Source organism: Sorghum bicolor, chromosome 7 (genome assembly GCF_000003195.3).
Source record: "Sorghum bicolor cultivar BTx623 chromosome 7, Sorghum_bicolor_NCBIv3, whole genome shotgun sequence".
Lineage (NCBI taxonomy): Eukaryota > Viridiplantae > Streptophyta > Magnoliopsida > Poales > Poaceae > Sorghum > Sorghum bicolor.
In genome coordinates this window covers 37,951,242-38,091,152 of record NC_012876.2, presented here as the reverse complement: position 1 = coordinate 38,091,152, position 139,911 = coordinate 37,951,242, and the positions used below count along the sequence as shown (strand labels likewise).

General features: G+C 44.6%; 3 protein-coding genes and 1 long non-coding RNA gene across 5 annotated transcripts; 2 read left to right on the top strand and 2 right to left on the bottom strand.

Moving 5' to 3' along the window:
• LOC8069875 (vegetative cell wall protein gp1) lies at positions 9,158-10,438 on the top strand. Its single transcript, XM_002445339.2, has 2 exons — positions 9,158-9,534; positions 9,830-10,438. The coding sequence occupies exons 1-2, from the start codon at positions 9,210-9,212 to the stop codon at positions 9,880-9,882; spliced, it is 378 nt and encodes a 125-aa protein (XP_002445384.2). The 5' UTR covers positions 9,158-9,209; the 3' UTR covers positions 9,883-10,438.
• Positions 40,625-46,073, bottom strand: LOC8069872 (phosphoenolpyruvate carboxylase 2-like). Its single transcript, XM_002444159.2, has 10 exons — positions 45,546-46,073; positions 44,242-44,633; positions 44,068-44,152; positions 43,621-43,843; positions 43,437-43,540; positions 43,259-43,346; positions 42,994-43,148; positions 41,899-42,897; positions 41,260-41,646; positions 40,625-41,117 (listed from the first exon to the last, which is right to left on the bottom strand). Exons 1-10 carry the CDS (start codon positions 45,708-45,710, stop codon positions 40,821-40,823), a joined length of 2,895 nt encoding a protein of 964 aa, XP_002444204.1. The 5' UTR covers positions 45,711-46,073; the 3' UTR covers positions 40,625-40,820.
• LOC8071005 lies at positions 67,937-69,864 on the bottom strand. Of its 2 annotated transcripts, none has more exons than XR_002455468.1 (3): positions 69,502-69,864; positions 68,411-68,912; positions 67,937-68,294 (listed from the first exon to the last, which is right to left on the bottom strand). It is a non-coding gene; the product is annotated as an uncharacterized LOC8071005 (long non-coding RNA). The 2 variants fall into 2 exon arrangements; XR_002455467.1 differs by having other exon boundaries at positions 68,411-68,534; positions 69,502-69,858.
• LOC110437258 (uncharacterized protein KIAA2012-like) lies at positions 71,116-72,339 on the top strand. The gene is made up of 5 exons (XM_021465641.1): positions 71,116-71,462; positions 71,594-71,684; positions 71,761-71,959; positions 72,032-72,157; positions 72,257-72,339. Exons 1-5 carry the CDS (start codon positions 71,116-71,118, stop codon positions 72,337-72,339), a joined length of 846 nt encoding a protein of 281 aa, XP_021321316.1.

The window sequence follows — 139,911 nt, the reverse complement described above, 5'->3', positions numbered from 1 at the left end:
GGTATGTATGGTATATTATTTTTTGTACATATATACACACACATATATATAGTTTGTATGTATGAATTATAATTGTTTGTATGTATGTATGTATGTATGTATGTATGTATTATTTTTTTAATATATTATTTGTAGTATATATATATAGTATGTATGTATGTTTTATTTTTTGTATATATGTATTATTTTTTGTAAGTATGTATATTATTTTTTGTACATATATACACACATATATATAGTTTGTATGTATGAATGTATTATTTTTTTAATATATTATTTGTAGTAGTTTTTTTAGTATATATTTGTTGTATATTATTCTTGTATCATATTTTATTTTCTAGTATTTTGTAAATATTATTGTTTGTACTATATTATTCTAGTATTGTTTTTTATTCTAGTGTATTACTTGGCTTAAAAGATTCTAGTATTATTTTTAGAGCACTCTAACACTTTCATTTGTAGTAGTACTAGTAGTAGTATATAAGTCTCTAATATATGTTCTAGTAGTGTTTAGCCACCAAATTTATTCTAGTAGGGTTTTGTATATATTTTTGTTTGTACTATATATTATTCTAGTATTGTTTTTTATTCTAATGTATTACTTGGCTTAAAAGATCCTAGTATTATTTTTAGAGCACTCCAACACTTTCATTTGTAGTAGTATGGACTTATATAGAATATATATATATATGTATGGTTGCAGACATAGAAATGGCTGACCGTCGTCATGATGATCCTAATTATATGGAAGATGCCATTCAACATATGATCGACGACGGTAGTCAGTACTTTATTGATTACAACGAGATCATGCAAGGCAATCTAACTGGACAACAAGAGGGCAATGCCCCCGAGCAACAAGAGGGCAATGCGCCTGAGCAACAACTTGTCGTGCAACAAGAAGGAAATACTGGCGAGGTATGTAAATGTAAACATATATAATTAATGCATCTCTTACATTAGGTTTTAGACTTACTTGGTTATTAATTTAGTATTTTTGTTTCTATATCTACGTGTAGCCTTCTGGATCGACCTCTACGGGGAGAAGCGTACCTCCACGAGGGCCAAAGAAGCCGTTGGAGGGCCGCTATGTAATCTCTGAGTTTGAGATAGCTACAGGCAGACCACTTGGTGAACATGCAAATAAATATGTTAGTTACTGTGGATATCTTGTGAGAGATCAAATATCGATCAGTGCTCGTGAATGGAGAGAGAAGCGAGGTGCTCCTGAGATCAGTTTTGTCTCTGATCGTGACAATGAGTTAGTTTGGAAAGCCGTCACAGACGTTTTCACCTTCGACACCAACGATGAAGAGTTGAAGGTGCGAATTTATGACTGTACTATGAAGAAGATGGCGGTACTGTTTCAGAATTGGAAGAAGACTTTGTACAATAAATTTGTCAAGAAAAACGAGACTCCAAATTTCAACCTCAAGCAATACGTAAAGCTAAGGGCCTTCTGGGATGACTTCGTGCAGTACAAAACATCAGAAGAGGGCGAGGAACGAGCCATTAGAAACAAAGAGAATGCAAGTAAAAAGACATACCACCATCATATGGGATCAGGTGGTTATAAGAGTGTTGTTCCCATGTGGGACCGAATGGAGCAGGAGATCCTTGCTAGGGGGGTCACACCCGAGACAATAGCAAAGAATTGGAGAGAGCGCTCCAAGCATTGGTTCTACGGTCATGGGGGAAGCGTGGACCCAGACACCAGGGCGCTAGTTTGGGGCCAAGAAATCTCTAGAGCAGCAGAGAGACTAGTCCGTGCACGAGAGACGGTTCAGTCTGGTGAGTTCAGGCCTAATAAGGAGAAGGATGCCAAGAAATCTCTAGAGAAGTAGAGAGACTAGTCCGTGCCAAGAAATCTCTAGAGCAGCAGAGAGACTAGTCCGTTCAGGCCTAATAGGGAGAAGGATGAACTCACCTATGCGCTTGAAAATCCTGAGCACGGTGGGCGTACGAGAGGCTATGGGGCAATTCCGTGGCTGCAATCATTCCAAGCCGATCAAGATACATACAGAAGCCGCCAGAGAAAGAAGGATGAGGAGGCAGAGCGGATCCGCCGCCTGGAAGCTTTTGTTCTGCAGTCAGAAAAGCGCGAGAAAGCTCGTGAAGAATGGATGCAGGCGGAGATTCAAAGGCAAGTGCAAGCAGCACTTAGTCAAATGACGAAAGGGCAAGGTACATCACAGCCTGAGGTCAACGTTAGTCCCCCAGGCCAGTTGAAAAGCAGCTGCGCATCCACGGAAGTACCAACCATTCAGGATAACACGAAGCTACATTTCCCCGTAGATGATGTCACAGAGGCTTTTACTACCTGTGAGCTGCATGTACCAGATGGGAATGCAACCAAAAAGGTGGCTATCGCCGTTGTCAACCCTATCGACCGAACGAGAACTCCAAGAATCCATAATCGACCAGTACCTGGTGGATATGCTAGCGTCTCGGTTGATAGGGTTGAGAAAGGTTGTGGCAATGTGCCTCTAGACATAGAAGGGGGAGATGGAGAGAAGACCTTAGGTGAAGCTGAGAAGACATTTATTTGTTGGCGCAAGCGCTTCATAATTATTCCTCAACATAGGTTTGTGTGTGATTTTACTTCTTATATTATTTATTATGTATTGAAATTAAAAAAAAGTTTGCTCACAAAACTTGTAATTGTTTTCTTTGCAGGGACTCCTCCAACCTAAGTCTAGTTCTCTCCCCAGCGCATCATAGTGCTGCGGGCGATGACAATGATGGATCTCCTCCAACACCTGCGGCGGCCACACCGACCCCGCCACCGCCTCCACCACGGTCTCCACCTCCTCCACCGAGGTCTCCAACTCCTCCACCGCGTTCTCCAACACCGAAAAGATCGGCCCCACCACCTCCACCGCCTGCACCGCCCACTCCAAAGAGTACACGGTCGGTCCCCTCGCCTCCAAAGCGAGGTAGTCAGAAGCGGTCCGCCCAAGAACGACTGAAGTCATCGGTCCCACCTCCAAAGAAGACTGCCTCAGCAAAGAGAGCTAAGACACCAGAAAAATTATCGTATGAAAAGAGTGAAGAGGAGGTAATTGCTGCATCTAAAGCTGAGGTGAAACAATTTTTTGATAAATTGAAAGAGGATAGGAAAAAGCGGCTAAACCCAGAAAAGCCGTACTTTTATGTAAAGCCATCGGAACTGAGGCAGAAGGTGGCAGACCAGCAAAAGAAGCAACGCGAAGCTCAGAAAAAGCCAGCACTTTCGGACTATGAGCGGTCTCTGGTTAAGTCTTCACAGCCTAGACAGAGAGTAGGAAAGGGGGTCCCACAGCTCGGAGAAGTATCAAAACCGGTGCCCCTTTGATTGTGCCAAATCAATACGGCTCAAATGAAGACTTGATGCCAAAGAAATCCTTAGCGTTGTCTGAGCTAGACTCGCTTGAGCGTTACTTTGGACAGAGCGGTTTAAATATAGAAGAAATTGCCGCCATTATTGGATGTCAAACATTTGAAAAAGGTGAGATAGTTGATCAATGGAGGACAAGATATGAACCGAGCAGGAGTCTATTCGACCCTCAGCGTTTACACGAGCTCGGCACACAAATGTTTGCAATAAACAAATGGTGCATTGAGGCGTCTAAAAGGGGAGAGAATTGGATTTCTGTTCGTATTAGACAACATCACTACTTCCGTGGAGATGACCTCATATACGTGCAGTTCGAAGAATTGCACCAATTATGTCACCTCGACGCTCTCGACAAATCTCTTGTCAGCTGCTTTTGTCTGTAAGTATTTTTTTTCTTTTTCTTATACTTCTAACTTCTTCAATTACATGTATATAATCCTTACACACTTAGAATTTGTACGTATATATGCAGGCACCAAATGAGAGAGCTCAGAATCAGAAATGACAATAGTATTGGGTTCGTTGACCCTTATATTATTTTCAAGGCTCCGCAGGCTGTGTGGACAGCAGCTCATGAGACAGAAGTCTGTACCAATCTTATGAGGTTCTTTGTGAATCAAAAAGAAAAACAAAAAATACTCTTCTCCTTCAACTTCGAGTGAGTTATATAGTTATTAAGTGCATACATATTTTATTTTAATAATTATTACTCGAGACAAGTTTTATATAGTTATATATAGGCCTGACTATATATATGTGTAAACAGCTTTCATTGGATACTCATGGTCATTGAAATTCCCAAGAACTGGTTGATAATCTTTGACTCAATGAGAAAACCACAAGAAAATTATCAACAAATGGTAAACATTATTCAAAGGTACGTAATGTCGATCTCAGCTAGAAGAATATCATAATATGACTCTGTAATTATTAGTTCACGATCCACAATGGCTATGTGTAGGGTTTGGGAAAGATTCATTGACCGTGAACATCTCAGTGGATGTAAAGCGCCACTTAACATAATACATCCACAAGTAAGTTCTACTAGCTAGCAAACATTCGCTAACTTTTAGCCTTCTTATTGTCGTGATCGTGAATATTTATATATATATATATATATATATATATATATATATATATATATATATATATATCGTATAGTGGTGTGAAAGACAAGAAGGGGGAACAATCTATGTGCATATTACGTGTGCAAATTCATGATGGCACAAGTCAATCAAACACCCACAGAGACGCTCAGAGTACGTTTCATGTCTCTTTTCATTATCTCCTGAATTATATTGAATAACTTAGATAACTAATACTTTTTTATTTATTTCAAATTAAAGACGAAATGGTTGAGGGAAAAGGTCATACAAAAAGACCGAATTAAAGCTATCTAAGAGACGATAGCAGGATTTCTCCTCGAGCAAGTGATCAATCCAAACGGCGAGCTTCACTTCAACGGCAACGAAACTCTTATTCTAAACAACGATGATCATTTGTATCGTTTGTAGACATTGGGAGAAAAAACTCTATGTATATATGTGTCACGAAATTTGTACATATAAAACTATATATATAAAAAGCTTTTTACATATCTATTTAATTTTTGATGTGGCCTATTCATTTTATTATAGGCAAAGCTTAATTATAAATCTAAGCCTATAATTTTCATTTATATATGCTTAATATGCGTGTAATATAAATACACTATTGTATCAGCAAAAACATGTATTGAAAAACCTATTATTATTAAATAAAAACAATAAACAGAACCGAAGAAGTGAACAAAAAAAAAGAAACCCTTTAACACCGGTTGGTAACACTAACCGGTGTTAAAGGGTCTTGCAACGTGGCAGTCCTGGCAGGATCCTTTAACACCGGTTGGTGTTACCAACCGATGTTAAAGGGGTGGCTTTAGCCCCGGTTCACCGACCCTTTAGTTCCGGAAGGGCAGCACCGGCTCGAGAACCAGGGCAACAGGCCGTTTCCGACCGGTGCTAATGTCCGAACGTGTGGCAGTATGTGCATGAGCATGACGTATAATAAGGACAAGAAAAAGAGGGAAATTTAGGCACACGTAGCAAATACACGACTTTCGTTCGAACTCGGTGATCCATAGGTCCAGCGTGAAAGGGAAGAAGCTCTATTGGTCTTCCGTGTCTCTGATCTACTCGCCCAGCTGGCAGCTCCCGCATCTTCTTCTCGCTCTGAATCCCGTCCGTCCTTGTGACAACGAGACTGCGGAGCTCCGCCGGCATCGCTAAAAGACCCTAATGGTTAAACGGGTGAATAGCCTAATAAAATTTTTTACAACAACATTAAAAACACTTAACTAGTATATAAGATGGCGGAGTGAATTTAGCACTAGCTCTGCAAGGGTGATCTCTGCAAGGGTGATGTAAGCCTCCTAGCCAATCTAGTTTCTATAGTCTCTAAGGAAGCACACCAAGACTATGTCACTATTTAACCCTAGATGATAAGCTAACCTAAGCAAGAGAGCTACAAAAATTAGTTAGCAAAGTAATGCAAAGAAAGGTTAGGATTGATATACCACCACGTAGAGAAATGAGCCAATCAATCACAATAGAGAATGCCAATAAAGTCCAATCACCTCGGAATCAAATGTTGGCATAATGATTTTTTTATCGAGGTTCACTTGCTTGCCGGCAAGCTAGTTCTCATTGTAACAATACACTCACTTGAAAGTTCATGAGCTAATTGGCATCACACGCCAAACCCACACTAGGGTTGCACAACCAACACAAAATGAGGATCACACAAGCCATAAGCAATCTACTAGAGTATCTTTTAGCTCTCCACGGAAAAAAGTCAAGAACCCCTCATAATCACCATGATTGAAGCCGGAGACAATCACTAACCTCCGCTCGACGATTCTTGTTGCACCAAAACGTCGGCAAACTCCAAGAGTAACAAGCGAATCCTGAAGCGAAACACGATCACCAAGTGCCTCTAGATGCAAACACTCAAGCAAAACACTTGGATGCTCTCTCAATCTCATAAAGATGATAAACCCAAGATACAATTGAGTGGGAGAGTGTTGGCTAGGCTCACAAGGTTGCTATGTCAATGAAAATGGCCAAGAAAGTGAGCCCAAGCCGGCTAACAACTATTTAAAACCATCCTCAATAAATAGAGTCGTTAGGCTCTGAAAGCACCCTCTGTCGAGGGGCATTGGATGTGCCTTAGCGTCCAACACTATCTTGCCAGCAATTACCGATTGCTGCCACATGTCATCAGTTAAACGTGAGCCGTTGATCTCCAACGATCACATAAACGTTAACATACTTGTGCAGGAGGTGTCAGACGTGCCAAGTGCTACGCACTAGATGCTCATGTCTCACACCAGACACTACCCCACAGAATTCCAGAAACCGCTGGAATACGCATCGGACGCGTCCGATGGTATGCAATCGAACGCATCTCAACGTCTGTCGCACACTACCCGAAACCCTCGCTCGTGACCCTACTGATGTCATTGCTCACTAGACTCTCAATAGTGTTCCAGCCGCATCCGGTGCTATAGCGTCGGACGCGCCGGTGCAACACTCTCCGCTGAGAGAAAACGCTAGCATGCGTCGGATGCTAGTCCAGCGTCCGATGTTCTCATGGCCAGCGTCTTGTGCGTGTTTTTCAGTAAGAAACACTCACGTGACTTCTCCAAATTTTTCCTCCAGTGCAATGGAAAATAACTCATTTTCACAAAGATGTCAAATCCTGCCTCGCAAGCTCAGCGGAAGGAAGAGATGATCTCAAACCCCTCTCTACCCCACAAAATCCACCTCCTTTACAAATATGCCAACACCACTATGTGTAAATCACCATGTGAAAGTATGTTAGTATTTTCATGAGTATTTTCTCAAAGGAGTTAGCACACTCACTAGATTCTAATGCATATGCATTGAGTTAGAGCATCTAGTGGCATTTTGACAACCACATTTCGATATGAGTTTCACCCCTCTTAATAGTACGGATATCAATCCTAAATCACTCACACCCTCTATGATGTCTTGAGTGCAAACCAAAAAGCTCCTAACTAATTATACCTATGTCTTGAGCTTTTTATTTTTTTTGTTCTTTTTCAAGTCCGAGCACTTGATCACCTTGGTTCCACCATCATCATCATGATAAACCCATATTGCTCACCACTTGAAGTATGATTTTCTATTTTATGAACATTTAGAACAATAGATTAGCACATATGATTTCATCAATTTACCAAAACCAAACTAGAGATTTCAATCGCTCCATATGCCTCGTGGGCATTTTGGCCACCTCGGTCACGTCTGCCATCTCGTTCGTCTCCACAATGACAAGACCGCGGAGCTCGGGTGCCGCCTCTCATGCGCGCCGTTCTGTGTGCCTCATGGGCATCTTAGATGCCTCGGTCGTGTCCGATACCGCGTTGACCTCTCACTGCAACGCATCCGCGCGACCTCTCGGCTGCTGGATCTAGGCCTTGTTTAGATGCGAAAAGATTTTGGATTTTGTTACTATAGCACTTTCGTTTGTTTGTAGCAAATATTGTTCAATCATGGACTAACTAGGATCAAAACATTCGTCTTGCGATTTACAGGTAAACTGTACAATTAGTTTTTATTTTCGTTTATATTTAATGCTTCATACATGTGTCAAAAGATTTGATGTGACAAGGAATTTTAAAAACTTTTTGGTTGTTGGTTCTAATGAATCGGCATCTTCTCGCGCTCCTATGATGCTGCTGCCTGGCCCGCGCCATCAACGGCAACAGCCCGCCGCCCGGGGTGCTAGGTGGCTTCGAGTCCGGTGCCAAAGTGGTCGACGGCCAACTCGATGTCCGTATCGGTTTGGTTTATAGAAACATACGTGGACCAAAAGCCCAATAGTAAGGCCCGTAAACAAGCCACAGCCCGTAAGACAATTTGCTTTTATTTTTTGCATTTCCTTCTAATTTACCACTGTGACGTTGTACCAAAGATTTTACTATCTTTATTTTCACTTCTCTTTAATTACCTCGCCTGATTTTTATTGTTGCTCAAATATCATGTATTTTTTATCAATTGTTTGGCTATAAAAAACTATAAATTGTCTCTTTTAATATATCTTTGCAACTACGTAAAAATTCAGGCACCTGAAATATAGCCATCTTTTAGAGACATTTTAATAGAGAGTCACTTTCTATATATAGTTACCCTTCAATAGCTTTTCTATACACAGTCAATCGTGTTCTTCAAATTTCTCAACCATAAGTTATCTAAGTAAACAATTGGTGTGTTTTGTTGTAACACATGGATATATGCACTGGCGGAGCCACCGCCCGGCCACCTCGGGCGGCCGGCCGGGCTCCTCGCCAAAATACAAAAGAAATTTTCTTTATATTTATATAAAATTCTGTGATTTTATAGTTAAATATTTTTGTTTAATGAAAATTACCCGGGCTCTTGAAATCTTCTGGCTTCGCCACTGAATATATGTGTTTATTGACTGAACACCACTAATGTCATGGCTGTTGGAGCTTTTGTTCGCATCATGGCACGCGTGCATATATATGCCTTGCCTTCTATCTTTCTAAACTCACAACTGGTATATATAAATAAGGCAACCTCCCTGGTACTCTTTTTTTTAAAATTTGCACAAATCTTAAAAACATCTAATTAAAGAAATTAATTATTTTAATAACTTACATCTGGGTCCCGTCTGGGCTCAGCCCGTCCAAGCACAGAACCTGTGTCCAACCCATCCGCGTCGCTCCTTAGTGCGTCCGAGACGGCGTCGCCAGCAGCCATCGCTACTCATCCCGATCTCCCGTCGGCCGTCGCACGAACCAGTCCACATGATGGCCGGCGGCGGCGACCTGGCCGCACTCCACGAGCAGCATCCTCCGCCGCCATCTCCGCCTCCAACCTCGACCTCGCATTCCAACTCCAGGTCGTCGAAGCCATCCAAGCATCTCTCCGCTCACCCAATGCCGCCGCCCCATCATCGTCATCGCAGGCCGCCCCCATCCTCCCCGTCCCCGAGCCCTCCTCCGACGCCGCCTACGCCTTCACGGTCCTGGCTGCTGACCTCGCGCGCGCCGAGCAGGACCGCCGCGACGTCAAGGCCTGCCGTGCCGCCCAAGCTCGGGCTGCCCAGTCATTGGGTAGTTTCACTAAGATGTTAGTCAATTATCTATTACTCACAAACACTAAACTGCAGCATTTGTCGTAATACAACTGCATAATGTTTTGAGTCATTTGTTCAGCAAGAAGTGTAAATCTGGAGGATGATATGGATGATGGATCTAGTTCAGTGCCAGTTTTTCTTTTGTGTGCATAGCTAAGTAGAAAACTTCTTAAGATTTTTTTGTTCGGGTCTTATGATGACACCTGCCTACCCTGTATATGCTTGACAAACCATAATAATTCACTCTTTTGATCATATTTTACTAATATATACTCTGTGCATTTGCAGATGCTTGGCATTTGGCGCCCATCTGGGAAGAAGCTGGCAGATATGATGAATGAGGTTCTGTCAGTCCGAAAGAAGTTTGATCAATGTGAAGTCTCACTTGTTGAGCCAAGCCAAGTCAGCTATGTCGTAAAATTAGCAACAGATTCACTAGCTGTTCAGATTGCCAAAGCTCTTGCTGCCAATGCTAGCAAGGAGAAAAGAGAAAGCTGCGCCACCGTGGTGAACAAGGTGGTCGTGGCCATCAACCAGCGCTAGCACATCACACGCTGCTCGAGTGCCTCAAGGAGTGGAACGTCGAGCCCCTGCTGCTCTGCCGAGGTGCACGTGCACTGCGTAAGAGCAGAGAAGTATACACAAGAAAAACTAAAGTATAGCGACTGAAGATGGAGCGTTTAAACATCATTGTGAAGTTTTTTCGATGTTCAGACTAGCAGAATGTGAATGTTGTTATGTTCCCGCAGATGCGACACCATGGCGTACAATGTTCATGTTCGTGGTCATAATCGATATGTAAACCTTTGTTTTTTACAACAAGCTCACTTTTATTTCAACGGCATGAAGCTGATACAATGGTTCCAGAATCTGTTAGTGCAAATGCCTGTTTTGCTATGTCTGAGCAGTTTGGTTTTGGCTTCTTATCTTGAAGACACTAGTGTTTCTCCGCATTGTTGAGTTGATGAAGTTCTATGTCAGACCTATCTGTGTTGTTGAAGAAGATGAAAAGTTCTTTATTGTCAGATAGGAAGTCAGTGACATCAGGCGCCAGGGCTTGCTGCCTCTGGCATGACCACCGTCAGTGTCTGCAATTGCTGCCTTGGTGTGGATATTTTTTGTCATCATGGCAGATTTTTTCTCAAATATGCAGGTCCATGTAAAATCAAAATCAATAAGAAGTATACAAACGTTTCCAGATAGTAAAATTTCAAATCTGTCACCGATAGTATAAATTTGGAGGCTCAAACGCACAAGTTTAAGGCTAATCATAATCATAAGTGAAGAATTTGTCTATTACCACCAAATAGTAGCATTTGAGTTCCATCAAAGCCTAACAATCCATTCAAACTAATCTTATTTGTAATCCAATAAGTGACATAAGTCTAACAGACCATTACAGCTAACCAAAATACATGTACAGTAAGGAGTCATGTTAATCCCTGACCTGATGTGGTTCTGTTTAATTTGTCCTGAATGATGAGTTGGTATGGGAAATGATAATCTGTGTTCAGTTTGGAGTCAAAGTTATATTATTTCTATTGCTTGAGTGATGCCTCACTGTTGCACGAAAAATACAATTCACAAAATGATACCTGTGTCAACTGATGCAGTACGAGAACTGAACTGAGACTCTCAATATTGACTGAACTGTATGCTAAAATCCTAAAATCTGTAACAAACTGCATGACGGTTGAAGGCGAGAAATGAAACACAACAAGGAATCTGAAACAAACTGCAGAATGGTCGTTTTCGATTCAGCAAGAAATGGACTGTGGCGCGGCGGTGCGAGGGGCGGCGCCTCCCCCGACCGGTGTCACGACGAGGTGCGGCGGACCTCCAGCCGCCGGTGTCGCGGCGGGCCACGGTCAGCCGCCTCCTGCCACCGGGAGCGCGGCAAGGTCAGGGACGGCGCCTCCCCTGGCCGGTGTCGCGGCGGCCCAATTTTTTACAATTTGGCCTTTTGTTGAAGAAAGTTCATATTTAGACTCCTGGATGACTTAAATCCAGATTTAGACCCAGGGGGTCGACGCCGTGAAGCATGGCGTCGAGGTTACACGTCTCGACGCCATGGATCACGGCGTCGAGCTTCCTGGCCGAGCCCAGCGTGGCATCTCACGTGGCAGAGAGGTCGACGCCATAGATCACGGCGTCGAGGTCGACGCCGTAGATCACGGCGTGGAGCCTTGAATTACAAACCACCAGACGCCCTTCGCTAACCGTGGCCGCATTTCACATTCTCTTCTTCCTTCTCGGCTCTTCCTCTCAAAAAACCGACCACCAACATTGGATTCAATATTTCGACCATCAAAAGTTTGATTTGATCCATAGATCTTGAAGAGGCGGGTATACTTTTTCACCTCTTAGTTTTTGACCCATTGATTTGACCTATATTACGTGTAGTTTGTAGACTTAGATAAACCATTACTAGGTTTTTGAATGGATGATTAATACTTATATTATTCAATCGTAGAATGCCACGTCGTGGAAAAAGTAGCAAACCAAGTTAACCTTTCCACATGTTTCAATAATTTTCATTCATTATTGTTTATCATTTGGTAAACTCTAGTTTTAGGTTCAATCATTAATTGCTTTGATTTATTAGAATTGAAATGTTTGAACTTTAGCTATGGCCGGACGACCGGAAGTCCGTACACCCCGAAGCTGCTTCCTAGCGGTGTTCGAGTACCTATGTGCTTTTGTGGTGATCCTTGCAAGGTAGACATTTCAGAAAACGAGGAAACCTATCGACAGAGGTATTGGATGTGTTCAAATTTTGTCTGGGAGCCTACACCGCAACAACGCCGCAATAACTTTATTGTGAGATAATTTTTCTATTATGCACTTAGTATTTTGTGTCCTATGAAGCATGATTTAATTTTTTTTAACAAATATATTTGTTGCAGACCCCTCCACCATTGTGTGATTTTAAGCAGTGGATCGACACTGAGATTAAGGAATCCGACAAGCGGCTTCTACAATGCAGAGCGTGTAGAGATATCAGAGAAGAGACGCAGAGAAGAGGCTTAAAAGAGGGAGCACAAGGAAGAGGAGGAAAGAAGACGTGTTGCTGCGGACAGGGAGGAGAGGGAAAAGAAGCTTGAGCGTATGCGCCGAGCGAAGGCAAAGATGGATAAGAATCTAGATGCCCAGAGAAAGGGAAAGTGGCCTCGTTGCACTCAGTAGTTACATTACCCGTTTGTTCTATGTTTGGTTCATAAATAATATTGTTTACTGTTGGACTTTGCAATTTGTTGTCATGTAATGTACTTTAGAAATTTTAATTTGGTTTCATTATTAGTAGTCAATATTTTTATTTAAATATTGCATAGGCAATGAAATGAGGTTAAGTAGTTGAAATGGAAGTTAACGAACTAGTATATTACATAATTAATAGCACACATCACATTTAATGGCATGTCAAAACATGCACCAAACTAGGGTGCAGAGGTCCGAGACTAAACCTAACATGCCTTAGTTAATTCAAGCAATTAACAAGCACATGAAATGGCATGTGAGAACATATACCACACAAAGGTACATTGTTCTTTCGACTAACCCTAACATGCCTTAGGTAATTTAACCAAACAACAAACATATGAATGTGGCCTGTGAATAAGTTCAGTTCGACCTAGTAGTGTGGCCACATAGCAAACTGTGTTGCCCCTTCTCCATAGTATCCTCCCGTTATTGGTGGTGGTGGTCGGAGTGCTGGTGAAGGAGGGCCCTTGTACTTGTGATTAGGGCAGGTGCAGTATGGATCATTGCATATTGTGTTTTGTGAGCCAGTAGCATTGCTGTTGTCGTCCTCTTCATCGTCCTTGTAACCACTGCTAACTTCCGTTTCTAAATCAAAGATACGGTCCTGCAGGTAGTAGATGTACTCTGCATGGGGATGAATAGGTCTAGGATCGACCCACCTGGTGAAGCCACAGTTCTCTTCTGACAAGGATGACTGCAATAAGTATGTAGCTTTGGCACAAGAGAGTAACATATTGAAGGTTGAATTAGTAATATGACTTACCCATGCTTGTGGACATTTGAAGAAACGACACCCTCCATCTATCCCCTCTGTGTACATCTGCACCAAACAATCCTCACCATGCATGCATTTTGGCCACTCTTCTTTTCGGTCATCATATGCCCTCAGTGGTGCCTCTTTAGTAAAATCATGTTTGCTCTCAAGGGGGAACCTATCATAAATTGCTTCCTCAAAGTCTTTAGAACCAAGAGGACCCTCCCAAAGAAAGGGATTACCCTTCATCGCCCCCTTTCCCTTTCCCTTCCCTCTAGACGACCCTTCAGACATTTCTACTTTAACTGAACAATCTCAAGTGAGTAGCAACGCTCTCACCACTACGTATATATAGGAACCCCAAGACTTGGTAGCCGTTGTAATACAGAATAAATGCACTTGAAAAGCCTAGATTCGATTACTAAAAAGCCTAGTTGAAAACTGAAAAGTCTATTTGGATTGTCATCTGAAAAGGCTACATTCGTTCACTGTTTCGGATGTGATGATTCAATGAAAAGCCCATATTGGTTCACTGTTTCTGAAAAGCCTACACTGCGACAACCAATAGGAATGGACCACAGAATATGTGTACTACATTGATGTATGTGTTAGTGTAGCACAATGAATAATTTATGGAAAAAATTTGCAAGAGTTTCCCCTAATTTAGGACCATCCACAGTTATAAATATACATCATAATATAATACAAACATTGATTCATCCAAATAGCACAACACAAGCACATATGCCATCAGAAATGATAGTTCAAATAGTCCACAAAGACCATACAGTCCCATATAGTACAAATAGTCCACAAACTTCACAGTGTCAATACATGCGAAATAAGAAAAGTCATGCCATCAATTCTAAGCTGCTACCATGGTGTTAGCCCAAAAGTCATCATCACTGCCTCCTAGTCTTACCCTTACCCTTGTGGCCAAGAGCATCGGTGCCTGGAGTGTACCTAGAAGGTGAACGACGTCGCCTTGTTCTTGCAACCTACGTAGGTTGAGTAGAAGGAGCATCAGGAAGCTGAGATGACCCAAGCTCATCATAGTCACGCTCCTCAGCCACCCCCTCTTCATCCTCATAATCATTGCTTTGAAAAGTGTCCATGGTTGGCCGAGACGAGCTCTGTCCTCCAGATCCTATCAACATTGTTCAAATGATGTGTGCACATAAGTCATTATATCATACCATGAAAATTGCTCAATTCAAGTAAACAACAAATTTAATGTAAATATACCTCCCAAAGAAGATGTACCATGCCCAACAGGTGTGTTGCATTGTTGTTCCTGTGGCACTTGCACATTCATCGCTGCACTAGTACCGCAACCGCAACGAGCTACAGCACGCCGCAGCCTACGTGCTAGCCTCCATTATGCAAAGATTAAAATTCATATTGTTAGATATATAACAGATGACGGCTGTAATACTTGTTCTTGAAAACCGTTCGATGTCAAGTACTTACTCCAAGAAAGTTGTTTAGTGTGTGGTCGTCCACGCCTGTTCTTGGAAACGATGTCAAGTACAGATTGCTTGAGTGCGTTGTCCTATAAGATAAGCCATGTATTAGTTTATATAGGTGCAATTTCTTCAATACAACAACCATACAATAGTTAAGTGGAAAGGGCATGTACCACTTGGTCCAATATAGGTGCTGCCTCGATAAGTGTCCCTTGTCGTGCTGCAAGGTCATAGGAACTGTCCTCATCCTCAGATGATTCAAGGTACGCATAATCTGCTTGGGTGCACTGAATTTTAACCTTGTTCGTGTAACACCTAGATACCAAGTTAGGTATGCACGGAAATTGTAGTTGGTATGTGGTTGCTCATTTTCGTAGAGGTTGTCATGAAACTGGTCCCATACCTCTATGTGGTGACGGTGCAGCGTCTCAAACTCAACTGTCTTCTTCAGCTTCTGACGATCAATCCTGAAATCAAATATTAAAGATGAACATACTAAAACAGATTAAACAACATTGAATAAAAAACTTTGGGGCAGCATATAAATTTCAGCAAGCATGTATGGTATTGAACTTTGAATAAATTTCAGCAAACATTGAATCAAAAAGTCTTTACTTTGGGGCAGCATATATGGTATTGAACTTTTAATAAATATTGAACTAGCAACATACCGCATGGGGTTATAAATTTCAGCAAGCATGCAAATTGGACCAAGTAGGATATAAATTTCAGCAAGTAGGTTGCAATTGATTGCAACAAGTTGGATATATATTTCTATGGTTACAAGTGATATTATCTATCAATTTCATGGAAATTTGACCAAAAGGTCTTACTTGTGTAGCTCCACGGACGTATCGAATGGCTGGACAGGCCATTGCTGGCTCAAGCCAAATTGGCGGGCAACTCGATTTGGAAGGTGCCACTCAACAACATAGAAGCAAATCAGAGGGCATATCATCATGTACATGTCTTCATCCTCACTACACATGCTGCTTACTCCAAGATGCAGCGCATCATTGTCCGTGTACGGCTCCTAATTCACCTGCAAACAAAAGACATGTATAGGGCAAGTTAGAGCAACTATCGTGCATACATAGTACAAGAACTACTGCATTTTACTCACCATGGAGGGCCTAAGCGTGTCGAGCTCATTGGCATATTGTACGTATGCACGTGAAGTCCTGCTGAAGGGGACTTTCGCCTGGTCCCAAAGATGGGCAAACATCGGACGGTGACGAGGGTTGCCCACTACAAACCATTCCCGAGGAGCGTCAACTATGGGCCGTCCAACTAGGAGACGAGACCACATCCAAAGCTGCAGTAGGTAAACACAACCACCAACAGAAGAACTCTGTGCAGTCCGATGACACGCCTCACAAAGGCTACGGTATAGGTAAGCCAGCACTCCCGAAGCCCAGTTGTAAGTACATGTGGTGTCCCAGTCAGTGAGGTACGGGAGGTACATCCACGATGCAGTGTCCCCTGTCCTGTCAGGGAAAAGAACACACCCAAATAGGTGCAAGATCCAAGCTCTACAGTAGTAGGCAACTCTCTCCTGGTCCGCATGTGCCGGACAGTTCCCAAAGCTTTGCCTAAGCCAAGTAATTGGTACCCCTGTGGTGCGGTATGCCGATGCCTCCGGAGCAAGTGGTCTTCCAAGGAAAGCCTCAACTTTGTCCCTCCAACCATCGGACCTGCAGTGTCCGATAACTGGACAACCTCTAACACTCAAACCAAGGAACTTCTGACTATCCTGGAGTGTAACAGTCATCTCTCCACAAGGTAGGTTGAAACTATGAGTTTCTGGCCTCCACCTACAAATCAAATTAAAGAACATTATTGTTAGGTTCTTCGCAAAGATAAATAAAATTTGTTGGAAATAGCATATGATTACTATGGAGAAACGGTGCACCTGTCAACCAAAGCTGTGATCACCGCGGGGTTAATTGGAGGCAACCCACGACGAACCTAATACGATATGACATCCAGGCCAGCCCTCTGCAGCAGAGGTGTGTACCTATCGTCATACCGCATCTCCTCGAACTTGTCATGGGTTCGAAGTTAAAGCGGGGGTAGTTCCTGCAACAGTTACAATCAATTTATGTAATGCATAAGTAAGAAAATTAATAACAATTGATAAGCAAAGCTCGAAGTAAGTACCGCCCCCTCTGCAGTGAGTCGTCCTCGGTGCTTCTCCTCATAGTATGGATCCAGGAGGTGGAACTGCTCCATCCTATAAACAAATTTGAGCCATTAGTTAGTAATTAAGCAGATAAGTACACTAGAATGTCATTATATTAAACAAAGCAGCACTAGAACATGTATGTTTGCCAAAAAGTAAGTTGCATATGAAAGTATTTAACAACTAGAGTACATAGAATATTAAATGAATCTGACTTAGCGGCCAATGGCACGTACGCGAGTTGTACCCAAGTCTGCCACATTTGCCACATTGATTTTGCTCGGGGTCAGTAACAAAAGGGGTTGCTCTCCCTCGCCTCGTTCTACCTAAAATCTGGTCCATGACCATCTTATGCCTCGTCCGCTTTCTGGTTCCATGTTTGTTCCAACGAGCACCTAGATTTGCCATGTACCTTGGGCCAATGTATTCTGGCCACAGCCCCTCATCTAGGAAAGGCTCAAAACAGGGCGACCAAGTAAGCACAAGGCTATCAACACTCAACTCCCATGGTATCTTGGTCTCGTAGTCAAAGTTGTGATGCCTAGCTGCTGCAATATAGTGAGAACAAGGAGAGTGGTACTATCTTGGTCTCCCACATCCACATGAAAAATCACTAAGGACAACAATATAACTCCTTGATGGTCGGATCTCACCATCTGACGTTGTACCACCCCTTTCAGTGACCTGGTACTTGCCAGTGGCATGGTCAAAACACTCTATATCATGTGTCCTAGCCCTTTCCTTTGCCTTGTCAAGGTGCTTCTTAGGTCTAGGTGCCCATTTTAGATTATTACTCTATAATTGCAATGCTTGAGCATGTCTATTGTTGAACCAGGCCACTAGCCTATAAAAGGTAAAAGATACAATGGCATTGACTGGCATGGCATGTATACCCTTGAGCACACTATTAAATGACTCCGCCATGTTTCTAGTCTGAAACTCGTATCGCCATCCACCATCATCATGGGCTCTTGTCCATTTCTCAGGTTCCCTCATCAAACCTAGCAGCCACTGCCTACCTTCTGCATTTGTTGTGGTTTTTAGCTACTCCAACTTCTCCTCGAAGAACGGCACCTCAAGCATTCGAGCAACCTCCTCAAATAGAGGAAAGTTGTCCTTCGTACCATCCTTCCGAAGTAAATTCTCTGCAAGGTGCCTAGTACACCAACGATGGTGCAAAGGTGCATAACTAGGAATCTGCTCCTGTATGGCACTGAGTATGCTCTGGTGTCTATCAGATATGACACCAACCTCCCTATGTGGGCCAATGACATGTATCAGAACAAGGCGCATGAACCAACCCCAGTTGTCTTTGTTGTCTCCACCAAAGCAAAAGCCAAAGGAACCAATGCGTTGTCTGCGTCACAGAAAATGGCTACCAAAAGAGTGCCCATGTACTTGCCAAGCAGAAAAGTACCATCAATTGATAACACTGGACGCCAGTGCCTAAAGGCCAGGACACACTGGGGAAAGCACCAGAATGCACGAAAGAATATCTGCCTCCCATTCCTCCATTCATTAGGCTTCGGAATGTACTCATAATGCATGCCTAGATTTGCTGCTTTCATTGCATTGAACATTGCTGGCAGCTGCTCGTACCCCTCCTCCCAGTCCCCATATATCATCTTCCAGGCCCTTTGCTTTGCCCTCCATTCTTTACCATACTTTATATCATACTTAAATATCTTCTGAGCCATGTCCATAATTGTTCTCACCTTCAAGTTGGGCTGACCCTTTAAAGTTGTGCATAACGTTCTAGCAATAAGGGTAGAGGTCAACTATCGATGCTTCTATTAAAGGTCAATCTAGGCACAAGTGTGTGGACCTACAATTTTTGTGATCTTGAACTTCCCGGTGGCCTTCTGTTTATGAGCACAGACCCTCCAGTTGCAATCTGACATCTCACGCACAACCGTGTAGTGGCGCTCAACATAGGTGTGCATCACCTTGAAGGGTCTTTTATGTATTATAGAATATGCCTATAACCACCTTCTTAAGGTGGGCAAGTCATTAAAGATCATGCCCTTCTGAATTTGCACACTATCACTGGCCTCAGGAGCCTCTAGCAGCTCGTCATCTCTTTCCTCTGCATAAGCATTTTGAGAATGACTGAGGTCACTAAACTCGTTTACTAGTGTATCACGATCAGGACAGAAACGTCTGATGAGCTCCATTTCTTGTTCACTTAAAGGTTGAACTGGGCGGTCATCATCGAAATCAACGGCTCTAGCTGTGCCATAGGGCTCCTCATCATCCTCAATATTAACATCCAAACTGTTAGATGCTATAAATGCTGCGTCAACATTAATTGATGGAGGCACAAGAGGACAACCATCATTACTTGGATTGTCACCTACAACAAAACCACATATATGGATACAATTGAGACAACGGAATGGAACGAAGGAATAAAAACGAAATGAAAAGTGTAACTACACCACTTACATGGAATATTTGGGATCATAGGGGTCTCTAGGCTGCCAACACCAACATCACCGACACATATTCTGTTGATGCAAAAGCTGATCTGCAAACACAAAGGGCTAATACCCGATTCAAACGTTAAGGCGTGCCAGCCGATTTGACCTTACAATCGACAAAGGTGGTAACTTGAACACTTTAGTCCCAACAACAGCGATGCGCTCGGATGTCACGGCCAAGAGGTGCTCACGCGGAACTCGAGAACACGCCAAGTTTGACTCGACGAATTCCTAAGAACTCGTAGAAAAAGGAAAATATGACGAAGTCGCCGAAAAAGTAGATGCTAGAATATGTGTAAAAACTTGTGTTTGATTGATTGATAGATGTCTCATTACATTGCCACGGGGTCTATATTTATACCTGTTTATGCAAAGACTGATCTGCAAACACAAAGGGCTAATACCCGATTTAAACGTTAAGGCGTGCTAGCCGATTTGACCTTGCTATCGGCAAAGGTGATAACTCGAATACTTTAGTCCTGACAACAGCGATGCGCCCGGATGTCACGGCTAAGAGGTACTCACGCGGAACTCGAGAATACGCCGAGCTTAAGTCGACGAATTCCTAAGAACTCGTAGTAAAAAGAGAAAAAAGATATGACGAAGTCGTCGAAAAGTAGATGCTGGAATATGAGTAAAAACGTGTGTTTGATTGATTGATTGATGTCTCATTACAAGGCCCTAGGGTTCATATTTATACCCTGCTCAAAGAGCTACAACTAAACACGACTAGAATTCGAATTCCAAATTACACGGAATCCGTATACAAAACGACTTAAATAAATAAGGAAATAACAAAGCTATCCCCCGTGACGAACTAAAATTCTTCCATTAGACCGATCAGTGGTTTCCAGACTCCTCCTCCATATCATCGGCAGACTCCTTGCCATGGTCATCGGCAGATTTCTTGCCATGGTCATCGGCAGACTTCCCCATTATAGCCATCGACATAAACACATTACTGCCTACAGACTTAGTCACATCCGACCTTTCCTTCATCGGCAACCATCCTCATCGGCAATTCATCTTTGTAAATAGTATACTACCACCTTATCCTGCCATCCTGGACACGTGCCCAAAAACGGTGTCAACACATGCCCCCCAATTTCGGAGTATAAAACCATTAATGCTCCGAAATTCTCTGCAGTAATGATGCCTTTTTCTCGTAATTAATGCTCCTAATCTGGTAACCGACAACCTCAATCTGAACAACTCTGATCCTATTCTCCCGCAGATTCCTCGAAATCCCCGACTTCCTAAACGGGTATTTCTCTCTCAACTGTACATCGACAATAATACCGTTACAAAGATCTGCCGATATACTGACCAGGACGTTTGTTCAAACGGTTACCTCCCCTTTATTCGCCCATCGGCAATATGACCGTTATAGAACGCTGCTAATGGACCGACCAGGAGATCCCGCACAGTAAAATGTCTTCAGATAATGACCACTTCCCGTCAAATCGCCTGCGCAATACCTTGATTACCGTGCGAACAGTTACCATATCTACCTGAGTACCCTCGGATTTCTCGGAGGCGGCAAAGAGATAAGTCAGATTTGCCCTTGCCCATTTTATCCTATAAATAGTTCCTTCTCGGGTACTCCTTCCCCATCACATCATTCCACCACCCGAGTTTACTTTCCCAGCGGCGGCGCCATTCGAAACTCCAAGACCTCCGACAAGCACTCCTCCTCATCAACTCCGGCGCCCTCAAACGCTCTCTTCGCGGCAAGATGGCTATTGGCTTCGTCGTCCCTGAGGTCAGATATCCATCCCGTTTCCTGTATTTTTCTTCGTATCCCTGTTCATCCGTAATTCATTTTACTGAATATCTTCCTTTTCCTTTTCTTTGTATTTCTTTTATTCCCCAAAACACTAGGAGTTGTCCAACAAAATTATCATCCCCACCGATCAACCACACCTCCATTGTCTCGGCCCTCTAGGGAATCCAGATCCAACTGACCTTATCAATGCAGAAACCAACAGGATTCCCTTTAGAGCCGAAAATTTTTCTTTAGATCTGTGGAAAGACACCTTTCGCTCTTGGCCCAGCCCTACTGTAGGGTGGAAAGACTGGTTCTTGAGAGTCAGCAATTCGAATGAAGTCCAGTGGGGTGAAAGGAAACTAGCCCAATGCATCAGGCTATCTATTGCCGATATGCACAAGAATGAGTCACTGTTGATAGCTGCGTCTTATTTTTGGTCAGATACCCTTAATGCTTTCGTCTTTGGCCACGGCCCTGTTTCTCCCACTCTTGCCGATGTAGCTATGCTCACTGGTCTAGACGTCTCTTCTGCCGATAGCACCCACTTCTTTGATACCGCCCCTAGTGCCAAAGTGGAGACTCGCGCTATCGGCGGTTGGTCGGGGTACATTCAGAAGTACCATGGGAAGGGGCCTGTCACCATAAAGGAACAAACCACCTTTCTGAACATGTGGCTGGACAAGTTCGTATTCTGTGGTCGATCGGCAGGACCGACTTCTGTCTATCTATCGGCATTAGAGAGACTGGCTAACGGTGGCCAATTTCCTCTCGGCCGATACTTGCTTGGCGCTGCTTACCATCTTCTCCATCAGGTAGCTCAGAAACTCCTGCTTGGTCAGTCTATCGGCAACTTGGGAGGTCCCTGGTGGTTTATTAACATGTGGCTTAATCTGCACTTGCATAAGCGCCTTGACTTCAACTTGTTCACACAGCATTTCCCAAGAGATATAGCCGAAAATCACGTGTTGGGCGAAGAGGAATCGGCAACACGTGCCCCCCTGAACTTTGGCGAAGCTGCCATAGTTCTACCTGGTTCAGGGAGTAATCCGGATCAGATTGGCCAATTTTTCCAGACTCTGTATGAGGGTTTAGCCAGAGATGAACGACCATGGTTGGCTTATGATGACCCAGACAGCATGCTCCCTCTAACCTTCAATCCATTCGATGAAGCTCTTGACAGGGATAATGAGGTAATGATGGCAATTGTGACTCCCAGAGCCATACCAGTGAATTTCTTTGGTAGCACAAAAACCTCTCCCCAGACTTATGAATTTTACAATCCATCGGCATTAGCTCGCCAGTTAGCTTTCGGCCAGTTGCCGATTGCACTTCCTTATGCCGATGTGATAAAACCCAGAGAACCCATCACCAACTTTCTTGAGTGGATTCGAGTAGCTCAACTACCACCAAATGCCGATACAGATGTAGATCTGTCAGAATGGGTTCCGGCTGCTTTTATTACTCAGGCATACAAGCTATGGTGGGCAGAATGGAAAGAGCATTTATTCTGCAGGTCAGCCCTCTCATACCGCGGCATGATCGACCCCAAATACGAAGTCCCCGATGACACTGTAAGTATATCAAACCGATGTTTCATTTTCTCAATATTATTTCCATCGGTAGCTTACTTTTGTATTCCTTTTGCAGGTTGACAACATTCCCCCATTGGTTAGCAGAAGTGGCAAGCCGATCGACTTGTTTCCATCAGGCCCGATCTCCTCAATCGGCCACAATGCTCCCACTCTGGCTTCCGTCGTGCATCGGGGTGTGCGCCTCAGGAAAGTCACCACCAGGAGATCTCAGACATCACCAACGGTAGCTGCTTCCACTCTGGCGCAGGCTTTCAAGGCAATTTGTCAAATCTTTTTCTTTTATGCTGACTATTTTTATATCGGCTATATTTATGCTCATAAACCCTTGTTCGTTATTGCAGCAAACTGGTGCATCGGCAAAAGCCAAGCATCAAAGTGCCGATGCTCCCCAGTCTAGCCAGCCAAAGAGAAAGGGCACCAAAGGTGCTAAGGCTGGAACAAAGCGCCAGAAAGTGGCAAGTCCCCCTCCTCCTCCGGTGTCTCCAATTCCGGTAGAGTCTTCCCCTTCTTCTCCAGAAGTCCAGACACAGCAAGCACCATCTCCCCAACCAATGCAGGAAGCACCACAGATGGAAGAACCCCAGCAGGAAGAACCTCAAACAGAAGGTACATCAGCTGATGTGGGTGAACAAACAACTGGTCCGGTGGGTCCAATTACATCATCGGCGGTTCCCCCGATCCAGACAACTGTTGTTCCTCCTCCAGGTAACATACTTTAAAAATACCGTTGCCGATGAACTTATTCTCATTTAGTCTCATAATCCTTGTCTTCTTTCAGTCGATATCGTTCCATCAGCAACCTTAGCCGATCAACCTGTAGTTCCATCGGCATCTTTGGCCGATCAGCCTGCAGCTCCGTCAGCACCTCTCAGTCAAAGGCAAGAGCTCGCCTTGAAGCAAGTAAGTCACCGTTTACTGTCAGCATTATTTGCCGATTCTCTGAGTATAAACTAACTTTGCTCTCTCTCCCAGGAACAAGATTCTCCCGACAGCCTGTTCTCCTTCGCCATCGATCTCTCTGAAGAAGAAGGCGAAGAAGCAAGCTCTTCTCAGACAGTTGGCATTACATCGGCAGATATCAGGGCCAGGCTGGAAGAATTGTCCGCTCTCCTGCACCAGGACACAGCGCAGTTGGTTGACGATTCCGACCCTACCAAGACCTTGTTCAGAACTCTCAGAGGCCAAATCCCAGCTGATGTCGAAGAAACCCTTTTCCAAGCCGCTCATTTGGAGAGTCGCCAGCTGCAGTACCAGAGAGCTTCTCGGCGTCTTGCCGATAGAGCTGCTCAGACTCAACTCTCCGATGAAATGAGGAAATAGAAGCTCTTGACCGATGAGAAGCACAGGAACATCGGCATCCTGAGATCTTCAGGAGACGCACTGAAGCAGAAAATATCCGATCTATCGGCAAGAAGGGAATCCTTGTTGGCAGAACTCAAGGAAGTGGAGGACACTTTATCCCAAGCTCAAAAGGAAGAGAGCCAACTGCCAGAGACCATCAAGCTTCTTGAGCACGAGCGAAACCTTCATGGTCGCAAGGCACTCCAATTGAAGAAGAAACTGAAGCCGATAAAGGGTTCTGCTGATGATGACATTAAGGAGATAGAAGCAGCCAACCAAATCCGGCTACGCGCTATATCGGCAATCCAGGCGCTGCTCAACACATAAAGTTTTCATCGGCATCATATCTGTGTTTTCCTGCTTCCTCATCTTTTAGTCTAGCCGATAGGACTGTTATCGGCATCTTTTGAAACTTTAAGTTCATCCCCAGATACACTTCAATTCAGCCGATAGGAGTGTTATCGGCATTTAAACTTTTATGCATCGACCCATATGCTGGGGTAGTACTTCTTTAAATACTTGCCATTTAATGCTCTGGGAAATTCAACTCCTTCGAGAGTTTCTAGAATATAGGCATTACCAGGAGCCGATCGACTTATCCGATAAGGACCTTCCCAATTAGGAGACCACTTTCCAAACTTCGAACTTTTAGTCCCAACTGGCAAAATTAATTTCCATACCAAATCCCCATTGGTAAACTCCTTAGCCTTCACTTTCTTATCATGCCATCTAGCAACTCTCTTCTTATTCTCTTCTATACTCATCAAAGCTTTTAACCGATGCCCTGCTAGATCATCCAATTCATCGGTCATCAAAGTGGCATAATCATCGGCAGTTAATTGATCTTGAAAAGATAATCGCCTAGATCCAGCCTTAATTTCCCAAGGCAACACCGCATCATGTCCATACACCAATTGATAGGGTGACACCTTGGTTGATCCATGACAAGCCATCCGATAAGACCACAATGCTTCATTTAATAATGTATGCCACCGCTTAGGATTTTCCTCAATCTTTCGTTTAATAAGCTTGATAATTCCTTTGTTAGACGCCTCGGCCTGCCCGTTGGCTTGAGCATAATAAGGAGAAGAATTCAACACTTTAATCCCCATACCGACTGCGAATTCATCAAACTCCCCCGATGTGAACATAGTGCCCTGATCGGTAGTAATCGTTTGAGGGATCCCAAATCGGTAAATAATATGCTCCTTCACAAAACCAATCATATTGGCCGATGTGACTTTCTTCAAAGGAATAGCTTCAACCCACTTAGTGAAATAATCAGTGGCAACTAGAATAAACTTATGCCCTTTGCTAGATGGTGGATAAATCTGGCCGATCAGATCGATAGCTCGAATACTTTAGTCCTGACAACAGCGATGCGCCCGGATGTCACGGCTAAGAGGTACTCACGCGGAACTCGAGAATACGCCGAGCTTAAGTCGACGAATTCCTAAGAACTTGTAGTAAAAAGAGAAAAAAGATATGACGAAGTCGTCGAAAAGTAGATGCTGGAATATGAGTAAAAACGTGTGTTTGATTGATTGATTGATGTCTCATTACAAGGCCCTAGGGTTCATATTTATACCCTGCTCAAAGAGCTACAACTAAACACGACTAGAATTCGAATTCCAAATTACACGGAATCCGTATACAAAACGACTTAAATAAATAAGGAAATAACAAAGCTATTCCCCGTGACGAACTAAAATTCTTCCATTAGACCGATCAGTGGTTTCCGGACTCCTCCTCCATATCATCGGCAGACTCCTTGCCATGGTCATCGGCAGATTTCTTGCCATGGTCATCGGCAGACTTCCCCATTATAGCCATTGACATAAACACATTACTGCCTACAGACTTAGTCACATCCGACCTTTCCTTCATCGGCAACCATCCTCATCGGCAATTCATCTTTGTAAATAGTATACTACCACCTTATCCTGCCATCCTGGACACGTGCCCAAAAACGGTGTCAACAATACCCTGCTCAAAAGAACTACAACTAGACACGACTAGAACTCAAATTCCAAATTAAACGGAATCCGTATACAAAATGAATCCTAATAACTAAGGAAAACATTAAACTATCCTCCGTAACCAATCGGTACACTGCCACGAGTCAATCGGCAACCTCCGCGCTTTTCTTCAGAGTCATCGGCAGACTGCCTGTTACAGCCATCACCAAACACCGGCACTGGTCATCGGCACGAACACATCACCACTTCTGGACTTAGTCATATTTAGTTGTTTCCCCATCGGCACCAACCTTCATCGGCAACTCCCCTGTAGACTAGTCACCATTGCCCCATCTGCCGATCTACACTTCATTAACTCTAGGTGCGTATCCAAAGATACGTGTCCAAAAACGGTGTCAACACATGCCCCCCAATTTTGGAGTATAAATCATTAATGCTCCGAAATTCTCCTTAGTAATGATACCTTTCCGCAATTACTTCCCTTGATTGATAATTAATTACCAAATCTAAACAACCTCATCCCGAATCTCCTGCAGATTCCTCGAATTCCTAAACTTTCCGAACCGAATCTCCCCAGAATGTGCTCATCGGCAATATTACCGTTAGAGAGGACTGCCGATGGACCGACCAAGCGATCTTGCACAGTAAGATATCTTCACCGCTCGCTGTCAAATCACCTGCATAATCCCTTGATTATCGTGTGAACAGTTACCATATCCACTTGAACACCCTCGGATCTCACGGATGCGGCAAAGAGATAAGTCAGATTTTCCCTTGCCCTTTTTGTCCGATAAATACCTCCTTCTCTGGTACTCCTCCTCCATCTTGTCATTCTACAGCCTCAAATCCACCTTCCTGGCGGCAGCATTGCCTGAGAACCCCAAGAACTCCAGCAAGGACCTCCTCCAACAATCTTCAAAGTCTTCGATCTCTCCCTCTCCTCCGGAAGAAATGGCCATCAACTTCATCGTCCCTGAGGTAAACCTACCATCCTCCATCTTTCTATACTTTTGTTGTACTCCTGTTTATCTGCAAATCTTTTTACTGAGTACTTTTTTTCTTTTTGTTTCTTTTCTGTTCCTTCATCCTTAAAAACCCTTTAGGAGTTAGCCGATAAGATCATGATTCCTACCGATCAACCTCACTTCCACTGCCTTGGTCCTTTGGGAAACCCAGATCCCACCGATCTGATAAATGCAAAAACAAATAGGATCCCCTATAGAGCCGAGAACTTCTCCCTAGATCTGTGGAAAGACACTTTCCGTTCCTGGCCTAGCCCTACCAAGGGATGGAAGGATTGGTTTCTTAGAATCGGCAACTCAAACGAAGTCCAATGGGGTGAACGGAAATTGGACCAGTGCATTAGGTTATCCATTGCCGATATGGAGAGGAATGAATCCCTGTTGATGGTTGCTTCATATTTTTGGTCTGATACCCTCAATGCTTTTGTATTCGGCCATGGTCCTGCATCTCCCACTTTAACCGATGTGCTGATGCTTACTGGTCTGGACATATCATCTGCCGACGATAACCACCTTTATGACCGTAAACCTGAGCGCAAAGTAGAAACCCGCAACATAGGCGGTTGGTCGGGGTACATCTAGAAGTACCAAAAAATAGGGCCAGTCGGACAGAGAGAACATGCTATCTTTCTGAACATGTGGCTAGATAAGTTTGTCTTCTGTGGCCGATCGGTAGGACCAACCTCTGTCTATCTATCGGCAGCAGAAAGACTGGCTGATGGCGGCCGATTTCCTCTTGGCCGATATTTGCTTGGCTCTGTCTATCACCTTCTCCACCAAGTAGCTCAGAAACTCCTGCTAGGCCAACCCATCGGCAACTTAGGGGGACCTTGGTGGTTCATCAATATGTGGCTCCGCGTCCATATGCACAAGTGCCTTGGATTCGACCTTTTTGCTCAGCGCTTTCCAAGAGATATAACCGAGGATCATGAACTGGATGAGGAAGAATCGGCAACTCGCCCCCCCCCCCTTGAACTATGGTGAAGCCGCCATAGTCTTACCTGGCACCGGTGGTAATGAAGACCAGGTCAGCCGATTCTTCCAGACTCTCTATGAGGGCCTGACCAAAGATCAACCGGCATGGATGCCCTATGAGGACATAGAAACTAGATTCCCACTCACTTTCCACCCTTTTGATAATGCTCTCAATAAGGACCATGACCTAATGATGGCAATTATCACCACGAGAGCTATACCGGTGAATTTCTTCAGTAGTGGGAAAACCTCCAACCTCACTTATGAGTTCTATAACCCATCAGCACTGGCTCGTCAATTAGCTTTCGGACAGCTACCGATTGCGCTCTGCTATGCTGATGTGGTGAAACCAAGAGACACCATAACCAGCGGTCTTGAGTGGATCAGAGTAGCTCAGCTTCAACCGAATGCCGATACATCAGACATCGATCTATCGGCTAGGGTCCTTGCCCTTTTTATCACTCAGATGTACAAGCAGTGGTGGGCGGAGTGGAAAGAGCACCTATTCTGCAGATCGGCCCTTACATACCGCGGTATGATCGACTCCAAGTACAAAGTCCTCGAGAACACTATAAGTCTGCAACCGATGCCTCAATCCTTTTATTACTCTTATTTTATCAGTAACTTACTTCCTCCCTTTTAAGCAGGTTGACGATACACCACCAACAGTCAGCGGGAGCGGAAAGCCGATCGAACTCCTCCCATCGGGTCCGATCTCTCTGATCGGCAACAATGCACCAAGCTTGGCGGCTTTAATGCACCGAAACGTGCGCTTCAAGAAGGTCACCACTAAACGAGCTAAGACATCTCCATCGGTCGCTGTTGCTGCTTTGGCACAAGCTTTCAAGGTAAATTCTTGACTTCTTCAATTTATACCGATTCCATTCTATACTTACACAGCCTTTCCAGGATACATCAGCTGCAATGGGGACTTCATCGGTAACTTTCATTGTTTCAACCAAAATTTCATCAATACTTTGTTACATTTGTACTTATGAAACTTTCGTTGTTGCCTCAGCAAACTAGCAGATCGGCAAAGACCAGAGGTACTAAGGCGAGTGCCGATGCCCCCCAGTCTAGCAAGGTCAAGAGAAAGAGCCCCAAAAGCACCAAGTCACAAGCAAAACGCCAGAAGACAGCAGCGCCTCTTCCTCCTCCTTCAGGGTCACCGATTCATGTGGAATCGTCCCCTTCCTCAGCAGAAGCTCAGACACAACAAACACCATCTCCACCTCAGCCGCAAGAAGCACCTCAGCCAGAAGAGATATCAGCCGATGTACATGAGCAACTACCGATCCAGTGGGTTCTATCATAGCATCGGTAGTCTCCTCAATTCAGATAAGCGCTGCACCCTCTCAAGGTAAAGTACTGTCTATGAAATCATTGCTGACGGATTTATATTTCCAACTTATAATTATTCCTGTTAATTTTTCAGCTGACATTGTCCCATCGGCAGCTCCAGGCGATCAACCTGTGGTACCATCGGCCTCAACTAGCCAGAGGCGAGAGATAGCTCTGAAACAAGTAAATCATTTGATCTCTATGTTTCATATTACTAATACTTGATCATCAAATAACTTATCTTATTTCTTCTCTAGGAACAAGACTCTCCGGACAGCTTGTTTTCCTTTGCCATCGAAATTTCTGATGACGAAGGCGAGGAAGCAAGTTCTTCCCAAGCAGTGGGGCTTTCATCGGCAGAAATCAGAGCAAAGCTGGAAGATCTGTTGGCCCTGCTTCATCAGGACACTGCTCAATTAGTTGATGATTTTGACCCAGCCAAAGTTTTGTTCAAAGCTCTCAGAGGTCAAATTCCCGCCGATGCCGAAGAAATCCTCTTCCAGGCTGCACACTTGGAGAGCCGTCAGCTTCAGTACCAAAAGGCCACCCAACGCCTTGCCGATAGAGCTACCCATGCCCAACTCTCAGAGGAAGTAATGCAAGTAAAATGGCTTGCCGATGAGAAGCACAAGAGCATCGGCATCCTACAATCCTTAGGGGAGACACTAAGGCAGAAGATATCCGATCTATCGGCAAAAAGGGAAGCCCTACTGGCAGAGCTCAAACAAGTAGAAGAGGCCCTCTCTCAAGCTCAGCAAGAGGAAAGTCAGCTGCCCGAAATGATCAAGATCCTCCAGCAAGAACGAAACATCCAAGCCCGCAAAGCACTGCAGATGAAGAAGAAGTTGAAGCCAGTGGAGGGCTCTGCCGATGAAGACATCAAAGAAATAGAAGAAGCCGATCAAATTCGTCTGCGCGCCATATCGGATATCCAAACTCTACTGAATGCATAAGCTCTTCATCGGTGGCGTGTTTTGTTCTGCCTTCAGAAATTTCTGATTATTTTGGTCTAGCCGATAGGACTGTTATCGACATCCTTTTAAAACATCATACTCAGTCCCAGATACATTTTAATCCAGCCGATAGGAGTGTTATCGGCACTTAAACTGTCATGCATCGACCCATATGCTTAGGTAATACTTCTTTAAATATTTTCCATTCAATGCTCTGGGAAATTCAACTCCTTCGAGAGTTTCCAAAATATAAGCATTACCAGGAGCAGACCGATTTATCCGATAAGGACCTTCCCAATTAGGAGACCTTTACCAAACTTTGAACTTTTAGTCCCAATCGGTAATGCTAGTTTCCACACCAAATCCCCATCGGCAAACTCCTTAGCATTTACCTTTTTATCATACCATCTAGCAACTCTCTTTTTATTTTCTTCTATCCTTATCAAAGCCCTCAGCCGATGCCCTGCTAAATCGTCTAACTCATCTTTCATCAAAGCAGCATAGTCATCGGCAGCCAACTGGTCTTGAAAAGATAGTCGCCTAGATCTAGTCTTAATTTCCCATGGTAGCACTGCATCGTGTCCATATACTAATTGATAAGGTGAAACTTTAGTCGACCCATGACATGCCATCCGATATGACCATAAAGCCTCACTTAACAATGTATGCCACCTTCTAGGATTTTCTTCAATCTTTCGTTTGACGAGTTTAATAATTCCTTTGTTAGACGCCTCAGCCTGCTCGTTGGCTTGAGCATAATAAGGGGAAGAGTTCAACACTTTAATCCCCATACCAATTGCAAATTCATCAAACTCTCCTGATGTAAACATGGTACCCTGATCGGTAGTAATTGTTTGAGGAATACCAAATCGGTAAATAATATGCTCTTTCACAAAATCAATCATATTGGCCGATGTTACTTTCTTCAAAGGAATAGCCTCAACCCACTTAGTGAAATAATCAGTGGCAACTAAGATGAACTTATGCCCTTTACTTGATGGTGGGTAAATCTGGCCGATCAAATCAATAGCCCATCCTCAGAACGGCCAAGGTTTAATAATAGGATTCATAGCCGATGCGGGTGCCCTCTGAATATTGCCAAACTTTTGACATCCTTGACATCCTTTGAAATATCTAAAGCAATCTTCGAGTATGGTTGGCCAATAATACCCGTTTCTCCTAATCATCCATTTCATCTTAAAAGTTGATTGATGTGCTCCACATACTCCCTCATGGATTTCTCCCATCAAACTTTTAGCCTCATCATCACTTAAGCATTTGAGAAGAACTCCATCTATTGTTCGATAATAAAGCTCATCCCCAATGAGTACGTACTTAGTAGCTCGAAACCTGACACGCCTCTCAATCTTTTTAGATGGATCCTTTAAATAATCAATTATTTCCTTTCTCCAATCATCGGCACTGATTGCCGATAACGTGTTAAATATGGGTTGATATCCCGAGGCATGCTGAGCTAACCGATTAGCCTCCTCATTATGCAATCGAGGAACATGCTCTAATCGGAAATCCTTGAATTCCTTTAATAGCTGCATACTCCGTTCATAATAGGTTATCAAGACTTCGCTTCGGCATTCATAAATCCCAGCCAGCTGATTTATAACAAGCATAAAATCGCCGAAGATTTCAACAGCATCAGCATGAAACTCTTTTAATAATTCCAACCCTTTGATCAAAGCTTGATATTCAGCTTGATTATTGGTTGACGTAGCAACAATTGACAAAGAAAACTCATACTTCTTTCCCTAAGGAGAAACTAATACTATACCGATTCCTGCCCCCCGGTCACACGTGGATCCATCAAAGAAGAGCGTCCAAGGAACAATTTCCAAAGTACTCGTCATACCACAATGTTGAGTCACAAAATTGGCCATAATCTGTCCTTTAACTGCCTTAGCCGATTCGTAACGTAGATCAAATTCTGACAGTGCCAAAATCCATTTACCGATTCTACCACTCATAATCGGCATAGATAACATGTATCGGACTACATCATCTTTGCATATAACAGTGCATTCAGCCGATAACAAATAGTGCCTTAACTTGATACATGAAAAATATAGGCATAAACATAACTTTTCAATTGTTGAATATCTGGTCTCAGCATCAATTAGCCTTCTACTTAAATAATAAATCACACGTTTCTTCCCTTCAAATTCCTGGATCAAAGCCGAACCGATGACCATCCCATCGGTAGACAAATATAATCTGAAAGGCTTTCCTTGCTGAGGTGGAATTAGGACTGGAGGATTTGTTAAGTAATTCTTGATTTCATCCAAGGCTAATTGTTGCTCTTTTCCCCATACAAACTCTTGATCGGCTTTCAATTTAAGTAAAGGACTAAAAGCACGAATTTTACCAGACAAATTAGATATAAACCGTCTGATAAAATTTACCTTGCCGATCAAAGACTGGAGTTCAGTTTTATTGGTAGGAGCAACTATCTTGTTGATGGCATCAATCGATCTCTTGCTAATTTCAATTCCTCTTTGATGTACCATGAAACCAAGAAATTGCCCTGCCGATACACCAAATGCACACTTGTTAGGATTCATCTTTAACCCATGTTTCCTTGTGCATTCCAACACCTTTCGTAGATCGGCAAGATGCTTTGTGAAATCCCCAGACTTAACCACCACATCATCAATGTAAATTTCCACCAGCTTGCCGATGAACTCATGAAAGATAAAATTCATAGCCCTCTGATAAGTAGCACCAGCATTTTTCAAGCCAAAGGTCTTGACTATCCATTCAAACAGCCCAACATGACCAGGACATCTAAATGCGGTCTTTGGAATATCTTCTTCTGCCATGAATATCTGATTATATCCTGCATTACCATCCATGAAGCTTATGATCCGATGTCCAGCCATAGCATTGACTAGCAAATCGGCAACTGGCATTGGGTAACCATCCATCAGCGTAGCCTTGTTAAGATTCCTAAAATCAATGCAAACTCGAAGCTTCCCATTTTTCTTGTAAACAGGAACGACATTGGAAATCCACTCGGCATACCGACACTGCCGAATAAATTTAGCTTCAATAAGTTTGGTTATTTCAGCCTTAATATCAGGAAGAATATTAGGATTACATCGACGGGCTGGCTGCTGATGTGGCCGAAATCCAGATTTGATAGGCAACCGATGTTCAACAATAGATCGGTCCAAACCAGGCATCTCAGTATAATTCCAAGCAAAGCAATCTTTATATTCCTTTAACAAATCGGTTAACTGTTGCTTACACTCAGAATTTAACTTAGCACTAATAAAAGTAGGCGTTGGCCTATCACCATTACCTATGTCTACCTCTACTAAATCATCGGCCGATGTAAACCCCTGGCCTAATTTTCCATCATCGACGAACCTATCCATTAAAACTCCTCATCAGAACCGACTGCTTGGATCGGTGGAATTTCGTAATCGGCAACCTTGAGGAAATCCTTCTCCCAAATTTCTCCTGAGATGCACCTGGTCCTCTCATAAGTATCTGCCTCTTCCGATGCAATGACGTATGAAGAATCTCCTAGGACAATCTCAATCTTGTCACCTACCCACTGAATCAAACATTGGTGCATCGTAGACGAGATGCAACCATTGGCATGGATCCAATCTCTTCCCAATAGAAGATTATAAGCACCCTTTCCACTGATAACGAAGAAAGTCGTCGGCAAGGTTTTGCTGCCGATGGTCAACTCAACACATTTTCTCCCTTGACCAGAGACACATTCCCTTCAAAGTCCTTCAGCATCATATCAGTCTTGGTCAAGTCTTGATCTCCTTTCCTAAGCTTCTGATAGACTGCATACGGCATAATATTGATAGCAGCCCCACCATCAACAAGTATCTTGGTCATCGGCTACCCATCAACCCTACCTTTGACCAACAGAGCTTTAAGATGTTGTCTTTCATTGTCGGCAGGCTTTTCAAAGATAGTCGTCATTGGATCCAGAGCCAACTGAGCTATTTGGTTGGAAAAATCCACCTCCTCGTCATCACTGGATGGCGCAAGGAACTCCATCGGCAACATAAACACCATATTAACATCTGCCGATGGTCCTTTCCCCTTGGGATCCGGCTGTTGCCGATCTTCAGACTTAGCAGAATTCTCTCCTTTGCTCAGCTCTTCTCGTCTTTCACGCTGCAGCCTTCTTTTCTGTGTCCTAGTCAGCCCCTCTGGGCACCACAGAGGAAGTTGAGGCTGCCTCACCGATGGGTAGCGATTTTGCCTTGACTCCACTCGATAAGTATTAGCATCCCTGCAAAATATGAACTGATCGGGAACTCGTGCATCCGCCATTTCTTCAAGCTCCTCTTGATTTCTAGGAAAATATCCGACATGATCACCAAGCCTATCATGCACACTAAGCCTGCCCCCCAGCCGATCATGAACTGAAGCTCTCCCCCTAATCGGCCCATTAAATCGTCGATCATCGTTCTGATACTGCCGATTAGGTCTATCATACTGATCATAACCATTGCACTCAGGGCAATCTCTAACAGTGGGCAGTTTAATGTTTTGCTCCCAGCAATGGATAAAGAATGGGTAGTTCCAGTGATCTTTATGCCGATTCCACTCTTGACGGCGTTGCTCTTCTTCTCAGCGACGATCCTCCTGTTGGCGCCGATACCGATCCTCACGTTGTTGCCAGGTCTCCCGATGCCTTCTATGAGTTATCACAATACAAGATCGGGGAGGTCTTCATGAGCTGGTTCCTTCCTGAATCAGACCCTTGCCTTTAGCGTCAACGGTAGTAATATGATGTTGAGGATCCAACGAAGCGCTTCTTTCAGCTGCCTCTGACGTTAAGACCTTGGTTTTTCCCTTAACATCCAACATATTTGTTGGGAAAGGATGTTGATCGATCTTCATTGGCTTCTGAGCTTTAGAATTATCAAACTTTATTCTCCCAGATTCTATAGCCGATTGCAGCTGTTGCCTGAAAACTTTGCACTCATTTGTGCTGTGAGATGTTGCATTGTGCCACTTGCAATATTTCATCTTTTTTAATTCTTCAGCCGATGGAATCACATGATTGGGTGACAACTTGATTTGCCCCTCCTGAAGTAGAAAGTCAAATATCCTATCGGCTTTGGTAATGTCAAATGCAAATTTCTCTAGCTCTTTATGCCCAAAAGGGCAAGACATCGGCTTCTTATTTTTCACTCACTCTGCCAAGCCGATGACTGGTTCTTCATCAGAGTCTGAACTTGCTGCCTCATCGACAAATGACACCTTTTTATTCCATGCTCTTTTGGGTTCAAAAGGTTTAATATCTTGGTCAGAAATCCTCTACACCAAATGACTTAGACTCTCGAACTCTTGAGAGGCATACTTGTCTCTGATATGTGGCAGCAATCCCTGGAAAGCTAAATCGGCTAGCTGCCGATCGTCCAGAACCAGACTATAGCACTTATTCTTAACCTCTCGCAACCTCTGCACAAAGCTTTCAACCGATTCATCATTGCATTGCTTCAGCCTGACTAAATTGGTGATCTTCTTCTCATGAACTCCAGAAAAGAAGTATTTATGAAATTGTTTCTCTAGATCGGCCCAAGTGATTACTGAATTAGGAGGTAATGAAATAAACCAAGTAAAGGCCGATCTAGACAAAGATGATGAGAATAAGCGAACCCTTAACTCATCTCTATTGGCAGCTTCTCCACACTAGATGATGAACCTATTAACATGCTCCATAGTAGATGTATCATCCTGCCCAGAAAACTTAGTGAAATCTGGTACCTTGTACCGATTTGGAAGTGGAATTAAATCATACGCAGGAGGATACGGTGTCCGATAAGAGTAAGTGTTGACTTTGGGTTTTATCCCAAATTGGTCTCTCATCACTTCAGCTATCTTATCGGCCCAATAAGCATCGGCATCTTGCCGATGAGGTGGTTGTGGATCTGGCACCTGCTGATAAGCTTCCACGTGTCTCTGAGGTGCACAATCTCCATGGAACATTGGATTAATCATTGCCTGCTGACCACCAAGCTGCTGACCAAGATTCATTGGCTGGTTGATCAACCCTTGATTCTGAAACCCTGGTTGGACTGGTCCTTGTTGAAATCCTGCAGCCTAATGATTCTAAGGCATCTGTGGAAAAACAAACTGCCCTGTCCATCCACTGTTAACATTCATCGGTGGAGGTCCTGCCGATGACTGGTAATTGGGCATCATCATTGAGTTGACATACCCTGGCTGTGTCTTAAACCTTTGCTGCGTCGGCATTGGATCTGCTGATGCATTAGGCATCTGGAACGTCGGTGCTTGAGAATTCCCAGTGTAAGGTCTTGCAGTAGTAGTTGTAGAATACTGGGGATTCTGAGTCATCGGTGAGCTTGGAGGTGCCGATGCCATAGGAGCCTTGCCTGTCATGTCAGCCACTTGAGATGTTCCAGGACCTTTTGCCATCAATTCTGGGGGCATACCATAGCCCCACCAGTTGGGAAGAACAGTCCCTGACATCGCCGATGCCAATAGATCTGTGGCAAGCTTGATTTTCCCATCTGATGTTGATGGATTGGTCGTCATCGATGTAGATTGCGCATTAGTCATCCCTAATGTGCTTGGAGGGGAATTAACTTCTGCACCCGCAACGGCCGTAGTAGCCGATGGAGCCGTGACTACTGACGACCCTGGCTGATGATAGACAGAACCCACATAAGATGGTGGTACTTGTCCTTCTTTGAAAGTTCTAGCCACAGCATTGAAAACCATGTTGGACAGTACACCAGATTGATTGATCAAGGCACGGTTAATAGCACTGTCAACCATGTCTTGAAGTTTACCAGGATTGGCCTCAAAAGTAACTTGCCGAGGCATCGGCAATGCTTCCTTCTGGATCACCTCGCCACTCCGGTTGATACTGAAGGATTTCAAGCATAGCTGCTTGTAGTCCTCCATGGCTTTTGTCATAGCCTGCTTATGCTCATCTCTGAGATTGGCTTCCGTCACAGGGATAACGTTCTCCAAGTCGAAATCGGTGTTCGACATGTTGATCTTGATCTTGAATCTCTGTCCCACTAGGCGTGCCAACAGATGAGTTGATGCAAAAGCTAATCTGCAAACACAAAGGGCTAATACCCGATTCAAACGTTAAGGCGTGCCAGCCGATTTGACCTTACAATCGACAAAGGTGGTAACTTGAACACTTTGGTCCCGACAACAGTGATGCGCCCGGATGTCACGGCCAAGAGGTGCTCACGCGGAACTCGAGAACACGCCAAGTTTGACTCGACGAATTCCTAAGAACTTGTAGAAAAAGGAAAATATGACGAAGTCGCCGAAAAAGTAGATGCTAGAATATGTGTAAAAACTTGTGTTTGATTGATTGATAGATGTCTCATTACATTGCCACGGGGTCTATATTTATACCCTGCTCAAAAGAACTACAACTAGACACGACTAGAACTCGAATTCCAAATTAAACGAAATCCGTATACAAAACGAATCCTAGTAACTAAGGAAAACATTAAACTATCCTCCGTAACCAATCGGTACACTGCCACGAGTCAATCGGCAACCTCCGCGCTTTTCTTCAGAGTCATCGGCAGACTGCCTGTTACAGCCATCGGCAAACACCGGCACTGGTCATCGGCACGAACACATCACCACTTCTGGACTTAGTCATATTTAGTTGTTTCCCCATCGGCACCAATCTTCATCGGCAACTCCCCTGTAGACTAGTCACCATTGCCCCATCTGCCGATCTACACTTCATTAACTCCAGGTGCGTATCCAAAGATACGTGTCCAAAAATGGTGTCAACATATTCCAACCTCATTGGGGCCGGTTTGAGCATCAGGCACGACAACCACATCTTCCACTCCCACATCACAATCGGGTAATGGGGGAGCAGAGGGTGCCGGATTGTTCGGTTCTGGCGAGAACCCACCAAGGGGTGGTTGGCAATTAGGAGGAGAATACACAATATGGGATGGTTCCTTGGACAACTTGCGCACAACCAAATCCAAACATTGAAACTCACTCTTCATGACAGTTTTGACATATTTGTCCCATTGAACCTCAGATACAATTGGGACCGACCGCCTAAAAATGATCCCTGACCGGCCATGATGAAGTACCCCCTCAATCAATGTGTCATCTTCAATTGAATTGCATTTAAGCTCGTCACGAGCACTACCCATCAACTCAGAAAACAAAGGTCGATCATCAAACATCAAAGGAATCCTTTGCATTCCAACAAAACAAACATTCCCAAACTGATCTTCCTCCACACTTCCTCCATGGTATAGGGTTACTACGTTGTCCATCTAATTGGTATGCACAACACAAAAGTTCCTAGGGATATAAGTAATACAAGTACAACTATATTATTATTACCTTTCTAAAATACTACCTATGTCTGTAAATAAGAATCAAACTATCTATATATCTACCTAAATATGAATCTAACTAACTATGTATCTATTTAACTAATTATGTATCTTACTATATAACTAAATTTACTAACTAGATTGGGACTACATTGTCACCAAACTATATAAATAAGTTAAATAACTACGCTATATTACATGTAATATCTAACTAAATTACATCACTAATAAAAACTAATTATATGAATTATCCAATATACGAAATTGCCACCGGAAGAGAAGAGGGAGGCTCACCACAGCCGTCGGTGGAGGAGGCGCGGTGGAGGGCGTCGGTGGAGGAGGCGTGGCTCGGCCCGGCCACGAGACCGGGGGCGGTGGAGGAGGCGCTGCCCACCACCACGGCCGGCCACAAGACCGGGGGCGGGCTGCGCGGCTCGCCTGGAGGAGCAGCCGCGGGTCCGATTGAGGGAGCAGCGCGTGGGCCCGGGGCACGCGCGGCGCGAGCGGCAGCGACTCGCCTGGCGAGCAGGGAGCAGAGAGAAGCAGCGCGGCGAGCAGGGAGGAGGAGGCGTCGGCGAGTAGGGAGCAGGGAGGAGCAGCGTGAGCGGCAGACAGAGGGCTGGGACATTTTGGATTACAGAGGTCGACGCCGTGATCTGTGGCGCCGAGCTCGACGCCATGGTCCACGGCGTCGAGTGTTTTTTTTGGCCACGTAGACAGCCACACAGTTGCCACGCTGGGCTCGGCCAGGAAGCTTGACGCCGTGATCCATGGCGTCGAGACGTGTAACCTCGACGCCATGCTTCACGACGTCGACCCCCTGGGTCCAAATCTGGATTTAAGTCATCCACGGGTGTAAATGTGAACTTTCTTAAAAAAAGGATCAAATTGTAAAAAAATTGGGTCGCGACGGGGCGCGGCGGTCCTCCTCCAGCGCCGCTGTCGCAACAAGTCACGGCCGGCCGCCTCCTGCCGCTGGTGCCGCGGCGGGGTGAGGGCCGGCGCCTCCCCCGGCCGGTGGCATGGCTCTTCTTCTGATTCGGCGGCGCGGCCTCGAAATGGGATCCACGGAAGGTCGGGAGAAGTAGCGAGACTCCTTTTTTTTCTGCTGACGCCGTAACGAGCAACGCGGATGGGCTGGACACAGGTTCTGTGCTTGGACAGGCTGAGCCCAGGCGGGACCCAAATGCAAGTTATTAAAATAATTAATTTCTTTAATTTGGTGCTTTGAGATTCGTGCAAATTTTGAAAAAAAAAAAGAGTACCGGAGCAGTTGCCAACAGATAATTATCTTTTCAAAATAAACAAATCTCTTAATTTTCCACACATGATCAATACTTTATTGCACTACATTTATTGCATTGGAATCTATTGATATATGGTAGTCCAATTAAGGTCAACAAAAATAGCTACCTCATTTTTATTTGCACGACTGCACAAGTACCATGCAACAGGTTATATAACCTATTGCAACCATGTTTGCTAGTAATATAAAGATGCACAGCTCACCTGCATAAGAAAAAAAAAAGGAAAATTTTGACCCCTTATATTTTATAAGACGAAGGTAGTATTGTGCAACAGGTAAACAAATTTTATAATGAGCACGGTAAAAAAATTCACCAACTATATAAACTTCACTTTGATTTATTAATGAGTTCCATATTGCTGTTCTGGTACATAATTCATTTATTGCCAATGGGGAAAGTCAAAGAAGCAGCTACATCGGCAAAAATATTGGGCCGAGAGCAAATGATCAGATTCAAGGCACACTTAAAGTCAAATGGTGTCCACTCCGGTAGGTCATATCTTGGCTAACCAGTGTTCTGCATCCCAGCAGCAATGCCCTTCATGGTCAGGATGAGGGTGTCCTCCAGCCCCGGAGCATACTCACTGGTCGGGTTCAGCTTGACGAGCTCTGCAGCAGGCTTGTTCCAGTCCATGATTTCCTTGGACAGGTGGGGCCGCAGTGTGACATGGTAATCTGGGTCACGGATGCGCTTCATCGTGTAGGCTTGGCAGACATTCAGTGTGGTGATGTACGCATCACGGAGGCGGAGACGCTGCTTCAGGTATAAATCCCCTTCAAGAAGATCCTTGTGTCCAGCAACCTGAAATTTTAAGTAGCCAGCCGTATCAGTTTACGACAGTACAGGATTCTTATAACTGTACCCTGTTGTTCTGTTAATTGGACAAGGATTCAGTCTTATGAATTGGACATGGATACAGTGTTTTTTTAGTTGGCACACTAACCTGAAGGAGAAGACGTTTGGTCTCTTCATAATTTGCCCTCAGCTTCTCCCCAAGAGGCCAGAGCTCTGAAGAAACAAGGAGTTTATCGTACAAGGCAGCGATGCCTGGGTCACCCTTGGCGAACACCATCTCAACTAGATCAATTGTCACCCTGAAGAATGGCCACTCATTGTACATCTCCTGAAGCATGTGGAGGTTCCTAATGTCCTTTTCCAGGATGTGCTTAAAGGCAGCCCCAAAACCCAGCCAGACAGGGAGGTGGAAGCGTGTCTGTGTCCATGCAAAGATCCATGGAATGGCACGTAGAGACTCAATCCCACCACTTGGTTTTCTCTTGGATGGTCTGCTCCCTATGTTCATCCTTCCATACTCCATTTCAGGTGTTGCCTGTTAACATTATCATTATAAAGAAAATTAACTTTATGCTAAAGGTAGCGTCCACCAAAAAAATCCACTCTTTTTTGCTCAGTGCCTTGAGTGTATTGTATGTTTAACCTTCATGTATTTAAGGTTGGAGAAAATATAATATAATAGATAGTAGTAACATGAAAATCCTCCATGCGAACATTTGCACACTAAATCATCAGAACATAAAAATCTACATTTAACAATCTGATGAAGATGAAATGAAGTACTCACAAGGCGGAAATACTCCACAAAGCGTGGTTCTTGGAAGACAATGGACCGATATTCCTTTGTTGCCACTACAGCCATCTCATCAAGCAGAGCACGCCATTCAGGTTTTGGGGAAATTGGTGGATGCATGCCATGCTCAAGAGTAGCAGCCGTGAAACGCTGCAGTGTCCTGAAACACAGGTGCTCCTCACCAAAGGACTGTTCAATGACTTCCCCCTGAACAGTGACCCTGAGGGATCCATGGATTGTATCCGGTGGCTGAGACAAAATGGCAAGATGAGTGGGGCCTCCACCTCTTCCAACAGTACCACCTCGCCCATGGAACATCGTCAATTTCACCCCAAATTTCTTAGCGACTTTGATAAGCTCCTCCTGAGCCTTGTACAGCTGCCAAGCTGCTGAGAGGCGACCAGCATCCTTACCTGAGTCTGAGTAGCCAATCATGACCTCCTGTTTGCCATTAATCCTTTCTCTATACCAATCCACTGAGAAGAGTCTGGCCAGTGCAGCTGGGGCACCTTCAAGATCAGCCAACTTCTCAAATAGTGGGACAACTCTAAGTGGTGTCTTCACATGACATTCACGCTGGAGAAGCTCAACAGCAAGAACATCAGATGGAGCTGTTGCCATAGAAATAATGTATGCTCCAAAGTTGTCCGCAGGAAGTTCAGCTATCACACGGAATGTGTCTAGGACATCAGCAATCTCATCAGTAGTGGGAAGGTCTGGACCAAACAATGGACGCTTCCCATTGAGTTCAGACAAGAGCCACTCCTGACGGCGTTCCTCAGACCACTCACGGTATGAACCTATTCCTAAGTAGGTGGTAATAGCATCAAGGACATCAGTGTGCCTATCAGATTCCTGCCTTATGTCAAGCCTCACAAGGCACAGTCCAAAGGTAGAAACTTGGCGCAAGAAATCAAGAAGGCTTCCATCAGCAATTACACGGTCACCACAAGCACAGAGAGACCTGTAGCATAGCTCCAAAGGCTCTAAGAACTGCAAGAGAACAGCTTTTCAGATCAATGATCAATCCAAAGAAAAAAATCACTATTCAACTGGTGCAGTTCAAAGATTCTTTGATCAATAGTTGACCTGCTCAACGTTTGTGACAGTAGATTCTTCGGGAATGTCAGAATATCCACTGGATAACAACTGGCGTGCCCGCTCACGTGTATTGTAAAGCTTGTCTCTCAAATCGCCAAGTATAACCCGATATGGCTCACTCGGAGGAACCTTTTTCCAGAACTCTGTTACAGAAGAAACAATGGTTAATAGGAACAGCCAAGTAGCCATCTACCATCTGATATTCTGAAAAAAATCCAAATGCCAAACAGTGTTATTTGCTAATCCAAGGTACCTATATAGTGCTTTGCATCTTTCTTTGATGAGCGATGTAACTCATCTGCTTGTGCCCGAAGCTCATCATTGCATCGCCACATAGACAACTGAAAAAATTGCACAAATTTTGTCACTTCATAGTGCCAATTAGTTCATATAAGTATAACAAAGAAAATGAAGTAATCAGTCATTTGTACCTCGAACATGAGATTCTCAATCTGTGAGCAATACAAATTTGCAGCCATCATTCTGGCAAGCAAACAGACATCCCTTGTAACCTCTGGTGTCACTCTTGGATTTCCTAAATTGGTTAAAGGAATTAGGATGCAAATAACATATTAATGAGATTGCAGAAACATTATTAAGCTGACTCTTGTTTACCATCACGATCTCCTCCCATCCAAGAAGAGAACTGAATGAGAGGGGCATTATACGGCACACGCTCATCAATTCCAATGTTCTTCAAGGCAGTATCCACGCGGCGTAAAAACTTTGGAACACCTTTCCATATTGTTTCATGGAAGTAACTCATACCAGCCCGCATTTCATCTTGTGGAGTAGGCTGTGTTCTTCTGATCTCATCAGTTCTGAAGGCTGCCTGGATCTGAAAATAATGAATTTAAGTTAATACTTGGATTATTAATGTACCAACTTTGGTGGTGTACAAGAACAGAATAAATGACAACATTAACGCTGTATATGCTGATAAGATCAGCAAATGCTTCGCGGTTTGCACAAATCAGAGCTGAAGAAATTTATCACGTAGGCAATGAGCTGCCTTAGAGAAAACGAAAGTCTAATGCTCATGGTATAGATTCAATGTGTTACCTCCCTCTGGAGAGCCTCATCAAGCTCCTGTTTGTCATCTGGTGTGATGTCCTTAGAGCACAGTTGAACTAAACAATTCCTTATCCTAGATTTATATTTTCAGTCATGCTAGTTAGAGAGCAGAAGTATTTCTGTATTTGTGTTAGATTTCAAGGCATCGTTTTGCTGACTCACCGTGAGTGCTTCTGTAGCAGTGATCTCCTTACTGACTGTGTTGGATGTGCAGTCAAAACCAGGTCAACAGTCTGACTCTTCAGAGCATCAAAAACTTCAGCTGGTGACTTCTTAAGGTCAACTACAAGCCGCTTAAAAGTTTCCTCAATATCAGATTCAGTCAGTGCTGAGTTCTCATCAGCAAAGTCCCCCTTCTTGAGCTTGATTCTCCTCCGATAAGCAATCTGGACTTCCTCAGCCAAGTTGGCCAAGTTAAGCATATGTGAGAATGCTTTCGCAGTTACAATCGAATCACCAGGATCCAAGCTGGTCAACATGTTGCCAAGTTCATCAAGCTTTTCTGAGTCATGCTTCCTTTCATACTCAGCAGCTATCTCATAGCACTCTTGTACCTACAGTGCAGGGTGAAACAGTCATATTAACATACCATGGTAAAAACAACAAACAGATTAACTGATTAAGGTCCGACTATCTGACTAATCACAACAAGGCACATGAGAATTGTCCTTTTCCTATGCATACACATGGGTTGCAGCCAACCCAATCAATTCTTTTTCTGAAAATAGTAGCTCAGCAAGAGGCCAAGAGTTAATTCAAATCAACTCCATATCAGTTATCAGTCCTGGACAATTGGCTACCATAGTTATTCCCTTTCTCTACGTGGGGGAAACCGAGGTGTTTTACAATTTTTTTCTCTCCCCTTGATATGCAGGAGAACAGTGTAAGGCCTGTTTAAGCAAGTCAAAATTTTGTTTATCATTCCAGTTACCAAAAAAAATAAACTAAAATTTGATTTGCACAATCAAACAGTCAAATCCAATGAACACAATCCTGCAAGACAATACTCCAAGAGTAATTTATATCAGGAAGTGGCAGGCGCGCCTAGAATATGTCTTAAGTACCTGCACGTTTGCGCTTTAGCTGGGGAGACCTATTCTCTAAAAAAAGCTGTATCAGGAAGTAAAGTCAACATCCCAACTCCATTTAGTGCCCTCATTAGATGCTCCAAGCACTAAGAATAACATAGTATTCTGGAAAAAGAAAGTTACTTGTAAAGATTAACATCCAGGAGAGGAATCAGAGAAATCATCCAAAGCCCTGTTGTTCTCTAAGTAAGCTCCAACTTCCAGCTCAAATTACTAATCCAGTCTATCAAGCTTGGCCCATATTGCCCAAAGCGTCCAGTTTAGAAAATAACAAGATGGCGCATAAAACAATGCAAATAGCCTGATCCGGAATATCAACTGACCATATAAGGCGGATCCAGGATAGAAGGAAAGGATAGAGGAGGCATTTCATGTTACCAGCTCACGGAGATCCTCGCCGTGGAGGTCCTGGAGGATGTCGAGGAAGCGGTCGAGGAGGAGGGCGTCGTACTCCACCAGCTTGTCGTCCTCCGACAGCTTCGCCGGCGCCAGCATCCGCAGCTGCGCGTCGATCGACGCCATCTTCTCCAACTTCCCGGCCATCCCACACAGCCCCCCAGAAACCACCAGTCGCTCGATTCAACACACAAACTTCACTAAAAACGCAGGTTCGAACCAAGAAAGAATACAGAGCAGAGCTGCGATTCAAGATTCTCTTTATTCTTTTTTATTTTATTATATTCATCTTGCTGCAAGTATTATTTGACTTTCTGATGAAAGAAGAAATAACAGTCGACGGATCTAATGCTGGAGATCGGTGGGGATGGATGCAATGTGACTGATGAAAGGGATCGGATCGTGGGGGGTGGGAAGGGGAGAACCGAGCAAGGGAGCAGCGCAGCGAGATTGTTGGAAAGGAGTAGTGGGCCTTAGTGGACCATTGGTGGAAGCTGACTACCGAAGCTACATTTGGAGGAGTATTTATAGACGAAAATCATTGCATTTCGGTGATTAGAGCATCTTTAGGAGTTTAATTTAATATAGTTTAGAGCAATTCCAAGAGAACTATCCATGTTATGTATCTATTTGTTAGAGTAACTGGGCCAGACCCATTCTAATAATTCAATAAAATCTCAAAGGTACACAATTAGTGTTAGGTGCAAAAGTGATTAGTACCAAATGGACTAATCACTAGCAAGGCAATCAACTTAAATAGTGAACCTTGGGATGCTCCAATAGACAAGTTGAGGAGAAGAACCGGGAAGCCACACGCGCGCGCCACCGCCGCCGAGCCGCCCGCCCCCGCGCGCGCGTCGCGACGGGGCGTGGGCTGGACCTAGCCGCCGCAGTCCAACGGCCCTAAGGGGAAACCCTAGCCGCCGCCAGCTGCTCAACCGCCAACTCCCAACCACTTTGTCCAGGTTCATCCCCGGACAGGGTAACGGGTGGGTGCCGACAGGGGCGCGACTATATAAAGGCCTCTGTCTGCACACTAGGGTTTCATCCCTTTTGGGTCCATCTCCCTTCTCCAGCCTGCTGCTGTGATGGCTGTCGGTACCAGAAGTACCTCTGCTGCCGGGAATGACGCCACCAACGACAACACCGCAGGAGGCGGTAGCGACGTCAACATGACTGGTGGCTCACTTTCCGCGAGTACCGAAAGTGCCACGCTAGGGTATAATGCTAATACTCTCTATGCGCTTTATTTTGTTACTGTAGTTCTATTACTTCGCATAAAATGTTTTGCTGGAAGTAGTAGCAGTGCAATTATTAAGCTGTCGCTTGTATAATACTTGTGTTAGTATATTGGTTATCGTTTTTATGGAATAATGCATGGTGTAAAATGACTAAATATCCAACAATCCAAAAACTTAATAGGTCATTTTCATCTGCTGGCTTTGCTGCATCCATAAGGCCACCACCTTTAAAGGATGGTGGATCCAACTATAAGAGATGGCGATCCTGTTGCACGTTATGGCTTACCGCTATGCGCTGTGAGCATGCTGTCAGGGGAAGGCGCACGGAACTGCCTCTTTCTCCTAAGGAAGAGAGCAAGTTCTGTGAGGCGGATAACCTGCTCAAGCTGTCGCTCATTAGCATGATAGATGAGGGTATGGTACCACTGTACATGGACATGCCTACGGGCAAGGACATGTGGGATGCACTGCATGCCAAGTTCGGAGTTCCTGACGCTGGCAGTGAGCTGTACCTCATGGAGCAGTTCTATGACTACAAGATGGTCGATGACCGTTCAGTGGTAAAACAAGCTCATGAGATACAGATGCTAGCCAAGAAGCTTGAGAACAACAAGTGTGCGCTTCGCGACAAGTTTGTGGCCGACGGTATTATCGCTAAGTTGCCACCTACTTGGAGGGACTTTGCTACCTCTCTCAAGCACAGGAGGCAAGAGTTCAGTGTGACTGATCTAGTTGCTTCTCTCAGTGTTGAGGAGAATGCGAGGACAAAGGACACACGTGGCAAGAAAGTGCAGACCGAGGGAGGCACTAGTGCCAATTTGGTGCAGAGGAGGGACCCTCAGGCCTTCCGCAACAGGAAAAACAAGAAGAACAAGAATCCCAACGTGAGGCCACAACCTCAAGCTTTCAAGAAGAAGGCAAACAAAGAGAAGAAAGGTGGCTGCTGCTTTGTGTGCGGTAGCACTGATCACTGGGCAAAAGAGTGCCCGGACCGCAAGGATAAGCAGCAAAAGAAGACAGCCAACATAGTTGTTAGCGAGGCTGGAGGATCTGGGTATGGTAATTATATACCAACAACTCTTTCAGTTTGTCACTCTCCCGATTGGTGGGTTGAAACAGGGGCTAATATACATGTATGCGCTGACCGCTCTCTATTCTCTTTGTACCAGGAAGGACGAGGTGCCTCCTTGCTGATGGGAAACGGAACGCATGCGGCTGTTCATGGTGTTGGTACGGTCAATCTGAAGTTTACTTCGGGGAAGACCGTGCAGCTGAAGAACGTGCAGCATGTCCCTTCCATAAAGAAGAATCTCGTCAGCGGGTCCCTAATGTGTAGGGATGGTTTCAAACTTTCTTTTGAGTCCAATAAGTGTGTTGTATCGAGATATGGAACATTTGTTGGTAAGGGCTATGAGAGCGGAGGCTTGTTCCGCTTTTCTTTGATGGATTCTTGTAATATCGTGAACCATGTGAGACATGATGATGATTGTAATATTTGGCATTTTCGACTTTGCCATATTAATATTGGATGTATGACGCGCTTAGCTAAAATGAGTTTAATTCCTAAATTCGATTGGGTCCAAGGTTCTAAGTGCCATGCTTGTGTGCAAGCAAAGCAACCTCGCAAACCTCACAAAGTTGTAAAAGAGGCGAGGAACACGGCACCACTAGACCTCATTCATTCTGACTTATGCGAAATGAATGGCGTGTTGACCAAAGGGGGCAAGAAATATTTCATGACACTCATCAATGATAGTACTAGATTTTGCTATGTGTACCTCTTAAAAACAAAAGATGAAGCATTGTACTACTTCAAAATCTATAAGCCGAAGTTGAAAATCAACTTGAAAAGAAAATCAAACGGTTGCGGTCCGATCGCGGGGGTGAATACTTTTCAAAGGAATTCGATTCATTCTGCGAGGAACATGAGATTATTCATGAGAGGACGCCTCCTTTCTCCCCCCAATCCAACGGATTGCCGAAAGAAAGAATCGCACGCTAACTGACTTGGTCAACGCCATGTTAGACACTGCGGGACTTTCCAAGGAATGGTGGGGTGAGGCTATATTGACTGCAAGTCATGTCCTGAATAGAGTTCCTACAAAGAGTAAAGAGAAAACACCATTCGAGGAATGGAAAAAGAAGAGACTAACTCTCTCATACCTGCGAACTTGGGGTTGCTTGGCCAAAGTGAATGTGCCATTCAACAAGAAGCGCAAACTCGGACCAAAGACTATAGATTGTGTCTTTCTCGGATACGCAATAAACAGCGTAGGCTATAGATTTTTAGTTGTGAAATCTAGAGTCCCCGACATGAGGGTCGGCGGAATATTTGAATCCAGAGATGCAACATTCTTCGAGAATGAATTTCCTATGAGAGGAAATGTACCAAGCACATCTAGTGAGGGAGCTCCTGATGCTCCTGATACTTTTGTGCCAGTGGAGTACACTGAACAACTCACTACTGAAAGTCCTGAGGAGGAAAATGACGGAGTCGCTCGAAAGAGTAAGAGACCGAGGATTGCAAAATCCTTTGGTGATGACTTTGCCATATATCTCGTGGACGACACTCCAACAACTATTAAAGAAGCATTTTCCTCTCCTGACGCTGACTATTGGAAGGAAGCGATACGGAGTGAGATGGATTCAATTATGTCCAATGGTACTTGGGAAGTGGTTGATCGTCCGAATGGTTGCAAACCTATAGGATGTAAGTGGGTGTTCAAGAAAAAGCTTAGGCCTGATGGAACAATAGAAAAGTACAAGGCTAGGCTTGTGGCCAAGGGTTACACCCAAAAGGAAGGCGAGGATTTCTTTAACACCTACTCACCTATGGCCCGTTTGACTACAATTCGAGTACTACTTGCCTTGGCAGCCTCTCATGATCTTCTCGTTCATCAGATGGACGTGAAGACTGCTTTCCTAAATGGAGAGTTAGAAGAGGAGATCTACATGGATCAGCCTGATGGGTTCGTAGTAGAAGGTCAAAGGGGCAAGGTGTGTAAATTATTGAAGTCTTTGTATGGCCTAAAACAAGCTCCTAAACAATGGCACGAAAAGTTTGATAAGACCATGACGTCAGCAGGCTTTGTTGTCAATGAGGCCGACAAATGTGTCTACTACCGTTTTGGTGGAGGAGAAGGAGTAATCCTGTGCCTATATGTGGATGACATCCTAATATTTGGCACGAACCTCAATGTGATTGAGGAAGTTAAAAACTTTCTGTCCAAGAACTTTGACATGAAAGACTTGGGAGTGGCTGATGTGATTTTAAACATCAAGCTACAAAAGGGAGAAAATGGTGTGGTTACTCTTATGCAGTCCCACTATGTTGAAAAGATTCTAAGTCGCTTTGGCTACAGTGACTGTAAACCCGTGTCCACTCCCTATGATCCAAGTCTAATCCTGAGAAAGAACAAAAGGATCATGAGAGACCAATTGAGGTACTCCCAAATAATTGGCTCACTAATGTACCTAGCTAGTGCAACAAGACCTGACATCTCGTACGCTGTGAGCAAGCTGAGCCAGTTTGTATCAAACCCGGGAGATGATCATTGGCGTGCTCTTGAGAGAGTAATGCGGTATCTAAAGGCAACCGCAAGCTATGGCATACACTATACCGGGTACCCAAAGGTACTGGAGGGTTTCAGTGATGCAAATTGGATATCTGATGCTGATGAGTTAAAAGCCACCACTGGGTATGTGTTTACCCTTGCGGGTGGTGCTGTTTTCTAGAAGTCTTGCAAGCAGACCATCATCACGAGGTCAACTATGGAAGCAGAACTTGCAGCACTAGACACTGCCACTGTTGAAGCCGAATGGCTTCGAGAACTCCTGATGGATTTGCCGGTAGTTGAAAAACCTATGCCCGCCATCTCCATGAACTGTGATAATCAAACTGTGATAATCAAAGTGAACAGTTCTAAGGATAACTTGAAGACCACAAGGCACGTAAAGCGGCGCTTAAAGTCTGTCAGAAAGTTGAGAAACTCCGAAGTGATACCGCTAGACTATGTCCACACGTCTAAAAATCTGGCAGATCAATTCACCAAGGGGCTGTCACGTAATGTGATAGACAATGCATCGGTTGAGATGGGACTGAGAACCACTTAAGTTTGCTATAGTGGTAACCTGCTCTATGTGATCGGAGATCCCATGAATTAGAGTGGTGAAACAAGCTATGAGTAGACTGAGGGAAAAGACCCTTGACTAAGGTCCCAATCTTTGAGATGTGCATTTCTTTTCCAAGCTGTAAGGAAGGATGGCATATGCCTTAATGTGATGCGAGTGGCACATTTGAGCAGGGATGTTGACCTACAGGACATCCTAGAAGGAACACACCTATGTGAGTTAGACTGCTGGTCCCAGTCTATGAGATTTGGGTGATCTCTAGATACTCACGAGAAGGCACGGAGTTTGACTTATATGCTCCACCCGAGGAGGTGCTCTAGGCAGCCTTGTATCGGTAAAGAATTTGAGTGAACCTCATTTCACACAAAACTGTCAATTCAAGGCTTAGTCCATTGATCAGTTGTGAATGAGTGTAAGCTCCTTTTCTAGATGGAAGTTCAACTTAACAGTCTCCATCGAAACACCGGTATATCAAACAAGCTCAAAACTAAAGGCATTAACTGTGTACCTTTGACGTTTGGTGGGGATTGTTAGAGTAATTGGGCCAGGCCCATTCTAATAATTCAATAAAACCTCAAAGGCACACAATTAGTGTTAGGTGCAAAAGTGATTAGTACCAAATGGACTAATCACTAGCAAGGCAATCAACATAAATAGTGAGCCTTGGGATGCTCCAATAGACAAGTTGAGGAGAAGAACCGGGAAGCCACACGCGCGCGCCGCCGCCGCCGCCGAGCCGAGCCGCGCCGGGGCAGGGCGTGGCGTGGCGTGGCGTGGCGTGGCCGGCCCGGGCTAGGCTAGGCTAGGTTTTGCCACTCAGCCCAACCGAGAGAAAACCCTAGCCGCCGCCAGCTGCTCAACCGTCAACTCCCAACCACTTTGTCCAGGTTCATCCCCTCGGACAGGGTAACGGGTGGGAGCCGACAGGGGCGCGACTATATAAAGGCCCCTGTCTGCACACTAGGGTTTCATCCCTTTTGGGTCCATCTCCCTTCTCCAGCCGTCACCTTCACTTGAGCTCGAGCTGCTGTGCTGCATCTCCGACCAGAGCCTCTGCAAGTACAGAGGACTCTGGTAGCAGGCCTCCGGAACTTCTCCCGTCAAGCGTACTCTGCTCGGGGTAGGCGGGAAATTAAGTTTTTGGGGAGCACCTTCCGGTGCGACTGCTTCCTGTTGTCCCAACGTGACTGCTACTGCTTCACCTTCGTCAACTGCTGCTGTGATGGCTGTCGATACCAGAAGGACCCCTGCTGCCGGGAATGACGCCACCAATGACAACACCGCAGGAGGCGGTAGCGACGTCAACATGACTGGTGGCTCACTTTCCGCGGGTACCGGAAGTGTCACGCTAGGGTATAATGCTAATACTCTCTATGCGCTTTATTTTGTTACTGTAGTTCTATTACTTCGCATAAAATGTTTTGCTGGAAGTAGTAGCAGTAGCAATTATGAAGCTGTCGTTTGTATAATACTTGTGTTAGTATATTGGTTATCGTTTTTATGGAATAATGCATGGTGTAAAATGACTAAATATCCAACACTATTTGGGGAGAGAAAGAGAGTCCAACAGGTATTGTGTTTGGTTTGCTAAAATAGCAAGTCATCTATCCCGAAGTTCTCGTATGGTAAATATAGCTTGCATGTCCCGCTAGCCATATGATTTGCCATATAGAAAGACTGTTGGAGATTTTTGTTTTTTTACATGATTTTCTATTTTAGAGGTTGGCTAAATCTTGAATTTAGCCATCCATTTTTATCAACTCTCTTGGAGTTGCTCTTACGTGGTAGACTAATAGATAAGTCTAGCAAGTGAATAGAAGAAACAACAACCCTAAATTTTATCCTTCTCTAACAATCTTCTATAATAGCTTCCTAAATAATTTTGCGAAACTCGACTATTTCTAACCATTCAAATATTTTTTTAATAGTTTCTTTGTCACTCACTTTTTTCTCATCTTGAACTCTTTATTTTTTAATTTACTCGAGAAGAGCTTTTTTACTAAATTGTCAAAGGGTACTTTTTTTGCTGAAAAATCAAAATAGAGAGTTGTTTTATAAAACTCAAAGATGTTCTTATATATCACTAAAACGATAAAGAAAGGTGATTGCAAATGGAACTACTATTGTTCCTCATACTCACTGACGGTGGAGTCTAATACAGCATCTTTCCTTTGCTATGTCATCTCCAAAATCTGTATTCATTGTTCAAAAAAATAATAATCAACAATTCAACACTAGATGACAATACCTATCTCTAGAGATGAAAATGGTACGGATATTTTCCGACCGTATTCGAAATCGAATTCGTTTAGAGAAGTTCAGATCTGTCTGTATCGAGTCCGAATATTCAATATCCGATACCGTATCCGAATACTTAAATCGTATATTTATGATGTCGACATCCAATCGTATCTTATCCGACATGATTGACATTATCCGTATTCGAATCCGAATCCGACCAGAAATATGAAAACAAATATGATATCAGTGATATCCGTCCATATCCGATCCGTTTTCATCCCTAGGCTATCTCTATGCTTTATTTGGCATTAAAATGCATCCACATTATTTAAATATGGTTAAATTTTCTAAGTAATTTTGTTTTGCTTTATTTAAGCATTACTACAATCCATCAACATTTATAACTGTGGTTAAAAATAATTTTTCTTTGAGAAATTATTTTTAACCACAGTTATATATGTGGATGAATTATAATGCTTCTGTAATGTATATTAGCAAAACAAAACTATTTACAAATTTTAACCACATTTACATGTGGATGAATTTTAATGTCAAACAAAAGCATTGAAAATAGGCAGTGTCATATAGGAAACAAATTTATTTTCTAAACATAAGATAAGCAGTGTCATTAGGGTAATACTCCGTACTTAGCATGACACTTAACAACATGAGCCTCCAAAAGTGGCGGTAGAGATATACAGGGAAACAAATTCGGACACAGTATCATACAAGAAATGCTGAAATTTGCATGGCAACAAGCCAACAAAAGAATAAGTGAGTTTCAAGGGCCATATAGGAAAATTTCTCGTGTTTAGAAAGAATGCATCACGCATCTAAGAGCAACTCCAACAGATATGCTATCCATGTTATCTAGACTATTTTTAGATTTTTAAAGCAAAAATTAAAGTCATTAGGTGTGATATCTGGTTTGCTAAAATAGCAAGTTTGTTATCCCTAAACTTTCGCTTGTCATATATAGCATACGTACCCAATAGCTATCTTATACAAAAGTTGTTGTAGAACTCTATGTTTTGAGTGAGTTTTTCTTATTTTACACAATGGCTAAATCTTCTAGTTTAGAATATAATTTTACCTAATCTCTTGGAGATTCTCTAAGACAAGTAGTGCATTATGCTCCCAGCATGGGTCCATGCAATTTATTTCCTCAAAAGACAAACACATACGGATATGATTGAGCAATTTAGAATACCTTATAATTTGAAATAATTTTTAACCTTATATTTTATATTTCAGGATGGAGGAGATACTCTTTAATCTAGTAATGATCGCAATCAGTTCTCTTTTAATGAAATGCTCTGAAAAGAAGTAATGGATATTCCCTAAGCATCTGCTAAAACGGTAATAAGTTTCTTTTAATTAAAATAAAACATACTTGAAGCCTGAAGGTAAGGATTCCGTGTGTATGGCCCTGTTGGGTTCCCATTGCTCAATTTTAATCAACTAAACTTTAACTATTTTAGTAGCTAAATTTTCAAACACATTGACTTAAAAAAGCTAAAATAGTTTAGTTCATTAATCACGTAAGAATAGTTAAAATAATTTTTAGTTTTAGCAAGGAAAACCAAAGAGGGCCATGGAACTATTCGTAACAAATACCAACCAGCAGTTGCTAAAGCAAAAAGGCATGCAAAAAGAGCCCAAACCACAAGATGCAAGAGGAGATAACACGGGCAATTATGATCGTCTAGAATGTTCTACAGTTGATCATGTGGCAGCAGGGCGTAGCCAAAAACTTAAATTTCTCTTCAACACAACCGGACATGCACAATAGTGGCCATTTGCCAGTGGACACTAGAAAAAATTAGATTGCTCAAAGAGATTCTGTTTCTTGTCAAATTTGCTGATTCTACATGATGAGAACTGTAGTGTAAAAATATTATTTAGTATTTTTAGTATCTTACTAATATATTAACTAATTAACCATGGTTATCTTTGTCTATTTATGAAGAGGGGTAAAATGGTCATTTCAGTGCAAAACAATATTTTTACACTATAGTTCTCATCATGTAGAGTGTAAAAAAAATTATAGTATAATTTTCTAGCACTTATATGATTTTATATCTATTTTATAATAGGGAAAATTGGCTACCGGACATGCAAAGTGGTGACCATTGCTGGAAGACACTTTTTCATGTAACATTCACCACCAAAACAGTTGCCATTTGTAAACCATAAGGCCAACGGCTATAAAATTTTAACAGCAACAAGATACGATAGTTATTTACAAATCATCTAATACTCACTTCCATAGAAAATCTCGTCAAGGACACGAAATCATGTCCACCAGCAAATCATGGCTGTTAAGGTTGCTGGTGGACATGATTTCATGTCCTTAACGAGATTTTCTATGGAAATGAGAATTAAATGATTTGTAGATAACTATCATATCTTGTTGCTGTTAAAATTTCATAGTCATTGGCCTTATGGTTTACAAATGGCAACTGTTTTGGTGGTGAGTGTTACATGAAAAAGTGTCTTCCAGCAAATGCGCGCCATTTTGCATGTCCGGTAGCCAAATGTCCCTTTATAATAATATTTGATTAGACGTAGTGTCCGCCAGCAAATTTGACAAGAAACGGAGTGTCTTTGAGCAATCTAATTTTTTCTAGTGTCCGCTGGCAAATGGACACCATTCTACATGTGCCAGAGCCAATTCTCTCTTTTACTTATCAATTCACGTGACATAGCGCATATGATGATGATTTCATTTAATTGTATAGGCATGACATGGCGTGCTTCGTGCACATTTTCGAAAAGGTTTGTCTTGCATATTCTAAAATAATAACTGGCATTAACTAAATCGAAAGCATCTGTTAGCCTTGCAAAAATACTTTTCTTCTCATGCAATTGAGTTGTGTTCTATTCAATCATATACTGATATACACCAAACTAGTAGAGGAAAAAATTCAGGTTCATGGCATACATACTTTCCCTCTCAAACAACTGAGTTGTTCTACTTTTTTCAATAATAAACGTGAAAATGACAAAAGAAAAAAAAATAAGGCTAATGGCGGCATATGCAGAATTTTGAAAAATACAAAGCCTGCTTCGGAGTATCGGAATGTAAAGACATGGAAACTTTATTTGGAATGCAATCACAAAATAAAACATTATCTCCTACAACTAAAAAGACTAAAAGATGGACACTGTTTTGGTGCGACATTTAACCCTATCGTTTTTCGTCCTGCCTCCTGCGACGCAAACCTCCCTCCAGCATCATAATCGTTTTCAGAGAAAAACTTGGACTCCTAACCAAGTACACAGTGCCATCAAGGCCTACACTGAGGCGGCTACCCCGACACTTCAACAACAGCAACATACTCTTCAAAATCCCACTCAACCCATAGGTAATGCAGTCCATATGATTCGAATTTCAAACCTCTCTGTGGCTATTCCAGCCTCTTTGACAGGGCCCAGATGCTATGTGGATGCATCTACTCTGCCGGATCAAGATCATCAATTCATTAGACCAGCAGGTATTGGAGTGTTTTTCATTGATGTGCAGGCACAACCGCCGACCAAAATATTTATCAAGGCGCGCATCGAACAAGTCTCCTCTGTCCTCATGGCGGAAGCTGCTGCATCAGCCGTAGCGGCGCAGCTTGTTCACCTTCTCCAGGCACACAACACCTGCATTTTTTCAGACTATCAGCAGCTGGTGCTCTTCCTTAATCAGGAAAACACCACTCACCCCCCGGATTGGACAATCAAGCCATACACTCAGGCCTACAAGAATTTTGCAGATATGGATGCGACATCTATTCGGAAAATTCCCAGGTCTACAAACTCGACGGCACACAGCCTTGCTACTCAGGCTCTTAGACTTTCAGCAACCCATCCTCAATGGACTTGCTCTTCAACTGCTCATCTCGAGCAGTGTTCTGTTTTGAGTGCTCTCCAGAGACTTTCTATTCTAGATGTACTCATCTCCACAGCGCTTTGCTGTTAATAATATAATAGCCGTTTGTGATAAAAAAAACTGAAATAGATAGTATTGAACTGCATATGCATCCCTTTCAATGACATCAGTAGGTTGTCGACCAGTCATTAGATTATTTTTCAATCACTTTATTGGTTGCACTATGTTACTTTGGACATTTTCTATTTTCCAAGACTAATACTGAGAGTTGTTTGCATCAGTATTCCATTTTCTATCTGCCCCTTTCAAAATCAGGATCAGTGCTACATGCTGATATTGTGCTTCTGTTTGTCGTATAAATTATTACTGGTAGTTTAGATGTTCCTGTGCCTATGACATGCATAAATGGTTCTTGTCGATTCAGCATAAATGAATTTCGCTGGTTTACAGTATATGTACGTTGTCGCTGCTTCTTCGGGAATCAACCACGAGCTTGGAGTGGGTGCTGCCGCCACCAGCGACTAGAGCCAAACAGGTATGCCATTTGATGCTTTATTTTAATCGGAACTGGTATACACGTATTATGCCAGCTAACTTTGATTGATCACTTTCAAAGATTATTAGTAGTGCATTTGCAATTGCCTTCAACTACCATTAGTAGATAGATCCATATGTCCTTTAACGCCTACAGTTTTACGTAAACTTTGGTTTGAATTGAAATAGCTCTCCCCACGTTGAATTTTCATACCACTGTCGCTATATAGGTTATTTGTGTCAGAGGTGGCAATTCTCAGTGGTAACAAATTAACAACCTCTTAACGGATTGTTGTCTAAGTTTTTTTGAAAGTTTTTTTTCACAAAAATGTAGTGTTACCCATACGACATAATAAAATTTACATATATATACTCAAATGTGTGATAGGATGACACGGGGATGCGGCAGAACTTATTTGTGGATTTACTAGCGCATGAAAGAAATAGATATCGAAGATTTCTTTCTGCCGATATTAAACATTATCTTAGTCGTATCACAAAAAGGTCTATAAAGTAGAATTTATGAGTCTATAACGTCGTGCTATCCATGACCGTGTTTGATATCACGAACTTTGTTTCTTTAAGTTAAATGTAACTTTATAGTTGGTATTTAAATTTTATTATAATATTATTATCTTATTGTGCAATCCGTATATTTTAAATAAAAAATATTAGCTATCCCGTAACAACGTACGGCCACGCTACCTAGTAGAATACAAAAGGCAAATTTTACTTAGGTTGTAGACATGTTCAATTATGTAATTTGCCGATGGACACCGCCAACTTTAAATATGTCCAGTACTTATAAAATCATAGTTGTTTGCCACTATGATCTTGACCATTAAAATATTCATTTTCACAGTTAGGTCTTGTTTAGTTCACCCTAAAAATCAAAAACTTTTTAAGATTCTCCGTTACATCGAATCTTGCGGTATATGCATAAAATATTAAATATAGTAAAAAAAAAATATTACACAGTTTACCTGTAAATCGCGAGATGAATCTTCTGAGTCTAGTTAATTTATAATTGGACAATATTTGCTATAAACAAACTACAGTGCTCCGAACCAAAAAAAATTTAGGAAACTAAACAAGACCTAAGAGAGAAAAAGAACGATAAATAGACCATATTATCCTGTGGTCTTCTTTGTCTAACTTTTTCCTGGGCTTCACACGCATCTGGGCGGTGAGCCCAGTGGCGCCAGAGGTGGATGTCGCCGGCGCACATGGCGGAGGCGGCTGTCGTGGCCGCTAGCCTTGGCATGGCTGGACCTGTTGCCAGAAGGCACCGAGGAGTAGTGGCGTCGTCCTCGAAGACCTTCCACCTCATCCTCGTCAGTGCCACCACTGCCGCCGCACGCAGCCTCATCACGCCATGCTCGCTGCTGTCACCAGTTCTTTCACCGGAGAACCCGTGCGCCGCATCATCCACCGCTGAGTCAACAGGGCTCTACGACCGCGGATCCCCGTTGCCTAGCCGTTCGTTGCAGAGGTGCGTCGCTCCATCGGCGTTTCCAAACAATGGTTGTGTTGGCCGACGCATCCATGGAGACGAAGAACTCCATGTTCATGGATGATAGAAGTCGGCATTGAGAAGAAATAAAAGACTTCGCTTTTGCTAAGAAATTTGAAGGACTACATATAATTCATATGGGACCGTTTAGTTTCCTATAGAATGCAAAATGCCAACTACTTTGAAACGATAAAATATAAAATATCAAAATTTTCAGGATTATGTTTAGTTCCATCTAAAAGACTTTTTTGGATTTTTGAAGCCAAAATTCAAAATGGAGAATGACAACCATTTTACTAATAAATTTACATGGCGTTTAGTTCCATTATGCAGAATGAACTCAGAGTTTTTCTGAATGAAAAAGAAACTAAACACTCGCTGAGTACCGCCAAAACTTTGGACTGCTTTTCCATCCTGCCTGATTCCATTGCAACCTCCGGAAGGTGTAATACAAATGGCATCTTGCTGAAACAATGTTGTCAGGACATAAATAAACAGTGATAAGCTGGCATCAGTCAGAACATTATTGCAGAGATTCTCCTTCCCATTTTGGGGTTTGGATGATTGACAATAGATCTATTCACTCTCACAATCGATCGGTTGGCTACCGACATCCACATGGAGAGGACGTTATCTTGTACGCTTTTATAGTTGTAATAAATAATTGAGACTTGTGAGTTGTTGCAGGAACTATTATAATATATACTTCATGCGTTTCATTATAAGATATTTTGACTTTTTTAGTTCATCCATTTGGTTATGTTATCAAATGTATAGCAAAATGGATTACCAAAAAATCGAAATGACTTTTAATTTGAAACGAATGGAGTATAACGTTGGGTTAATGGAGCATTTGGTTCACACAAAACCCACCAAGTCTTTGACTTTTTGTGCCATGGACGTGATAAGAGTGGGTTAAATGCATTTCAGTATCTCTCAATTTAGAATCCTATAATGCATAAATATCAGAAGTTCACAGGTGATATTGTTATATATGTGTGCTTTCTTTCTATCTGTTTCTAGCACAATATCTGTAAATTTGTACATTGTGATCATTTACCAATTATTTTACATGTTTATCCACAATTTTAACTAGCGTTTCTTCTTGCATCGCAGTTTCCTGTGTCTTCAATATGCGTTTAGTTGAAACATCACTTAAGCTATATGAGCTCTTGTCGTAGCCCTTCTATTGTGACATGACATTAACTAGATTTTTGGCTTTAAAATTCTGATCTTATTAGCTAATGCATTTTTTATCCATGTTTAAGTTGAAAGTCTATGTCCTATATTGTGGGGCTGTTTGGTTGCTAGCCACAGTTTGCCACACTTTACCTTAGACAAGTTTGACCAAGTTGGCAAGTGTTTGGTTGACAACTAAGTTTAGACATGATTCTTTTGGGCTCCACATGTCATAGAGTTAAAAAGTGTGGCAAGATTCCTTTAGGCATGGCAAAGTGTGGTAACCCATTTGCTAGGCACACTTTTTGTGGCTTGCCACACTTGCCTAAAGTTAGTTGTGGTAAACTATGAGTAGCAACCAAACATCCCCTGTATCTTTTAGTCGAAACTCTGCCTTTTATTTTATTAAAAATTGATCATAAGTTAGTTACTACAATAGCATAAATAGTCATTCTAGTGTTCTAGATGTTGAATTTTCTCTATCTTAGAATTGTGTATCTTAGAACCAGTGAAGACTTGGTTGCCATATCCAATTTAGCAATATACTAAATTTTTCTCTATAAGGATATATAGTTTCATATGTTTGATCAAAGCAAAGTCACTATGCGGCATTGCGCTGACAAGATGGGGATCATTTTTTTTTTCTTAATACAATGAAGTGTAGCTCTTCTATGTTTTTCTTTAAAGAAATGATGAAAAGCAAAAACATAGAATGAAGTGTAGCTCTTCATGAAGCGAAAATGACCGATATTTGCACTGCCCCAAGTACGGAAAGGGAAGAAACGTGACAGTGATAAAATGGTGAAAAAGTACTTCCGACTTCACATATGTGCTCGTCGGTAGCCTTCTTGCCCTGTACGGTAGGGAGGGGGCAATGAAGCCCTACGCGGCTAGCCATGGTCAAAGTTGGGGGCTTGGGCCGGCTATCTGGAGTAGAGCGATCAATCAAAATTTCATTTTCTCCTGCATAATAGATCATATACACTACTTATATATGCGTGTTTTTTTGAAAGAAAAATACTTTAAAAGGGGACCAATCATGACGGTGTTCCGATTCGTGCAAAAAAAAGGCACAGGGTCGCCGCTGGTGGACAAGGACAGATTTGGAAGCTGCTGCCGTCAATTTCCTACGAAGCAGCGGAGAAGACAAAGGGTGCTTCGGCTGCCTCCACTCCATGGCCTTGTTCAGTTCCGAAAAGATTTCGGATTTCGGTACTGTAGCACTTTCGTTTGTTTGTGACAAATATTATCCAATTATGGACTAACTAAGATCAAAATATTCGTCTCGTGATTTCCAGCTAAACTGTGTAATTAGTTTTTGTTTTTGTTTATATTTAATGCTTTATGCATGTGCCGCAAGATTCGATGTGACGGGGAATCTTGAAAACTTTTTGTTTTTGGGTGAACTAAACAAGGCCCATGTGAGGAGACTCGAAGCAGAGCACCAATCGTTGTCGGCCAACTGTCTTGTTGCAATTCCATTCGCCGTACGTGGACTTCACACAGCCGCGCGAGCTACAGGTCGATTTTTTTTTTTTTTTTAACCCCCGGTGAAGCTAGATGGTCTGGAGCCTGGCTAGCCATTTTTGGTAGCCAGGTCACGGCCAGCCTTTTAGTTCGTAAAATTTTTGGATTTAACTATGTAGTATTTTTATTTTATTTGATAATTAATATCTAACTATTTAACTAATTAGGTTCAAAAGATTTATCTCGTAAATTATAAATAAACTATATAATAACTATTTTTTATCTATATTTAATGTTCTATATATACGTAAAGTTTTTAAGGAACTAAAGAGGTCGGTTCACATCACTGTACCGTAGCGTCACATTGCACTGCTCATAGTGCTGGTCATCGTCGTCTTCCATTCTACTACTTCACACCCTAGCCCTCGCTGGCTCCCCCTGGCACGTCATCATCGTCCGTCCCACCACCGGATCCAGCCCGGTGTCCAGATCCCTGAAGAGTGAAAGCCTAAACCCTGCGCATACCCTATATAGTGAAGGTTGTTTGTTTTATTCAAAATTTTTATATAAATATTATTTACTTTGTTATAACTGATTTTATCATTAAAGATACTTTAATAATAATTTATTTATTTTATATTATTTATATAAAAATTTTGAATAAGACGAATAATCAAGCAAAGAGTTTAAAAGTTATAAACGATATTTTTAATGAAACAGAGAGAGTAAGTTGTTGTTTGTCCTCACAAAGCTATAGGGGCGGAGCTAAAGGATGAGAATGAGGGGAGCTGGGACACGTGCGCGACGGGAGAAGGCTGAGCAGCATGCAGGACTAGATGCTTTAAGTGTTGGGGTCATGTACAATTGCCAAAGGTCTTGTTTAGGCCTTGTTTAGTTCCCAAAAAATTTTGCAAAATTTTTCAGATTTTCCATCACGTCGAATCTTTAGACGCATGCATGGAGTATTAAATATAGATGAAAATAAAAACTAATTGCACGGTTTGGTCGAAATTGTCAAGACAAATTTTTTGAGCCTAGTTAGTTCATGATTGGACAATTTTTGTCAATACAAACGAAAGTGCTACAGTGTCGATTTTACAAAATTTTTTGGAACTAAACAAGACCTTAGTTCCAAAATTTTTAGAAAATGGATACTGTAGCACTTCCGTTTGTACGTGACAAATATTGTTTAATTATAGACTACCTAGGCTCAAAAGAATCGTCTCATAAATTACAAGCAAGCTGTGTAATTAGTTTTTATTTTTGTCTATATTTAATATTCTATGCATATGCACAAAGATTCGATGTAACAGGAAATCTTGAAAAAATTTTGGGTTTTGAAAATTTTTGGGTTTTGAGAAAAAACTAAACAAGTCCTAAATAATATCTAAATAATATCGGGACGACGGTAGAACGATGGTATTTTAGGAACAGAGAGAGTATGTCTTAGCTAAGGTCACCGATGGACGGAAGAAAATTTGACAGACTCCGGTGAATTTAACACTAAGACCGTCAGGAAACTATCTTTTATAAACTAGAGAGTTAAACCTCAGTCCATTCATAAATAACGATTGAACTTATCTGGCTTATCAGCCATAGAACAATGTTTTTCTTTGACAATATATCAACTTCAGCTGGCTTAACAGTCGGAGAAACTATCAGCAGAACAGCACGCCCGCCTGAAGTTAATTTATTGAGAGAGAAAAACACTATTTTATAGCTGATAGCCAGCTAAATTAACAGTTATGTTTGAATCAAATTTCACTGTGGTTTAACTCTATAGTTTATTTGATGTATATATATATATATATATATATATATATATATATTCAACATCCTCATTGTGAACCTCATATTCAGCTGTCCTGAAACCTGATGCATGCGTGAATCCTGATATTTGCGTGAAAACAAGCTCACAGCATGAAATCAGCTTGCATGTGGTGTGAATGATAATTCTGGATTTGTAGCGTGAAAACAAGCTTGACATATGAAGCCTGGCTTTGTTCGTAAGGCCTTGTTTAGTTCCGTCCGAAAATCCAAAATTTTTTCAAGATTTGTTATCACATTGAATCTTTAGACACATGCATGAAGCATTAAATATAGATGAAAACAAAAACTAATTACACATTTTATCTGTAATTTGCGAGACGAATCTTTTAAGCCTAGTTAGTCTATAGTTGGCACATTTTATCTGTAATTTGCGAGACGAATCTTTTAAGCCTAGTTAGTCTATAGTTGGATAATATTTGTCATATACAAACGAAAGTGCTACAGTGACCGTTTTCGTAATATCATGTTTACTTTAACTATTGCAGCTCGTCTCGGAAACGGTGAAATGAAACCTCCCCTACTAAGGTTTTGTTTGGCAACACTACAAGAAATTATCTTATACATGTACTTTCGTTACAGACAAGAGAAAATGTGTCACAGTTAACTCATGACGATCGCAAAAAACGTCATGTATCCCACGTCATACATTTATTGGAGCGAAATGGACCGTCACAGATTGGTTTTCTCGTTCGTCATGGATGAACTGGTCACAACAATAGCAAAGGACAATAGTGATGAAATAAACCGCCACAAATTGACATTTGAGTTTGTCATGGATTAGTTGTCCATCTATTGAATCCAATCCAAGTCGAGATCCAAACCACAGTGTCGACGAAAGCTAGTCGGCAGTCTACCTTGGGGTATACCCACGGTAGTAGTTTATCGGTAGACGGTGCACAAGCTACGAACTTGATGGTGACGCAAGACACGGGCAAAGTTTTTATCTGGGTTCGGCCGCCGTGTGGGCGTAATACCTACATCCTGCGTCTGGTTGTATTGAATTGTGTTGAGATGAGTTATCCTAGGGGGGTCCCTTGCCTCTCCTTATATAGTCCAGAGGGCAGGGTTATAAATCCAGAAACTAATCCTAGTCGATTACAATTGTCATAGATAGTACGATATCAATTCCTATTCTAACCGACTAGAATTCGGCTTGATCTCCACGTCTTGTTTCCTTGGGCGAAACTCCGAGCCGTTGGATCAAGCCTCGAACTGTCTTCGTGATGGGTCAAGTCTCCTGGCCCAAGTCTAGCCGTAAGGGTATAGGGGTTTATACCCCCACAGCTAGTCCCCGAGCACCATGTATTATGATCTAACACGTCGTCTTGAGCTTCTTCGACTAGTAAGGCTTGACATCTTTGATAAGCAGAAAAGTCACCCAAACAGTTGCAACTGTATTTTAACCAACTTAAAAAACAGTTGATCAACATTGACATTGAAGAAGTAGGTTGTTCGAAGAATGCATGGTGCTCTTAATCAAAAAAGATTTCTTTCCTGGTGAAGTGTGCCCACTTTACTTTTCTGAAAAGTACAGACTTTCAAAAAGCAAGCATGTTCACCGCAAGGTGAAGTGTGCCCACTTAGTCCCCGAGCCTGGTAGTAGGTGACGTATGCACGTGGTGCCACGGTCAAAAAAGTCTTCATAGAAATTCTAAAACTGAGATGCATCGCCAGATGCATCGTACCGATGTAGTCCCCGAGCTTGCTGGAAGGCAAAGTATGAGCCTTGTAGCAAGGTCTAAAAAATAAAATTACCCCTCAGTTGTACATGAGTCCAATTCATATGTAACTGAAAAGAAGAGTCCGCAAACTGTGGTCGAAGAGTGATCGAAGCAAGTCCCAAGCACAGCATCGGGAGTGATTGATGAGTCTCTGAGCACGATTGGTAGTCAGCACAGTCCCCGAGCACAACATAGAGCATGATCGACCAGTCCCCGAGCATAGTTGGGAACCTAAATGTACTCGGTACAGTCCCCAGACTTTCAAACTAGTGTGCTAATCGGCCAGTCCCCGAGCGTATCATGCTCGGTGGTCGGTACAATCAATCGATATATCAAATTAACAGACTGATCGATCAGTCCCCGAGCATGTCATGCTCGGTGGTCAGTGCAGTCAACCAAATTGTCGAATGAACAGACTGGTCGAACAGTCCCCGAGTATGTCATGCTCGGTGGTCGGTACAGTCAACCTTATTGTCGAATGAACAGACTGGTCGGCTAGTCCCCGAGTATGTCATGCTCGGTGGTCGGTACAGTCAACCTTATTGTCGAATGAACAGACTGGTCGGCCAGTACCTGAGTATGTCATGCTCGGTGGTCGGTACAGTCAACCTTATTGTCGAATGAACAGACTGGTCGGCCAGTCTCCGAGTATGTCATGCTCGGTGGTCGGGACAGTCATGTTCGTTCCTCCAACAGACCCACTTGTGTTTGAAAAAAGTATATCACCGCATTAATGCACGATGTGACAGAGCATCCTGACACACTGTCAAGCTGTTGCGTAAAAAGGCGAGCCTGGTAACTGTGCAGCCGCTCTTTGCGCGGTCCAAGAAAAAGGAAACCACCAATTATACAGAAAAGTCACCATATTAACTGGCGGTAATTATTGAGAACCGAAACGTCGCGTCCGCCGCAGGATCCGCCCACTTCCCCAGAATGTGGGAAGTGGTAGAGGTGGGGCTGTTGTTATAAAAGCCCAAGGTCATATCCTTGTTTTTTACCCGGTAGTTGCATACTATTGCCAAGCCTCCATCTTTCTCAGCACCTTCAAACCTCAAAACCGAGCTCGAGACTCTTTCAAGAGTTAAAATGGCGAAGAGCGATGCCAAGAAGAGGGCCGAGATGATGGCCAAGGAATGGAAGAAGTCCCGGAGCAACACAAGGTCCCTCAACGACCTCGTCGAAAAGGGGCTCCTGCACAATCAAGAACTCGGAGGATGGAGGGCACCGGAGGGGGAGAGCTACCCCGACCCCCGCGCCGGTGAGATTGTAGTCTTCGAGGATTTCTTTAAAAGGGGTTTTGGGATTCCCGTTCATCCTTTTCTCCAGGGTCTTCTCCTCTACTATGAGATCGGGATTTGCAATTTGCACCCGAACTCTATTCTTCTTATCTCCACATTCATCCATCTGTGCGAGGCCTATGTTGGAATAGAGCCGCACTTCGATCTCTTCCGCTATCTTTTCTGTCTGAGGAAGAAAGGAGCAGTTGGAGGCTCCAAGATTGCAGGTGGAGTATACCTCAATCTGCGCGACGGGATGAAGAACCGGTACCTCAGCTGCCCATGGAACACTTCCCTCACCGAATGGTACAAGAAGTGGTTCTACATCAGGGAAGAGCCGGGCAGCGCCACGTTCTGCGATGTGGGCTACATCCCCGAGAAGAGGGTCAGCTGGACAGACCGTCCGGAATACACTGGGCAAGTGGTAGATCTGATGAGCCTGATCGACTGGTCCCGGTTAGACGGGCCAGGAGTAGTCGGGAACTTCCTTGTGCGTCGAGTGATGCCTTGCCAGAGGAGGATACACTCGGCGTATGAGTACGCGGGGAGCCAAGACCCGATCAGGATGTGCCCGGATGGTCTGGAGAAGGCAGAAGTTCAGCAGCTGATGAACGAGTTATTCAACTTGTCGGATGATAACTTCGTTCGAAGTGACGACCGGATGCATGCCTTCAAGCTAGGACGACCAACTCCTAAGGTAAACAAGTACCTTTATTGATTTGTATTGTTACGCGAACACTGTAGTCTCTTGATTGATAACCTGCTGTTTATTTTATTGTAGATAGGAGACGTGGACCGGTGCGCGGTGTATGTGTCACTGGCACATGGCATGGAGAATCCCTCAGGGATGGACCCGCCGGAGGGCGATGCTGCTCGGTGTCCTCAATACACCAGCAGTGAAGAGGAACAAAACCGCCCCGCGCCGACCACTGAAGATAGCGTGGCGGGGAAGAGGCCGATGGCCTTGGAGCCATCCGGAACAGAGGCGTTGCCGGCGGAGACCATCCAGGCCCCGAAGCGTCGCCGGCTCGTGAGGATCGCCGACGACGAGGAAGAAGAGGACGAAGCTGACGACGGATTTGGTCACAGATTGTCAAAAATACGTCACAGTCAACTATCCATGACGTACGACAAATCCGTCATGTATCTCACGTCATACATTTGTTGCACCGAATTGAGCCGTCATGGATTCATATTTATTTCCGTCATGGATTGCATGGTCTGGAAGCATAGCAAAAGGGTATTGTGATGATCTAAACTGTCATGGATTTGGTCCACGTCAGCTATAGGCCCAAATTTTTTGTTCAAATACGACTTAAATTCAAATTTGAATCAACATCACATGAAGATCGTCACAGATCACAACCAAATATCATCACAGATCACAACCTATTTTCATCACAGAAAAGGTTTAGAAAACAAAAGATCAGGTACAGATGATCAATGCCATCTCCATTACATGTTAATCCTATCTCCAGAACATAGGGTATCAGTTACAGAGAAAATGGCAAGACTTACACATGTCAATGTCATCACCATTACAAGTCTCAACACATTTCAAACAAATATCAACACATTTCTTGGACACTTGATGTAGTGGAAGAGGACCAAAATACATCTTCTTTAACTTATAGCGTCGTTGGCGAACAACATTCTTCAGCATAGCCACACATGCTTTTTTCACATGGATTGAGGTTTTATCCACTTCAAACTTGGACTGCATTTAACAAGATTACAAGTACATGAAATATTTGTTTGAAACAAACATAGGAGCAGCATTATACAGGAGATACTTGCATGTACAAGAGATCAAATTCAGAGTAGGGAGGTCACCTCATACAGAAACTGGACATGAAACTTCTTACAGCTTGGACAAAAAAACTGCAACTATCCTGGTTGCATTGTCTAATCAGCTCCTCTCATAAAGCAAAGTTCACATGGATTAGATGCCGCAATCCTGCAAATGCGAGCAAGAGCCTTAGTAAATATTTTTCAGCAGATGGATATATATAAAACATTAAAAGGTTATTTTGCCATGTATCTAATAGAAAGCATTACTACAAGACTGTGTACTGTATTGACATCAAGGAAGAGGTGGAGAGAACTACTTGTCATTTATTTGCAATTCTCTGCTATCAATGGACGACTATTTTTGAATGTGTGACCTTGTCATATGACTATATGAGTACACTGGACATGAGCCAAATTTACTTTCTAGTGGTTTCAGTAAAATAAGAACCAAGCGCGACTCCAAATTTTAGTAGAATTCCAACAAATATAGTGGTAACTCCAAAAAATTCACTGCATCAGGTTACTGGTCTTTGAACTTGTTTCCCTGAAAATGACATATATGCAATATTAACTCACATGTAAGCTGACATGTACAATAAAGACCAAAACTAGCTAGATCTTTCATTCAAAAAAAATAAAGCACCAAAACTAGCTAGATCTCTATTTTTAATAATAATTTTCTAATTGCACGTTGCCACAGGTTAGAACAGCCAACACACTGTCAATAGTAAGACTATAGCATGAAAAAAATGAAAATTAAGGGGAAAGGTCTGTTCCCATCAAGCAGTTGCTAATATTTTGTTTTGATGGGATAGCGATTGCTAATATTACAGAGACGACAATGGAGAATAAAGATTTATGTAGGGCCGCTGAGGCAAAACTTATAATAGCTTGTTAGCTTCTCGCACCCACCTTTTCTGAAATCATATCAAGTTTCTTAACCCAGCCATGTTTAGTGCCGTAAGATACTAAAGCAACTGCAAGTGGAGGATCCGGTCTGAGGCATTCAAAAACTACTAGTAATTCTTAACTAGGAATTAAAAAACCTGAATCCAAAACTAGGAATTCTTAACGACTAGTACAACCCGACCAATCAACGAACCCAGCGCTGGCTGGGGGATGGCGGCACGTACCCTTGACGAACTCCTTGAGGTCGGCGGCGTGGAGCGAGGGTGGCGACGGCGACGGGATTATGCAGCCGGAGTGAGGGCTCCTCGTCTCCGTCGTCGTCGGTGTCCCGCTGCAGATCCCGTAGGCAAGTGGTGGATCCGGTCTGAGGCCGCGTCGTCGGCGTCCCGCTCCAGATCCCGCTCCAGAGGCCGCCGCCATCGGTGTCCCGCTCCAGATCCCGCTCCGGTGTCGCCGTCGGTGTCCCGCTCCAGAGGCCGAGCCGCGCCGCCGCGGGAGCAGGTGCGTGCTGGCAAGGAGAGGAGACAAGGAGTCAGAGAGAAGAGAGAGCGGCGGGTGTGGGTAGTGTTGAGGAGTTAGGGTTAGGAGGCTCATTTATCTCAGGTGGGCATAACTTGGACCGTTGGATGAATTTAGACGAACGAGATCGTCCAGCTACTTTTTTGGGCCAATGGGCATATAGCCCGAAGTTGTAGCTCATGACCAGATTTAGAGTATACTAATAGTTTTAGTTAATAAAAATGTCTTTTACAGTCCAAAACTTTTTTAAAAGCAACAACTTGTATATATGTTGTTGTGTACGAGTTCTAGAAATTTTTGAATAAGTTTACTATTTTCTATAGTTTAAATAATTTTCTATGTGCTTGTTAAAAGTAATTTTGTTGAACTGTGTGTAGCTCCAGTTAGATTCAAAAAAAGATTTTAATAAGGGGAAGGCTCACTAGCTATTTTTTCGCAAGTCGCGCATTTTTTCGCGTAAAATCGCGTGCTACGCGGTCGGTGGGATTCGAACCTGAGACCTCACCCTCGCGCGTACCCTCCTCTACCACTTCACCTATCACTCACTTGTGTATATAATAGAGTTTAGTTCCCCACATACTATCATAAACAGGCGTTTTTGTAGTCGGGTAAGCCTCATTTTTTACACAGGCGTTTTTTAATTAAAACTGCTGGCTTTGAGCACTTTTGTACTAGTGTTCATAAAAATATATTTTCTATCATACATTTGTTGGTGCATGTTAGGCCCAGGCTCAGCTCCACAGCTTGTTTAAGGTTTTTTCAATGGTATTTTCAAAACTTTCTGTCTCTAGTTTAATACAAATTAAATGTAATAATAACCAAAATCATTTGGTCACGGATACAAATCAGCGCCACGTTGCATGATTTAATTGTGACCAAATCAGCCATTCGTCACAGATACACAAGTGAAGTGCCACAATACTCTGTGACGGTTAGCCTGTCACAGTTACATCACCCTAAAAATGACTAGTGTAATTCTGTGATGATTTTTAAAAAGGTCATAAGAAAACGTCATGTAAAGCACCATTTCTACTCCGTCTCTGGTCCGAAGGCCGCGCAGTCGGCCTGACATCGCGCCGATCGATGCTGGTCGGGTGACCAGTGATCCTCCTACCCCGCACACCGAGCCGACACGACTTGGAGGGGCAGAGGCGACAGTGGCGACTGGCAGGACTAGGAGGAGGTTCTTTGCAGCGACGCACAGGAGCTCCGACCTGTGAGTTCCACGACATGGCTTCTGCACTTCCTTTCGTCTTGTTGTTTTTATTTTTATTTTGTTGCGAGTTGTGACGTCGACATGATATATTCTTTTTGCTAGTATGGCGTCGGATGTTGATCTGGGCAACGTCACCGGCCATAGAACGGCTGAACCGGCGGCTGTCGTTGAGAACGCCGCCGAGCAGACCACCCAGGAGCCAACCGAGGAGCAGCCCGCGGCTGTGACTGTGGCGGAGACTGTCGAGGAGGACTCGGCTCAGGCGAGGATCAGGGCGAGCACCTCGGTGAGGGACGATGAGGCTGCAAGGACGCCTCCCCCGAGTAGTGTCGCGGAGGAGGGAGATAGAGCCCCGACTCCCCTGCCCGCTGAAGAGAGAAGAGCCCCAACTCCCCCCAGGCGGAGGCTTCTTCGCCAAAGGGCTCCCCTGGTCGGGGTAAGGGTTCTGTGGTACCTGTTACCACGGCTGGGGGTAGCGTGGAGGGTGAGGAGGCCCAGGCGACCTCCTACGACGAGGTGGAGGAGATCCAAGGGCGCCCCCAGGATGGTCGCCAACACGTTTTCGTGTGGCGCCAATGTAGGGACCACTTCATCGGTCACGAAGAGCTCGCCGAGACCGAGGAGGCGGCCAGGGTAGAGCGCGCTGCCAAGCGGCTTGTCGAAGAAGTCAAGGTAAGTATTCTTGTGTTCTGCCAAAATGTATATGCATTGTTGTTTGTTTGCTTCACAATACATATAATTCTTGCAGGGTGCAATGAAGACGGTGAAGTACCGAAAGAGGTGCTTCGACCAAATTGAGGGCATCGTCGCCGAGAAGAAGGCCCTGACCGCAGAGGTAGACCGCCTGCGGTCGGAGGGCGAGGAGAAGGCGGCCGAGGCGGCAGATCAGGAGGAGCGTCTGCTCGATCTGAATCGGCGACTAGCCGACAAGGATCGGGAGAAGAAAGGTAAATCATGGGTTCCGAGCAGCTGTAGTTAACTGCGTGGCCGGTTTTGTTGACCAACGATTGTTTCTGTAGATCTGGAGGAGGAGATTGAGCGCCTCCGAGGAGAAAGGGAGCGACTCGACCAGGAGCGTACTGGCGCACTGGAGGCCGGGCGCCAGGCTGGCGAGGAGCTAAGGAACAAGAGTCGGGAGTTGGCTGGTGAGAGCCGTGTCACCCCCCCTTTTTTTGTTTTTGGCTACGCAGTGTTTCTTTTTGCGTGTTCATACTGACTTCTTTGCTTGGGAAATTTTGTCATAGTGCTTAAAGTTAATACTAAGAAGCATCTCAACGAGCTGGTCAAGGATCGGGACTCATGGAAGACCAACTGTATCAAGATCTAGAAAGGAGTGGCCCCGATGCTCGACTTGATCAGCCCCGAGCTCCCTGAAGACCAGCCCCGTGCACCGAGGCTGACCCCGGTCGAGAAGGCGCAGCATGTGTGGGGTTGGCTTCAGCAATTCGTCAAGAACTTTGGGGAGTTTGCCGGGGCGCACGTCCTCAGCATGGTACGTGCCCACTACCCCCTAGTCGACTTGTCCCGGCTGGAGAGGGGGTATCCCAAGGAGGTTGGTCCGCAGGAGGCAAATGACCTTCGCGTCAGCCTGCTCGACCTGTCGTTGACAGTGATCGGCGACATAAACCTCTGTGGGACGTCTACTCCCCTCAACCAACCCGGATCAGACAAGTCAGCCAGGGAGTTGTCGGGGGCGTCCATTGCAGGAGATGGGCGGTCGACGCCTGCGGTCTCGACCAGCCAGACGCCGGTGGCCCCGACCCCTTCGACTGGACGGCAAAACCGTGTGGGTGATCAGCCCAAGCAGTAAGCCTGTAAATAGTCTGTAGGAGTAGACTAGAGACCGCCCAGAGGGGTGTTTATTGTAAACTTTGTGTATAAAGTTTGTAATAAAGCTTAATTTATCATAACCATGGTTTTGAGCGCTGTAATATTGTTTGAGTGATGCACCACTGAGTCAAGTTGTCGACCTTTGAGGACCTTTGTCCTTGAAAGTAATTGTAGCACTTGTCGAATATTCTGCGTATGAAAAGTGTATATAGCAAGAAAGACAAATTTTATTATTACTCATCATAAAAGATTTACAAATGAAATGTACTGGAGCTTAGGGATAGAAACGGTGCAGTTTGTCTATATGCCAGGAGTTGGGCAAGCGTGTTCCGTCTGGGTACGCCAGTCTATAAGATGTAGGGCGTGTGACTTCGGCGACCACAAAGGGTCCTTCCTAAGGTGTAGATAACTTGTGCATTCCTTCCTGGCTTGTTTTCCATTTGAGTACCAGATCACCGACCATGAAGGAGCGGTCTTTGACGTTCTTGTTGTGGTACCGCCTAAGGGCTTCGAGATACTTCACTGTTCGAAGGCACGAGATTAGGCGCTTTTCTTCTATGCAGTTGATTTTGAGCTCTCTGGCGTGGTCGGCCGAAGGCTGGTCGAAATGCTCGACTCTTGGAGATCCAAAGACCACATCCGAAGGGAGTGCTTCGGTGCCGTAAACCATGAAGTAGGGCGATACACCCGTGTTTCGACTACTCTGTGTTCGGAGACCCCAGACCACAGTCGGTAACTCTTTCATCCATCGTCCTGGTGCTCTGTCGTTTTCAGTATATAGCCTTTTCTTTAGAGCATCGATAATCAATCCATTTGCTCGCTCCATGTTGACGGTCCTTAATGCTCACATTTAACCATCAACTAATCATGGAAAAGGACTTATATGCAACCAACACCTAGACTTAGGGTTTTATCTGACAAAATTCCATGAGTTTTGGTGTTTGTCTATTTCTGCAGGGGGTTATCAGGAAATACGGAAGAAAGGCCCACACGTCGGGTTTACATAGAGATATTAACGTGCCGCGCAATTTTCTATCATCTAGAAGACTCCAGAAGCCACGGGAACAAAGCGGAAGCCGAGAGGGCTCAGGGACAGGGCGCCCGCCCTAGTCCTGAGGGCGCCCGCCCACTTCCAGAGTCCAATCAGGACACGTTTCGGGGATTATGCTCCACCGACCTAATGGATCAAGGAAAACCGTGCGATTAATGTCGGTTTGATCCGACGGCCCAGATTCATCTGAAAAGACTATATAAGCAAGGCCCCTTGGCGCCTGGAGATCATACCTCTTCTACAGAATCAAAGCTAGGGTTTCAATTCTTCATCCAAGTAGAGAGGATCCCTCTAGTTCTTCTAGTTCTACCTCTAGTTCATCTAGTTCTAGTTATAGTTCATCTAGTTATAGTTCTAGTTCCTCTAGTTCTAGTTCTAGTTAGTTCTAGTTGTAATCTAGAAAATAGGGAGAGAGAAGAGGAGAGCGGAGTAGGAGCCGGGTCTGTCGGATCTTCCTCAACATTATACTTTTGCAGCAACTGGTTCGTTCTTCATCGTTCTCCAAGTTCTTCAATTCATAATTCCTGAGTTCTTTAATTACTTTTTATTTACATTCAAGTTATTTATTGGATTTCCGCTTTCATCAAGTGCTCTAGTCAATATAACGCTAGAGTAGTAATTAATAGATTAGACGTGGTGTTTAGTCTTGCAATTACCTAGAATTGCACCCAATCCTGCGGATTGTTGTGGTAGCCCTAAGGTATTGACAGCCCTAACGGTCGACGTATTCCACCACGTTCGGATCGGTGTTTGTAGGACCGTAGTCACACCTTCCTAGCCCCCTTCTCATCTCTTTCTGTGGTTAGTGCTTTGATGTCCCGAAATAGATAATCTTGAAGTAATTCTTGATTCTTAGATCAACTAGAGAACTCTCAGGAAACTTCCTCTCTTCCCACCAAAAATAATTATATAGTTATCCTTGGGCGATCTTGGATCTTAATTAGTACACTCACGTTCTCCGTGGAAAATCGATACTCTGGAATACTCCCGGGTGAAGGCTACATCGGTATCCGTGCGCTTGCGGATTTTTCTGTTTGCGTTTAAAATACCCAACAAGCTTTCTAGCGCCGTTGCCGGGGAACGGTAGCTGTGCTAGTTTCGAACCAAGTCGTCCGTGTATCCTTTTTCTTTTCCTTTTTTACCACACTCACCTTATCACTTTCGTCATACCACATGGATTTCACTCTAAGCATTAATGAGCATGGAATTTATGTCATAGCCACTTCATTTACTCCATGCTCATATGCAACATCTTCACAATCCATTGGTCTCTCCAACATCACCACATTCAAGATCTCCAACCCCCTCTTCCTTTCTATTTATAAGAACTTTAAAAGGGCGGTTGTCGATGCATATGTCTATAATAAATTTTGCAGATCTCGTTGAGTTGATCTTGATATAGGTCAGCGTTGGAGGGTAAACCACTTCGCAGACATAAATTGATGGTTTCCCAAGGACAAGCTTAGTGTCCTAAAATAAGCACTGATCAGATCATAACATGAGCTTTTAATTATTTGCAACATTACCTTGTGTGTTGAGCATATAAGGATAATTGTAAAAAAATTCCTTCGGGTATTCTTGTCACTAACCTTTCCAGGATTGGAGCAAGAAGATCGGATGAATGACAAGTACAAGGTATTTCCAACCAATCATCATACAACATTGAATTAAATTCATCCAAACTTGAATTTTGCAAAATTCAAGCTTGGGGGAGTACTTTACATAAAAACATCCTTTGCCATGTTGCTATGTTGGTTGTCCCTACCTTTGAGACATGCTCAATTTGTTAAATACTAATCACACTACTTCATCTCCACTTGAGTAGATCTCTATAAATGCTCTCATGCTACCTTTATTTGCTTTAGTATATGTCTAGGTTTGGAGTAGTTTCATTTATCTCTTAATTAAGCATGGTGCTTAGTTTAGGGCTGATGATCATACTTCCAAGGGTTTTTAAATCAAGCTTGGTGCTTAGGTTAAAATGCCCTCCTAAATCAAATTAGACATGGTGTCTAGGTTGATCTTTGAGCCGATAGTATGCTATAGTAGATATTGGGTATTTTGTTGGACTAACCCCTGCAGGAAAACTTTTAATATCGACCTGGGAAGTCCTGAGATAAACTCACATTGGAGACAAAGAGAGAGACGCATGAAGGTTAACAATTTACACAAGGAAGACATAGCTCACAAGAGATGATCCATGGAGGGTGCCACAAACACGATGCACAACCGCTAAGAAAGGAAAGCTTCCACAAGGTGATACTTTACCATCACTCTTCAAGTAAGGTAACGTCTTAAGGTACTTGACTATCAATTTTATAAGCTTCTCCTTGGTTTTGGCGTTCACATAAATAAAAGAGACAAACATGTATGATTTACAACTCTAGATTAACCAACTCAACCGATTCAATATGTTTAGTCCTTCCACCTTTGTGATCCAACACTCCTAATCATATGAACTAAAATGTTGCACATTCAATATTTGGAAGATATATATATAAAAACATAAGTATATATAGATTATCTTTCCATTAGGTTGAGCGATGTGATCTGACAAATGTTTTAAATGTTACACTCATGATATTATTATCCATCAACTTTGTCTTGCTCACTATGCTTACGGTTAGAGAAGAACAAATACACTTTTGGTTCTGTTGGTGTTTTCCACCAACAGGGCCCATGCACTTGATCTCTGCCTTGTCTCTATGAGCAGGTACACTTCGAGCAAAATATGAAGGACTTTTACAACTCCCAGACTCCACCAAGTGAAGAACCTAGATCTACGAGCACAAACACACTGGAGATACTGGACACTCATGCAATCACTGCCCTGAGATGCTTGAGGACGTAACTATGAGAGTAACCCTGTTGTGGAAGTAATTACCGAGCTTCTGCCGGTCAAGAGAGGCGATCCAGGATGCCCCGTCATCCCGATCTCCATCGGCATGGTAGACTTCCCAGAAGCACTCTGCGACTTTGGCTCCAGCGTCAACATGATGCTCAGGATACTCTATGAAAAATTCTTTACATATCATTTCCTAGAAACAACCATGTGTTGCAGCTTGCAGATCAGACACTAAGTTTTCCAAAGGGAATATTGAAGAACCTCTGCGTCCGAGTTGGTACCTTATACGCCCCAGCAGACTTCGTGGTGATAGAGACCGGTACTGATGAGAGGGCACCCATCATCCTAGGGAGGCCATTCCTAAACACCTCGGGAGCTGTCATCTATGCTAGTGCTGCCAAGATCAGTTTCTACATCAAGGGAAGGAAGAAGACGTTTTCCTTCAAGAACAAGACTACACAAATCTCAGAGCATTCCCGACATGAACCAAGGAAGGGGACCAACAGGAGGAACAGAAACAAGCAAATGTGGACCGAGTCAGCTAAGATGGTCACTGCAGTTCAAGGATGTCAAGATCGTCGACTTAAGTCACCGTTCCTGACCAAAAAGGACGACACAGTCACCTATCAGCTCCTATTCGGAACCATGCCCCTAAAACCGACATACATTCAGCTCTAGATGGCAGATCAGACATTCCGAAAGGTCAAAGATGAGTACGATCCACCCATCATCCTTAGGAGACCGTTCCTCAGCACCGTTAAAGCAATCATCTACATTGGAACTGGAGAAGTCCACATGCACTTCCTCTCTGAGAAGGTACGCTGCTATTTTACTGACCTTAACTATATAGTTGAAGACTCTCAACGCAACCGTCACCAGAGAAGGCAAATCATCAAGGACGGATGGGCAGACTACGAAGGAGAAGTACTAAGGTCTGAAGACATACAGCTTGAACAGAACTGTCCTGAGGAGACTGTAGCACCAAGTCGCGTGTGTAGAGAGAAGATAGTTATACATGAAGAGCAGGCGCCGCCGGAACCACCGACTACGTCATCCAGCGAATTCCAGGACGATTGAGAAAACGGAGAGTCCCGTTCGAAGGACTTAAAAACACCGAACGCCTTGCCAAGAGGTAAACTTGGTAGTTATCTTTTTCCTTTCAATTATTTAAAATAGTTTGCTTAGTTAATCAGGTTCATGCTATCTTGAAAAGAAAATAAAAATGTTAAAAATAGTAAGCCCCATGTGAGTATGCTCATGGCATAAAACTCATAAGTACATTCACAGTGGTGGCGTAAAAATAAAATAAATATATTCCTGTCCTATAAAAATGAAAATATAAAAATAAATTTATGATCCTACTAAAGAGAGTAACATTTATTGAGGCGGCTCAACATGATAAAGGCTAGATATTTATGCTAACACTTAACTAGTTCCACAAAGCTTTGTTGTCTATTTGAGCTCCATAGAATTCAAGGATCAAAGAAGACTAGCAGACGGAGGACATCCTGACCGCTGTCAGGATGCTGCCGACATTCAAAAACACCTCCGCCACCTGCTAGCTACATCAGAAGAAATTGCGTCAAAATCCAGCTTGGGGGAGAGCAGCCCCATTTATCCAGCTAAGTGTTCTACTCACGTTTATATTTTAATCAAATAATAAAAAGATGCATAATCATAGAAACCCAAATAAAGATTTTGTGCTTATATCTTTGCTTAGTTTGCTAAATAAATAAATAAAATTTGCTATGAACCCTCATGATAAGCTCTCACATGGAAATGATGAATAGTTGCTCTGCCATGACTAGTTCTTAAAATTGAAATCTCTCTCAAGTTTAGGTCTGACTGTTATTAATTAAGATTTGCTCTAAACCTGAACTTGAAGAGTACTTGATCTGAAGTCTAAGTCGTTAACGGATATGATATGGGAAGGTTGAGCTGCTGTTTATCTGTTCTTAGAGATGTTAGAATTCTGGAGAATTTTATCTTTGAAAATCTTTAAAATATCACATGATGAGTTCCTGTATGATGAGAGTTTAAATTCCTACCACAGCCATATATACATGCTTGCTAGACTATGAACCATTCATTTACTTTTTACTGCTTATGAGCATTGAGTGTGGTCAAGCTGTGTAGACCCTTAGGAGCTTGTTATGTGGTTAAAATCAAGATTCACTTGCACGTTCACTCACACATGCTGCTTCTACTCCGAAAGCACGCATCCACATACATCCACTCATTTCTATCTCCTCCAGAACCACCCAAAAAATATTCTACTCCTAATCCGGGAGAGAATAACCAAAAACATTTCTGTTTTTCCCTATGAAATAAATGCTCAAGTTATCTTGGATACTACCACTTGCTATATTATTTCAGGAGATGAGTGCTCTAAAAAAATAGAAAAAAAAGAAAAAAACGAGGAAATAAAAAGGGGCACGTGCCCGGAACCTCAAAGAAAAGAAAAAGTGAGACGAGAGGTAAAAAAGGACAAGTGTCCGACAGTAGAATTAGGGGTACAAGATACCCACCTGAGAGAAAAGAAAAAGAAAATATAGAGCAGCTCATTCTCCTCAAAATGTTTCAAAAGAGCAAGAAATGTATGTATTCCCTCAAAAGAGCACAAGTAGAATTAGACTTTCACCATTGTTATCACCATACACCATTCATTCGCCACACATGCACATCTTGATTTGACTTATTGACTTGTTCTTCTGGATCCATGGTTTGACTATGCAATAAATGTCTTGTAAGTATGTATTAGCTATCTCCCACCTATGAGCTCCAGATATCAAAACCTTATTAGAGTAGGGTGAGAGAGAAGGCAATGCCACTATGCCTCATACCAAAAATACCACAAAAGAGAGATTAGAGAGAGTCATACAAGGAATCTCTGAGTTTTATTTGAAAATCTGCAAAAACTCCAGAGATATAGTTGATCAAGAATAAGAGACATGGCGCTTGACTAGACCGTTCTATCTTTTAACTGCTCAAGACACAAGTGACGGTTGCAATCTCCATGGTGGAAGGTAATATGAGTAAGTTTAAATCATAACAGTTTACCCTTACCTAGAGATGAGATCTTGTTTGAACGCTTGTGTAACTTTAAGGCATGAAACCACTGCAGAAACTCTTGAGTTCATCTTTGCTCAGGGACGAGCAAAGGTTAAGCTTGGAGGAGCTTGTTGACGGTCCTTAATGCTCACATTTAGATGCAACTAATCATGGAAAAGGACTTATATGCAACCAACACCTAGACTTAGGGATTTATCTGACAGAATTCCACGAGTTTTGGTGTTTGTCTATTTCTGCAGGGGGTTATCAAGAAATACGGAAGAAAGGCCCACACGTCAGGTTTACATAGAGATATTAACATGCCGCGCAATTTTCTATCATCTAGAAGACTCCAGAAGCCACGGGAATAAAGCGGAAGCCGAGAGGGCTCAGTGACAGGGCGCCCGCCCACTTCCAGAGTCCAATCAGGACACATTTCGGGGATTATGCTCCACCGACCTAATGGATCAAGGAAAACCGTGCGATTAATGTCGGTTTGATCCGACGGCCTAGATTCATCTGAAAAGACTATATAAGCAAGGCCCCCTGGCCCCTGGAGATCATACCTCTTCTACAGAATCAAAGCTAGGGTTTCAATTCTTCATCCAAGTAGAGAGGATCCCTCTAGTTCTTCTAGTTCTACCTCTAGTTCATCTAGTTCTAGTTCATCTAGTTCTAGTTCTAGTTCCTCTAGTTCTAGTTCTAGTTAGTTCTAGTTGTAATCTAGAAAATAGGGAGAGAGAAGAGGAGAGCGGAGGAGGAGGCGGGTCTGTTGGATCTTCCTCAACATTATACTTTTGCAGCAACTGGTTCGTTCTTCATCGTTCTCCAAGTTCTTCAATTCATAATTCCTGAGTTTTTTAATTACTTTTATTTACATTCAAGTTATTTATTGGATTCCCTCTTGCATCAAGTGGTCTAGTCTTTATAACGCTAGAGTAGTAATTAATAGATTAGACGTGGTGTTTAGTCTTGCAATTACTTGGAATTGCACCCAATCCTGCGGATTGTTGTGGTAGCCCTAGGGTACTGACAGCCCTAACGGTCGACGTATTCCACCACGTTCGGATCGGTGTTTGTAGGACCGTAGTCAGACCTTCCTAGCCCCCTTCTCATCTCTTTCTGTGGTTAGTGCTCTCATGTCCCGAAATAGATAATCTTGAAGTAATTCTTGATTCTTAGATCAACTAGAGAACTCTCAAGAAACTTCCTCTCTTCCCACCAAAAATAATTATATAGTTATCCTTGGGCGATCTTGGATCTTAATTAGTACAGTCACGTTCTCTGTGGAAAATCGATACTCTGGAATACTCCCGGGTGAAGGCTACATCGGTATCCGTGCGCTTGCAGATTTTTCTGTTTGCGTTTAAAATACCCAACACTCCACTTGACCGTTGGCCCGAGGGTGAGCTACCGACACGTACTTTATGACTATACCTTTGTCATCGCAGAAGTCCTAGAATGTAGTGCCGGTGAACTGAGTGCCCAGGTCAGTGATTATGCTGTTGGGATCCCCGAATCTATGTATGATTTGGTTGAGGAACTCCATGGCCTTCTCGGAGGTTGCTTTGACCAGTGGCATGTATTCGATCCATTTCGAGAATTTGTCGATTAGTACGAACACGAATTTGAAGTTGCCGGGGGTCGGCTTGAAAGGCCCGATCATGTCGAGGCCCCAATAGGCGAACAGCCAGGACGACGGAATCGTCTGGATGTCGTGAGCAAGTACGTGGGTCCGCTTAGCAAAGAATTGACATCCTTCACAATGTCGGACCAGTTTCTCGGCGTCAGCGACTGCTGTTGGCCAGTAAAAACCTACTCGGAAAGCTTTCCCGACTAGTGTTCTGGAGGCGGCGTGGTTGCCACAGGACCCAGCGTGTATGTCATCCAGTAGCTTGATGCCATCATCCTGGGATATGCATTTCAGCAATACTTCTGAGCTTGCGTTCTTACGCATAAGTTTGCTATTGACCAGTATGTAATTCTTAGATCGCCGGATAAGGCGCTCGTTTTCCGTTTTATCTTGAAATCCCGAACCGTCCGATAAGTGCGCCGGTCGTGACTGCTAGTTGTCGGAGTAGTATCATCTATGAGCATCGCCTCATTGGGTGGCTTGTCGACTAGGTCTGTACCGATGCTTGGGGTGTGAATATCTTGGACGAAAACACCTTGCGGAATCTGGGCCTGGGATGATCCTATCTTCGACAACGCATCTGCTGCCTGATTCCTGTCTCGGACCATGTGGATGTATTCTATGCCGTAAAAATTGGATTCCCATTTCTGGATCTCTTTGCAGTAGAGGTCCATCTTCTCGTGACTTGTGTCCCATTCCTTATTTAACTGGTTGATGACCAGGGCAGAGTCACCTTGGACGTAAAGACGTTTGACTCCCAGTTCGACAGCCAGTCGGATGCCATGCAAGCAAGCTTCGTATTCGACGACGTTGTTAGATGCCGGAAAGAGGATCCTAAGGACGTAGTGGAGTTTGTCCTTGTTTGGCGATACGAAAAGTATTCCGGCGCCGACGCCATTGATGTTTAGGGACCCGTCGAAGAACATTGACCAGTGGTCGGAGGCGTCCGGAGGGGGGGCTCGTTGAGGTCTGTCCATTCCACAATGAAGTCGACCAGGGCCTGGGACTTGATGGTAGTGCGACTCTGGAAATCCAGGGAGAATGGGCATAATTCCATTGCCCATATTACAATTCTGACGTTGGCGTCCTTGTTGCGCAAAATGTCGCCCAGAGAAAAACTGGTAGTTACTAAAACCCGATGGGCGTCGAAGTAATGCTTCAGCTTCCTTGAGGTTATCAGGATGGCGTAGATTAGCTTTTGTATCTGAGGATACCTGGTCTTGGATTCGTTTAGGACTTCGCTTATGAAGTAAACAGGCCTCTGGACTTTGTAGACGTGGCCTGGTTCGTCCCGCTCGACCACCATTGTCGTGGAGACAACCCGATCGGTTGCTGCTATGTAAAGGAGCAGGACCTCGTTAGGTTGAGGTGCGGTGAGGACGGGTGGTGAGTTGAGGAAAGTTTTGAGCTGGGTAAACGCAGCGTTAGCTTCCTCTGTCCAGGAGAATTTTTCCGACGCCTTTAGAAGTTTGAAAAAGGGAAGGCCTTTTTCTCCCAGCCTAGAGATAAACCGGCTGAGAGCGGCCATACATTCGGTGAGCTTTTGAATATCCTTGACATTCTTGGGTGGTTGCATATCAAGCACCGCCTTAACTTTTGAAGGATTCAGCCGTATGTCGTCGTGGCAGATGATGTTGCCGAGCAGCAGACCAGAGGGAACCCCAAAGATACACTTTTTGGGACTGAGCTTTCACTTGTATTTATTTAGCGCCTTAAAAGTGCGGTCCAAGTTGTCGATCAGGGTGCTCGCGTCCCTGGTTTTGACGACAACGTCATCGACGTAGGCCTCGACGAGGTCGTCACGTATCTCATCGTGGGGGCATTGCTGGATGGCTCGTGGATAGGTGGCCCCAACGTTTTTTAGTCCAAAGGACATAGTGGTGTAACAATATGCGCCAAAGGGAGTAATGAAAGAAGTTTTAATCTGGTCGTCTTCCTTTAGCGAGATCTGGTGATAACCAGAGTAACAGTCTAGAAAAGAGAGGAGTTCGCATCCGGCCGTTGAGTCGACCACCTCGTCGATATGAGGGAGACCGAAAGGATCTTTAGGACAGTGTTTATTTAGATCTGTGTAATCAACGCACATTATCCATTCGTTATTCTTTTTTCTTACAAGAACCGGATTGGCGAGCCAATCGGGATGATACACTTCTTTAATGAATCCGGCTGCTAGAAGCCGTGTTATTTATGTCCTAATAGCCTCCTTTTTGTCACGAGCGAACCGTCGTAGCTTCTGCTTGATAGGTCTTGCGGTCTTTGAGATGTTTAAGGAGTGCTCGATCAGGTTTCGTGGGACGCCGGGCATGTCTGCGGGTTTCCATGCAAAAACGCTTACATTGTCCCTTAGAAACCAGACGAGCGCGTCTTCCTATTTGGGGTCCAGGTTGGCCCCGATAAGAGCCGTCTTCTCGGGGCTGCCGTTGACCAGCTGTACCTCCTTGTGCTCTTTGGACTTTGAGTTTTTCCTTGGAGTCTCCTGCTCGGGTAGTTGGAGCTGGTCGGGTGGAACTTGCGTGGCTTGGGCTACAGTTTCTACCATGCGAATCGAGAGATCGATTGCCTCAGTGATCTTGAAGCTTTCCTCCTCGCAAGTGTATGCGGTGTAGACGTTACCTCTGACGGTTAAAACGCCCTTCTCTGTTGGCATTTTGAGGACCAGGTATGAGTAGTGCAGAACTGCCATGAACTTGGTCAGCGATGGCGGCCTAGGATTGCGTGATAGGTGCCGTCGAAGTCGGCGACCACAAAGTTGACAAACTCTGTGCGGAAGTGGTCCGGTGTTCCAAACTGGACGGGCAGCATTATCTGCCCGAGGGGTACTGAACTTTGGCCTGGTAGGACGCCCCAAAACTGAGCATCATAGGGCTTTAGTTGCGCCGGGGTTAGCCTGAGGGCAAGCAAGCTATTGCGGAAAAGGATGTCGATGGAGCTACCCCCATCAACAAGCACGCGCTCGAACCTGACGCTATTGATGCAAGGGTCCAGGATCAGAGGAAAACGTGCTGGTTCTGGGATGGCGGCCCATTGGTCCTGCCTATTGAAGGAGATCTCTCTGTGCGACCATGGAGGAAATTTCGGGTCAGCGACCAGGCCGTCTGCGCTGTCCACATTGAGGCATGCTCTCTTCTGGAGCTTTGTCTCTCGTTTAGACTCAATGGAAACTTTGCCTCCAAAGATGGAGTGCACCACGTCGGTGGGACTGTCTTGGGTCCCTATCCTAGTCGTCATCCTTGTCTTCGTGCCTGTCTTGTTTCCCGTTTTTCTTAACAGAGTCTCCCTGAGCGGCCCGCTGAGTGTAGATGCTTTTTAGGACACGGCATTCTTCCATCGTACGGTTGGCCTTGGGATGGAGTTGGCACGGTCCTTTTAGTGTCTTGTTGTAGTCTTCCTGATAGTCTCACTGTCCATTGGGGCGTTTGACTGTGTTCACCTCGTGGTCGTTGTCACGAGGTCGCTTGCCTCTAAAATCGTCGCGGTTGTCGCGTCGTCTATCCCAACCTTCTCGGTGGTCGCGGTTGTCGCCACGGCAAGCATTCCAGTTGTCGAAGCGTCCACGACTGTCGTCTTGCCGGGGATGCTGGTCGGCGCCTCTCACATCTTCTCGGATGAGTTTCTCTGCGTCATCAGCATCAGCGTAGTTTTTTGCCGTGGCGAGGAGCTCGGCAACCGTGGCCGGTCTTTTGCGCAGTAGCTTATTCCTCAATGCTTCATGGAAGCGTAGACCCTTGATGAAGGCCGATATGGCCTCGTCGTGATAAATTTTTGGAATTTTAAGACGCATATCCGAGAATCGTCGGATGTAATCGCGCAAGGGCTCGTTCTTCCTGTCCCTTATTCTCTCGAGATCGTATTTGTTTCCAGGCTGCTCGCAGGTAGCGATGAAATTATCGATAAACTCCTGGCGTAGTTCTTCCCAGGAATCGAAGGAGTCCTCACGTAGGCCGAGGAGCCACTGATGGCCAGCCTGGTCAAGGACGACTAGAAAGTAATTTGCCATGACGTGCTCGTCTCCTGCTGCTGATCGAACTGCGATCTCGTAGAGAGTGATCTAGTTTTCAGGGTTCTCCTTGCCGTCATATTTTTTAAGCTTCTCGAGCTTAAAGTTGCCGGGACATACGACTTGGCGAAGGTGTGAAGAGAACTGTCTTAGGCCCGGGGGGGCGTGTGCTGCATCGTACTCAATGCATCGCAGGTTTTCGTGTACCGCTCTTTCCGTAGCACGCCTGTTGATGCAGTCGCGGGCATCCTTTGGAGGGATGTTGTAGCACAGATCCCTGTCCTGGTTTACTTCCTGACCACGCCTGCGCCTCTGCTTCGCGATAACCGCCCGTGTCCTGACCATGGTTGTCGCGTCCAGCGTCCTTCGTACGACCGTTGGGGGAGCGGCTAAGACGGCGCCCGCTGGGTCGCGGTGAAGTTCGGCTGCGATGAGTCTGGTCGGAGGAAGCCTCCGTGTAGGAGACGGCTTGGACCCTTTTGAGCAAGGTGGCTGTCTGTCCCATCGCGGCGATCAGATGCGCTCATATGCTGGATCGGACGCCCTGGTATTCTGGGGTATCGGGGAGTCGGTCCACGTTTGCCATGGCAACAACCACGTTAGCGTTTGGCGTCTTGTAGACTGACTGATCCCCGACCATGTCGAAAGCATCGCTGAGGTTGTGTGGCGCAAGTTGTCGCTCTTCATCCGCACGCTGCCGAGCACGATCGGCGTTGCGCTGCTCGCGGAGTTGCTTCTGCTCGTCGGTTTCGCCATCGACAACCGGTTCGTCGTTGCTGACGTTAAAGATACGATCTCCTCGCCGGGGTGGAAAGACTGGAAAACGAGAAAAACCTACCGGGTATGGTGGTAAATCCATGTCGTAATCATCGTCCTCGGAGTGTAAAACCTAGGTAGGGACATACCCTGTGCTGGAGTTCGTACTGGTAGCCTTATCGTCTGGTAGGACTCGGATGGATACCATGTTGACGTAATGGCGAGCTGCTCGGCTGCTCTGGCCCGAGGACAAGCCCGCCCTGCTGAAGAGGGATCGGGTATGCCGCGAATATTGGTCGGTCGCGTTGTTCAGACCGTAAGGGTAATCCTGGTCTGGGGAAGCTGTCTTGAGCTTGACGGATCGTCCCGTGGGAGTCGATGTTATTGTCTGGGACGTCTCCAGTTGTTCGTGCGTGGTGGCACGAGTTGGCCGGTGGGAGTCGGAAAAATTTGTTGACGCCGCCTGATCGGATTGGCGTGAGATCGAATCCACCAGGTTGGAAGCTTCGAGAAGTTTGAGGTCGGCACGATTGAGAGCTTGAAGAAGGTCCGAGTGGTCGACTTGTCTTGCCTCGTAGCGAGGAAGCGGAGGTCGAGTGCTCGGAGTCGGCGTGATCGGAGTCGACGCCTCTGCTACCCCAGATTGGATCTGGGTTTCTTCCGAAGTCATGGTCGCGAGGCCGCCGTCATGAGTCGTCCACGTGATCTGGCCGACAGCGAACATGAGGCCTTCAGCCACGACCGCGGAAGCTAGAACGATGACCATCTTGTTCGTTGGGAGAGCTATACGCACACCCCCTACCTGGCGTGCCACTGTCGACGAAAGCAAGTCGGCAGTCTACCTTGGTGTATACCCATGGTAGTAGTTTATCGGTAGACGGTGCGCAAGCTACGAACTTGATGGTGACGCAAGACACGGGCAAGGTTTTTATCCACGTTCGGCCGCCGTGTGGGCGTAATACCTACGTCCTGCGTCTGGTTGTATTGAATTGTGTTGAGATGAGTTGTCCTAGGGGGGTCCCTTGCCTCTCCTTATATAGTCCAGAGGGCAGGGTTAGAAATCCGAAAACTAATCCTAGTCTGTTACAATTGCCATAGATAGTACAATATCAATTCCTATTCTAACCGACTAGAATTCGGCTTGATCTCCACGTCTTGTTTCCTTGCGCGAAACTCCGAGCAGTTGGATCAAGCCTCGAACTGTCTTCGTGATGGGTCAAGTCTCATGGCCCAAGTCTAGCTGTAAGGGTATAGGGGTTTATACCCCCACACACAGCGACGAAAAAGAACATCACATATTAGTGCGAAATCATCATTGCATTAACATGCAGCACATCTCATTACACCAATCATACAAACAAACATTGATTCTTTTATTTCTTGGCATGTCCACTATTGTCACATATAGTTTTGAGGACAATCAATTCATAGCCAAACTAACAAGGACATAATACTGAGATTTTAGGTCTAGGGAGTATTGTAAGGTCCAAATGGCAAGAGGGGGGTGAATAGCCTATTTAAAATTCTACAAACTTTACTAAACAAAGTGAGTTAGTAAAATAAGTGGCGAAGCTATTCTAGCACTAGCACAACTAAGCTATGCAAGCCACATATACAAGTAAAGCAAGAAGGCTAAACACCAAAACACAACAACTAGAGAAGGCTACACAACAACTCTATACTACCAAGAACTAAGCTACACAAGCTAATCTAACAAGGTAGGCAAGTAAGTAAAGAGAGGACAGTGATTGTTATACTGACATTGTAGAGAAGAGATATATCCAATTAATCACGTACATAATCACAAGAGAGACCTCGGCAAGAGATGACACAAGATTTTTTACCGAGGTTCACTTGCTTCCCGGCAAGCTACTCCTCGTTGTGGCGATACACCCACTTGATAGAACACGAGCTAATTGGCAATCCAAAGCCAAACCCTCAACGGGTGCCGCACATCCACTCACAAGATGGTGATCCTCCAAGCCACGAGCAATCCACTAGAGTAGCCAATTGCGATCTCCCGCGGGGAAGGCTCAAGAACCCCTCACAAATCACTTGGTGAGGCTCGAAACAATCTCCAATCATGAGCTCAACACCACCGCTGCTCCAAGCCGTCTAGGGCGTCGGGAAACACCCAAGAGTAACAAGAAATCCGCAACAAACTCAAGAATCAAGTGCCACTAAATGCAACTCTCAAAGCAATGCACTTGAATCTCACTCAATCTCACTAGGATTAGCAATCAAGCAAGGAGATGAGTGGAGGGAGTGTTCTCTAGCTCAAAGTATGTCTCAAGTAATCAAATGTGCAATCTCCCAAAGCCGGCCACCTTCTATTTAAAAGCCCCCTCAAAGAACTAGTCGTTGGTCACTTTCACTGGGCTAAAAACGGGGGCATCGGACGCTACCAAGTGATCACCGGATGCTCGACCCCCAGCGTTCGGTACTCACGGGTTGGCCACATGTCCTTCTTGGATCTCGCATGTCAGTCTCTAATGGCTATCGGCAACACACCGGACGCTCTGTAGGTCCATACCGGACGTGTCCGGTGCACACCAGACTCATGCGTAGAGAGTTCTGCAAACCTGCAGGGTCACCGGACGTGAGCCACCGGACGCACCCTGAGCGTCCGGTGCTCACCGGACTTAAACACAGGGAGGGTTGCAAAGCACCCTCACACCGGACGCTCTCAGAGCGCGTCCGGTGCTCAACCCTAGCAGGGTTAAGCACACCGGACTCTGAGGCAAGCGTCCGGTGCCTCCGCACTCAGCGTCCGGTGAGTGTTTCTCAGTGAGAAAACACTCCCGTGACTTCTCCAAATTTCCCATTGGCGCAATAGAAAATATGCACTTAATTTTGTCAAAAGCGCCGAATCCCGCCTCGCAAGCTCGGTAGGAGGGAGAGAGGAACCCACACCCCTCTCAACCCTAGGAACTCCACCTCCTTTGTAAATGTGCTAACACCAACAAGTGTCCACCACCAAAGTGCAAGTGTGTTAGCATTTCACAAACATTTTTACCCAAAGGAGTTAAGTTAGCACTTTACTAGATCCTAATGCATATGCTCAAGATGTAGACCTAGTAGCACTTGATTTGAGAGATGACCGTGATTTCCCCTCTTGATAGTCGGCTATCTATCCTAAACCCGGTCAATCACTTCTCTACTCATCTTAGACCGACAAAAGTAAAACCCTATGTTTATACCTTTGCCTTGATCACTTTCTCCCTTGTCTATCATCATGATCTCCACATCATGCTTCATCTCTTTGTGATCATGTGGCCACCTTTCCATGCCACCTTGCACCTTCATCACATGTGTTGCTATGCCTAACTCAAATCACTTAAACACAAGGCATTAGCAACTTGGTGTCACTAATTACCAAAACCAAACTTGGGCTTTCAATCTCCCCCTTTTTGGTAATTGATGACAACCATCACAAAGATATGAAGTTAAATCATAATGAACTTGAAGTGCTTGTCCAAAGCATTTTAATCAAGAAACAAGGTTGGACAAACATTTCAATTTCGGTCTTGGTAGTACGAGCTCCCCCTACATATGTGCTTCCATGAGTTTGGTTCAAGTTTGCACATATGCATGAATTGGAATTTTGGGAGATTTATTACTACCAAAATGATGCTAAGGTATATAGAATGGACCTTTGAAGCGTGATACCAATCGGAGTTGCCAATATGCCATCCTTAGCACCAATGTAGCTAGACATATATCAAAAACTCAAGATACCTTGTGAGATCACATTATATGTCTAGATACCACATGAAAATAAAACTCTATGCTAGAATTCAAAGCATCTTTCAAGTTCTATTTCTAGCAAGCACCAATCAAACAAGAGTTCTATGCTAGAATTCAAAGCATCATCTCTTTGTGATCATGTGGACACCTTTCCATGCCACCTTGCACCTTCATCACATGTGTTGCTATGCCTAACTCAAATCACTTAAACACAAGGCATTAGCAACTTGGTGTCATTAATTACTAAAACCAAACTTGGGCTTTCAAGTATAAAATAAACAAACATACAAACTAAGATTTTATCTCTAAGAATTCAATTGGCTTGTTGTCCATATGATGTGCTACCAAGCATCTTTGGGAGCTACCTGAAAATCAATGTGAATATGAAATAAGTTAGTTCTGAACAAAGATTCTAAAAACAAATGCTATATATTTATCAGGAAACAATCAAAGTGGATTATTCTAGAAATGCACTAGTCAAGCTCTATACTAACAAATTAAAACACCCTAAATTTTGCTCTTTTAGAAATAGATGAAAAACAATTTAATTTGTTATTTTTGTTCTCATGAAAATATAGGAAAATAATATTTTTAATTAAATTAAAAATTGTCATAGGAGTTAGCAATGTGTTTGAGCATGCATGTTTTTGCATTTGATTTATTGTGATGAGTGGTTTTGACCAAAGTTTAAACTGAATTTAAATTGCTTTTCAAATTGGTTCATAATTAGGCTTTGAAAAAAAAGAAGAAAAAAAGAAAAGGAAAACTCTAAATAGAAATCTTTCTCCAATCTGGTCTTGGCCCTAAGAGGCCCAGCTCCCACCCTGCGCCTGGCCCAGCAACCGGCCCAAGGATCCCGCACGCACCCTCTCCTTCTCTCCTTCGGCCCAGAACTTGCAGGAAGCCTAGGACACCGCATCTCGGCCCACGCAAGCGCGCCATCCTCTCCCTTCCTCTGGTAGTCGCTGCCCAATGGGCCCCATATGTCAGCACATCTTCTCCTTCCTCGTGCCGGACTCACCACCGAGAGAGGCTACGCCTTCCTTCCCAATTTCCACGCGATTCGCCCGTAGAAGATCTCCTTTGCTCCTATAAAACCCCAGGCACTTCCTCTGCACTCCATTTTCTCCCATCTATCTCTTGTTGTTGCCCTAGCTCCGCCGAGTGTGCGAATTTGGATCTCAGTGAACACAAGAACAAGCCGCCATCGCCATTGCCGATCTTCGTTGCCATACGGTTATGTTTTGCCCGCGAATTCAACTCCACCGAAACGTGACGCACGCCACTCACGAGCTATTTCCGGTCCCGTGAAGCCCCTAGGTGAGACCGCCTTGAGTTTCCCTCTGTTCCCATGCAATTCCTGAGTCAAACCGATGCCGGAAATGTCGTTTGGTGAAGCTCCGGCTTCCGGCCATGGCGCCGCCGCCAAAGCGCTCTAGCGGGCCGGTGGTCACCTCCTCCTCCTCTCCAACCAAATGTGAGCCGTTCTCTTTTAATCCAATGGCTAGACCTCAAGATACCCCTTCGGCCAATATTTTTTTCTAAAGAGACCCTGCCCTTTTCTATATTGGAACCCGCAGTCCTTTACGCCTTTAGAAAATACTTTTTTTCGTTTTGAAAATGTAAATCGGCCCAGTATTACTCAAAGTCGTTTTCAGGAAATTATAAGTTTGCCACTAATTTTCTTTTGCTCATAAAATATTCATTTTAACTCCGATTTGACACATTCAAATTGCGTTAGATTCGAGTTCACGAGATCTATATGTTAGTAACCTTGGTTCACCAGTTTGAAACTTTTTAATTTTATGACCCTATTTAATTAAGTACTTTTCTAAAGAAAATCTTAGAAAAATCATATCTCCTCCGTCATAGCTCCGATTTTTTGTGATCTTTACGTCCTTGTGATCATAGAGATGCGTAGAATCATTTTATAAACTTTTCATACTATTTTTCTATTGTTGGTGTACTGTTCTAATTGTAACCTTGTTTGATTCGTGTATGTTGTCTCGGATTGTTTGTGTGTTGATGATCGATAATCGAGTATAGACGGTGAGTAGTATTTGGTGATCAAGATCAGAGCCTTGGCAACAAGTAAGACCAGTAGAACCAAAAGGATCAGCAAGAGCAATTGGATTAAGGCAAGTATATCATTTAGGTTTTAATTATGTGACCATGACCTTGTGACTAGATTAATGTTAAGTAACAAACGATAAAAATGACTTTTTAGCCACTTGATGATTTATCTGTAAGTTAGGGATGAAAACGGTGATATTTTCCGACCGTATTCAAGACCGAATTCATTTAGAGGGGTTCAGATCTGTCCGTATCCGAGTCCCAATATTCAACATCTGATACCGTATCCATATCCGAATACTTAAATCGTATATTTATGATGTCGACATCCAATCATATCTTATCCGACATGATTGACATTATTCGTATTCAAATCCGAATCTGACTAGAAATATGAAAACAAATATGATATCAGTGATATCCGTCCGTATCTGATCCGTTTTCATCCATACCGTAAGTGATAACCGGGACAACAATGCAACCATGAGGGCTATAATGGCTCTGGCTTTAGTTAAGTATGAGTAACTTTTCTAGCTCGTTAGCGGTTACCCGTGTGGCGCAATTGGGGGATAGCAGACCGTGGATTCCTGCGGGTGGATCACACGGACTGACTAATGAAACCAAGCGACCCTAACTTATTAGAGGAACCTTTGAAAGACTTCATAGTGATCCCTGCCGACCTTCCTTGGTAGTGGCTTAAGAGGCTGATCACCTCGGGCGAAAGGGTAAATCATGACTCATGGGTAAAGATGTACAACCTCTGCAGAGTGTTTAAAACTGGTATACTAGCCGTGCTCACGGTCATGAGTGGCCTTAGGGATTCTTGCATTAAGGGTGATGATTCTTGTTGTGTTAAAACACTCATTGTTTATTGTTTAATGCTCTACATTATTTATGTCACATTGATCATGAGATTGTGGCATCTATATAATCTAGTTGCTATACTTGTGGAGTTCGACATGAACTCACTCTTGTTATTTCCCCCATATTCAGAAGGAGTGTTAGGCTTGTGATCAACCAGTCAGTTGGATCCTATAGAGTGGAGTTAATACCCAAAGTTGGAGTTATCTTCCGCTGTAAGCTGCTTAAGGTTATCTCTGATTTATTATGTACGTTATATAATTTATGCATTGTCTTTTGGTATTACCCCTTAATTGTAGCTATATGTGAGATTTGGCTTCTAAGACTCACATATGGTGCATATCTGGTTTTGTCCTTAAAATCAGGTGTTACACAAATGCAACTCTATCCTAGGCCTTTTGTGCTTGAAATAATCGGGCATACAGAACAAGCACAGAATTCTGAAACCACAAGCAAAATGACAGCAGCAACCAATAATATTAGCAGTGAGAGACATGTTGCAAGTTTATAACTCATGTTACAACAAAAGCATAGAGGAAACATTTGGCATCATCAACGACAACATAGTCTTAGTGTACAAAATGTAAGTTGGACAGTGGTACAAATCTTTGTATGCACAATCTAATTCTAAACCTATGTAACAATTAAAGCTGGACACCACCACAAATACAACTGAGGCAAATAAAAATGCTAGTTTGATGAAATAAAGTGGTACACAGTTAAGCGAGATCCAGTCTCCATTAACATGTATATACCTTTGTTTATTTGTCAATCTTTAGTCTTTCAGCAAGGTGGTGTTCTCAACAAGCCTTCAGGTAGCACTTCAACCAAAGATCTTTAAAAGCATTCAGGTAGCACTTTAACCAAATATTTTTGAAATTTCCACTGATACAGCATGGTGGATATAGGTATTTATCGCTGAAAAATAGATAATGGATCAGTAGGTTCCGTATAAGAAACTGGTAAGATATTTGGAAATGGAAAGGACAGAACAAAATATGACAGCTTCCTGAAGTCATTTTCTAGGAGTCTAAATATGACACCTCCCCCACTAAAGCTTTGTTTGGCAATTATAGTAGCCGTCATAGATGTATCACCTCACGAATAAACCGTCACAGATAATAGAGTTTTATGACTTCTTTTAGAACGCCACCAGGAAATTGTCATGTAAAGCTTATTTCTTGTAGTGTGAGAGATCAGTCTCACGAGGTAGACTAATCATGTGGGATTGGGTGATCCCCTGCCCTCCACCTGATCCCCACCCACACCTAGTGCTCTAATCAATTGAATCTCGTTGGTCATTTGGATGCAGGATGGTTAATGCTGGATTGGCTTGTTGCTTCTAGAGATCCACACCGTAGGACCTAGAGCTGCCACCGTCTCCCTAGATACCGGCAGGAATCGATACCGCCACCGTCACGGTGCACTCAAACCCTAACAAGGGAAACTGGGTAAGGAGAAGGGGATGGAGGTGGGATGAGGCCAAGGAGGAGACGGAAGCCATGTACCTGTATCAAGTGGTGGTGGCTCCCTCGCTTGCTGCAGAGTCGCGGTCGAAAGCGTTGGTGGTGGGGGAGTCACAAGTGACTAGCACGAGTCGCGGGAAGTAAGCAACGCTAATTCTCAGCCTTGGGTGAGGATATTTCTTTCTCCCTGGGATCGGCTTGGCGGGAGCGTGGTTTTTTCCAACCTGACATTACCTAAATGTAGTTTATGTGCATCCACGTGTGTGAGTTCGCTTCCATGGGAGGCCCACTCCAATCCCCGCCGATCTAAAGCTATCTAAACGAAGCTTGAGAGAGCTAATTTTCATTTTTCAATCGAAGTCTACAAGGTTGACGTAACAATTTTGGAAACAGTGAAACAAAACGCTGTTGAGACTGGTTTGATATGCAAATGTTTACTGAAGTGAACTAAGAATAATTGTTTCTCTCAACCAATCTCAAGGTGATAGTTTCATTTTTCTCTACGTGCCTGTTTATTTATACGGGATAGCTAACATTCTATATTAAAAATACATGGATCACACGATAAGATAACAATACTGAAAAATTAGATACTAACGTTAAAGTAACATTTAATCCAAAAAAATAAAGTTTATGAAATTAACAGTCACTTAGGGTGCGGCTTCGCAGTCACAGAGCGTGGTGTCAGGATGAACACCATGCACAGGCGGTTGTATATGCAAACTTAATTATAATATTCAGGTAAATATAAATATGTTACACGACATTGTTCTTGAAATATAAATTTAACATTTACGGATGATTTTTCAGCTGGCATGTAGTGTGTGTATAACATCTCCGTGTAGAGTCTGATAAACCATTTAAAAATATCTAGGAATTGCAATTAATACGGTGTTAGTGAAATAATATTTGTACATTATAAATTGAATGAAAAAATGTATTGATATGTTAATAATGTTCTATTACCTCCATCGGTGTTTTTCGTGTTTGATTCAACAACTGGTTTAGCTTCCACATAGGAAGAACGAGATGGTTTAGCCTCCACATAGTTGATATAGTTAAACTGATAGCTTCAGTAATGGGACAAATTCATAATCTGCCATTCATAAAAGAGACAAACCTGATGGTAACTTTTATTTCCTAGATAGAATTCTACTCCACAAAAGTTGATCTTTGACAATACAATCGCAAATAAACCATTATAAGTTGTAACCACACAAATAATAAGAACACATAAATATGTACATGGATGATATGCTGAGGGCAGAGCTGCATGGCACTAAAGATGGTTGACATATATATTATCAAGCTAGCTGTAGTCGAAAGCAACTCAGACCTCAAGAGACTTCTTGCCAGCATCAATTATATTATTAGATTTACCCATGTCTACACACAAGCCTAACAGAAAATTGAAGAACTTCTGAAATTTTTGAACTCTTAAATCTATCTCTTGATTGTTTCATTGTGCATAAAGTATTTTATCTTATTAGATTTACCAAATTTCAGAGCATTGCTTAAGCAAAAGATGTGGATGCATACATGGCGTGATGGGTTCATGTGAGTTATCCCACAAGCATTTTTGCTTGGTGGTTGAAGCAAGTTAAGCTGAGCACTAAACAAATTCTACTTTTCTTGGGCTGTGAATATACAATCTCTTGGTGATCACCACTGATATGGTTTGGTGCATCCTAAGTCATCTATTTGTTCCACATTAAAAGTTATTACATAGAAATGGCTAAGGATTTTGTAACTTCATTAATTACATAATAATCTAATAATCTATCACTGTAGTCTAGCATTGGAGGTCATGTCTCTTAATTAATCACATAACTCTATGCTTCTTTGTTTACTCTCCTTTTGTCTTCCTGTTAACTGCACTTCTTTTGGAACGCTGCTGAGTTATGGGTTTTTTGTTGAACTTAAACCTAGAGTCTCCATTCCTAAACATTCAGTCGTAGCTAAGGAGGCTCTCTGTCACCATCACCAACATGTCAAGGAGTTATTTTTAGAGTTCTGTTATCTGTATTGAGGAAACAACTTCTGAATTCTGATTAGCTTTTGTTGTGCAAAAGCTTCTGAACTTACCAAGAATGAAGTTTATGTGGAAAGGGAGGAGCATGCAAAGGAAGCTGATCAATGTTTTTCATGATGTCCAAAATAACTGATATGATGTATACCTTTGTTCCATGTAAATAAGGCTCGGTTAAGGGAGACTCATATACACACAAGTATTAATATCATTCTTATTTTTAGAAATTTTATATTTATTTTTTTTAAAAAAATGAGATGTCCAAGTAGGCAAGTACTCCCTCATCTGGCTGCATGTGTGTAAACTGTTCTGGTAATATTCAGAGACTAGTGATGGCGGCGTAATGAGATTATCTAAAATCCCAGCTCTACTCTATTCCTGAATTCTCTACTGCAATTTGTTTTCAAGTTTGTAAGCTTTTCACACAGAGAAAAAGAGGATCAGAGCTCAATGTAAAAGAATGTTGGGCTTTCATGGTTGGTTCGTCATTCCCATCTGAGTTAGCTATCCTCTGATTATGGGTGGAGCTAACCTCTGTTAAATCTATGGCTTGTATTTCAATTCTTCAGGATTGATTTTGTTTGAGAATTTAGACTCAGTTGCCACATTTAGTTTAGTGCAATATTGCAGAGTATGGTTCTGATATATCATTTGCTATGTCAGTACACATATATAGATAACAATCTTTGGAAGTGCATCTAAAACTATCTTTATAGTCTAAAAAGGCTACAGGAACGAAGACGATGTGAGTACTGCGTGTTCTATGATGTGAAAGGAAATAGAACCAAAGATGAGAGATTGTTACCGTGATACATGACACCTCCAGCCTCCCAACCTGTTGAGCTTCTGCACCTTAAGAACTCTAGGCACAGCATTGTTGTTTGGAGGTAGCTCCAATCCTGAATCTTCTTCAAAAACCAAAACCTGAAATACCAAGTTTAGGTCGAGCGTCAGGTCAAAAATCATGGCTTGAACAAGCAGTACACACTACACAAAAAATCGATACAAAAAGATTGGCAAATCAAATGGTCGCACGAAAAAACACATGGAAATCTCAAGAGCCTAGTCAAATAAGTAATAAAAAAGGTCCAAAATGAGCCACAGGAGGGCTTGCCTCCAGTTTATTAATACTTGGCCTTCTCTTTCTGCAAGTAATACTGTCACTGCCCAAAGGCCAACACTTTCTCCAAGATTAACATATTTGTGTGTTCAGTAAAGCAAGCAAGGATGGCTTCCGCTTCCGCTTCCAAGCCTCTCACCCCCCGGCGCCTCGTCGTCCTCAAGCCCAACGTCGGAACCTGCCCAAGGTCCGACGGCCACCCTCCCAGCCTCGCATCCGCAGGCTTCCCCCTCCCCCCAGGCGCCGGCCTCTTCCCCTCCCCAGTCCTAGGGTGGTCGTTCCAAGGTCGAGCGATGGCACGACGCTAGCCCTGCCCCGTCTTCGGGTGGTCCCTCGTATCGCGACGCCCTTCTTTCCGAAGGTGCTGTTGCGGTGCTTTCGGCGGTAAAGAAGGCTCCGCCGTCTCTGAAGGCGCTCACCAGGGTGGTCTCTGTCTCTAACGGCCCCGATGCTGGCGGCTGGCAACGGTATGAGAGCCGCCGCGCCCGCAAGCAGCGTCTGAAGGAGTTGCGAGGTCCTCGTCGGCCGGTCCCAGTCAACCTTAGGGGAAGGTGCTTCAACTGTTTTTCGCCTTCTCACCGTGCGGCGGCTTGCCGGGAAGGAACTCGCTGCTTCAAGTGCCACCAGACTGGGCACCGGGCTTCCTGCTGTGTCCGCGGGGGTCAGGCTCTGGCCTCGGTGGAGCCGCGGGGCTTCCTCGTCTGGCGTCCGAAAGCTCCCAAGGCTGCTGTGGAAGCGATGAAGTCCGCAGCCGGCGGGGAGTGTTCTGGTGCTGCGGATGGTCAAGGCATGCAACAAAGACGGCGGCGGCGGCGACGGAGCAGGAAACGGCGTCGCTCCGAAGCCGCTGATCAAGGGGGACCTCCGAGTCAGGCGGATGACGATAGTGGCGAGTCTCCCGAAGCCAGTGCTGCTGCTGGTGATCAGGTCCCATCTGCCGGTACCCCTGTTCGTCACCGGCGCATCATCGACCGTTCTGCTAGAATGGCCAGAGCCGAGGAGGAGCTTTCCAAGGCGCTCTCTGTCTTGATCGTCGTTGATGACTCGGCGAACCTCTCGGTCGATGTTCTGGTGGCTGAGCTTGCTCGGCACTATGAACTCCCGATTGAGGCGCTTGAGTTTCATCTTCTGAAGTTCTGAGTCGCTATGAAGGTTTGATGGTTCTCCCGGACGAAGTTACGACTTCGCTTATCTACAACAATGGGCAGCCCTTGAAGATTCCGCCGTTCACCCTATGTTTCCGACGCTGGTCCCGGTTCAGAAACTCGACTGCCATGATCTTGCCCTCGCTCGTCGACGTCGAGTTGCGAGGCATTCCAGCGCATGCCTGGGAGCTCGAGACAGCGGAACACTTGATGGATGAGTGGGGATGGGTGCGTGAGCTTCATCCTGATACTGTCGACCGGCGTGATTATTCCTCCTTCCGTTTCAAAGCCTGGTGTTCCCAGCCCGAGCTCATCCCGGGGGAGATGGATTTGATCATCGTTGAGCCCCCTGTGATAGAAGATGAGGTTCCTCCATTGAAGCGTGCTCTGAAGTATGAGATTAAGGTCCGTTCTGCTTTGGCTCCGTCGTCAGGGCCTAGGGATGGTCCATCTCCACCTCCGCCGCGTGATGATCCAGACCATGGGCGTCGCCGACGCCGGCGGCAGGCCCCTGCCTCGCCGGTTTCTGCTGCCCAGGACTCCAACGTTCGGGTTGGCACCCCTCGGGTCTCCGTGCTCCGGCGGCAAAGCTCTGGCCCGGTCCCTGTCGACCACGTGGCGGAGGAGGTTGACGGTCAGCATGCTCCCGTGCCCGATGCGACGATTGACGGTCAGCAGGCTCCTGTGCCCGAGGCGACGCAGCCGCCCTCTTTACCTTCGACTGCCTCGGTTCCGCTGGGGCCTATTGATGATATGGCAGCCACGATTATCGTGCCAAGGTTTTGGGAAGGTTATGCGATCCCGGAGATGCTGCGATGTTCCTTTGAGCTGTCGGATGTTGATGCCGATTCCATGGTGCAGGTTGCTGCTGCATCTGAAGCCCCTGAGATTATGGGCTCTGCCTTGGCGCATGCTTCAGGCCTTCCATCTGGTTTCAGCCCAGTCTGCCAGCATATAAATTCTCATAACAGCCCAGATGCTACAGTACCCGAGTTGCTGGACCCAATCTCAAGCCCACCAAGATGTGTACGTGAGGGGCTTTCCTCCTCTCCGCTGATGGATGACATCCCTCTGCTGGCTCCGGTTCTGACGGCGCTCTGCGCTTCTCCGATGGGGACTGCCGACGAGATCGGCGTGGCCATGGCTCCGCTCCAAGTTCCTCCCCTGGCTGAGTCGGTTGACGTGGCAGTGGCGGCTGTGGCTCCGCACAGGACCTCTCTTCGGGGTTCTGGGGACGTTGATGTCACAGCTGCGACTCCGTCCACCGGCGCTCAGCTCCCCTCTGATGATGGCCACCAGGAGGGGGGGAGATCCTCGGCAGTGTTCCAGATGGGGGAGTCCACGCCTTCCTTGCAAGTATACTCGCGTCGCCGGTTCAAGGGGAGCAGCAGGAATATTGGAGCTACATCTCCTTCACAACCCCTCAGTCCAACCACAGCTTTCATTCAGAAAATAGCAAAGTCCCCCAATGGCCTTCTTCCAATTCCTCACATCAGCAAGAGAAGAAAGAAGAAGATACCACCCCCTAGTGAAGCTCCACGTCGTAGTCGGCGAATTGCTGGACTGGGTGCTGAAAAGCCAATGGCTTGTCCCACTCATTTGTTGAAGCGTCTAATGCGGGCTCTGGATTTGGAGGTTGATGACGAGAAGGTGCAATTAGACCAACAACTACTTGATGATTACGCCAGGCGCTTCAGCCAGCATGTCACACCCTCTCATACAAGGGCGTTGGCGGCTCTGTTTGGTAGGACACCAACTGAGGATGATTTTGCTGTTGGGATGGTGGACTGTCCTGTTTGATCCTGTTTCTTTAGAGGTCGCTGGTCGTTATCTACCTGTATCCAAATGAATCCTGCACACATTTTAGTTTGGAATGTAAGGGGGTTAAATGCTGTTACAAGATGCAATGCAGTGCGTGCGCTTGTTGATTCAGCAAGAATTGACATCCTCTGTCTCCAGGAAACAAAGAAGATAGACATATCCTGGCAGTTTATACTGTCTATGCTTGGAAGCGATTTTGACAACAATTTTGTGTTTCAACCTTCAGTCGGTGCTAGTGGAGGTATCCTGATTGCCTGGAGAAGTGGGTTAGGTCCTGTCCAAGCTAGCCGAGTGGACAATCATAGTGTGTCGGTGCAGTTTTGTCCAATCTCTAATCCTCCTTGGTGGCTTACTTGTGTGTACGGTCCCCAAGGTAATCAAGAGAAAATTCAGTTTTTACAGGAGCTCAGGAATATAAGGAATCAGTGTTCCGGTCCATGGTTGGTTGTAGGCGACTTCAACCTCGTCTACAAAGATGGAGACAAAAACAACAGTAACCTAAACAGAGCTATGATGGGAAGATTTAGACGGTGGATTAATGATGTGGCGGTAACCGAATTACCTCTCCATGGACGCAAGTTCACTTGGTCCAGCTCCCCTTACAGTGCCTCCCCCACGTTGGTGAGATTGGATCGAGTGTTCTGCTCCCTTGAGTGGGAGGATATGTTTCCTGACTGCCTGCTGCAGAGCTTGGCCTCGGATGAATCAGATCATTGCCCCCTTATTCTTGGCCTGCACAACAACATTGCAAGTAAGAGACGATTTCACTTTGAATCGTTTTGGCCTCGTTGGGACGGTTTCCTTGAAACGGTTGAAACAGTTTGGAGTTCAGTGCAGCCACTTCCCTGTCCTGTACAGACGCTGTCTAGGAAATTGAAAGTAACAGCAAGGGCCCTCCAAAGCTGGAGTCAAAAAAGGATTGGCCATATCTCCTCTCAGCTTGCCATGGCAAAAGAGATTATTCATCAGTTTGATATCGCTCAGGACAGCAGAATGCTTCAGCCCAATGAATTATGGTTGCGCAACAATTTCAAGAAACATGTTTTGGCCTTGACCTCGCTGTTGAGAACAGTGGCAAGGCTGCGGTCCCGTATAGGTTGGGTGAAAGAGGGGGACGCCAACACTAGGCTCTTTCACAGACATGCGAGCCATAGGAAGAAGAAGAATTTTATTGCTGTGCTGAAGGATGGGGATAATATCCTCACTGATCATGATGAGAAAGCTGCTGCAATTTTTGACTTTTACTCAAACTTGATTGGAAATGATAGTGATCGGAGCAGAACCATTAATTTGGACAATCTTGATTTGCCTAGGTTTGATTTGGAGGATCTTGATATCCCTTTCTCTGTTGAGGAAGTTTGGAGTACTATCAAAAACCTGCCATCCGATAAAGCTCCGGGCCCCGATGGATTTACTGGAAAGTTCTATAAAACTTGTTGGGTGATAATCAAGGAGGACCTCATGGCTGCGTTGCAGGCTATTTGGGGAAAAGATTTCAGAAACTTATGGATGCTAAATTCTGCATATATCACCTTAATCCCCAAGAAAACAGAGGCTAATCAGGTGAAAGATTTCAGACCTATTAGTTTGGTTCATAGTTTCGCTAAGCTTGTGACTAAATTGCTCGCGAATAGATTGGCAAGTCACCTTGATCGGATGGTCTCCCCCAATCAGAGTGCTTTTATTAAAAAAAGGTTCATTCAGGATAACTTTATGCTAGTACAGCAGACCGCGAGATTCTTGCACTCACAAAGGCAGCCTAGAATTCTTCTTAAGTTGGATATTACTAAGGCATTTGATTCAGTTTCTTGGGCTTTCCTCCTGGAAGTTCTTGATAAATTGGGCTTCGGACTGAGGTGGCGAGATATTCTGTGTGGCCTATTGGCTTCCTCTTCCACTCAGGTTCTCCTTAATGGTGTCCCTGGAGATTACATCCAACATAGGAGAGGACTTCGCCAAGGGGATCCCCTATCTCCGATGCTTTTTATCCTTGTCATGGATGTATTGAATCTGATGGTTACAAAGGCCTCTCAGGAAGGGTTGCTGCAACCTATATCTAGAAGACCAATTCAACACAGAATCTCCGTCTACGCAGATGATGTGGCCTTGTTTCTCAAACCAGCTGCATAGGACATCTCCTTGACTCTAAGCATGCTCCAACTTTTTGGGGATGCGTCGGGACTCAGGACCAATGTCCAGAAAAGTAATGTGATGCCAATTCACTGCTCAGAAAATGACATGGCTGTTATACAAAGCTTGCTGCCTTGTGAAATCATGAACTTTCCATGCAAGTATTTGGGCTTGCCCGTGTCTCTCAAGAAACTAAAGAAGGAACATCTCCAGCCGATAGTTGATAGAATTGCGGATCAACTACCAGGTTGGAAGGCGGACTTGATGACACGGGCAGGTAGAGTAGTTCAAGTGCAGTATGTCCTGACAGCTATGCTGATCTACCTAGCCATGGCAATTGATCTTCCTCCTTGGACAATTAAAGCCATTGATAAGATTAGAAGAGGTTTTGTGTGGAGAGGTCGCAAGGAAGCGAAAGGTGGACATTGTCTCATCGCGTGGCCTAAGGTTTGTCGGGCTAAGGAGCTAGGTGGACTCGGAATCTCTGATCTGAAAGCTTTAAGCATCACACTAAGAGTAAGATGGCCCTGGCTTAAAAAATCTGAACCTAATAAACCATGGGCATGCTTGCCGCTGCAGACTAGCAGAGATGTTGAATGCCTCCTCTCGCTGGCTGTTTCTACCGAGGTTGGTGATGGCGCCAATACCTTGTTTTGGAAGGATAAATGGTTGGCTGGTAAAAGTGTTCAGGATCTTGCTCCTAATATTTATATCCTTGTATCCAAAAGAAGAGCAAATAGGCGCACTGTGAAGGCTGCTCTGAATGGGATGAATTGGATAGAGGATATCCAGGGGGATATGCCTGTACAAGCTTTATTGGAATTTCTTGAGCTTTGGGAAACTCTGGAAGATATGGTGTTACAGGAGGGAATACCTGATAGGCACATTTGGAGGTTATCTCTCTCAGGTGATTATTCAGCCAAATCAGCCTATGATGCTCTATTTGAGGGATCTCTGAGTTTTGCCCCTTTTGAGCGCATCTGGAAAACTTGTGCGCCTCCTAAATGTCGGTTCTTCTTGTGGCTGGTTGCCCACAATCGCTGCTGGACAGCAGACAGGTTGGCAAGAAGAGGTCTTCCACATCCAGACCTTTGTTTGATGTGTGATCAGGAAGAAGAGAACATTCAGCACCTTCTCATTCAATGTGTGTTTGCAAGACAATTCTGGTATGTATTTTTGCATTGCTTCGGCCTTGCTGCTCTTGCTCCGCAGCCTCATTCCTCCTTTGATGAGTGGTGGGACAAGGTGAACTTGGCAGTTAGCGAAGAGGTCCGAAAGGGTCTGAATTCCCTCATCATCCTTGGAGTCTGGACCATATGGAAACATCGAAATGATTGTGTCTTTAACGGCGCTGCCCCAAGATTGTCTACAACTTTGAACCTGGCTCGGGAGGAAGCCTTCCTTTGGTCTCTGGCTGGTGCTTCGGGACTGTGCCCGACACTCAGCTCGTGATGTAGTTTTGTGGGTCGTTGGTCTTGACTTTCTTGTTTGTCACAGGTGATTAGCTCCAGGTCTGAGTCGCCACTAGTAGGCGAAGTAAGTATGGAGGAGTTGGTGTGGGCTTGTTGTTGTGTTTGTGCCTCTGTTAGTGGTGGTCGTGTGGATGTGAGTGTTTGTTTGGGTTTGGGTCTATGTATGACTCTTTTTCTCCTATAAATATAATGATACGCAGCTCTCCTGCGTATTCGAGAAAGAAAAAAAAGTGAAGGAAATTGCAAGAAGCTGGAAGCAGTCATAACCAGTCGCAACCAGTTAAATCCAGTGTGCAGCCCAACAGCAAGCAGGTGAAAGAGAGCTGAAAAGCTAGTTGGAACTAGTTGAAATAATTTGCAGCTGTTGTGCGCTGTCTGTCTCGTGCAGGAGAAGGAAAAGGCAGGGACCATGCTTACATTCGTTGCATGTGGTGGAGCTCTTGCCATAATAAATGAGAGAGAAAGAAAAAGGTGATTTGTATGCTTGCATGCAAATGTGAACACACTTTGAAAAAAGGAGGCAGCCATTGAGCTATGTTGTTTATAGTGTGGGATCCACTCAAGTACAAGAAGACAATTAATTTGAGGTGCTGCTCGTCCATTCAAAATAGAGATTGGAGGAGTGCATGCGCGTGGACTGCTGGGAAGTTGTAGCTATTTGTTGTTCACTCATTTATTTGGTGGAGCCCAGTGCTGAGAGAATGCAGAGGGTCACTCAGTGCCTGTGGTGCTGCCCATTGTGGCAAACGGCATTATTGTTGCCCGTTGGAGAGCTGGTTGGCCAAGTTAATTTAAGGCCAAGCGCCTCCTTTCCTTTCTCTATCTCTCGGGGACACAGCAGAGGGGGCTCTCCCATTATTTTCTCATAGTGGAGAGCAGGCAAGTCGAGGGTTCCTCCTCTCCTCCTTCTCTCATGGATTTGAGCTGAAATTTCTTAGAGAGATTGAGAACCCTTTGTGGGTGTGTATGAGAGGGTGAAGATCCACCATTTCCCCTTCCTCTCCCTCTGATGCTTGGTGCTATTTTGAGTGAGGGAGTGAGAGCCTAGTGCGTGCATTCGGGATTTGTATTTGGTGGCACTAGGAAATCTTTGTGATTAGGGATTTCTTGTTACTCTTGGTGATTGCCATCACCTAGACGGTTTGGTGGTTTGTGACTCCGTTTGAAGCACGCAAGAAGATTGTGCGGTGCACCGGAGGAGAATTTGTAAGGGGAACGGTGCTCACCCCGTGGGGATCGCGAAGAGCAACTCTATTGGATTGTACGTGTCATTGAGCTACCTCACTTGTGGGTAGGTTCTTGCGGTGTCCTAGTGAGGACGAGGTTCGTGTAACACCTCTTAGCCACCGAACCACCAAGTGTTGGTCGACACAACGGGGACGTAGCTTGGTGGTAATCAAGTGAACCTTGGGAGAAAATCATCGTGTCAACATTATTCTTCCCGTTGGTTTGCAAGTCCCCAACACAAGCTTGTATTTACTTTCATATACTTGTGCTTGTGTAGTTGCTCTTGTAAATAGTTAGCTTGTGTAGCTTGCTAGTTATCTTCTTGCTTGTGTAGTTAGAAGTAGATTCCCTTGTGTGGCTAATTTGGTTTGTGTAACCTTGTTAGTCACATTGTTTAGTTTGTGTAGCTAAGTAGTTTGCGCTCTCTAATTTGGCATTGGTTGCCTTGTTATTGAGCATTGCTAGTGAGCCTAGGAGCTTCCCCGGTTTGCAAAGTACTAGTGGCATAGGTTTGTATGACCTTGCTCCTAGAATTGGTTAGGTGAGCTCTTGCTAAGGTAGCACCTTGTTTGCTAGTTTAGGATCTTTTACAAGGTGCTAAAGAACTTAGACAGAGGGGTGAAGTCTGTAACACCCTAGGTGTTAAGCATGTACTTAGTCTCATCAAAACATTCATAAGCATCATCATCAAGCATAGCATCACATGAGCATGTCCTCCATCCAAAGTGTGATTTTATGTGCTTTATTCTATGTGAATTAAATATGTTAAAATTATGATGCTTGCTCCTAAAATTGTGAAATATTCAAATTAGGTTGAATTGTGTGCAAAAAGATTTAAGAGTATTTTTGTGAAATTTTTGGAGCCATAGAATTTGAGAAATGGAATTTATACAAAAATCCCCAAAATGAATTTATTTCAAAACCTAGAACTAGTTTTAATCTGTAATTCAAATTCTATTTGGAATTTGGCCGTGCTTATTAAAACAAAGTTGTAGGGTTTTTGTTTTGGAACAACTTTGATTTTGAGAGAAATGGGTGAAAGTGATTTTTAAATAGCCCAAATAAATTTAGAAAGAATTTGAGAAAAGAATTTCAAAAAAAAAGAGAAGGGGACAGGCGCTGCTGGGCCGACCCGCCTCCCTTTCGGCCCAGCCAGCAGCCTGGCCTGCCTCTCCCTCCCCTCTCTCTCCCGCGCGCGGCGCCCGCCTCGCCCCATTCCGCGACGGCCACGTGGCGGCCGTACGCCGGCGTTGGGCGCGCCGCGGCCGACCACCCCCTCCCCTGGTCGGGACGCCGCCCCACGCCCTCAGACCACTCCCTCCATTCTGTCGCCCGCACCTCTCCCTCCTTCCTCCGTCCGCGCACGCAGCAGCAGCAGCTCCGCCCGCGCCATTGCCGGAGAAAGCTCCGCCGCTCGCCGCCGGTCGCACCAGTGCTCCAACCTCGACGCCAAAGACACCAGTGCACTCGCTGTCGCCGCGTAAGCCCCTGCGTACGCTCTACCGAGGTGAGAAGCAGTCGTGCACCGTGAATCGCTCGCCGGAGTTGCTCCGACCTCGCCGGAGAGCTCCGCCGCAACGGATCTTGCTATATCCTGCCCCTTTTCGCTCGTTCTTTGGTGCGCTAGGTCGGTAGTGAGGTGAGGAAGCTCGGAGGGACACTTGCGCGCGCTCTACCGCACCGGAGCGGCCTGGCCACGGCGAGCAGCGCCGCCGTGCCGCCATGCATGCTCGTCGGAGGTGCTCTGGTCATCCTCCAGCCGATCGAAGGGCACCCCTGAGTGCGCCTCACTGCGGGGAGCACGCTGGTGCTCACCCCGTGGTCGGAGACCTCGCAGTCGGCGAGAGCCGGCCGGCCGAAGATCGGCCGGTGTGTTGCGTGGCTGACCCATGGGGTCACGGCCCTGGATCCCACCTGTCAGTGCCTCTGCGGGTGTGGATCTGGGTGAGTTTAGTGTTTTTCGGCTGTTTTCTTAAATAAAGATTTTCCAGAAATTGGTTTAAATCTTGTAAAATCTATATCTTGAGTTGTATGGTTCCAAAATTGGTGAAACAAATTTTGGTGTGCTCTCTGTTTTCAGATCTACAGTTTGATGTACTTGCATGTCATGTTTGAACACTTTTTCTGGACAGAAATAATTACTCCATGTTTTTGCTGAAGTTGGAAAATGCATAGTAATTGAAATATAACTCAGAAAAATGTGAAACTTGTTTTGTTGGCTTTGCATGTTTGTTTAGTCACTGGGAAAATTTTACTACACATTATTTGCTGAATAAATGGATTTATGGTGATTTAAATGCTTGCATGGTAGTGGGTTATGATTTTTAATAAATAATTGGATCATGCAATTTAATATGGAAATTTTTGTGGGTGTTTCTTATGATATTAAGCAAATTATGAAAATATGAAATCTGCTGTTTGACACTTATACAAGAGTAGAGTAATTGTACTTGCCTTTATGAATTAATCTTATGATTTTTGTAGCTCAAAATAATTGTCCAAATATTATGAAAAATTTATGGTAGACTTGATGTTTGACTGGTAGTCTACTGTAATTTTTGTGAAATTTATTGATAAACAGAACTGCATGCTTTATGGATGGGCCTATAAATGAATAAAGAAATTATGAATTATTATATATGGTTCAAATAGAATAGAAGGGGTTTGGTGTATCTTTGAAGCATCTTGTGAGTTTGCTGGTTATACTTGGGGATAGTTTGAAGAAAAGAAGGAATTAGATGCTTAGTGAGTTTACATGCTCTTGGATGATGTTGACTACCTTGTAGATGACCATCTAAACCATCTATGCATCATGTCATAGTCATCTGGTTTTATCTTGCATGAGCCTTGCACCCCGGGTATCTCGCACTCCACTCATGAGCACACATGCATCATACAGGCTCGCAGGAGAACGAGGTGGGACCCGAGGAGCAGGAGGAAGCACAGGAGCAGGAACCTCTAGGAGTGTCAGAACCTGGAGAGGAGCTGCAGGAGTGCCCGGATCATAAGCCGAGCACATTCGAGAAAGGCAAGCCCCGGAGCATTCTAAGCCTCCCTATTCTCACTAACTTAAATAATATACTATGCTTGTTCTACTATGTTGCATTTAAGTAGTAGGAATTGCTTGATACCGTTGATGCATATGTACTCCTTGTTATCACTACTCGTTGATCTACCTTATCCTATGTAGATAGGCACGGAGTCTATGCTTAGTCTGCTTAGTCCGGTAGAAGTCGGGTCATTTTCTGTCACCTGTGAGATATAGGTGGATGCCTGCTTGATTTAGCAGTGATTGCTTTGGTAGAGAATGACCAAGTGTGGAATGGAATTTGAGACCGGGCAGGGTCTTATGGTAGGTTGACTATAGTGCCCCTACCTGTGTCGATTAAGGACCGATCGTTGACGGCCCTCTTGTCATGTTGAACGCATGCCCCACACTTAGCTGGAAGGATAAGTCGTTCCGACCGCGAAGCCTGAGCACTATCCGGGCCAGGAATCGGCCCGATGTACGCGCTGTATTTGTGATGGTTGAGGAGAACGACGAGGGCGCGGCGCGCAACCTTGGTATACCTTGGATACCTCGGTCACCGGAACGGTCCTCGGGTACGGGCGGTGCCTGTCGAACCCGCGAATTGGTCCTGGATAGTGCAACACGGTGATCTGTAGCTCACTTGATCAGTGAGTGTGGTTTGTGTGGGGAATAACTCGCCAGCTGGTTAGAAATCGATTCGAATCGCCATCGCTCCTGGATAGTGAGCACTTGACATGAGCCCTGTCCTCGTAGTAAGGACTATGGAACACTTGGGTTATAATGATAAATGATTTCATGATTGCTATGATGAGGTACCATCATACTATTACATTGTTTGCCATAGTGCAGGTGCAAACCTAGATAATAGGTAATGATACTTTCAACTTGAGCAAATTAAAAGAAGGAGGATTCCTATAAGACATGTTAATAGAATAGTGCTTTTATGCAAAAGTCGTCAGCTAGCCCCACTATATAGCCTTCATGACCCTTGAAGAGTCTTTATTTTTGAGTTTATGACGGGTAAGTCTAGCTGAGTACATTCTCGTACTCAGGGTTCTATTCCCATATTGTTTTGCAGATGGTCAAATGTATTATGGTTATTGCATCCTCTGCCTGTACCCAGCTATGGGCGATGACTAGACCAAGGGCGATGGTCACTCTGTCTCCTCTTTTGCTTTTGTGGGAATGACTGAACTATGGCACTGTATCAAACTAAGTATGTGTGTGTTATTTTCGAACTATGAAGCTTCCGCTACTTGTGAACTTGGTTTGTAATAACTTTAAGCACTCCGTGTTTTCGATGAATGTTTTCGAACTGGATGTAATTGTGGATGGTGACCGCTGAACTTATTACGATCTTGGCTGTATGTACGATATGTGGTTTGAAATCCTTCGAGATTTCACAGACTACCGGGATTATATGGGCTTAAGCTGGATGGTTTGACTATGCAAATGGTCGCTATTAGGCTTAATCTCTTATAATTTGGGCGGTTCTGTTACAGCTGGTATCAAAGCAAGGTTTAGCGAGTTACTGTTCATAAGTACGTTCTGAACTAAATCTAAATCGGTTTAATAAAAGATTTTTATTAATGATAATCAAGATGTCAAACTAAGTTTTTGGAAAAACTATCTAGTGTGCCATGGTCATATCCCTTATGCCCAGTTAAGGACTCTAAGGTGGCTAGTAAGTACTGACTTGGGGGTTAATGCATCATATTTCTATTTCGTCGCTCATACGGCGTGCAATAGTATGAGTACCATTCATTTGAGTGGTAATGTATGGATCACTTTCTCCTCTACGCCTCGGTAAGTGGAAGCTGTGAGAGCATGATCGGATACACTGCCGATCTAGGGTAGTGTTGTTAGGTGCTGTGTCAGGCACACATGTTTGGTGTGCTTGGGAACAGTACCGCATGTTCGGAGATTCTGTCCTGAGAGGCGATGCCGTCAATAGGACGATGATGTGGGTAGTAACACGTCACATGCATGGACGGGGTGTCTATGGGTGTGGGGTGTATAGCTTTAAATTCTTGTTCTGCATGTTCATACTGTGGTTGGGCTGAAATGAGTTTTCTGCAGGTACACTAACCACGTTCCCGCTTAGAATGTTAGTTACGTTATGAGAGAACGTTGTGTGCCACCGCATATACCACTTAGTGTTAACTTTTATTTCTAAGTTTGTGAGATCGTAAGTCCGTGCATGCATCATGTTTATTTCATATCATTGCTTACTTTCCCCCTTAATTCAATCTGTCCCAATTCTAAATAAAATAATTAAAGATAATCCTCGATCTTAACCAAGGTATTCCATTTGCAGCAGATGGCACGCACTAGGCTCACCGCTCGCAAGTCCATTGGTGAGTGGGCCCCTCGCCATCCGTTGGCAGCTAGGAGCTCGCGTCATAAAAGCAAGTTCCTGGGGGAGTTTGGGATGCCCACTTTGCTTTGGAGGGTGCTCAGTTCGATGGGGTATCCCGAAGGAAGGGAACCTTGCTACTATTGGGACAAGGAGCAGCTCGGTGACAGGACCCTGGTGGGGATCGAGGCAGTGGTCCCTTCTAGTGGAGGTGACCCCGCCTGGGGCGGCTGGGTGTACGAGTCCCGAGGTGCCACGCCGTTCCACGGTGCCAGCAGGGCAGCTTTCGCAGTTCTGAGGGACCTCATGGAGAGGTTCCCACAGGAGCTAGCCCACGCCTTCGCTGGGGTGTTTCCCCGGGGTGACCCCTACACTTCGGTGTGGGATCAGTCTGAGGTGAACGCTCTAGAGAGGAGTGCGGATGAGGACCAGCATAGTGACAGCACAGCTATGAGTGCTATGTACGCTTTGATGAAGACCTATGGAGGCCTAGAGCGTTGTTTGGGTCGCTTGTCCGGGTCTCTTCTCACCGTCCGGGATGAGAAACGCCAACTGCAGCGTGAGTTCGACACTGAGGTTGAGAGGCTGCAGGCAGAGTTGGCCCGTGTGACCCGAGAGAGGGATCAGGCGGTCGAGAAGAACAGTGAGCTGAGCCAGGACCTGCTTGCAGTGAGAGAGCAGCGAGACAGGGTGACTACTGCTCATAGGAACTGCAAGCGCATGCTAGTTCATGTGCTTGGTCAGAGGAATGAAGCCTGGCACGAGGAGGACACTTTGAGGGCCTGACAGCTAGAGCTTGAGCAGCAGCTAGCTAATGCTGAGGAGTATAATGAGAACTTGCATGAGGAGATCCACCAGCTGCATAACCAGCTCCACCCTCACCACCTACCTGGAGCAGCTGAGCTAGACTCCGAGGACGAGATGGATGAAGATCCAGAGATAGGGGCAGCTGCTAGTGGAGATGAAGACGAGGAGGGCTCCGGCATGGACAGTGACCATAGCGAGTAGATGATAGGGCTCTAGAGCTAGTCCTTCTTCTTCTGTTGTTGATGTTGCATGCCATGTCTTGTACTTTTGGAACTAGGCCATGTAAAACTTTATGAGATGATGCTGAAAGTCCAGTGTATGTATGCTGGCAATTTTGGATGTGTGCGAACCTTGTTGCTTGAATGTTAAGTAATCGGTTAAGTGATGTTGTATGTGGATGACGAATTGTTGTGCCTCTGTTTATTGTGTGAATTTATTTCCTCAGTAAATTTAGTACAGCATTGTTCTACACATGTCTACCATTGATGGCAACTCCTAATGATTGCTTATCATTGACGTATGCAGATGGTGCAAACACGTGGCGGGGGTAACAGCAACCCTGGTCTTGGAGCGGGTACATCCGGAGGTGGGGCTCGACGGAATGAGGACAGAGCACCATCACCATCACCGCCACCACCACCACCTCCTCCGTACACTGCGGACGTGTTTTTCGCGTAGTTTCTGGGGAGTCAACGCAATATGGAACAAATGCAGCGCAATATGGAAGAAGCCCTGTGCAACATAGCTGACAACACCCGCCGTGGTGATAACCAGGGCAGCCGTGAGGTCAACTAGTACAGTTCTTTCAAGGACTTCATGGATACCAAGCCACCAGTCTTCAAGGAGGCTTTGGAACCGCTCGAGGCGGATGAGTGGATCAACACCATGGAGCAGAAGTTTCGTCTTCTTCGGATGACTGAAGAACTCAAGGCTGAGTATGCGGCACATCAGTTGCAGGGACCAGCTGGGATTTGGTGGTCCCATCATCGTACCACCTACCCAGAGGGGACCCCGATCACCTGGAACCGCTTCACCACCGCGTTTCGGGGAAATTATATTCCTCCGGGTGTGGTGGAAATGAAGGTTGGGGAGTTCATGAGGCTGTCTCAGGGGACGAAGTTTGTGAAGGAGTATCTGCACGCTTTCAACAATCTCGCTCGCTATGCCCCCGAGTTTGTAAACATGGAGGCCAAGAAGATCGCTAGTTTCCAGAGGGGTCTGAGCCCAAAGATGCTGAAAACCATGGGTACAGGAACCCAGACTGCCTTCAATGCTTATATCAGTGACTGTCTGACCCAGAAGAACAATAACAACAACTAAAGTGCATCCAAGTCTCGTAAGAGGGCTTTTGAAGCCGGGTCGTCTCAGTCCAGGGCACCAGTGGCAGGGCGACCGCAGTATCGTCCTCCTGCCCTAGGTGCTAGGTTTCGACCACCGCAGAGAAGGAACACCGGGCATCCAACGCAGCAGAAGTTGTACAAGGTGGCGATAGCTCCTGCCAAGCCAAAGACAATTCAAGCCGCGGCACCTGCCGCCAACAATGCACCCAAGGGACCGTGTTACAATTGCCACAAGATGGGGCATTTGGCCAAGGAATGTCCCTACCCCAAGAGGCAACAGCCAACCTATCCAGCTCGTGTGCACCATACCTCGATCGAGGAGATTCCGGAAGGAGAGCCGGTAACAGCTGGTATGTTTCCTGTCAACCAACATCTTGCAGTTGTTTTGTTTGATTCTGGATCATCGCATTCATTCATGAGCCAAGCATTTGCACAAAAGCATGACCAGCCAGTTACTGAGTTGGGTTATGGCTATCGCATCAGCTCAGCGGGGGCTGATGTGTTGACTAACAAAACAGTAACAGGGGTTACCTTGGATATCAATGGCCGAAGGTTTCGTGTAAACCTCGTGGTCATGCCAGGGCTGGTTCTGGATGTCATCATTGGAATGAATAAGATGACTGACTGGGGTGCAGTTATAGATGCCGGAAATAGAACTCTTTCCCTCAAAGACCCGTAGGGGGAAGGTGTGCTTCAGGTCAAGCTACCTCGACGGTTAGACTTCGCTAGTCTTTCATGTGCAGTACAGGTGGTTCCACTAGAACACATACCAGTGGTATGTGAGTTCCCTGATGTTTTTCCTGAGGAATTACCAGGACTTCCTCCAGATAGGGAAGTAGAGTTTGCAATCGAGTTGATACCAGGTACCGCACCAATATCTAGAAGGCTGTACCGGATGTCACACCCTGGCTTTTAAAATAAGACCAGAGTCGTCATATGTGTGCCCAGGAAGTCCACACATACAACAAAGAATAGAAATATCAAAAACAATGTTATATATAGCGGAAAATATATTTATATTAACACTTACAAACATCAGAGTACGCGGAAACAGTAGCTAAACTTCTTAGGCTCCAATCTTCTCAGGGACGGTTGACTGGGGGCTCCGTACGCCAAGCACTTCTGATAAGCTTCTAAAAAACTCCATAGCATCTGTGTCCTTCTTCTGAGCAGCACTTTACTACACACTGGGGTGTGGGGGAAATAGCAAGGGTGAGTTCATGTCGAACTCAACAAGTACAGGCGGAAAGTATAATGACATGCAAGGCTTAATCAAAGGAGAAGTTGACACTGTTTAGCTGCAGGTGAGCTTTTAAGTTGGTACACTTTTATTACAATTCTTTTATTAAACAACCTTTTACTAGTGGTGAGTAGAATATCCCAGCCCTTAATTAGATGGAAGTAGATTAACCATTTTATTAATCATTATTATTATTACCGAGGTAGCAACCTCAGATAGTAACTCGGGGTAGCAACCCCATTAAGGTCATGGGATAGCAATCCCAATTAAGAACACAGGATAGCAATCCTGCCAACACGGAATAGCCATTCTGCCAAAGCACGAGGTAGCAACCTCAACCAAGTTTCGCCTCCAAGTATCCAGTGAATCCAATTTGCTCATCAAGTGAGGGTCTGGGCCGCTTGTGACCGTGAGCACGGCTGATATATCAGTTTTACACTCTGCAGAGGTGTGCACGTTCACTCCAAGTCGTGATTCCCATTCGCCCGGGGTCGCGACTCCCCAAAACACTACCAAGGTGAGCAGGCAGGGTTTCACTACGAGACCTTTCACAAGGTCTGTGGGGGTATAAACCCCTATACCCTTACGGCTAGACTTGGGCCAGGAGGCTTGGCCCATTACGTGACAAGCTCAAGGTTTGATCCGACAGCTTGGAGTTTCGCGCAAGGAAACAAGACGTGGAGATCAAGCAGGATTCTAGTCGGTTAGAATAGGAATTGATGTCGACCTATCTATGGCAATTGTAACCGACTAGGATTAGTTTCCAGATCTGTAACCCTGCCCTCCGGACTATATAAGGAGGGGCAAGGGACCCCCCTAGGACACATCATATTCTCTCAACACAAATCAATACAACCAGACGCAGGACGTAGGTATTACGCCAACTCGGCGGCCGAACCTGGATAAAAAGCTTGTCCGTGTCCTGCGTCACCATCGAGTTCGTAGTTTGCGCACCGTCTGCCGATAAACTACTACCGTGGGCATACCCCAAGGTAGACTGCCGACCAGCTTTCGTCGACAGTGGCGCGCCAGGTAGGGGGTGTGCGCACAACTTCTCCGACGAACAAGATGGTCACAATTCCAGCTTCCGCGGCCGTGCCTGAAGGCCTCACGTTCACCATCGGCCAGATCACGTGGACGACGCGCGGCGGTGGTCTCACGACCACGGCTTCGGAAGGAACCCAGATCAAATCTGGGATGACGTCAGCTCCGACCACTCGGATGACGGCATCGAGCGCCCGACCACCGCTCCCGCTCTATAAGGGGAAGAAGATCGACTGCTCGGACCTTCTCCAAGCACTTGATCGCGCTGATTCCAAGCTACTCAAAGCTTCTCAACTGATAGATGGGATCTCGCGCCAGCCTAACCAAGCCGCTCTAGCGGATTCTTTCAACTCCCACCGGCCAACTCGTGTCGTTACACACGAACGGCTGGGGACGTCTCTGACGATAACCTCAACCCTCTCAGGACGATCCGTCAAGATCGAGGCTGACCCGGAGGAAGATTATCCTTGCGGTTTGAACAACTCAGCCTCTCTCTACTCAAGACACGTCCGATCCCTCTTTAACAATGCTGGCTGGTCGCCAAAGGGGAGCGGTCGACCAGCTCGTCATTACGTCAACATGGTGACGATCCAAGAACTACGGGACGGCCAGGCTTCCAGCACAAATTCGAGCACTGGTTCCGTCCCCACTGAAGTCATAAATTCCGAGGACGAGGACTATGACCTGGATTTGCCATCACATCCTCCGGGCTTCCCTCGTTTCTCGGTCTTCCCACCCCGGCGAGGAGACATCGTTTTCAACGTCAGCGCCGACGAGCCGGTCGTCGACGGAGAAACAGACGAGCAGACGCAGCTCCGCGAGCAGCGTAATGCCGATCGCGCCCGACGACGCGCGGACGAGGAACGTCAAATCCCGCCGCATAATCTCAGCGACGCTTTTGACATGGTCGGAGATCAGCAAGTTTATAAAACGCCGAGCGCCAATGTGGCCGTCGCCATGGCCAATCTAGATTGGCTCCCTGATACTCCCGAGTGCCAGGGGGTCCGAACCAGTGTCCGGGCACACCTGATCGCCGCGATGGGACAGACAGCCACTCTGCTCAAAAGAGTCCAGGCCGTCTCCTATACAGAAGCCACCTCCGAGCAGACTCACCGTAGCCGGACCTCACCGCAGCCCAGCAGGCACCACCGCAGCCGTTCCCCCGACAACCATCGAAAAGATTCACGGCGTAACGACGGCGGTCGGGATGCTGGCGGTCACCGCGAGCAGAATCGCGGGCGTGGTCAAGAAGTAATCCAGCACAGGGATCTTCGGTATAACATCCCTCCCAAAGACGCCCGGGACCGCATCAACAGGCGCACCACAGAGAGAGCAGTCCACGAAAACCTGCGCCGTATCGAATATGATGCAACGCACGGCCCCCCAGGCCTGAGACAGTTCTCCTCACACCTCCGCCAGGTCGTGTGGCCCCACAATTTCAAGCTCAAGAAACTCAAAAAATACGACGGCAAGGAAAATCCAGAGAACTGGATCACTCTCTACGAAATCGCCGTCCGATCAGCAGCAGGAGACGAGCACGTCATGGCCAACTACTTCCCAGTAGTCCTCGACCAGGCTGGTCATCAGTGGCTGCTTGGCCTGCCAGAGGACTCCTTCAATTCTTGGGAAGAGCTACGCCAGGCTTTCATCGACAACTTCATCGCCACATGCGAGCAGCCTGGAAACAAGTACGACCTCGAAAGGATAAGGGACAGGAAAAATGAACCTCTGCGCGATTACATACGACGATTCTCGGATATGCGCCTTAAGATCCCGAAGATTTCCCACGACGAGGCCATCTCTGCCTTCATCAAAGGCCTGCGTTTCCATGAGGCACTAAGGAACAAGCTGTTGCGCAAAAGGCCAACAACGATGGCCGAGCTCCTTGCCACGGCTAAAAATTACGCCGATGCCGACGACGCAGAAAAACTAATCCGGGACGATGCGAGAGGTCCCGACCAGCCTCCTCGGCGAGATGACAGTCGCGGTCGTTTCGACAATAGGAACCGTCGCCGCCCCGACAACCGTGATCAAAGAGAAGGCTGGGATAGGCGCCGCGACAATCACGACGATTTCAGAGGAAAGCGCCCCCGTGACCACGACCACGAAGTGAATACGGTCAAGCGTCTGAAAGCCCTAGTTTGGTTTTGGATAATTGATGAAACTCTAGTACTAACCTCTATACTAAGTGTGTGTAGACTTAATGAGGTTGGTACATGCCAAGTGATGGAGCAAGGAATGATCATGGTGATGATGGTGATGACCACAAGATTATCAATTGCTCAACTTGGAAAAGAAGAAAGAGAAAAACAAAACCCTATGGAGATCAAGGCAAAGGTATTGCTTAGGGTTTTGGTTTTGGTGATCAAGACACCATAGAGGGTGTGATCACATTTAGGATAGATAGCCGTACTATAAAGAGGGGAATTCTTTGGCTAAGCGGTTATCAAGTGCCACTAGGTGTCATTGTTCATGTGCATGCATTTAGAACCTAGTGAGGTAACTTAACTCCTTCAAAGAAAATGATTGTGAAAATGCTAACACACGTGCACGCTCGTTGGTACACACGTTGTGGTGTTGGCACACTTTGAGAAGGAGGTGGAGTTTCAAGGGTAGAGAGGGGATGGGTTCCTCTCTCCCTCCCGCCGAGCTTGCGAGGTGAGATTCGGCGCTTTTTGAGAAAATGAAGTGCATATTTTCTATTGCGCCGGTGGGAAATTTGGAGAAGTCGCGGGAGTGTTTCTCGCTGAGAAAACACTCACCGGACGCTGGCCACTGAGGCACCGGACGCTAAGTCTGAGCGTCCGGTGCAGACAGTGCCTAGCCCAGCTAGGGTAAGGCACCGGACGATAGGCACCGGACGCTGGCTTGAGCGTCCGGTGGTGCGCGTCCGGTGTGCGGGCGGCTTGGCGACCCTCTCTGCGCACGAGTCCGGTGAGCACCGGACGCTCAGGGTGCGTCCGGTGGCTAGCGTCCGGTGTCCCGCAGGTTTGCGGAACTCTCTGCGCATGAGTCCGGTGTGCACCGGACGCGTCCGGTGCTAACTTGCTCAGCGTCCGGTGCACTGCAGGTGACCGTTAGACTCTGACACGCGACTGACGTTGGAGCACCGGACGCTGGTGCTGAGCGTCCGGTGCCCCTTTAAGAGCGTCCGGTGACCCCGTATTTCGCCCAGTGAAAGAGCCAACGGCTCTATTTGTTAGAGGGGCTATAAATACGTGTTTGGCCGGCTTGGGGCTCACTCTCTTGGCATTCTAGCATACTTGACATCCTTGTGAGCCTAAGCAAACACCTCCCACTCATCTCCTTCATAGATTAAACATCTTTGTGAGATTGGGAGTGATTCCAAGTGCATTTGCTTGAGTGATTGCATCTAGTGGCACTTGGGGATCGTTCTAGCTGCGGTTTTCTTGTTACTCTTGGTGGTTGCCGCCACCTAGACGGCTTGGAGCAGCGGAGGAGGATTGGCACGAGTTGGTGATTGTTCGTGGCCATCTCCCGGTGATTGTGAGAGGTTTGTGCCTACCTCAGCGGAGAGCCAAAGGCAACATTAGTGGATTGCTCGTGTCATTGAGCTACCTCACTTGTGGGTAGGTTCTTGTGGTGTCCTAGTGAGGACGAGGTTCGTGCTACACCTCTTAGCCACCGAACCACCAAGTGTTGGTCGACACAACGGGGACGTAGCGTGCCGGCAAGCACGTGAACCTCGGGAGAAAAATTGTGTGTCTCCATTGTGATTGTTCATTGGATTTCTCCCGGTGATTGGACTTCATACTATTGATTGGTTCATCCCCTCTACGCGGCGGTATAAAGTTCAAACCATCTCTTTTACATTCCCGCAAACTAGAGTAGCTTACTTACTTGTATAGAAACTTTAGGTAGCTTTCTAGTGTAAGTAGTGACATAGCTCTTGTGTGCCTAGTAATTATATCAACTAGATTTGTTGGATAGGTGGCTTGCAAACCCCCCTTTAGAGCTAGAGCAAAAAGCTTCGCTTTGTTATTTACTAACCTCTTGCTCTAGTGAGTTTGTAGAATTTTTAAATAGGCTATTCACCCCCCTCTAGCCATATTAGGACCTTTCAAGTGGTATCGGAGCCGTGGTCACCGTTTGTGAAGGCTTAACAACCTCGGTGCTCAAATTATGGCTCAAATAGTGTTCAACCATGTTGGGGGCAAACCACCGTTCTTCGATGGCACAAGTTCCTTTGACTATTGGAAGAGAAAAATGAAGATGTACCTTGGATCAATCAATGATAGAGTGTGGGAAGTCACGGAGAATGACTTTGTGATCCTTGACCCCGCCAACCCCACCGACAATGAGAGAGCAAACAAGCAATGTAACACCATGGCTCTCAACACGATTTATAATGCATTGATTCAAAGGTGTTTGAACAAGTCAAAGATCTTGAGAAGGCAAGTGAAGTGTGGACAAGACTAGAAGAAACATATGAGGGCACTACAACAGTAAAAAGTGCCAAATTGTATATGCTCAAGGACAAGCTATCCGACTTCAAGATGAAGGATGATGAGTCTATACTGGAGATGTTCTATAGGCTCCAAGTCATCATCAATGATCTCAAGGGCCTTGGTGAGAAAGTGAAGGATGAGGATTTCATTCACAAGTTCTTGATGTGCTTGCCCAAGAGGTTCAAGACATTGAGAACAATCATCTATAGAGGAGGATTGACCGGTGTATCTCCCAATGAGGTACTTGGAGATGTCATGACCGAAGATCAATACAATGACAATGATGATGATGAGGTCATGAAGAAGGATGATGATGACAAGAAGAAGAAGAGTGTAGCATTCAAAGCTAGCTCTTCATCCAAGAGCAAAAACAAGGGCAAGGCCAAGAAAGAAGAATCAAGTGATGAGGAGTGCTCCAATGATGATAGTGATGATAAAGCACTAGCACTCTTTGTCCGCAAGTTTGGCAAGATGATGAAGAAGAAGGGCTACCATACAAGAAAGAGAAGGGACAACTCCAAGAACAAAGAGCATGTGAGGCTATGCTATAAGTGCAAGAGCCCCAATCATATTGTGGCGGATTGTCCTTACAATAGTGACAATGATGAGCATGACAAGAAGAACAAGAAGGAGAAGAAAGAAAAGAAAGAGAAGAAGATGGTTTTCAAAAAGAAGAAGAAGGGTGGATCCTATGTTGTGACATGGGATAGTGATGCCTCTTCGGACGATGATTCAAGTGATGATGACAAAGCATCCAAGAAAAAGGCACTTGCTAGCATTGCTATCAACAACAAGCCATCACTCTTCGACACTCCTTCATGCTTCATGGCCAAGGGCCACAAGGTACAATATGATGAGAGTGAAAGTGAAAGTGAAAATGAACATGATAGTGATAGTGATGATGAAAATGAATTCACTAATGAACAACTCATGGACATGTTAGAACAAGCCAATTCTCTCATTCAATCTAAAAACAAGAAGTGCAAAGAATTGGCCAAGAAGTTAAAAGCTCTTGAGCAATCCTTTGATGAGCTCAATGCTAATCATGAGAGGCTAGTGGAAGCCCATGAAAAGCTTGGCAAAGCTCACACCAAGCTTGAGAAAGCTCACTCCTTGTTGTTAGAAGAGAACAAGGAAAAGGTTGTTGTATCATGTGATGTGGGCACAACATGTGACTTAATTAAATAATCACCCAACCCACCTATTGTTGTTGCCACTAACTCTTCTTGTAGGTCTTCATCCACCACCACCAACTCTACCTCCACTTCTAGTGTTAGTGTCACTTGTGACACCTCACTAAAGGTTGAGAATGAGACTCTCAAGAGAGAGGTGGATGAGCTCACTCACGCCCTAGGCAAGGCCTATGGTGGTGAGGCCCGCTTGCTAAAGTGCTTGGGTAGCCAAAGGTTTTCTCTCAACAAAGAGGGATTAGGCTATACCCCCAAGAAGGGCAAGAAAGCTTTTGCAACTCACAAGCCTAGCTTTGTGAAGTGCAATGGTCGGTATTGCAACAAATGCAAGCAAGTTGGGCACCTAGAGCTTAATTGCAATAAAATGAACAAGAACAAGAAAAATGCTAATGTACCTTACATTCCTTTTGATTCTTGTTATGTGCTTACCAAGGGTGAGAAGGGTGTGCATGCTAAGTTTGTTGGTACACCAATTGTGGGTCCAAAGAAGAAGGCCATTTGGGTACCAAAAAGCTTAGTCACTAACCTCCAAGGACCCAAACAAGTATGGGTACCTAAGAAACATTGATTTGTTTTGTAGGTAAACTATAAAGCCGGAGGAAGGCATTGGGTGCTTGATAGTGGGTGCACACAACACATGACCGGTGATTCAAGAATGTTCAATTCAATCAATCCAAATGATGACAATGGTGTTGATAGTATCACATTTGGTGACAATGGCAAAGGCAAGGTCAAAGGGCTCGGTAAAATTGCTATATCCAATGACTTGAGCATTTCCAATGTGCTACTAGTAGAGAGCTTGAACTTCAACTTGCTATCCGTAGCTCAACTTTGTGATCTTGGTTTAAAAATGCATATTTGGAGTTGATGATGTAGAGATCATAAGTGTAGATGGCTCTAACTTGATATTCAAAGGCTTTAGATATGAGAATCTATACTTGGTTGATTTCAATACTAGTGAAGCTCAATTGTCAACATGCTTGCTCACCAAATCTAGCATGGGTTGGTTATGGCATAGAAGGCTTGGTCATGTTGGAATGAAACAATTGAACAAGTTAGTCAAACATGATCTTGTTAGAGGCTTGAAAGATGTCACATTTGAGAAAGATAAGCTTTGTAGTGCATGTCAAGCCGGAAAGCAAGTTGGCAACACTCATCCCAAGAAGAGCATCATGAGTACATGCAAGGCATTTGAGTTGTTGCACATGGACTTATTTGGACCAACCACATACACAAGCATTGGTGGAAATAAATATGGATTTGTGATAGTGGATGATTTCACAAGATACACATGGGTATTCTTTCTTAGTGACAAGAGTGATGCTTTTGCAACTTTCAAATCATTTGTCAAGAGAATCCACAATGAGTTTGAAACAACCATCAAGAAAGTGAGAAGTGACAATGGAAGTGAATTCAAGAATACAAGAGTTGATGAGCTTTGTGATGAATTTGGCATTAGGCATCAATTCTCGGCCAAGTACACTCCACAATCAAATGGTCTTGTTGAGAGGAAGAATAGAACCTTGATTGACATGGCAAGATCAATGTTGAGTGAATACAATGTTAGTCATTCTTTTTGGGCCGAAGCAATCAACACGGCTTGCTACTATAGCAACCGACTCTATTGTCACCCAGTGATGGAGAAGACACCATATGAGCTCTTAAATGGAAGAAAGCCCAACATTGCATACTTTCGGGTTTTTTGTTGCAAATGCTACATATTGAAGAAAGGCACTAGATTGAGTAAATTTGAAAAGAAATGTGATGAAGGCTTCTTGCTTGGTTACTCCACTACTAGCAAAGCTTATAGAGTGTGGAATTTGGCTAGTGGTACTCTTGAAGAGGTGCATGATGTTGAGTTTGATGAAACAAATGGCTCTCAAGAGGAAGATGAGAATCTAGATGATGTGAGAGGCACTCAATTGGCCGATGCAATGAAGAATATGGATATTTGTGATTTAAGGCCTAGAGAGGTGATTGATGTTGAAGATGACAAAGATCAAGTGCTTCCTACCTCTAATGTGCAAGCTAGTAGTTCTCATGAGCAAAATCAAGCTAGTACAAGTGGTACTCAAGTACAAGATCAACAAGCTAGTACATCATCTCATGATCAACCAAGTGCAAGCAATCAAGTGCAAATACTCCAACCAATAAATATTGCAAGAGATCATCCATTGGATCATATCATAGGTGACATTCAAAGAGGAGTGCAAACTAGATCAAGATTAGCATCATTTTGTGAGCATTTCTCCTTTGTGTCTCACATTGAGCCAAAGAAGATTGATGAAGCATTGAGAGATGTTGATTGGGTAAATGCTATGCATGAAGAGCTTAACAACTTCAAGAGAAATCAAGTATGGGAATTAGTTGAGAGGCCTAGTGATCATAATGTCATTGGCACTAGATGGGTCTTTCGCAACAAACAAGATCAAGATGGGATAGTTGTAAGAAACAAAGCAAGATTGGTAGCACAAGGATATACTCAAGTTGAAGGTCTTGACTTTGGTGAAACATATGCCCCGGTTGCAAGATTGGAAGCAATTAGGATCTTGTTAGCCTATGCTTGTGCTCATAATATCAAGCTATATCAAATGGATGTGAAGAGTGCATTTCTCAATGGCTATATCATTGAAGAAGTCTATGTTGAGCAACCTCCCGGTTTTGAAGATGACAAGAAACCCAACCATGTTTACAAGCTAAGAAAGGCATTGTATGGTTTGAAGCAAGCACCTAGAGCATGGTATGAGAGATTGAGAGATTTCTTACTCTCTAAAGGTTTCAAGATGGGCAAGGTTGACACCACTCTCTTCACCAAGAAGATTGGTAAAGACTTGTTTGTGTTGCAAATCTATGTTGATGATATCATATTTGGATCAACCAATCAAGATTTTTGTGAGGAGTTTGGAAACATGATGGCTAATGAGTTTGAGATGTCAATGATTGGAGAGCTTAGCTACTTCCTTGGTCTTCAAATCAAGCAATTGAAGAATGGCACATTTGTGAGTCAAGGCAAGTACATAAAAGACATGCTCAAGAAGTTTGGAATGGATGATGCAAAGGCAATTAGCACTCCAATGGGAACAAATGGAAGCTTAGATAATGATACAAGTGGAAATATGGTGGATCAAAAGTTGTATCGGTCTATGATTGGAAGCCTACTCTATGTGACCGCATCAAGACCGGATGTCATGTTTAGTGTATGCATGTGTGCAAGATTCCAAGCCTCACCAAGAGAAAGTCATTTGAAAGCAACAAAGAGAATATTGAGGTACTTGAAGCATACACAAAATGTTGGTTTGTGGTATCCCAAAGGTGCAAAGTTTGAACTTGTTGGATATTCCGACTCGGACAATGCGGGATGCAAAGTTGAAAGAAGAAGCACATCGGGCACATGTCAACTATTGGGAAGATCACTTGTCTCATGGTCATCAAAGAAGCAAAATAGTGTTGCACTATCAACCGCCGAAGCGGAGTACATTGCGGCCGGTAGTTGTTGTGCACAAATCCTATGGATGAAGGCAACATTAAAGGACTTTGGAATCAATTTTAAACAAGTGCCATTGCTATGTGACAATGAAAGTGCCGTGAAGCTCACCAACAATCCGGTTCAACACTCAAGAACAAAGCACATAGATGTCCGCCATCATTTCATAAGAGATCATCAACAAAAAGGGGACATTTGCATTGAGAGTATAGGCACCGATAATCAACTTGCCGATATATTCACCAAGCCACTTGATGAGAAGAGGTTTTGCAAGCTAAGGAATGAATTGAACATACTTGACTTCTCAAATATGTGTTGATGCACCCCCACTTTATGACATGCCTCTCCTTCGAGCAAAGCAAGGTGAAATTGTTTGACATGTCATCCATCTTTGCTAAGGACTTGTTTAGTGCATCTAGTCATCCCTTACATGTCTTAGGCTCATTCATAAAAATCAAATGAATTTGATGCTTGTATGGTACCACTATTGCTTCTATGCTTGACTTGATCTAGTGGTAGCATATGACATGCTTATGGGCTCGCAATCCTAGTGTTTGATCTAGAATATGAGCTATAAGTGTTTAACTCAACATGGTACAAGATAACCCTTATTTGGAGGTGTGAAGAAGCTTGTCCTTGGATCAAACCGAGTTAAATATCTTAGGCAAGTAATCTAGATTGGACCAATTTGGGAAAATGATCTCACTTCACATGGTTTCACACTAACCTATCTAAAATTTGAGCTCACCTTTTGTGGTCTTTGATGACAAAGGGGGAGAGAATTTCCCAAAGATTTAAGATAGGAGAGTAACATAATAAAAGAAGGGGATCAATTAAAATTTAAAATTTTGAAGCACACAAGTAGGGGGAGCAAGCTCATAAACTTGTATGTTGCATTTGAATGTGCATCACATATGTATGCTTGCATTTGCATTAGCTTTAGAAGCTCTCTCCGATGCTTTGCTTGTGTGGTGTATGCTAGTTGTAGGCTTGATTGATGAAATGAAGAACTAGCATGCGTAGATAGTGTAACTAGACTTTTAAGTTGTTTCACAAGTGGTACTAGAACCTTGTTTATAATGTTGATCTCACGGGGTGTTCTAGTTTTGTGAATGTCTAGTTACTAATGGTGCTAAGGATGGTGTATATTGGCAACTCCGATTGGTATCACGCTTCAAAGGTCCATTCTTTTCACCTTAGCATTATTTGGTAGAAATTGACTCCTATATTTCCTATTCAAGCATATGTGCAAGCTTTCAAATCCAAACTCTTAGCACATATGTAGGGGGAGCAATTGCTACCAATTTGGGTTTATGAAACTTGTCCATAACCTTTGCACATGGTAAAATGCTTGGGCAAGCAACATGAATCCTAGAAATTTTTATTGAAAATCTTTGTAAAAAGGGTTGTCATCAATTACCAAAAAGGGGGAGATTGAAAGCCCTAGTTTGGTTTTGGATAATTGATGAAACTCTAGTACTAACCTCTATACTAAGTGTGTGTAGACTTAATGAGGTTGGTACATGCCAAGTGATGGAGCAAGGAATGATCATGGTGATGATGGTGATGACCACAAGATGATCAATTGCTCAACTTGGAAAAGAAGAAAGAGAAAAACAAAACCCTATGGAGATCAAGGCAAAGGTATTGCTTAGGGTTTTGGTTTTGGTGATCAAGACACCATAGAGGGTGTGATCACATTTAGGATAGATAGCCGTACTATAAAGAGGGGAATTCTTTGGCTAAGCGGTTATCAAGTGCCACTAGGTGTCATTGTTCATGTGCATGCATTTAGAACCTAGTGAGGTAACTTAACTCCTTCAAAGAAAATGATTGTGAAAATGCTAACACACGTGCACGCTCGTTGGTACAAACGTTGTGGTGTTGGCACACTTTGAGAAGGAGGTGGAGTTTCAAGGGTAGAGAGGGGATGGGTTCCTCTCTCCCTCCCGCCGAGCTTGCGAGGCGAGATTTGGCGCTTTTCGAGAAAATGAAGTGCATATTTTCTATTGCGCCGGTGGGAAATTTGGAGAAGTCGCGGGAGTGTTTCTCGCTGAGAAAACACTCACCGGACGCTGGCCACTGAGGCACCGGACGCTAAGTCTGAGCGTCCGGTGCAGACAGTGCCTAGCCCAGCTAGGGTAAGGCACTGGACGATAGGCACCGGACGCTGGCTTGAGCGTCCGGTGGTGCGCGTCCGGTGTGCGGGCGTCTTGGCGACCCTCTCTGCGCACGAGTCCGGTGAGCACCGGACGCTCAGGGTGCATCCGGTGGCTAGCGTCCGGTGTCCCGCAGGTTTGCGGAACTCTCTGCGCATGAGTCCGGTGTGCACCGGACGCGTCCGGTGCTAACTTGCTCAGCGTCCGGTGCACTGCAGGTGACCGTTAGACTCTGACACGCGGCTGACGTTGGAGCACCGGACGCTGGTGCTGAGCGTCCGGTGCCCCTTTAAGAGCGTCCGGTGACCCCGTATTTCGCCCAGTGAAAGAGCCAACGGCTCTATTTGTTAGAGGGGCTATAAATACGTGTTTGGCCGGCTTGGGGCTCACTCTCTTGGCATTCTAGCATACTTGACATCCTTGTGAGCCTAAGCAAACACCTCCCACTCATCTCCTTCATAGATTAAACATCTTTGTGAGATTGGGAGTGATTCCAAGTGCATTTGCTTGAGTGATTGCATCTAGTGGCACTTGGGGATCGTTCTAGCTGCGGTTTTCTTGTTACTCTTGGTGGTTGCCGCCACCTAGACGGCTTGGAGCAGCGGAGGAGGATTGGCACGAGTTGGTGATTGTTCGTGGCCATCTCCCGGTGATTGTGAGAGGTTTGTGCCTACCTCGGCGGAGAGCCAAAGGCAACATTAGTGGATTGCTCGTGTCATTGAGCTACCTCACTTGTGGGTAGGTTCTTGTGGTGTCCTAGTGAGGACGAGGTTCGTGCTACACCTCTTAGCCACCGATCCACCAAGTGTTGGTCGACACAACGGGGACGTAGCGTGCCGGCAAGCACGTGAACCTCGGGAGGAAAATTGTGTGTCTCCATTGTGATTGTTCATTGGATTTCTCCCGGTGATTGGACTTCATACTATTGATTGGTTCATCCCCTCTACGCGGCGGTATAAAGTTCAAACCATCTCTTTTACATTCCCGCAAACTAGAGTAGCTTACTTACTTGTATAGAAACTTTAGGTAGCTTTCTAGTGTAAGTAGTGACATAGCTCTTGTGTGCCTAGTAATTATATCAACTAGATTTGTTGGATAGGTGGCTTGCAAACCCCCCTTTAGAGCTAGAGAAAAAAGCTTCGCTTTGTTATTTACTAACCTCTTGCTCTAGTGAGTTTGTAGAATTTTTAAATAGGCTATTCACCCCCCTCTAGCCATATTAGGACCTTTCAGCGTCCCAACGGGCGGCGGGACTACCAAGAAGACTACAACAAAACGTTGAAGGGACCGTGTCGGATACCGATGTAGCTTTCACCCGGGAGTATTCCGCAAGCGCACGGATACCGATGTAGCTTTCACCCGGGAGTATTCCAGAGTATCGATTTTCCACAGGGAACGTGAGTGTACTAATTAAGATCCAAGATCGCCCAAGGATAACTATATAATTATTTTTGGTGGGAAGAGAGGAAGTTTCCTGAGAGTTCTCTTGTTGATCTAAGAATCAAGAATTACTTCAAGATTATCTATATCGGGACATCAGAGCACTAACCACAGAAAGAGATGAGAAGGGGGCTAGGAAGGTCTGACTACGGTCCTACAAACACCGATCCGAACGAGGTGGAATACGTCGACCGTTAGGGCTGTCACTACCCTAAGGCTACCACAACAATCCGCAGGATTGGGTGCAATTCCAGGTAATCGCAAGACTAAACACCACGTCTAATCTATTAATTACTACTCTAGCGTTATAAAGACTAGAGCACTTGATGCAAGCGGGAATCCAATAAATAACTTGAATGTAAATAAAAGTAATTAAAGAACTCAGGAATTATGAATTGAAGAACCTGGAGAACGATGAAGGACGAACCAGTTGCTGCAAAAGTACAATGTTGGGAAAGATCCGACAGATCCGGCTCCTTCTCCGCTCTCCTCTTCTCTCTCCCTATTTTCTAGATTACAACTAGAACTAACTAGAACTAGAACTAGAGGAACTAGAACTAGAACTAGATGAACTAGAACTAGATCTAGATGAACTAGAGGTAGAACTAGAAGAACTAGAGGGATCCTCTCTACTTGGATGAAGAATTGAAACCCTAGCTTTGATTCTGTAGAAGAGGTATGCTCTCCAGGGGCCAGGGGGCCTTGCTTATATAGTCTTTTCAGATGAATCTAGGCCATCGGATCAAACCGACATTAATCGCACAGTTTTCCTTGGTCCCTTAGGTCGGTGGAGCACGATCCGCGAAGTTGAAGCTGATTGGTTACTGTAGCTGGGCGGGCACCCAAGGGGGGAGGGCGGGCGCCCTGCCCCCGGGCCCGATCGGCCTCCCGTTCGTTCCCGTGGCTTCTGGAGTCTTCTAGATGGAAGAAAATTGCGCTGCACGTTAATATCTCTATGTAAACCCGACGTGTGGGCCTTTCTTCCGTATTTCCTGATAACCCCCTGTAGAAATACACAAACACCAAAACTCGTGGAATTCTGTCAGATAAAACCCTAAGTCTAGGTGTTGGTTCCATTTGGATCCTTTTCCATGATTAATTGATGGTTAAATATGAGCATTAAGGACCGTCAACATGCTCCCCCAAGCTTAACCTTTGCTTGTCCCTGAGCAAAGATGAACTCAAGAGTTTCTACAGTGGTTCCATGCCTTAAAGATACACATGCGTTCAAACAAGATCTCATCTCTAGGTTAGGGTAAACTGTTAAGATTTAAAACTTACTCATTTTACCTTCCATCATGGGGCTTGCAACTGTCACTTGTGTCTTGAGCAGTTAAAAGATAGAACGGTCTAATCAAGCGCCATGTCTCATGTTCTTGATCAACTATAGCTCTGGAGTTTTTGCAGATTTTCAAATAAAACTCAGAGATTCCTTGTATAACTCTCTAGTCTCTCTTTTGTGGTATTTCTAGATCCTTACCAAGACAGTAATGGTATATGCCTTCTCTCAAAGTATGTAGTATTTTTGGTATGGGGCATAGTGGCATTGCCTTCTCTCTCACCCTACTCTAATAAGGTTTTGATATCTGGAGCTTATAGGTGGGAGACAGCTAATACATACTTACAAAACATTTATTGCATAGTCAAACCATGGATCCAGAAGAACAAGTCAATAAGTCAAATCAAGATGTGCATGTGTGGCGAATGAATGGTGTATGGTGATGATGGTGATAATGGTGATAATGGTGAAAGTCTAATTCTACTTATGCTCTTTTGACGGGATACATACCTTTCTTGCTCTTTTGAAACTTTTTGAGGAGAATGAGATGCTCTATATTTTCTTTTTCTTTTCTCTCAGGTGGGTATCTTGTACCCCTAATTCTACTGTCGGACACTTGTCCATTTTTACCTCTCGTCTCACTTTTTCTTTTCTTCGAGGTTCCGGGCACTTGCCCCTTTTTATTTCCTCGTATCTTTTTTTTCTCTTTTTTTTTAAGAGCACTCATCTCATGAGATAATATAGCAAGTGGTAGTAACAAGATAACTTGAGCATTTATTTCACAGGGGAAAACAGAAATGTTTTTGGCTATTCTCTCCCGGATTAGGAGTAGAATACTTTTAGGTGATTCTGGAGATGGAAATGGGTGGATATATGTGGATGCGTACTTCTGGAGTAGAAGCAGCATGTGTGAGTGAACGTGCAAGTGAATCTTGATTTAACCACATGACAAGCTCCTAAGGGTCTACACAGCTTGACTACACTCAATGCTCATAAGCAGTAAAGTAAATGTATGGTTCAAAGTCTAGCAAGCATGTATATATGGCTGTGGTAGGAATTTAAACTCTCATCATACAGGAACTCATCATGCAACATTTTAAAGATTTTCAAAGATAAAGTTCTCCAGAATTCTAGCATCTCTAGGAACAGATAAACAACAGCTCAACCTTCCCATATCATATCCGTTAATGACTTAGACTTCAGATCAAGTACTCTTCCCACAAGTTCATGTTTAGAGCAAATCTTAATTAATAACAGTCATGCCTAAACTTAAGAGAGATTTCAATTTTGAGAACTAGTCATAGCAGAGCAATTATTCATCATTTCCATGTGAGAGCTTATCATGAGGGTTCATAGAAAACTTTATTTATTTATTTATTTATCAAACTAATCAAAGATATATATATATAAGCATATTAGAGTAAAGTATAAACGTGAGTAGAATACTTAGCTGGATAAATGGGGTTGCTCTCCCCCAAGCTGGATTTTTACGTAATTCCTTTTGATGTAGCAGGTGGCGGAGGTGTACTTGAATGTCGGCAACACCCTGACAGTGATTAGGATGTCCTCCGTCTGCTAGTCTTATTTGATCCTTGAATTCTGTGGAGCTCAAATAGACAACAAAGCTTTGTGGAACTGGTTAAGTGTTAGCATAAATATCTAGCCTTTATCATGTTGAGCCTCCTCAATAAATGTTACTCTCTTTAGTAGGATCATAATTTTATTTTTATAATTTTATTTTTATAGGACAGGAATATATTTATTTCATTTTTACGCCACCACAGTGAATGTACTTATGGGTTTTATGCCATGAGCATACTCACATGGGGCTTACTATTTTTAACATTTTTATTTTCTTTTCAAGATGATATAAACCTGATTAACTAAGCAAACTATTTTAAATAGTTGAAAGGAAAAAGATAACTACCATGTTTACCTTTTTGGCAAGGCGTTCGGTGTTTTTAAGTCCTCCGAACTGGACTCTCCGTTTTCTCAGTCGTCCTGGGATTCGCTGGATGGCGTAGTCGGTGGTTCCGGCGGTGCCTCCTCTTCGTGTATAACAATCTTCTCTCTACACACCTGACTCGGTGCTACGGTCTCCTTAGGACAGTTCTGTTCAAGTTGTATGTCTTCAGACATTACCACTTCTTCTTCATAGTCTGCCCATCCGTCCTTGATGATTTGCCTCCTCTGGTTGCGGTTGCGTCGTCGTCTTCTTGTCCTGACCTGCTTAGAGTCTTCAACTTTATAGTTAGGGTCAGTAAAACAGTGGCGTACCTTCTCAGAGGGGAAGTGCATGTGGACTTCTCCGGTTCCAATGTAGATGATTGTCTTTAACAGTGCTGAGGAACTGTCTCCCAAGGATGATGGGTGGATCGTACTCGTCTTCTCCCATGTCAATAACCTTTCGGAATGTTTGATCTGCCATCTGGAGCTGAATGTATGTCGGTTTTAGGGGCATGGTTCCGAACAGGAGTTGATAGGTGACTACGGCCATTATGTTGACACCTGATCCGGTGTCGCAAAGCGTCTTCTACAAGTTGTATCCATTAATGGAGCACTGGATGCTTGGCATACTTGGGTCGTCCTTTTTGGTCAGGAATGGTGACTTAAGTCGACGATCTTGACCTCCTTGAACTGCAGTGACCATCTTAGCTGACTTGGTCCACATTTGCTTGTTCCTGTTCCTCCTGTTGGTCCTCTTCCTTGGTTCATGTCGGGATTGCTCTAAGATTTGTGTAGTCTTGTTCTTTAAGGAAAATGTCTCCTTCCTCCCCTTGATGTAGAAATGGATTTTAGCAGCACTAGCGTAGATGACAGCTCCCGAGGTGTTCAGGAATGGCCTCCCTAGGATGATCGGTGCCCTCTGATCAGTATCAGTCTCTATCACCACGAAGTCTGTTGGAGCGTATAAGGTACCAACTCGGACGTAGAGGTTCTTCAATATTCTCTTTGGGAAACTTAGCGTACGATCTGCAAGCTGCAAACACATAGCTGTTTCTAATAAAGGATGTGTAAAGGATTTTTCATAGAGTACCCTGGGCATATTGTTGACGCTGGAGCCAAAGTCACAGAGTGCTTCTGGGAAGTCCACCATGCCGATGGAGATCGGGATGATAGGGCGTCCTGGATTGTCTCTCTTGACCGGCAGAAGGTCAGTAATTACTACCACAATGGGGTTACTCCAGTAGTTACGTCCTCAAGCATCTCAGGGCAGTGATTGCCTGAGTGTCCAGTCTCTCCAGTGTGTTTGTGCTCGTAGATCTAGGTTCTTCACTTGGTGGAGTCTGGGAGTTGTAAAAGTCCTTCATATTTTGCTCAAAGTGTACCTGTTCATAGAGACAAGGTAGAGATCAAGTGCATGGGCCCTGTTGGTGGAAAACACCAACAGAACCAAAAGTGTATTTGTTCTTCTCTAACCTTTAGCATAGTGAGCAAGACAAAGTTGATGGATAATAAGATCATGAGTGTAGCATTTAAAACATTTGTCAGATCAGATCGCTCAACCTAATGGAAAGATAATCTATCTATATTTATGTTGTTTCTTTTATATATATCTTCCAAAGATTGAGTGTGCAACAGTTTAGCTCATATGATTAGGAGTGTGGGATCACAAAGATGAAAGGACTAAACATGTTGAATCGATTGGGTTGGTTAATCTAGAGTTGTAAATCATACATGTTTGTCTTTTTTTTTATTCATGTGAACGCCAGAACCAAGGAGAAGCTTATAAGAGTGATAGTCAAGTACCTTAAGATGTTACCTTACATGAAGAGTGATGGTAAGTATCACCTTGTGGAAGCTTTCCTTTCTTAGTGGTTGTGCATCGTATTTGTAGCACCCTCCATGGATCATCTCTTGTGAGCTATGCCTTCCTTGTGTAAATTGTTAAACTTCATGTGCCTCTCTCTTTGTCTCCAATGTGAGTTTATCTCAGGACTTCCCAGGTTGATATTGAAAGTTTTCCTGCAGGGGTTAGTCCAACAAAATATCAAATATCTACTATAGCATACTATCGGTTCAAAAATCAACCTAGACACCATGTCTAATTTGATTTAGGAGGGCATTTTAACCTAAGCACCATGCTTAATTTAAAGTCCTTTGGAAGTAAGATCATCATTCCTAAACTAAGCACCATGCTTAATTAAGAGATAAATGAAACTACTCCAAACCTAGACATATACTAAAGCAAATAAAGGTAGCATGAGAGCATTTATAGAGATCTACTCAAGTGGAGATGAAGTAGTGTGATTAGTATTTAACAAATTGAGCATGTCTGAAAGGTAGGAACAACCAACATAGCAACATGGCAAAGGATGTTTTTATGTAAAGTACTCCCCCAAGCTTGAATTTTGCAAAATTCAAGTTTGGATGAATTTAATTCAATGTTGTATGATGATTGGTTGGACATACCTTGTGCTTGTCATTCATCCAATCTTCTTGCTCCAATCCTGGAAAGGTTAGTGACAAGAATACCCGAAGGAATTTTTGTACAATTATCCTTATATGCTCAACACACAAGGTAATGTTGCAAATAATTAAAAGCTCATGTTACATCTGATCTGTGCTTGTTTTAGGACACTAAGCTTGTCCTTGGGAAACCATCAATTTATGTCGGCGAAATGGTTTCCCCTCCAACACTGACCTATATCAAGATCAACTCAACGAGATCTGCAATATTTCTTATAGACATATGCATCGACAACCACCCTTTTAAAGTTTTCATAAATAGAACAGAAGAGGGGGTTGGAGATCTCGAATGTGGTGATGTTGGAGAGACCAATGGATTGGAAAGATGTTACATATGAGCATGGAGCAAATGAAGTGGCTATGAAATAAATTCCATGTTCATTAATGCTTAGAGTGAAATCCATGTGGTGTGGTGAAAATGATAAGGTGAGTGTGATAAAAAAGGAAAAGAAAAAGGATACACGGACGACTTGGTTCGAAACTAGCACAGCTACCGTTCCCCGGCAACGGCGCCAGAAAGCTTGTTGGGTATTTTAAACGCAAACAGAAAAATCCGCAAGCGCACGGATACCGATGTAGCTTTCACCCGGGAGTATTCCAGAGTATCGATTTTCCACAGGGAACGTGAGTGTACTAATTAAGATCCAAGATCGCCCAAGGATAACTATATAATTATTTTTGGTGGGAAGAGAGGAAGTTTCCTGAGAGTTCTCTAGTTGATCTAAGAATCAAGAATTACTTCAAGATTATCTATATCGGGACATCAGAGCACTAACCACAGAAAGAGATGAGAAGGGGGCTAGGAAGGTCTGACTACGGTCCTACAAACACCGATCCGAACGAGGTGGAATACGTCGACCGTTAGGGCTGTCACTACCCTAAGGCTACCACAACAATCCGCAGGATTGGGTGCAATTCCAGGTAATCGCAAGACTAAACACCACGTCTAATCTATTAATTACTACTCTAGCGTTATAAAGACTAGAGCACTTGATGCAAGCGGGAATCCAATAAATAACTTGAATGTAAATAAAAGTAATTAAAGAACTCAGGAATTATGAATTGAAGAACCTGGAGAACGATGAAGGATGAACCAGTTGCTGCAAAAGTACAATGTTGAGAAAGATCCGACAGATCCGGCTCCTTCTCCGCTCTCCTCTTCTCTCTCCCTATTTTCTAGATTACAACTAGAACTAACTAGAACTAGAACTAGAGGAACTAGAACTAGAACTAGATGAACTAGAACTAGATCTAGATGAACTAGAGGTAGAACTAGAAGAACTAGAGGGATCCTCTCTACTTGGATGAAGAATTGAAACCCTAGCTTTGATTCTGTAGAAGAGGTATGCTCTCCAGGGGCCAGGGGGCCTTGCTTATATAGTCTTTTCAGATGAATCTAGGCCGTCGGATCAAACCGACATTAATCGCACAGTTTTCCTTGGTCCCTTAGGTCGGTGGAGCACGATCCGCGAAGTTGAAGCTGATTGGTTACTGTAGCTGGGCGGGCACCCAAGGGGGGAGGGCGGGCGCCCTGCCCCCGGGCCCGATCGGCCTCCCGTTCGTTCCCGTGGCTTCTGGAGTCTTCTAGATGGTAGAAAATTGCGCTGCATGTTAATATCTCTATGTAAACCCGACGTGTGGGCCTTTTTCCGTATTTCCTGATAACCCCCTGCAGAAATACACAAACACCAAAACTTGTGGAATTCTGTCAGATAAAACCCTAAGTCTAGGTGTTGGTTGCATTTGGATCCTTTTCCATGATTAATTGATGGTTAAATATGAGTATTAAGGACCGTCAACAGCAAGGTCTCCATCGAATCTAAGCGAGAAAGAAAGCTATTAAAAAGAGCCTGCCTCAACATAGACAGCACGGACGGCCTGATCGTAGACCCGAAATTTCCCCCGTGGTCGCACAGGGAGATCTCCTTCAGCAGGAAGGACCAGTGGGCCGCTATCCCAGAGCCAGGTCGTTTCCCTCTAATCCTGGACCCTTGCATCAACAGCATCAGATTCGAGCGCGTGCTCGTGGATGGAGGAAGCTCCATTGACATCCTCTTCCGCAACAGCCTGCCCGCTCTCAAGATATCTCCGGCACAACTAAAACCCTACGATGCTCAATTCTGGGGAGTCTTGCCAGGTCATAGTTCAGTGCCCCTCGGACAGATAACATTGCCTGTCCAATTCGGCACGCCCGACCACTTTCGGACAGAGTTCGTCAACTTCGTGGTCGCCGACTTCGATGGGACTTACCACGCCATACTAGGCCGACCATCGCTAACAAAATTCATGGCGGTCCCGCATTACTCATACCTGGTCCTCAAAATGCCTACGGAGAAGGGCATCTTGACCGTCAGAGGCAATGTCTACACTGCATATACTTGCGAGGAAGAGAGCTTCAAGATCACCGAAGCAATTGATCTCTCAATCCGGATGGCAGAAACAGGAACCCAAGCCGCACAGCTACCTCCAGATCAGCTCCAACTACCTGAGCAGGAGACCGCCAGTAAGAATTCAAAATCCAAGGAGTATAAAGAAGTACAACTGGTCAACGGCAGCCTCGAGAAGACGGCCCTCATCGGGGCCAATCTGGACCCCAAATAGGAAGACGCGCTCGTCAGGTTTCTAAGGGACAACGTGAGCGTTTTCGCATGGAAACCCGCAGACATGCCCGGCGTCCCACGAAACCTGATCGAGCACTCCTTAAATGTCTCGAAGACCGCAAGACCAATCAAGCAAAAGCTGTGACGGTTCGCTCATGACAAAAAGGAGGCTATTAGGACAGAAATAACACGGCTTCTAGCAGCCGGATTCATAAAAGAAGTGTATCACCCCGATTGGCTCGCCAATCCGGTCCTTGTACGCAAAAAGAATAATGAATGGAGAATGTGCGTTGATTACACTGATCTCAATAAACACTGTCCTAAAGATCCTTTTGGTCTCCCTCGCATCGACGAGGTGGTCGACTCAACGGCCGGATGCGAGCTCCTCTCTTTTTTAGACTGCTACTCTGGTTGTCACCAGATCTCGCTAAAGGAAGACGATCAGATAAAAACGTCTTTCATTACTCCTTTCGGCGCATACTGCTACACAACCATGTCGTTCGGACTCAAAAACGCCGGAGCCACCTATCAAAGGGCCATCCAGCAATGCCTCCACGACGAGATTCGTGATGACCTCGTCGAGGCCTATGTAGACAACGTCGTCGTCAAAACAAGGGATGCAAGCACCCTAATTAACAACTTAGACCAAACCTTTATGGCGCTAAACAGGTACAAGTGGAAGCTTAACCCCAAAAAGTGCATCTTTGGCGTCCCTTCCGGTCTACTACTCGGCAACGTCGTCAGCCGCGACGGCATACGCCCGAATCCTTCAAAAGTAAAAGCAGTACTTGACATGCGACCACCTAAAAATGTCAAGGATATTCAGAAGCTCACCGGATGTATGGCCGCACTCAGCCGCTTCATCTCAAGACTAGGAGAAAAAGGCCTCCCTTTCTTCAAACTCTTGAAGGCGTCGGAAAAATTTTCTTGGACAGAGGAAGCCGACGCTGCGTTCACCCAGCTTAAAACTTTCCTCACTTCACCGCCGGTTCTTACAGCGCCTCAGCCCAATGAAGACCTACTTCTTTACATTGCTGCAACCGACAGGGTTGTTTCCACGGCAATAGTGGTCGAGCGAGACGAGCCAGGTCATGTCTACAAGGTCCAGAGACCCGTTTACTTCATAAGCGAAGTCCTAAACGAGTCCAAGGCCAGATATCCACAAATACAAAAGCTCATATACGCCATTTTAATAACATCGAGAAAGCTAAAGCACTACTTCGACGGCCATTGAGTCTTGGTAACCACCAGTTTCCATCTTGGAGACATTCTACGCAATAAAGACGCCAATGGCAGAATTGTAAAATGGGCAATGGAATTATGCCCATTCTCCCTGGAGTTCCAGAGCCGCACCACAGTCAAGTCTCAGGCCCTGGTCGATTTCATTGCAGAGTGGACGGATCTCAACGAGCCTCCCGTTCCCGACGTCTCCGACCACTGGTCGATGTTCTTCGATGGGTCCTTGAACATCAACGGCGCCGGCGCGGGGATTCTTTTCGTGTCGCCTAACAAGGACAAACTGCGTTACGTCCTTAGGATCCTTTTTCCGGCATCAAACAATGTCGCCGAATACGAAGCATGCCTTCACGGCATACGATTAGCCGTTGAGTTGGGAGTCAAACGCCTTTACGTCTATGGCGACTCCGCTTTAGTTATCAACCAGCTGAACAAGGAATGGGACGCAACCCACGAGAAGATGGATCTCTACTGCAAAGAAATTCGCAAATGGGAAGCCAACTTCTATGGCATAGAGTACATCCATGTGGTCTGGGATAAGAACCAGGCAGCAGATGCGTTGTCAAAGTTAGGGTCATCTCAGGCCCAGATCCCGCGAGGTGTTTTCGTCCAGGACATCCATGAGCCAAGTGTGGGCAAAGAACCGCCCGAAAAGCAGCCTATTGAGGCAATGCTCATAGACGACGTTACTCCGACAACCAGTAACCGCGATTGGCGCACCCCATTCATCAGATATATATCGGACGGGTCAGGTTTTCAGGATAAAACAGAGAACGAGCGCCTCATTCGATGATCAAAGAATTACATACTGGTGGACGGCAAACTTATGCGAAAAAATGCAAGTTCTGAAGTGTTGCTCAAATGCATATCCCAAGATGATGGCATTAAGCTCCTAGAGGACATACATGCCAGATCCTGCGGCAATCATGCTGCATACAGAACGCTGGTCGGGAAAGCTTTCCGAGCAGGTTTTTATTGGCCAACCGCGGTCAACGACGCAGAAAAACTGGTCCGACATTGCGAGGGATGTCAGTTCTTTGCTAAAAGGACCCACGTACCTGCTCACGAGATTCAAACTATCCCGTCATCCTGGCCTTTCGCCTGCTGGGGGCTCGACATGATCGGGCCATTTAAACCGGCCCCTGGTAACTTCAAGTTCGTTTTCGTATTGATCGACAAGTTCTCAAAATGGATCGAATACATGCCATTGGTTAAAGCAACATCCGAGAAGGCTGTGGAGTTCCTCAGTCAAATCATACACAGATTCGGGATCCCACACAGTATAATCACCGACCTGGGTACTCAGTTCACTGGCACCACATTTTGGGACTTCTGCGATGACAGGGGCATAGTCATAAAATACGTCTCAGTAGCTCACCCACGGGCAAATGGTCAGGTCGAGCGCGCAAACGGAATGATCATTGACGCCCTAAAGAAAATGTTGTACACCGAGAACGATAGAGCACCTGGTCGATGGATGAAAGAGTTGCCAGCTGTGGTCTGGGGTCTGCGAACTCAGACTAGTCGGAACACGGGAGTGTCACCCTACTTCATGGTTTACGGCACCGAAGCCGTCCTGCCGTCTGATATAACCTTCGTTTCCCCCAGAATTGAAAACTTCGACCAGTCAACAGCCGACAACGCCAGGGAGCTCGAAATCAATTGCATGGAGGAAAAGCATCTTAATTCTTGTCTCCGAACAGCAAAGTACCTTGCGGCAGTCAGGCGGTACCATAACAGGAACATCAATGACCGTTCTTTCATGGTCGGCGATCTGGTGCTCAGGTGGAAAACAAGCCAGGAGGGCATGCACAAGCTATCCACTCCCTGGGAAGGACCTTTTGTGGTCGCCGAAGTCACACGACCCACATCCTACAGATTGGCATATCCAGACGGAACACGTGTGCCTAACTCTTGGCACATAGACAAACTGTGCCGATTTTATCCATAAGTTCTAGTAACTTTTGCTTGTAAATCCCTTATAGCTGTCAATAACAATAAAAGTTTTTCTTTTTGGCTATACTTTGTTTACACGCAGAGCTCGGAAAGTCTTCTGCGACGGAAGCTCTTAGCAACTACGAATCAAACACAGTGGCACGTCACTCAGATAATTGTACAGCGCTCAAAATAACAGTCATGACAAAAGCAAACTTTATTACAAACTTTACATACAAAGTTTACAATAAATACCCAGACGGGCGGACACTAGTCTACTCCTACAGACCACCCTACTGGCCTACTGCTCGGGCTGATCACCCGCCTGGCCTTGCTGCCCGGACGAAGGGGTCGAGGGCCACCGGCGCCTGGCTGGTCGAGACCGCAGGCGTCGACCGCCCATCTCCCGCAATGGACGCACCAGACAGCTCCCTGGCCGACCTGTCTGAGCCCGGCTGGTCGGGGAGAGTGGCCGTTCCGCATAGATTGATGTCGCCGATCACAGTCGACGACAAGTCCAGCAGACCACCCCGAAGCTCGTCCGCCTCCTGCGGGCCGACCTCCT

Coding starts and splice junctions, on each gene's coding strand:
- LOC8069875 (XM_002445339.2), top strand. CDS start 9,210: ATGATGGCCGGCGGCGGCGACCTGGCCGCACTCCACGAGCAGCATCCT. Junction 9,535..9,829: donor TTGGGTAGTTTCACTAAGAT/GTTAGTCAATTA, acceptor GTGCATTTGCAG/ATGCTTGGCATTTGGCGCCC.
- LOC8069872 (XM_002444159.2), bottom strand. CDS start 45,710: ATGGCCGGGAAGTTGGAGAAGATGGCGTCGATCGACGCGCAGCTGCGG. Junction 43,844..44,067: donor ATGAGGCTCTCCAGAGGGAG/GTAACACATTGA, acceptor CATTATTTTCAG/ATCCAGGCAGCCTTCAGAAC. Junction 41,647..41,898: donor TTGTGGAGTATTTCCGCCTT/GTGAGTACTTCA, acceptor TAATGTTAACAG/GCAACACCTGAAATGGAGTA.
- LOC110437258 (XM_021465641.1), top strand. CDS start 71,116: ATGGCGTCGGATGTTGATCTGGGCAACGTCACCGGCCATAGAACGGCT. Junction 71,463..71,593: donor GTCGGGGTAAGGGTTCTGTG/GTACCTGTTACC, acceptor GCGCCAATGTAG/GGACCACTTCATCGGTCACG. Junction 72,158..72,256: donor CAAGAGTCGGGAGTTGGCTG/GTGAGAGCCGTG, acceptor ATTTTGTCATAG/TGCTTAAAGTTAATACTAAG.